We start from the raw sequence: 123,457 nt of genomic DNA, 5'->3' as shown, positions 1-123,457 counted from the left end.
ACCGCTGTCTGTTCAGTTCAACTGTATAATGACTAGTGCAACACCCTCTGTATTTCCCCTACTTGTGTTTTACTAAGAGCTGCTGTGACAAGTTTATTCTCCATTGTGAGATCAGTAAAGCCTATCTTATCTTATCTTGTCTTCAAGTGTTAACAGATACACAGATGTTCTATATAGGGCCGCAGCTATCACTTACACTCACCGAACACTTTATTAGGTACAGCTGTCCAACTGCTCGTTAACGCAAATTTCTAATCAGCCAATCACATGGCAGCAACTCAATGCATTTAGGCCTGTAGACATGGCCAAGACAATATGCTGCAGTTCAAACCAAGCAGCATAATGGGGAAGAAAAGTGATTAAAATTACTTTGAACGTGGCATGGTTGTTGGTGCCAGACGGGCTGGTCTGAGTATTTCAGAAACTGCTGATCTACTGGGATTTTCACACACTACCATCTCTAGGGTTTACAGAGAATGGTCTGAAAATGAGAAAATATCCAGTGAGTGGCAGATCTGTGGGCACAAATGCCTTGTTGATGCCAGAGGTCAGAGGAGAATGGCCAGACTGGTTTGAGCTGATCGAAAGGCAACAGTAATTCAATTCAAATTCAGTTCAAAAATACTTTATTAATCCCAAAGGGAAATTAAATGTTGTTGTAGCTCATTATGAAGGTTTCTTCAAAGAGCCGTTGTAGATGCTGATGGCTGTGGGCAGGAAGGATCTCCTGTAGTGCTCCGTCTTACAGCAGATCTGAAGAAGCCTCTGACTGAAGACACTCTGTTGTTGTAGGACAGTCTCATGAAGAGGATGCTCAGGGTTCTCCATAATGTTCTTCATTTTATGAAGAATCCATCTTTGCACAATGATCTCCAGAGGTTCCAGAAGAGTCCCCAGAAAAGAGCCAGCCTTCTTTATCAGCTTGTTGAGCTTTTTTAAGTCCCTGGCTCTGATGCTGCTTCCCCAGCAGATGATGGCAGAAGAGATCACACTCTCCACAACAGACTTATAGAAGATATGCAGCATCTTGCTGCAAACACCAAAGGACTTAAGCTTCCTCAAGAAGTACAGTCTGCTCTGTCCCTTCTTGTAGATGGCTTCACAGTTGCATCTCCACTCTAGTCTGTTGTCCAGGTGAAGACCGAGGTATTTATACTTCTCCACCACCTCCACTTCTTCTCCCATGATGGAAATAACTCAAATAACTCAAATAACCACTCGTTACAACCAAGGCATGCAGAAGAGCATCTCTGAATGCACAACACGTCGAAACTTGAGGCGGATGGGCTACAGCAGCAGAAGAACCAGGTGCCACTCCTGTCAACTGAGGCTACAATTCGCATAGGCTCACCATAATTGGACAATAGAAGATTGGAAAAACGTTGCCTGGTCTGATGAGTCTTGATTTCTGCTGCGACATTCGGAGGGTCATAATTTGACATCAACAACATGAAAGCATGGATTCATCCTGCCTTGTATCAATGGTTCAGGCTGGTGGTGGTGGTGGTGTAATGGTGTGGGGGATATTTTCTTGGCACACTTTGGGCCCCTTAGTACCAATTGACCATTGTGTCAATGCCACAGGCTACCTGAGTATTGTTGCTGACCATGTCCATTCCTTTATGATCACAGTGTACCCATCTTCTGATGGTTACTTCCAGCAGGATAATGCGCCATGTCATAAAGCACGAATCATCTCAGACTGGTTTCTTGAACATAACAATGAGTTCACTGTACTCAAATGGCCTCCACAGTCACCAGATCTCAATCCAATAGAGCACTTTTGGGATGTGGTGGAATGGGAGATTCGCATCATGGATGTGCAGCCGACATATCTGCAGCATCTGTGTGATGCTATCATGTCAATATGGAGGATTGTTTCCAGTACCTTGTTGAATCTATGCCACGAAGGATTAAGGCAGTTCTGAAGGCAAAAGGACGTCCAACCCGGTACTAGCAAGGTTTACTTCATAAAGTGGCTGGTGAGTGTACATCTTACATTCATTAGTACCGTACTGTTCACTTTCTGGTGACATTGCTCTTGTTACATATGTTTCTGCTGGTGTACAATCAGTCTTTTAGGGTATTATCTTATATTCTCTTCGCCCTTCTTTCTCTCCTCTATTCTTTTCTTCTTTTCTCCCTTTTTCCTTTCTGCCTTACCTCTCTCTCTGTCTTGCTTCTTTTTTTTCCTGTCCGACTCAGTGTTCATTGCACTTGAAATAATCCCAAAGCATTTTCTAATAAAGTGTTTTATATATTTATCAACCGGAGCTTTATAGCATTACCTGTAATGCTCCACCTGTGAAAGTAAATCTGTTGGGCTTCTCTTGGCACTCAGACAACAATTCTGAGTGCTACTTGCCGAACAGGACATGTTGAAAAACAAAAAACAAAAATAAATTGGTAATGGTCGGTTTAAAATAAGTTGTCAAGGGTCCCAAATCAACAGAGGTAGACTCACAGAGGCCACTTGATCCAAGTATTGTCACTTTTTTTTTATTTTTATGAAGCTGTATGAAATGTAAGGACAACTAAGCTTTAATATCCTTCAAACAATCCAAGAATGGTTTGATTGAGAAGTCCTCCTTCTGCTTTATTGAAATGTAAACCTGACAATTATCGGCGTAGCAGAAGAATGAAATTCCATGCCTTCTAAGAATAGAACCCAGAGGCAATAAGTAAAGAAAAAAAGCAGCAGCCATAGAACTAAGCACTTAGGTGCCTCACATGACAGAGGAGAGCAGAATGATTCTTATTCTTCCTAAAATGTTAAAACAGAAAGGAGAAAGACCAGCCAGGTAAGATCTACACTAATGTCAAGCAAAAACAACACAGCAAAGACAACTGACTCACATGGGAAGAAGATTGCATTAATACCCCTTAATTATGATGATTTGGTACTATAGAGGGCTTTAAAACATCAGTAAAAGATCTCCATGGGGGGCATTTTCATCCAAAAATGATTGTAGTTGACAACCTAAAATCTTCTAAAAACTAAAATCTCTAAACTAGCAAATTGGTCTATAAATGCCCAACTCTGAGTAATCTAGAACATGTTGTGAACAGGCTGCGCAGTCTTGTTTTGCTGCTCTTTCTCCTAGCAGGTTCATTTGGAGGGTGGACTGTGCAGCTGCGCTCTCTCTCACCTGGTGTGCAATCATGCTCCTCTGGAAGCTTAAAAGGAGGAGGCTGCAGATTAGTCGACGGCTGAGTGTCAACCTTAGTGGCACCTCCAGTCCTCTGTGCCTTGTTGTTTCCTGATTTTTTTAAATGATCTCTAATTGGAATTCTGCTCCTTTTAAGGTGCCTCGGTTACCTGAATGCTGTTCTTGGGTCATCTTCCTCCATGGCCAAGCTCAGGTTGAAACTTTCCCGGGTCTCCTGTCTGAGTCACACTCCGAGCTTCCGAGCCAAGCCAAAAACCCTGTCCTCCCTCCAACGAACCAAACTTCCGCCAACAAGCAAAACAAGCCGCCTCCTGGACCTGACACCTCCCCAGACCTAAAGTCCCTTCTCACCGTAAGCAGCCGTTCACTCTTTCATTTCCTCTCTGCTTCTGGCCAACTATGGCCCTGTCCCAATACTCGCACTTCCACCCTTGTGCCCCTGAATTGCGCGTTCCCGTTGATGGGTTCGAGTGCGTAGCGTGTCCCAATTCTCCAGAGTGGTCCTTAGCCCCTTTGTGCCCTTTGTGCCCTCAGTCCGCCCTTCAGTGAAGCCCGCATCTAAGCGGACTTTGCCGAAGTATATTACCCACAATTCACTGCTGCAGATGACGTTCTGAGCAAAAACCAATCACAACCATCAATGTAACCAGCCATCATATCAGAATAATAAGAACTGCGTAAACTTTAGACAGCAAGCCGACAAATATTTTTTTTTATTGGTTTTCCAGGCTCAACATTGTAAGATAAGACTGGGTTCAGAGTGAGTCTGGGCAGTCAGTAGGCCATAACACTGAAGTTACCTTTCAAACAAAGACTGACGCGGTGAGAGTCTGGTGTATAAGCCTCCTTTGCTTCCTGCACTTTCTTCTCCTCATAACAATTGCTTGTTGCCATTTTAAAAAGTTTTTTTAGCAGCAAGACTGTGAAAACAGCTCTGGTTCCCGCCCTTTTTGATGTTCCAGTTACGGTGCAGAGGTGCAAGTCGATGACGTAACCCCTACTGTCACAATACTCCGATTATGCACGCTTGTAACCTGCGCACTTCAACCCCTACATGCACTTGTACAAAGTAAACACTTCATAGAGGGGCGTAGGGTGTAGTGTGGGTATTGGGACAGGGCCTATCTCACCGCTACTTCTCTTCCCTAGAAGGTGTGGAGATATATTATGTGTGTGCATCATTATTATTATGTTCATAACCAGTGTGGGAAATAAAATGTATAACCTGTGTTAGTATAAGACATTGTGGCCTGCAGAATTGTTATTGCACAAACTTGGCCTTGAGTGTGATGAAGCAGGAAAATACTGAGAGCTGAAGGAGTGTGTGAAAAGTAGAGACTGACTTACTCCCTGCTTATATCAGTAGATACGAGTGCAGGTGCTGGAACAATGACTGTCTAAACATGGTAAAGCCGGAAAAAGTGTATACATGACTACATGTGAGAAAATATTGTAATCAAGGGCGCTGCCCATTTTCATGTGTGTTTTAATAAAAGCAATGTGCCCAGTGAGAAGCTCTGAAGTCGTCTCGGTGTGTGGCCTGATAACAAGAGCTTCCCTGGGTCCAGGTACTTTTGAATAACATACAGCTGTCTCTGTGTGATTTATTATAATGTGCGTAAATTCCTCCAGGTTATGGTGAATAAACGAACGCGCAGAAGGCCTCTTTAAAGAGGAACTTCAACAATTTGGTGACCCCCCACATGGACAAGAGAGTGTGACAGACGAAATCTTCTGACGCCGGGGGCCCATAATTAAAACCAGGTAGGCAGAGCCTATTGTATTAAATTCTGCCGATTGAATTTATGTATAGGTTAAATTAACCAGGTGTCAGTTGATTCTGAATGTCATTTTACTCTGCAAAACTGTAAGAGACTGTGCGTTAACTGGACGTGTTAAAATGGAGTCAGATGAGATTTGCTGAAACGGTCTGCAAAATAAGCCAGCTTTAAAGTTTATTTAAAGCTGATAAAAGGTTAAAGGCCTTCAAAGGTTAAAGTCCTTATTTGCTGAGAGTGGCGTCTTCACTTATTAATTGACGGATTAATAAGATTAGCTAGGTTCAAGGACTGTGACTTGGCATATTTTTAACAGGGGTTAAAGGCCCCATAGAATTCCATCTGAATATTTTTAAACAGGTGACTGCTTCATTCAAATCTTATGAAGGGTTAGAGTCCCATCTAGTGGTCACACGGAGGAATTACACAACTGACTGGGAGTGCAGTCGAATTTAAATCTTTGAACACACATTCTGACTTAAAAATGCGGTTGGATTTTTGATTATTTGAGGGAAAATGAAATGCATTTATTGAATATAGGGTGAAGTGACTTGTAGTGGATTGTTTCTGCATATTTGTGCATATTTCCTGTGTGCGAGTGTCTGTCATTGACTGTTGTGTTGAATTGAGGAAATACGAGCTGGAATGTGTGTTTGCGACCGACCTGGATGATTATTTCAATTCAATTCAATTCAAAAATACTTTATTAATCCCAAAGGGAAATTAAATTTTGGGGTAAAATAAAAGACAAAGTACTAGATATAACTATCTGTGGTGCGGATTATAGAATAAATGTGAATGTTAAGTGTTTTTGTTGATATTAAGCGGGACTGACTGTGACAAGCGCTGACTGACTGATTGTATGTGTGTGTGGGTACAGCCAGCGGAGAGCAGCTTTACCATTGCGGATGAATAAATGCAGTGTTGTTAATAAAGGACAATACAGTGATAAGCGGATTTTATATGCATATTGTGAAGAGTTGATTGCACATTCATTTCACAGGATTTTAAACAACATGGCAGGTAAATTTCCAGACACAACAGCATGGGTGGATTTAGAAACACAATTAAATTACATACAAGCACTGGTTCTCCAAACCAGGGGTAAAGACGAAGCTGATAAGATTAAAAATAACATAGAAAAAAAGGTAAGACAAACGCTGAAGGCAGATGGAATTATTTTGACGGACAAGTGGAATTTAGGTGATTGGTTTAGAAAGAAACTGAACACAACGAAGAAAAACAAAGAGGACGCACAAGGTAAGTTGAATGACGCTTCTGTCTGGTCCAAAGGTAAGCACAACAAAAACATACATAAATATGAAAAAGACGAGCGATTTTGGGCAGACATTCTTTTGATTTACCAAGGAGGGATTCACACGATGCAGCGGGAAAAACCCGGAAAAGGAGACAAGAAGGAGGGGTCAAAATTAGCTCAGGGGATGGGCGTAGAAACACCTCTCCCGTATGCACCCTCCCCCAAGTACAGCTCACTCACTGGTGCGCCCACACCGCCCCCTGGTGGATTGTACCCCATATTGAAAGTAGAAAATGGAACAATTGTAGTGCATGGATTGGACATTCCAAAAGAGGGGAATGAATCTGTCAGTGGAACTTCCAGATTATCTATGCCAGCATCTGATAGGTCATTTATGGATGAAGAAAAAGCAGCCTTTCAGGACAGAGAGGTAAGAGAAAGACAAGAACGACATCAAAGAAGCCTGAGCAAAACAAATCCCTTTCGCTCACCCCAAAAACAATCCTCCCAGCCGGCCTCTCTACTTTCAGAGGCTGGGGCACGGGAACCATTCGGGGCACCCGGCCCAGGCTCTGGCTTACAAGGAGCAGGGACTGATCCGGAAGGTTCAGTGGCTTTAATGCTAAGTGGATCCTGGAGGCCAGATAGGGTTTTGTGTCCCAAATCTTTTCTCACACCCACACCTTGTTACACCTCTACCCCAGCTGTAGAGGTGCAGGTAAGCAGGCACAGCATGCCACAGGAAAGTGGAGAAGACAGAGCAGATCCACAGCAAAACCATCCTGAGGACGGATCCCCAATACGTAATCACACAGTTGGACAGTTAAGGGAACATTTACCCCGCAAAGCTGCAGCTAAACCAGAAGGCTTTAATTATGCCCCAAAAACCAATTATCCCCTTTTACAGCAACAAGGCTCCGGAGCCCCCTGTAGATATAAACCTTTCTCTCTGGGCGACATTACGGCTCTCTGTGACAAACTGCCCCCCATAACTGAAGGAGCAGCAGTGTGGCTCCAGACTTTAGACACCCTGACGGCAGGCACCACGCTAACATTGGGAGATTATAGAGCAGTGGCAGGACGGTGCATGCCACACCACACATGTAGAGAGATTGAGACTGCAGCTTTCACCTCAGGAGCCCCGGATTCTGACCTCTTCACCCAGCATGTCCACTGGCTAGGTGAAGCATTGAGAAAAGCTTACCCTGTAACCAGGGGACGCACCATTCCTAAGTTTGAATGGGACCCTAAAATTAACCCCAGGGAATACCTGGACCAGTACAAATCCATGTGGCAAACTCGGACAGGAACTAACCCAGCTAATGAGGGGGCACAGCGAGACTGGTTCAGAGATGCTGTCCTTAAAGGACTACCCCAACAGGTGAAGGCCAGTATGGACGACAATCCTGACATGCTTGGAGCGGACACTGGAACTTGGGATCGCCATCTGATTCACCACCTGTCCAAAATAAGAGAGGACCATAAAAAAGATGAGGAGGAACTTAAGACCCTGCAGACCCAATTGCTAAAAATGCAGTTAGCCGAAACAAAGCAGAAAGCAGGAGAAAAGAAGAAAGACAACAAAACTCCCAAAATAATGTATGAAGGTGCGGTTTCTCAGAGCCCCCAGACTCCTCCCTTTCCTGGCCACCAGGACACGATTGCACCGAGGTCTGCAACCTCTAGTCCTTATCATGCCCAACCAGGCCGGTTCAGGGGCAGAGGCGGGCCAAGGGGCCGTGGATTCCGTGGAGGACCACCAAGGCGATGGGGGGGTGCTGACGCTTGCTACTACTGTGAGGAGCAGGGTCATTGGAGCCGAGAATGTCCGTACAACCTTGAGGCATATGTGCGTGGGTATGGACACAGAGGAGGCCCAGGGCGACGCCCGTATCGAGGACGGGGTGGTCCACCACGTGGGGGTCAACAGCAGCAACCTTCACTTCAACTGCCAGCCTGGGATGAACCCAGCTTTCGGCCAGACCACTACTGAGGGCCCCCACAGAACCCCCCGGACAGAAGGACTGAGGACTCCTTACTGTCCGTGACAGTGAATGGACAAACTCTTCCTTTTTTGGTGGACACTGGGGCCACATGCTCAACTATTCAACGAGCCCCTCCTACCACCCTCTCCACAAGGACTACCACTGTCATGGGGTTTTCTGGGGCTAAACAGGTCCTACCTTACACCACCAAACAGGTGGATTTCTTGGGCAGGGTAATCTCTCAGCCCGGGACAGGAATGTCCCCTTCACATCAATCTGCAGTCCTTTCTCATCCAAAGCCGGTGCGGGTGAAGGACATGCTTTCCTTCTTGGGACTCACCGGATACAGCAGGTCATTTATTCCAGGATACACTGACCTGACTGCCCCACTCCGCGACTTAGTGAAGGAACAGGGCATGCGCCATTTGACAGCACCTCTAGAATGGACAACAGAAGCAGAGGAAGCATTTATTGCTCTTAAAACCAGCCTTTCCCTAGCTGCTCACTTGGCACATCCAGACTACACATTGCCCTTTCACTTGGATGTTTCTGTAACAGCACACACCGTGAACGGAGTGCTGTTCCAGAAAAAAGGGGGAGTAAGAACAGTGCTAATGTATATTAGCTTGACAACATGGAACAAAGACACCATGAATGTACCAGACATGCAGCAGGGTTGGCAAAAATAATTCAAAAAACAGCCCATGTGGTGATGGGACATCCACTACACATTTTAACATCACATGGGGTAGTGGCATTTGTCAATTCCAAAACTTTTGCACTCTCACCATTGAGACAACAGAGATTGAGTAAGGTGCTGGAGGCGCCAAATATAATCTAGAGCCATGAAGGGATCAACACGGCAGACAGAATGACAGAAAGAAAGACCCCTTGTATGCGCCGAAACAGTTGAGGTAAGTGAGAAAATCAGACCAGACCTACAAGGAGAAACACTGACAGAAGCAAGAAACCTGTACACAGATGGCTGTTGTTTTAGACATGACACAGAGGGTCTGAAAGCAGCCTATGCGGTGGTGGAAGACACAGGAATGAACTTTGTGACTCTTAAGGCAGAAGGGCTGACAGACACCCAATCAGCACAGAGAGCAGAGGTGCTAGCAATAATAGCAGCCCTAGAACTAGGGGAAGGACAAAAAGTGAACATCTACACAGACTCAGCTTATGTCACGGGAGCAACCCACGTGGAACTGAAGCAGTGGATGAGAACAGGGTTTAGAACAGCAGGACAGAACCCCATTAAACATGAGCCAGAAATGAGAAGATTAGCTGAGGCCCTACTACTTCCCCAAGAAGTAGCGGTCATAAAATGCAAAGGACATGATAACAGCTACACTAGGGTGGCTCAAGGAAATCAAGCTGCAGACCAAGCAGCCAAAACCAAAGCTGGATATCTGCCCATACACATCTTGATGAACTCTGAAGTTGAATGGACACCAGAACCGACTCTAGAGGAGGTGAGTAGACTGCAAAAGGGAAATTAGTCTGGAAGGCAAGAGGGGGAAGAAAAGACCAGGATGAACTATGGAGAGGTCCAGACGGACGTCCCATCCTACCCCCAGGGTTGACCACATCAGCGCTGGAAGAAGCACATGGACTGGGACATGCAGGAACTGCACAAATGATGAAGAGTCTTGAGCACTGGTGGCATCCATACCTGAAACAGACGGTAGGTCATTGGATAAGCTCGTGTAGCACCTGCCAACAATTCAATGTGGGACCCACTCTGAAGCCTGCACCAGGTAAGTTCCCTGTGGACCCGGTAGCAGGTAAGGAAATCATTATAGACTACACAGACATGACTGAAAGAGTGAATGGGTTCAGATATCTTTTGGTGTGTGTGGATGCGTTCACCGGTTGGCCAGAGGCCTGGCCAGCAAAAAAGGAAGAAAGCAAAACAGTGGTGAAGTGTCTGATTAATCACTACATCCCCAGGCACGGTTTTCCTGCGAAAATCAGGTCAGATAACGGCACACACTTCAAAAATGGAGAACTTAGAGAGGTTGAAAAGTTCCTGGGACTGAGACATTCCTTTGGAACAGTGTACCACCCCCAATCTCAAGGGAAGGTGGAAAGGATGAACCAGACAATCAAAACCAAATTGGCTAAGATCTGTGCACAGACCAAAATGAATTGGGTCACAGCATTACCTTTAGCTTTGATGTCAGTAAGAAGCTCAGTGAGCCAAAGACATGGGTTGACGCCCCATGAACTGCAGAATGGAAAACCTTTTCCAGACCCAAAAACCAGGTTACCTTTTCTGACTGAATGTGAACAATCTATGTCTCACCGTGATTACTATAGATCTCTCCACAGCTTGGTTGCAGCATTCTCAAAACAGGTGGCCGCCCAACCATCCGAGGTTCAAGCCACCACCTCAGACGCAGGGTGGATCCTTCTGAAAGTCATCAAACGGAAGTGGTCAGAGCCCAGGTGGACGGGTCCATTCCAGGTCACAGAGAGAACCTCACATGCGGTGAGGGTCAAGGGCAAAGGAGACATGTGGTATCATTGGAGCCAGTGTGCAGCGGCAGAGGCACCACAGAGATCGCTGCCAGAGCAGAACCTGAGGGACAACACCAGCACACCAGAAGACCTTTCTCACCCAATTCAAGGGGCAGAATAATCCCCTAGGGTGCAAAAGCATTCATTTACATTGAAAGGTTGGTCTACACCTTAGGTGCACCGTCAGATCAGTGGTCCCACCAATAGGGGCAGAATAATCCCCTGGTGAGACCACTTAGCTCCAGGTCAGTCTACACCTGTGAGTGAAGACCAGGACATCACACAGAAGTGGCATGTGTAATTGAGCTTTCCTCTCTTTCACTGGTGGTCGTAGCTGCTCTCCCACCGAAGAACTGAACTGAACACTCTGAACTTTCAAAAAAAAAAAAAAAAGGTCTTTTGTGTTTCACCATATTGTTAATCCTTATCTTCCTTTGCAGGTACCTTGGAAAAGAATGGGAGGTAAAAATCTAGGACCCAGGCCCCTTAAGGGTTGGGTCACGGGAGGTATAGGTGTTTTATCATTTTTCATTGTCACATTGATTTTAGGTTTGTATTGTGAACTTCCTTTCCAGACATGCTCTAGTCATCCCAGGATCTATAAAAGACAATCCAAACCCCAGGGTCCAGATAAATGCCTCCAGGCGTTTGGGGGAATAGAATTAAATTACACTCTAGGTGCGACCACGACTTTCCAATTTGATCTCTGCGACGTTATCAATTGTAGCTCTTACCAAATCTCAGGCAGCACATGGTTGACGAGGCTCCACTATTACCTATGCACTAATGTTGAACTCTCCACACACTGAGTCCACAAGTGCAGACACACCCACCCCTTTGTGCGGTAGGGGGTGGAGAAATACTATATATTACAGCAGACCATGGAATACCAATATTTTTAAACCTGACCCGACACCTAAACTTGAAGCGCTAAACATATCCCTGATACGTGGTAGTTTACCGAATACCGCCTCAAATGGGCAACAGCCATTTCTTTTAACCCTTAAAGCCTTGACACACAACCCCCTAGGAACACACAACGCCCATTTCATGTTTGGTCTTTGACGAGGATGGAACACACAGAATTCGGAAGGCATCATCAAGATAAATTTTGGAAATCACTCCAATCAGGCAGAGTCAGACAAGGGGAGGATAAAGATAGACTACAACACCTTAAAAGCCATAGAAATTATCCAGATGGCCACAGGATATACTGAAGATAACCTCTGGCTCCAATGGATAGCTCAGACTGCCAAAGAACAAAGTAAATCAGATTGTGTGGCCTGCGCGGCTGCAATACCACATTCAACTACTGATCCTGCTCCTCTGTATCCAGAGGACCAGTGGGGTTATAGCTGTATGCTACTGCTGACTAGAGTGGCTACTCCCACAAACTGTACCACTTTGGCCAGTCTGTTCCCACCCATTGCCAATAACACCAGAGCAGGCCCTTTCACCCCTCAACGAAGAAATGGCACATACACTTGCTTTAACTTCACTTCCACAACACCACAGGCAAATGTAGGACAAATTCCTCGCGATTGGTGTAACATCACGGTGCCAGGCTCAGTGATAGGTCCCCGGGCAAGATCAGGACTCTACTATTATTGTGGAGGACATCGGCTACTAACTAGGATTCAAAATAATACTATTGGAATGTGTGCCATGGTTAGGTTGCAGGCACCTCTCCTTCTGTTAGGTAAATACTTTAAGTATCTTCCCTCGAAACATGCACAAAGCACAGCTCTCACTAGGCGACGGCGTAGACATGTCATGAAGCGGAGCACAAACGCATTTGACCTGACCGAAGGCTCGCCCACCTACATTGACACAATTGGAGTCCCCCGAGGCGTACCCAATGAGTATAAATTGGCGGACCAAGTCTCAGCAGGCTTCGAAAACCTTCCCATTATTGCAGCCTTTTTTCCAGTAACTCCCAATAAAAATGTGGACCGCATCAATTACATACATTACAATGTTCTTCAAATGGCCAACCTCACTAGAGATGCTGTGGAGGGCCTAGCTGAACAAACTAGCCCCACATCCCTTATGGCAGTACAAAATAGGATGGCCCTGGACATGGTGTTAGCTGAAAAAGGGGGCATATGTGCTATGTTTGGAGACATTTGTTGTACTTTCATACCCAATAATACCGCCCCTGATAGTTCCGTCTCAAAAGCTTTAGAAGGATTAAAAACACTTTCAGCCACTATGCATGAGCACACAGGAATAGACAATCCGTTCGAAGACTGGATGACGGGCATGTTTGGACACTGGAAAGGGTTGATTATGTCATTGTTTATTTCCATTGCTGTTTTTGTAGCTATTATGGTTACCTGTGGATGTTGCTGTGTACCATGTATAAGATCTTTGATTGTTCGCTTTATTACTACAACCATTGAAGGGAAAACCGCACCTCCTCCTTCCCATATGATACCTTAGCTTGCGGTGGATGCTAACGAGGAGGAGGACGAAGATTAACCCGTAAGAGTAAGTTACAGGGCGTCTGATATGTATTACTGTCTAGGGAGCAGAAGGGTGGTAGAATATTATATTGGCATATTTTGACAGATTATGGAATAAAGCACGGATAGACACCCTCCAGTTAGAGGGGTCAATACTCCCTGTCAAGACTTAGAAGGTTGTAAGCATCCTTGGGACTACAAAGGCCGGACAGGCAATAGTCCCTGGGCACATGGCATGGCATTGGAGGCAGGGTCAAAAAGCATGATGACAAACATTTCCTTCTGCTCCACAGGTTGTAATGACTGTTCAAATCTTTTATGCAGTATCTCCAATTAGTGGTGAAGTCTTAGGAGACTTCAAAAGGGGGAAATTGTGGAAATATATTATATGTGTGCATCATTATTATTATGTTCATAACCAGTGTGGGAAATAAAATGTATAACCTGTTAGTATAAGACATTGTGGCCTGCAGAATTGTTATTGCACAAACTTGGCCTTGAGTGTGATGAAGCAGAAAAATACTGAGAGCTGAAGGAGTGTGTGAAAAGTAGAGACTGACTTACTCCCTGCTTATATCAGTAGATACGAGTGCAGGTGCTGGAACAATGACTGTCTAAATATGGTAAAGCCGGAAAAAGTGTATATGTGACTACATGTGAGAAAATATTGTAAACAAGGGCGCTGCCCATTTTCATGTGTGTTTTAATAAAAGCAATGTGCCCAGTGAGAAGCTCTGAAGTCGTCTCGGTGTGTGGCCTGATAACGAGAGCTTCCCTGGGTCCAGGTACTTTTGAATAACATACAGCTGTCTCCGTGTGATTTATTATAATGTGTGTAAATTCCTCCAGGTTATGGTGAATAAACGAACGCGCAGAAGGCCTCTTTAAAGAGGCACTTCAACAAAGGCGAGGCTGACCCGGTCCCTGAGAGTTCCTGCCATAACCGAATACCATTGCTGCACAAAAATAAAAACCCCTAAACGATCAGCTGTCGCAAGTTTCTGCATGTGGGTCAAAAGAATTGAAAAAACTGTGACAGAACAATCACCCCAGTCTGACCCAGCAGAAGCCTTAAGATCAGTGCTTAACGAACAGAAAACATTACTACTTACCCATGAAGGTGTCCTACGAAGTTTGGTAGAACAAAACAATACGACTCAAAACATGGAACAAATCGCAGAATTACTAAATAGCATGCAAACCAGTGTTACCAGGTGAGAAATGTAGGATTATCGTACTAGAGACATAAAATTATCGTATTTTGAGGGAAATTATCGTACACTCATCATAACCAAAATAACAAGTCTGTTGATGTGTTGAATAGCGTCTAACAGGCACTCGCAGCTTTGTGGCGTCAGTACGGAATGGATTTATCAACATCTGCAAACGAAATATCAGGTGAGAAATCCTGACCCACTCTGTCTGGCACTATCATGTTAAATCAAAAGGCTGTTTCTTTCCCTGCACTAATTGATTCTGGGTGCGAGCAGAGCATCATAGACACTTCATTTGTTTCACTCCACAACATTAAGACTGTCCCTCTCCATATCCCCATAAAGGTTTCTGCCCTGGGAGGACAAACCTTACCCTGGATTACACACCACACCATCCCGTTGGAAGTCATCATCTCCAGAAATCTTTAAGAGGTTATTGAATTTTATGTCTTCTCACCCCAATCCACCCCAGTCCTAGGGTTCAATTGGCTTCAGAAACATAATCCCCACATTAATTGGAACAAACTCACTATTGACTCCTGGTTCATACCCTGCCTCCAGTCTGCTGTTCCACCTTCTCCTCCGCCAGTTAACAGTGTAGAGGATGACCCCATTGATCTCACCCAAATTCCTCAAGAGTACCATGACCTCAAGGAGGTGTTAGCAAACATCAGGCTCTCACTTTGCCTCCCCATCATCCATACAACTGTGCCATAGATTTGCTCCCTGGGGCCCCCCTACCTTCCAGTTGTCTTTACAATCTGTCCAAACCAGAAAGACAAACAATGACCAAATACATAAATGAATCCCTAGCTGCAGGCATCATTCGTCCCTCCTCATCACCAGTAGGCGCAGAATTCTTCTTTGTCTCCAAGAAGGATGGTTCACTCTGTCCCTGCATCAATTATCGAGGTCTAAATAACATAACAATAAAGAACAAATAACCCCTTCCTCTGATATCTTCCGCTTTTCAACCAGTCCAAGGCTCCACCATTTTCACCAAACTTGACCTCCGTAATGCCTATCACCTTGTCCACATCCGACAAGGCGACGAGTGGAAAACTGCCTTCAGAACACCTCTCGGGCATTTCAAATATTTGGTAATGCCTTTCAGCCTTACCAACGCTCCTGCTATTTTCCAGGCGTTAGTCAATGACGTCCTCCGGGATTTTCTAGACATCTTTGTTTTTGTTTACCTGGACTACATCCTAATCTTCTCAAAAAACCTCCAAGAACATAAGATACATGTCTGCCTTGTCCTTCAACATCTCTTAGAAAATCGACTTTATATAAAAGCTGAAAAGTGTGGCTTTCTCTTTAGTGACTTTTCTGGGCTACATTTTTGAGGGCGGACAGGTCCAAGCTGAACCAGAGAGCATCAAAGCTGGCGCGTTCCTGAAACTCATAAGGAGCCACAGCGCTTCCTGGGGTTCGCAAATTTTTATCGGAGGTTCATTAAACATTACAGTCAGATTGCCGCTCCTTTGACCTCGCTCACTTCTACCAAGACCACCTACTCCTGGTCTCCTGAAGCTCAGTCAGTTTTCCTCGAACTTAAGAACCGCTTTTCTTACGCCGCTATTTTGGTCCAGCCGCAACCTGACAAACAGTTCATTCTAGAGGTTGACGCCTTGGAGTCTGGCGTTGGAGCTGTCCTCTCTCAACGCTCCGATTTGGATCATAAGCTTCATCCTTGTGCCTTTTTCTCCCATCGTTTGACACCCACCCAATGAAACTATGATGTGGGGGATCGAGAGTTATTAGCCAATAAAACTGGCTTTTGAAGAGTGGCGTCACCTACTGGAGGGGTCAGTGATTCCTGTGCAAGTATTCAATGACCACAAAAATTTTTCCAACCTACAGTCCGTCAAACGCCTCAACCTTCGACAGTCTAGATGGTCCCTATTCTTTTCTCGCTTCCACTTCAACATCACCTATCGCCCTGGGACTAAAAACCTCAAACCAGACTCCTTGTCTTGGCAATTTTCCCCCAGGACAATGAGCCCCCTGAACCCATCCTGCCTCCTCACTGCACCATTGGAGCAGTGAGGAGGCAAATCGAAAAATTGGTCGACCGGGCCCTCCTGTCCGAGTATGACCCAGGTACCGGTCCAACCAATCACACCTATGTCCCTTCAGCAGTCCGTTCCAAGCTCATTCACTGGTTCCACACAGCAAAATTCACCTGTCATCCTGGAATAAGCCACACCATTGCCCTCATCACCCCAAGGTTCTTTACATCGGGACGTCCGAAGTTATGTCCTTTCTTGTCCCACTTGTTGCAGAAACAATTCCAGCAACCGACCTTCAGCCAGCCTCCTTCAGCCTCTCTCCATCCCAAAGAGGCCTTGGTCCCACATATCTCTAGATTTTGTAACGGGCTTACCCAAGTTAAAAGGTTTGACCACTATCCTTACAATTGTTGACATGTTTTCTAAAGCATGCCATCTCATCGCCCTCAGGACACTGCCTACAGCTCTCCGGACCGCCCAGCTTCTGGTAATGCATGTTGTTCCGCCTCCATGGCATTCCCCAGGACATTGTCTCAGATTGCGGGCCCCAATTTACCGCTTAGGTTTGGAAACAATTCTGCTCCAGCCTTAACGCCACTGTTAGTCTTTCCTCAGGGTTCCATCCTCAATCTAACGGAAAATCAAAGAGGATGAACCAAGAACTTGAGGCCGCCCTGAGATGTGTAACTTCCTCAGCCCACTGCCGTGGGTGGAGTACGCCCATGACTCCCATGTATCCGCTGCCACCGAGCGTTCACCATTTTAGCCTCTCTGGGTTACCAGCCTTCTTTGTTCTCTGCTGATGAGAGAGACATTTCAGTGAAGTCTGTGCAACACTACATCCGGCGATGTAAGCGCCTGTGGCAACTCACCACCTCTGCCCTCCAGCGCTCAGTGGAGAACAACCACCGGATCGCGGATCGTAGCAGGGTCCCACCCCCTTCTTACACCCCTGGACAAGAGGTATGGCTCTCCTCCCACAATATTCTTTTAAAATTCATGTCCAATAAGCTCTTTCCCAGATACATCGGCCCTTACGTCATCGAGTCCATCATCAGTCCAACTGCTGTCCGCCTCCGACTGCTTCAACATCTCCGCATCCACCCTAAATTCCATGTCTCCCAACTCAAGCCCGTAAGGTCCGGGCTCATCTGGAAGCTTAAAAGGAGGAAGCTGCAGATCAGTCGATGGCTGAGTGTCAATCTTAGTGGTACCTCCAGTCCTCCATGCCTTGTTGTTTCCTGACAGAGTGCTGGAACGGAGAGGTTTTACATGGGAGACATGGAACATGGGGTGAATACGTAGGTGTGGCGGCAGCCAGAGGCGGACTGCGGTGGGACTGAGTACTGTGTCAATGACGTAGGGACCAATGAATCTGGGGAGAGCTTGACGGGTGGAGAGCCATACCTGTTGTCCAGGGGAGTAATGGGGGCTTGAACTCTTCTCTGGTCGGCTAGGCGGCGATTAGTGGCTGCGGAGCGATGAAGCGCTGCGGTGGTAAGTTGCCAAAAGCGCTTGCAGCGTCTGATGTAATGTTGAACCGAGGTGACTGAGGCATCCTTCTCATCGGCTGTAAACAAAGAGGGGGCTGGTACCCCAGTGAGGCTTCAAAGGGGTGAACCCAGTAGCAGCTGACACATGTGAGTTATGAGCGTACTCAATCCAAGGATTGTACCCATCTGGGTACTCCAATCCCAGGGAGCTGATGAAGTCACACACCTAAGAGTGGCCTCCAGCTCCTGGTTCATTTGCTCCGTCTGACCATTGGATTGGGGGTGGAAACCAGAGGAGAGACTGACAGAGGCATTCAAGGCTGAGCAAAACTTTTTCCATACCTGGGCAGTGAAGGAGGGGGACAGAGACTGAAGATTTTGCATTTGTTCTGGTAGTGTCATATATTTAAAGTGCAAAAAGACAAAGAAAAATATTTACAATTCAACAACTGAAAAAACATTTGTTCTGAATGGCCATTAAAAAGTTTAGTGCACCTAAGCTAAAAAATAAACCAAAACTAGAAAGAAAAATAATAAAAAAATAATAATTGATCAGGAACAGTTCATCATATGACAGTACAAATTTCTTTTGCGTTTTTTTTCTAATAATAGTCCAACAGCAAGGTTTCCCCAGTAATAATCAAACTGCAAAGTTTTCCCAGCAATATTCCAACAGAAAGGTTTCCCTACTCAAGCTGGGTATGCAGGTTCAGTCCAGAGAGGCTGAAAGTATCACTTTTAGTGAGGTTACCCGGTGTGGTGGAATAAGTTGGGGAATAAAACGTTCATAGGCTGCAAGGGGCCCCCTATCAGCCTGGCAGGAGAGGCAGCAGTCTTCACACTATATTAGTGCAACAGTCTTTATTTAGGCTGCAGGCCTGCTCCATCAGCTCGCCATCAAAAAGGTACCACCTGGCCAATTCCTCGGTTTACACTTCACACACACGCTCATTCAACACAGTGTGGGTCACGGTAGATGGCTCCTACAGCTCTGCTTCCTTCTCAGTCATCCTCTGTGTGAGTGAAAAACCTGTCAGACGGAAATTAAAACACATTTGTGTATCAACAAACAACCAGGCAGGAAAATACTCATGACCCCTCCGCCAAGGCGGTCACCGACATGGTAAAGGAATGACCAGAAACAGAAGAAACACGACAACAACAAAAAATTGCAATAAAAAAATTATACCCAAATCAACAACACTGTGTGTTCATTATTCTTACAGAAGCTTCATTAGAATCAAGAAACAACAAAAATGATGAATATAATGTTTGTTAAACAGGAACCGAAATCATCGTTTGAATAAATCGAGATTAAACAATGATAAAATCATCAAAATCACCATCATGAGTTATGGAAGCTGAGTCATCAGGGCCATAAGGAACCACCTACAGAAATATGTTTAGAAACAGGAACTCTAACCTGCTGAAAGTTAGGCTTCCATAGTCCAACTAAACAATGGTGGAAATGAACACATTTCGAATTTGTAATAATAAAGTAAATGATAGATATCAAGCAATAAACATGAAAGTTAGATAAAAGCATCCGAGATTTCCTCTTCAGAGTCAGTTTCGCTGTCAAAGTGGGAGAAAATAAGTAGGCTGACCCTTGCTGTCCAGGCAAAGGAGCACCTAGTATTCACCAAATGAAAATAAATTAGGGAGAATAATCATCGTGGTGCATTTCTCCTAAATTCTCTGACCAGAATCCAGTCGCTAGGAACAAAGGAGTGGAGTTTGGAAGTGGCTGTTTCTGGTAATGCAGCCTTCACCATCTGTGAAACTTGAGAAACTACAGTGGACAGGTTTTGACTGTAAAACAATATCCTATCTTCACACAAAGATATGAAAGGCAGGGATCTTGGCAATATCCCCATGCCCAAATTAGGAGACCTGCCAAACAGCACTTCAAAAGGACTGAGGTTTGCGCGTGTCCTTTGTCTCAATCTCATGTAACTGAGAACAATAGGCAGAGCCTTCACAACACTTGGCTGATTTTAATTTCAAAGTCCCATTCTCACGCTCCACGTCTCCATCACTCTGTGGGTGATATGCACAGTGTTTTTGTAGCCCAAAAACGTATCTCCCCCATCTACAGAGGAATCACAACCATTCTATGGCCTTCAACAGCGCAAGAAACGAAAAATATTTTTTCTGTTTTTTCCCAACACCAACAAAATGAAGCCTATGTCTTCCTTCTGGAGTTTGCTATGTAAATGCTGTGGTTCATTATTACCCTAGGTGCTTAATTACATGGAACTTCATCAAAATATCCAGCAAAATCAAAGATAATTAATCTTCTGACTCCACCAGGTATACTAGCAGTGACCATCAGATAAATATTCTGAATATTAAAAATGTGACAAGAGGTTTGAGAAAGGCCTGATTACAGGTCATTATTTCCATAGTTTCAGAATACTCAAAGAGAATTTAAAAAATGGTCTAATCGGTGGAGATGTACAATTTCACAAAATAATTAACACCATACATTCAGACAGGTTTTCAGAATGTGGTCTTAGGGACCTATGCACCATTTATATAAACAAAGTACAACGTCTCTATTGCATTGTCACTAAGTCCTCACTGGAGATATGAGTTACCTTTTTTTCCCATGAGTGCTAAAACCTTTGTAACCCCATGTTACTTTATTCTGACATTCCCCTCTTCTTACGCAGGGTCCAACCCATGCGATAATCCAGCAAAAAGTTTGAAAAAAAGTTCTAGTAACCAAGATCACATTACATAGAACCAAAGAAATGAATTCTGACATAACTATATGCCACTATGAAATTACCAAAAGCAACATAAATAAAATCCAGTTGTTTTTAACTTAATTCAGATCCGTTAACAACAAAACGCAAACTTCAGTTGTTGTGCAGTTCATCAATATCTCATTTAGAAATAAGTCACATATCATCCTGATTTGTCTTGTATAAAGATGACTATTAGATTCATGGAAATCTAATGTAATTTTGATGCATAAACCCTACAAATTGAATCTAATAAATAATTCCCACCAAGTATGAAGTCATGATTCTGATTCTTTATCAAAAATATATTCCTTACTTTTGGCATATCTTGAACTGTTCGCTAGCTTAATGGCACCAGGGAAAACTTTCAGTCTCATTAATCACCAATGATTCTGCATGCAAAACAAATTCTTTAAAGAAGTTTAAACTATTTCATTAACCTTTTAATAGTAAAACACAGTAATCTACATTTTATGCTCCATCCTTTATTATTATACAAAAAACATGTTTTAAGGCAACAATCACAACAAGCTTTTTGATTCTATTGTCTCTTAAACAGTGTTAAAACTCTGGAAGGGAGGTGCTGAGCTTTTCCATGAAAACAAAGGTGTGTATAAACCTGGTAGGTGGGCAGAGCCAGGGAGAACTAACCTATGATGGGCAGCCTATGGGTGGACCCCACAGTTTCTTCATTCCAACCCATCTTAGTGTACCTTGAACTGCAAAACTGTTAACATGCACCTACCTCAGAAACAAACTGGTTCTTAACTCTCCTGAAAACTCCAGGTTTTAATCAATTTGGGATTTGTAAACATTATTCTAAACATGGATTATTGAGTCATGCAACACATAAACAAACATTAATTCCAACAAAACAAAGACAAAACAGCAAAGACAGACAAATGGCCGAATTTGAAGCTTCAACAATTCAAAGACATTTTTAACAATCTCTTTTCAAAATATGTTTTCTCAGCCATATCTTTTAATGCTGTAATTGATCAATTTTGTTATGATAATCTTCAGGATCCTGTTTAAGATGAGTGCACATAGTCCAAAGAGATCTCAAACTATTTAGAAGCACAGCAACAGCTTTCTCTTACATGAATCCAAATTTACTGATGCTGAAACCCTTTGCCAATTCTTTGTACTGTAACTCCATAATAATAATTACAATCCTGTTATGATTTCTGGGTGTTTTGGGGTTTTGTTGGTCTTATTTCACAGTTGAAGTTTTGAATCATGTTTCTGTTTATTTTTTTGGTCATGATTTAGTCTTGTTCATGTTTTGTCAAGTTTTGCTTTTGGATCTGGTTATGCTTTAGTTTCATGTTTTTCTAGTTTCTGTTAGTTTGTATTCAAGAGTCTGTTTTGCTCCTGTCACGTTTTGTTCTCTCCTGTCTGTTAATCAACTTCATTCGGTTCACCTGCACCTAGTTAATCTGTCTTGCTTCACCTGGTTCACCCTCTATATATACACACCTGTTCTGTTTATTCCTCGCGGAAACATTTTCAGATCATGTCAACTGTGTCCTGTTGTTCACACCAAGCCTGTCTTGCCAGCCTGCCCATGTGTGTTTTTGCCTGTCTTGCCTGCCCGTTTATTGTTTTGGTTCCTGCCTCCTCCGGTGAGTGAGTTTTTTGTTATTAAATCTTTTTTCACTTACTGTCAGGCTGCATGCTTATCTGCATTCCGGGGTCCTTTGTTGTACCACGCCTAACAAATCCTAAGAGTTATTGTTATAATTCTCTTTTTGTTTGGCTCAATTTGATCGCAGCTGTATTCAAGAACTTCTCTGCTCAGGTTAAATACAAAGAAGTATTTTAAGTCTGCATTGACATTTTTATGCAGTGTTAGACTTAACCAGAAATTAAGCTAAGAAGCTTGACTCCAAACTGGACTTTGTTCCCACATAGTGTTTCAAAAGGAGAAGAGACATCATTTTCTTTTTATTTGGGCTATTTAAATTTTGAGACTTGGGGAGAAACTTGTTACTAGAACCCCTCTTTTACAATCTAAATGCTGATAAATGTTCCAATATTTTATGTTTTAGTAATCTGAAATTACCTTGTGTACCTTTGTACTCCTATGTATTCTTTTAATCTTTAAACCCTAAGAAATCAAACAAGGAGACTGGAGTCCTCTTTAGTGTTGACAGGACCTTTATTTCTTTTGTCTTTTTTTTTTCCTAAAATAAAGGACTTTACTCTTTATTCCGTTATAAAGACTCCTAGCCCTGGCTCCAAAACAAAACTTTTCAACCCCAATCGTTGTTCCCCAGAGTAGAAATTTTGAGTATTAATGCATTTCAAAGCCATCAAAATGACTGGAACTCATCATTGGCCTAGATCTGTTTTTTAATCGGTAATATGTCTACCTTTAATTAAGTATTATAATTTTATGAACCCAATTTTTTCCATTCTCATTTTAAAGGTTTGTTTTGCCAAGGAAAATGTGTTTAACAGAACCAATTACTCTCAAAAGTTGTAAAAGTTTTAGCTGGCGTGATCTTAGGGAAAACAACAAGTGTTTTTACATACCTGTGCAACACAGAAGTAATTAGGTTTCCTTTCCTTCCCCACAGGAAAAAAAAGAAACTGCAGAACCAAGCCTTTCATAGTTTTTGTCAGGACTTGATATAATGTACAGTGTAAATAAACACGCTGCATGAATCAAGAAACCTCTTCCCACCAGCTGCTGTGAAAACTGTGAATTTGCACCTTCCATAGGCGTAAGTTAGCACTTGTAGACAAAAACTGCACCCTACTGTAAGTACTGTGTCAGAGACTGTATGAAGACCATCTGCAGTAAACCTATGCTGTTTTAATAAGGTCTCTACCCATTAGATTTACGGGATACAAACTGACAACAGAAAACAATGAATGAAGGAGAAGCACATCAGGTGTTACGCATGCGCTGGGTTTTGAAAATGCTCCTTCATGAGGTCTGTCCTGAGAATGACATAGAAACACTTGGTTACTGCTGAGTTTTGGAGGTGTTGTAACTTCCTCTGCTTTTTAATAACTTTTAATAACTAGAATAATTGACCCTGAATATTCCACAACGAAAGAGAACTTGCTTCTCTAAAAGAATTAACTGGAAAGTATCAAATGAAATAAGTTATTACCCTTTTGAGGAGAATTTTCTAACCCTAAAATAATATTTTAATCTGCTATGTCTGTTAACGTCAAGCAAGCGTGTCACATGAGCAGCGGTTAATAAGGATTCTTCATTGCAGAAAATAGGAACATATTTATGCAAATGTGTGTGTGTTTGTACGTTACTCCCTCAGTTTCTTGATCGCTCCAGAGTCAAACTGTCATGGCACACAGTCCTCTATCAGTCCAAAAACCCAGGCCCTTCCCCGGTCGGTTGGTGGGACATTCACTCCTTACTTGTCCACTTTAACTTCTCCAGGAGGGAAAAATAACTTTGCTCCGGCCTGTTTCTCTTCTGCCCGCATAAGATGTGCTTTCAATATAAATCCAATTTATTGCTCTTCTGGCTCTGGCAAGCAGCATGGATCGTTGTCCATCTCATTGGGTTTGGGGCTTTTGGCCAGACTTCTTCTGAGTTTCATTCTGGTGGAAACTCACACTGTCATTTGCAGCAGATAGGCAGGCAGGTAGGTAGGCAGGCAGACAGGTAGGCAGGCAGACAGGCCCTCTCTCTTTCAGGCCATGCTGAAGAAGCGTCTCTGGTGGAGTAGCCATGGGGAGGGCAATTTTCTAATGTCCAGAATCAAAAAAAAAAACACGGTGTGAAGAAAAAAGTTTAGTATAGGTTCAGATTTTGCACACAGAAATATTACTCAGTTGTCCACATGCCTGTCACTTCCTTCAAATTCTACTTTCTGTCTCCCTTCCACATTCCTTCCACATTCTTCCTTCCACAATATGTACTATGCTCATTTCTAAAACAACTGTCTTTTCCCATCCCTAATGTCCCTTTTCATTTAGACCTTCTTTTCTGACTGATTCCAATATTTAAGACAAAAGAAACTTCCTGCAGGAAAGTTTTAACCCTTTAACTCCTTAATTGATGCACTCAGTGCTTTTTGGTCCATATACCATGTAGTCAAACATTTCCCCCTGAGGAGGAGGTGTCTCCTTAGAACTCGTCAGACCCATTACACACCGGTTAATGGGAGAATATTCCTTAAAACCTGCAGACGTCTCCACAGGAGTTCAAGGCTTTCTGGCACCCTGATAGCCTTCCTTTCAGCCAAGTAGTCAGGAGAGCCTTATTCAATCACCTAAGGGCTCCTAATCAATTGGCCAGAAGAGCCTCACTCAACCACACATAGGGGGAGGACTTGGCCAGCGAGCTGCTGATCAGTTCGCAGTCATCCCAGCCACAACGGGAGAGGACATGGACCGAACCGTTGCTCAACCGCTCAGAGCTACGACCTTTAAGCTGTATGTTCTAAGGTGGAACAATCCTATAACACTCACACCCTCGTCCTCAGTAGAAAAGTTTTATAAATTTAAGCTTTCAATTTAATTATTATGACCTTTTAATTTTGTAGAAATTTTAAATGTTGAATCTGGATTTGTGTTCTAATTTGTTTTTAGGTTTAAATAAAGTTGAAAATTATAATACGATAGTACGATTCAGCAGCAAAATGGTATTGGACTATTTCTATTCAAAAACAATCAGATTTTTTTCAATTGTGTTCCATACAATCACATCCCGCTCCACCTAACCTGACAAAGATTTAAAATGTGAAGACAAAAAATACTTATTTGCGCACTCGCGGCACTTCGAATGCGCAACTACGCGGACAGGCAGAGACGGACTCCATCCTGGAGAAGTCCAGAACAGCAGTTCACACCAGGGCCATCGACCTGCCTCCTTCATTACCCAAAAAGTTACACTCGAACAGGGCTTATTTCAGAGCAATCGCGGAGCCATCCAAGAGTGGGAGCCTGGTGCGTGTGTGTGTACAGGAACAGGTGGAAGCAGAGTGGTATAACCCAAAGATAGCGGTAAAACCTGAATGCTGACTCAATTATTCACCCAGCAAGACATGAGGTGGAGGTTCACTCTAATGAGCATCATCAAGATTGTGATGAGGAATGGAGAGCAGAAGGACTTTCACCTGAGCTTTAAGTAAAGTTAAATTATCTGTCTGTGATAGAAAACAGTAGCAACCTTCTGTGTGAGCTTCTAGCTGAAATTGCATCATAATGTGAAAATATCTGGTCCTATACCAAAGTCAAAATAGTCAGAAGCGTTTAATCCTAACGAAGCTAAACACATTAAAAGTCATTCAGATCAACACATTGCAGGCCAAATTTCTTCAGAAATGGAATGAGGGGCTGAAAAGATGGCAGTAAAAGAGAACAGGTTCCTAAAAGAAGGAACATTTTTAATAAAATGTTTCAAAAGCTGTTTGCATAATTAAAATAAATGTGTTTTAGGATTTTACTATTTGACTAAGATTTAAGGAAAATCAACTTTATACCACTTTCCTTTTTTGAAATGTAAGAATGAGGACAATGGAGACCTAGGAGTGGAGCACTTTGATGAGAACGTAACATTTAAAAAGGTAACCTATGTAGATGACAAAAGAAGCACATTTATCTGGCCCATAGTAAACATCTCTGAGTTTATGAAAAAGTTTTGGCAGCAAAAATTCAAATTACATTTTTTTCTAAATACCTCAAAATGTGCCATTAATTGCTTCAGCAAAATGGGTTTTCATCAGTTCTAAACTCTGTTTCTCATCCTTCATTCAGCTTCAAACAAAAATAAAAACAAAATAAAATTATTGTTAACCATTTTTGTTTGATTCACAATAATTTACTTTCAGTCTAAACCCAGCCGAGACAGAGAACTGGTACAATATGTCCTATGGTATTTTAACTTACTACTTATTATTTTAAATTACTTATGAACTGTCTCATGCAAATTTAAATATTTTGGGTTTGGGCTAAAGCGCCCGATGTTTCGAGACCCCAAAAACGCCCCTGGTTCCATCGTACAATTTCATTCCTGCCGACATTTATTTATTTATTGTATCTTTTGTGCATTTAATTGTATGCTTATTTATTTTTTTAGCATTTATTTATTTTATGTATTATTTTTTTTATCTGTCAGAATTGGTCCTCCATAGTAGATGGAGAATACTCGGTGTTCTAGCCTCAAACGACACCGCGTAAATAAGGTGCTGGATGGTCTGTCGTTTTCAACGTAGAGGCTGGCTTGAACGCAGTTTCCGTAACAGCGGCAGTAGCCTCCTCTCAAGTCTGCAGTGAACTGCGTGACATAGCGAGACTAAAAAAAGTCGCAGCGTCAGTGCGCTGCAGTCCTGAACACGCCCTGCAGCATCCTGCAGAGTAATTTCAAGGCTCTAACACCAACTCTTTCACAGGATCAAGAAAAGACAGAGGACACTCAACACAGCCGAGGTAAAGTCATATCTGAAATCTACTGTGTCCAGTTTCTGAAACTAGAATAGCTGACGGGACGGAACAACGCATTAGCATCCAAACTGTGATTAAAGAGATATCGTAGTAAATAACACTGGGTCATTTTTCAAGAAAGAATAGAAACACTGTGCGCCCTCTGTGCAAACACGAGTGGCTCCCGACAACTCATATTTGCTGTTCTAGTTCTGCTTCGGTTATCACAGTAGACTACCCGGACAGCACATGTTGGGAACAGCGACATTAAAAAAGCAAATACTCATTTCTGAGACCTATATGAGACATCAGGCTTTCCCTATTCTGTCTATGCATATTTAAACCAGGCAGCGTGCTGCATTCTTTGCGCGTTCAATGCGATCGAATGCGGCACGCACTGACCCTACCTTGGGAATCTGCAGGAAACCTTATGCTAAATTAAAAGCAGCACGATGACGTCACGTTCTGTTCATCCACATATTGCGCAAAAGAAGCGGTAATGGCTATGCTCTTAAAACAGTTGTGTTAATTTTAACACAAATTGATTGAAAACTCTGTGTTCCCTTGCGATGGATTGGCGACCTGTCCAGGGTGTACACTGCCTCTCGCCCGTAGACTGTTGGAAATAGGCACCAGCTCCCCGTGACCCACTAATAAGCGGTATAGAAGATGAATGAATAAATGAGTCAAAACTCAACACAGTAATGTGTTTATATAAGGACGACACATTTTGTTTAATTTGACACAGTCACTGTGCTAACAATTTAACACAACCACTGTATTAAAATAATTCAGCACAACAATGTTCCATTACACAGTTAGTGTTGAATAATTTTAACACAGTGGTTGTGTTCAATTGTTAGCACAGTGATTCTGTTGAATTAAATACAAAAGGTGTCAACTTTATATAGACACATTAGTGAATTAAAACGTGTTAAAATAATGTGGTAATTTGATTAAATAAATAGAACTTTTGTAGAAAAATAAACATTTATTGTACAATTCTGACATAACTGTCAAAGTTGTGGGTTTGGTGGCTGGACCAGAATGCAGAACATGGCGAGGAGGCTGCATGGTGCATAGATGACGATTTAATTTAAAGACAAAGACTTACAGGCAAGTTGACAGGGTACAAAGTACAGGCAGGTAGTCCAGACGTAAAGTCAGGAAACAAACAAACCATAAGGAGGAACTTGGGAGTACAACAAGGGTTGTTAACGTGAGGAACAAGCGGGGAACAATGAAAACTAGAGAGCTTATAAACTGAGGGAAGTGGAGTATGGACCAGGGAGGCAGGTAATCAGAGGAAACATGTAACAGGTGTGGACCAGGCTGCAGGGAACTGAGGGAATATGTTACTATGGAAACGGGAGCTAGAGAACGCAGAGACAGGAGGGGGACACTAAACTAAACTAGAGACAACATAAGCTAACATAAATAGTAATTTTAGGAAGAACTAAACAGGGACATGGGGAAAAGCTAAGCTAATGGAAAACAGACCTAAGGAAACCTATATAAATATAAACCCTTACATAAAACACAAAAGTAAATCTAGAAGGAACACTAACTAGACAAAGCAGAGACATGAAGAACTATACTAAAGAGCAAGGCTGGGAAAGAACAACTAATCTCAAAGGAAACAAGCAACTGGGTAAATAATAACAAAAGGGGTCTAAAGCCAGGAGGAAAAAACTTAACAAAACTAAGCACAACGCAGGAGTAAATAAACTGCTCAATCAAAAACAAACACAAAACCCAAAGAAAGTCCAAAATGGCAGATCCTGACAATAACCATTGACAAATAGCATGGTCAATGTGTTTAACATAAAAAAAGTTCAGTACAAAGTTTATCTTTTACACTTTTTTCCAAACAAAACTGGCATGAAGTCTGTCACAGGTCAAAAAACATATTTTATTAATAATAATAATACATATTATTTAAGGCGCCTTTCAGGGCATCCAAGGTCACTTTACAAAGTAAAAACCAACAAAAGCAAAAAAAAAAAAAAAACAACAACAAAAACTAACAATAAAAAGGAATCCAAAGATGATATAAGGACCATGGTGCTTGATCAGGGTAAACATTTTTGTTTGAACAGATGAGTTTTAGTCAGAATTTGAAAAGGGAGAGAGTCAGAAAGATTTGAAGGAGCGAGGTGATTGATGTCCTTAAATGTATAGAGCAAGATTTTGAATTCCAGGCGGTATTTGATTGGGAGCCAGTGGAACTTTTGAAGTACAGGTGAAATGTGACTGGTCGGTGATGTTCTGGAGATGACCTGGGCAGCAGCTTTCTGGACCAGCTGGAGTTTATGAGTGGATTTATGGGGGAGACCAAAGAGAAGAGAGTCAAATATGACACCCAGACTCCTAACTTGGGTGGATGGAGAGACAGATGAGTTGTCGATGGTGAGGGTGAAAGTGGAAGGATTTGGCAGGATGTATTTGGGAGGATCATTTCTGTTTTGTCACTGTTAAGTTTGAGAAAATTAGATGGTAAGCTGCTTTTCATTTCCTGTAAACAGTCACAAAGGAAAATAGGTGGGGCGGTAGAAGATGGTTTGGTAGAGAGGTAGAGCTGGGTACTATCAGCATAACAATGGAAATTGATGCTGAATTTACGGAGCAAATGACCAAGAGGGAGGAGGTAAATTATAAATAAGATTGTGCCAAGGACAGAGCCCTGGGGAACACCAGAGGAGAGTGGAGATAGCTGGGATCTGGCAGATTTCAACTGAATGAATTGTGAGCGGTCAGTGAGGTAAGCAATCCAGAGGTGTGTCTAATAGTCCAATACTTTGCAGTCTCTCAAGTAGGATGGTGTGGGAGATGGTGTGTAAAGCTGCACTGAGGTCAAGTAGGATGAGAATGCTTAATAGCCTGGAGTCTGCTGTTTTAAACAGTAACTATAAAAGCCAGTTAAATTGGGTTAACAATAAAAGCTTAAATAATGATATATCACATTAACAATTTTTGAAACCTGCAGTTTAGAGCACCTTAAACAAGTTTGTACCTGCAAGTAAACTCTGTCTCCCCAGAAATATAACAGGTTTAACAGACTGATATCAGCAAGGTCATTTGTTCCAATTACTTCATAGACATCAGTTCTGGAAACCACGTATGCATGGTAATGTTGGTGTCAGTTTTAAATAGTCTCTTTTCAAATGTATGGTAGTTGTGGTATGTCTTTTTGCAATTTGTCTGGCTACAAACAATTTGAAAATCTTGGGAATCTGATAAGGCATGAAAGACTGAGATGACGGATAAGCTTCATGACTTCTCCAATCAAATGCTAGCACTTCGGACATGCATACGTGGCTTACTAATGAAATAGTATGGAGCTTGAAGATGAGTTCAACAGCTTTGGATCTTTTCTTACCAGTTACTGGCATCTCTTAAATGTGCTCAAAGAAAAAGAAGACAAAAAGCAGTTGGACAGGTTAGGCCTTCATCTATAAATGGAGCAGCAGGTTTGTCACTTATTGCCCCAATGACATACTGATGAGTTGCTCTATTAGGTGTCAAAGGCATAAAATGTAAGGTTGCTAGGCCTACACAGATGAATCGGGGTTTTAGAAACTTGAGTTTCTACCTCTTTTTAAAGCAAAACTATAGCTTGTTAACATGACCAGATACAGTTTGGTCTGGGTTTGCACAACATACAGTGGGGAGAACGAGTATTTGATACACTGCAGATTTTGCAGGTTTTCCCAATGGCAAAGCATGTAGAAGTCCTATTTTTTATCATAGGTACTCTTCAACTGCGAGTGACAGAATCTAAAACAAAAATTCAGAAAATCACATTGTGTGATTTTTAAGTAATTAATTTGCATTTTATCACTTAACAACCAGCAATAATTCTGGCTCTCACAGGCCTGTTAGTTCTTGTTTAAGAAGCCCTCCTGTTCTCCACTCATTACCTGTATTAACTGCACCTGTTTGAACTTGTTATCTGTTTAAAATACACCTGTCCACACACAATCAAACAAACTCTAACCTCTCCACATTGGCCAAGACCAGAGAGCTGTACAGGTCCTTCTCAAAATATTAGCATATTGTGATAAAGTTCATTATTTTCCATAATGTCATGATGAAAATTTAACATTCATATATTTTAGATTCATTGCACACTAACTGAAATATTTCAGGTCTTTTATTGTCTTAATACGGATGATTTTGGCATACAGCTCATGAAAACCCAAAATTCCTATCTCACAAAATTAGCATATCATTAAAAGGGTCTCTAAACGAGCTATGAACCTAATCATCTGAATCAACGAGTTAACTCTAAACACCTGCAAAAGATTTCTGAGGCCTTTAAAACTCCCAGCCTGGTTCATCACTCAAAACCCCAATCATGGGTAAGACTGCCGACCTGACTGCTGTCCAGAAGGCCACTATTGACACCCTCAAGCAAGAGGGTAAGACACAGAAAGAAATTTCTGAACGAATAGGCTGTTCCCAGAGTGCTGTATCAAGGCACCTCAGTGGGAAGTCTGTGGGAAGGAAAAAGTGTGGCAGAAAACGCTGCACAACGAGAAGAGGTGACCGGACCCTGAGGAAGATTGTGGAGAAGGGCCGATTCCAGACCTTGGGGGACCTGCGGAAGCAGTTGACTGGGTCTGGAGTAGAAACATCCAGAGCCACCGTGCACAGGCGTGTGCAGGAAATGGGCTACAGGTGCCGCATTCCCCAGGTCAAGCCACTTTTGAACCAGAAACAGCGGCAGAAGCGCCTGACCTGGGCTACAGAGAAGTGGTCCAAAGTACTTTTTTCGGATGAAAGCAAATTCTGCATGTCATTCGGAAATCAAGGTGCCAGAGTTTGGAGGAAGACTGGGGAGAAGGAAATGCCAAAATGCCAGAAGTCCGGTGTCAAGTACCCACAGTCAGTGATGGTCTGGGGTGCCGTGTCAGCTGCTGGTGTTGGTCCACTGTGTTTTATCAATGGCAGGGTCAATGCAGCTAGCTATCAGGAGATTTTGGAGCACTTCATGCTTCCATCTGCTGAAAAGCTTTATGGAGATGAAGATTTCATTTTTCAGCACAACCTGGCACCTGCACACAGTGCCAAAACCACTGGTAAATGGTTTACTGACCATGGTATCACTGTGCTCAATTGGCCTGCCAACTCTCCTGACCTGAACCCCATAGAGAATCTGTGGGATATTGTAAAGAGAACGTTGAGAGACTCAAGACCCAACACTCTGGATGAGCTAAAGGCCGCTATCGAAGCATCCTGGGCCTCCATAAGACCTCAGCAGTGCCACAGGCTGATTGCCTCCATGCCACGCCGCATTGAAGCAGTCATTTCTGCAAAAGGATTCCCGACCAAGTATTGAGTGCATAACTGTACATGATTATTTGAAGGTTGATGTATTTTGTATTAAAAACACTTTTCTTTTATTGGTCGGATGAAATATGCTAATTTTGTGAGATAGGAATTTTGGGTTTTCATGAGCTGTATGCCACAATCATCCGTATTAAGACAATAAAAGACCTGAAATATTTCAGTTAGTGTGCAATGAATCTAAAATATATGAACGTAAAATTTTCATCATGACATTATGGAAAATAATGAACTTTATCACAATATGCTAATATTTTGAGAAGGACCTGTATAAGGACATCAGGGATAAAATACCAGACCTGCAAAAGGTGGGAAGGGCTACAGGAAAATAGCCAAGCGTCGTGGTGAGAAGGCAACAACTGTTGGCTCAGTTATTCCCCATTTTCTGGCGAGAGCAAGAGTGGCAGACTTAGCTTCATCAAATTGCTCCCTAAACTCCATCAAAACGCTGATGGCATTTTGCAGAAGAGTAGATGCTTTCAGAATATCCGCGTCCTTAGCTTGCAGTAACTGTGAGGCAGCGTTTATACACTCAAGAATCTTGGTTTGCATGTTGACCAAAAATATGAAAGAAAATTTGCTTATGGTATTTTTGAGCGCAATTGCTTCACAGCGCTCCTCTTTTTTTGTCACTGGTCAGGGATATTTTTACGAGGGCTTTTGCCTTAATGCAAAAAGCTCATCATGTCGAGATGACCAACGAGTGGGACAGAGGCATTTTATTGTGACAGTTCTGCTCTCTGGCGTCCTTAATTCACTGAGGAGTGCCCATCGTTTGATACTGTGTCCAAAAAAGTTGTACAGATTCTCTACAGTGTCATAGAACTGCTTCACTCCAGGGACATTTTTAACAGAGTCGTTGAGAGCAAGTTTGAGGTTATGATCAGCGTAATGAACATGACCGGCGAGGGGCTCCCTCTCTGTTATTCGTGCCTGTACGCCTGATTACGCACCACTTATATTCGTGGCCCCATCATAGCCCTGTCCGCAGCATTTAGACAGATCTATTTCATTTTTCTCTAAAGAGCCCAGGATTTGGTTTTCAAGCTCAGACGCTGATGAGGCCACAGTCACTTCAAAACCCAAAAACACTTCATTGATCTGTATATCTGTTGGAATATCCATGTCATTCTTAACAACAGTTACATAACAGTACACCTGGCGCAGCTGGTCTATCTTTGACATATCTTGCGTTGTGTCCATGATAATGGAATAATACGGGGCTTGGTTTATTTCATTACTTATGACATCTTTCACACGTTGAGACAGGATGTAAATAATCTCATCTTGAATCTGGTGACTTAGGTATTTCACTGACCCTTCTGGTCGGTTAATTAGCTCTTTCAAAACAGGGTGCTAATAACTCAATTATTGACAAAAAATTGGCAGCATTTCCCTGACCTAGAATTTCGCTGTGGCCCCTGAATGCCGGGTTGCATGAAGCCAGAGTAAGAGTGACATTTACAATGCACTCCAGGATCTGTCTCCAAAACAAGACTGCATTACGCACATTCCTCTCCATTTCAGCGTCTGTTGTGTTGTTGAGTTTCCACTGCTCATAGACTATGCATGCACCAAGATGTATTTGCGTGGATTCATGCTTCTCAACTTTGGCAGAAAGATGTTTCCAATCTCTTATTCCATTTACCCATGCATTGTTGTAATACGTGGCATTTCGGTTGGCAAAAAGCCAGCAAGGCTCACAGTAACAGCAGTCTAATTTGGGGAATAGCACATCCAGCTGCGGGGAAGTTTCATCCCAACTTTAGTGGTAGTGGTGTAATAACCTTCCGAAAAACACAGATTGTCTTTATCAGTGGGAAATGGACCTTTGGGTCTGCATGGGCCCATCTTAAGGATATATCATTTAATGTTGGCGTCCTGGATGTTTTCAGCAAAATTGGCCTGATCAGTCGGAAAACATTCCAAATGAGAGTTTTCACCTGTAGCGGGAGCAGACCTGCTGCTGCTTTCATTTTCAGTGTCCAGCGTGGGTGAGGAGGGGGGCTGCTGGTCAGGCACCAGGCCTGACTCAACCCTGGAGCAGCCAGAAACTGCTGAGTACCTGACATCACCGCTATACCACCGAGACAGAAAAAATGGGTTATAAGCTAGGCGGGTTGGGCTGGGCTACTACAGTTTACAGTCACCAACAGTCTACAACTAACTCACATATTGTGAAAAGTGATTGTTAGAATGGCTACCTGTAATTAACCTGGCTCGCTGGCTGTGCTGAATCGCTGCCAACAAAACAAAAAAAATGTGTCCAGTTTTTGTAACTTGGCTTTTCCTTGCTCTCTTTTTTCCTTTTCTATTTGCTTTGCTTCTCTACTTTTATGCTTGTATGAAGTGCCACTCATGTTAGCTTTGTCAGTAAAAATGCTCCACTTAGTTTACAATCTGTTGCCTAGTGACTGATGATGACGTTGGTGGACAGTTGGTGACGAGTTTTACCCAAAATACACTTGGAGAAAATATCGGTGATTCACTTGAAAATGTGCGTGTCATAAAGTTAAATGTAAGAGTGAAAATAAAGCCAGTCATGCAGAACAACGTTTTATTCAATATTTTGCACCTACTACATCGCTAAAGTCAGTTGGTCTTGTAAAGCTTTTAGAAACCATCACTCAGTCCTGACTGTGGCACCCTTTAAAACCCCCATGTAGACATGAACATTTTAAAGTACATTCCTTTGGGCATATACTCTGCTCATCTGGATACAACCAGGAGAGGACCCTCCTTCTCCAATGGTCGTCGGACATGATAGAGGTCTGCTTGCGTGAAATTTTATCCTCTCTCCAATCCGGGCCCCCTGTAGGCCAGGGCTGGGGGCGTGCCGTCCTCCCTGCCCCCCCTGATCAGGTGCCTTTTTGCGTGTACTATAAATAAATTGCACATGCAATAAGTCAGTGTGTTGCGTGCAATTTTTAAAGATTGCGCTTGCAATGGATAGCAGATGTAAAACAGGTACAGACAGAGGAAATTGCCTGTGCTACTGGCTGGAACAAGAGCAGATCCTCTGCTGTGTTGCTAGAAATATGCAGGGATTGTTACACAGTATTATTATAAATGATCTAGTTGCTAATATTTACCTTCTGTTCTGGTCAACCTTGTTTTTTTTATTTTGTTACAGTTGGTTAACTTTTGTTGTGCTACTCACAGCAGGTTTGTCATCTGCCCTGACGAGACTATTTATCTTATCTTGCTCGAAGTAACTCGCAACATATTGGCCAATCTATATTAACAATATAAAATATGTTAATTAATTTGTCTCCTTTGATCTTTTAATTCTTTTCGGAGACTCACTGGGTTCTGTTGTTTTTTTGAGAGTATGGGTATGTCCCAATTCAGGGGCTGGATCCTTCGAAGACCGTATTTGTAGGCCGACTGCATCACAGCACGGCGACGAAGCCTGTCCGAATCCATGAATCCTTCCGAGACTCCTTCAAATGCGGCCGACAAATGTGTCCTTCTTTTGCCCTTTTTGAAGGAAAGGTAGTGAGTATCCTTCGCGGTCCATCATTTCCCATGATACATTGAGGGTCGAAGCGGATTGGTCAAGCAGGGGCAGCCATGGAGGAACACAGCGGCAAAAGCTGTGATTAAATTGTGAAAAATAAAAATTTTTGTGACACAAATTAACTTTTACAATGTTTTTAGTGCGGGAATATAACTGTGTAGACGTGAAATATCTGCTTGATTTGTCAAGACATTGCTTAATTTCAAACGTGCTCCGACGTTTTCTGAGTTTTCCGCTCCCGCCGAAGTAACTGCTGGCTTGCCTCACCAGCCTTCCCGGCGGTAAGGCTAGACTGTCCTAATTCGCAGCTGCTCACTTCCGGCCTCCGTGGTTTTAGCGGTCAACGAAGGAGCCAGCCCATGTAGACCGGGTCCTTCAAAGGGTCCAGCCCCTGAATTGGGACATAGTATATGTTTGAAGAGTCACATAACTGTCACATAACTGTGCTGCAAAAAAGTTAAATACATTTATGTACGTAAAAATAAATAATTTTCCAATGATTTTACTAAATTTGTTATGCTTTTTTGCCAATATTTTTAACGATATACATGTTTGATAGTTTAAATTGTTTTTTGGTGACAAAATAATTTTTGAGTGCATTAACAAAACCCTCCCCTGGAATATGTTCACATTTAAACGTAATCAAACTGATCCAGCTCCGATTGCCCTGCCATGACATAACGTTTCTGTTATCTCACCACCAGGTGGTGATCAGTGGACAGCTCAGCCCCTCTCTTCACCCGAGTGTCCAAAACATGCGGCCGAAGGTCTGATAATACGAAAACAAAGTCGATCATATACCTCCTGTCACTGTCATTTCCTACTTGGGCGTTGAAGTCCCCCAGCAAAATAATGGAGTCCCTGAGAGGGTCACTATGCAGCACCCCTGACAGGGATGCCAAGAAGACCGGGTACTCCGCACTACCGCTCGGCCTAAAGACCGAAACAATAGTCAGAGACCTGTCCCCAACCCGAAGGCGCAAGCTTGGCCCGGTCGGGTCCGGCGTGGAGCAACCCAGCCGCCAGGCGCTCTCCGGCGAGTCACAATCCCCAGCCTGACTCCAGGGTGGGAATCCAGCTCCGCTGTACCGGGCGATGTCACGTGCCTCAATTGTGTGGTCCTCATGAAGGTGTCTTGAACCGCTTTTTGTCTGACCCATCAGACAAAGAGCCTGTTTGCCATGGGAGACCCTACCAGGGTCATTTAAGCCCCAGACAACATAGCCTCTAGGATCATTTGGGCACTCAAACCCCTCCACCACGTTAAGGTGGCGGTTCAAAGAGAGGATGCAATGTACTGCTTGTGTGTCCATCACAGTACATTGCAGACGAAGTAAAACATATTTCAATTTTAACTTGATCACAGCGTAAGCTCCACATAGCTGTTTGAACCACCACGGTGAGTTGGTAGCTGCCCTCCATGGTTTTGCGCGAGATATGCAAAGTGCAAAACCAAATCAATGAAATTCAGAGCACAAAAAAACCCACCTCCACTTACTGAGCTTCTACTGAAACAGTTTGGCCCCTACCTTCACCCCACCCTTAATAAAAAACCTTTTGTAATCATAATTTAAGATGTCAGTCAAATTAAAAGCTTGAAGTCATATAAGATTTTATAATCAACTGTATTAATTTAATAGCAAAGACACACCTTTGAATTTGGTTTTATTTTAAAATACACATTATTAACTTTATCATACACCACCTAACTTCAAAAGACTTAAATTTTGTTCACACGTCTTTGAACACAAGATTAACAGCTAGCCTGAGTCTTATCTTCAAACAGGAATACATGTGACAAATATGACTGTAGAGAAAGTGAGAGAGGAGAAGTTACTAAATTATCATCAGAAATGGGTACAAAATAGAATATGTTTAAAATCATAGATCAGTTGCATATGACGAACCTCAATGAGCTTAATGTTTAATCCAAACAAATGCATGAGCATCAGGTTTAATCAGACTTGTTTATGGTAACAATGAAAATGCATTAGAACAATGTAGGGAATCTAGGGAGGGGGGGGGGGATACGTGCAAGGGGTACGTGGACACATTTAATTTTTCTATTTACAAGATGGGTAAATATCATCAGTTAGTAGGGATAATTCTTGGATGTGTGATGCTTTACACCAAGCATTTAGCAACCAAAAAGCAAAAAAGAAACAATAAAACAACTACAGGTTGGAAAAACTACAACAGGGCTGTCATTGCTGTTCACCTGCAGGACGCTCCGCTACAAGGAGATGGAGAGAGAGAAAAGTAACAGCTATTTCCACTCTACCTCCAGATCCATCAAAGCTTATCAAAGACAAGCAAGCTCAGGTGTCTCAAAGCTCAGTTAAACGATGAAAGTAAAGTTAACCTGATCGTGAGCCTGAATATTATTTTTGTTAAGTGTTCTGTTTTAGATTTTAGAATTAGAATCTTATTTTACTGAAATCCATTACTTTACACGTGTTAAATTTAGCAGAACATTTCACTTACTCAGACCTCTGACACCAAGAATTTAGGCCTATCGACAATGCCAAAAGTGCAGAGTTTGTTTAAACAGGTTTCTGCTTACCTCGTAAGAGGTGCGGGGGTACCCCGGTGTGTCGGAGTCTTTTGGTGAAGTTCTGATTTAGCCAAAAGTCCTGGCTTTTCCCAAATCACGTTGGGATCACCAAAAATGTTGGAGTGTAAGTTGTCAAATGATTATTTTACACCCCATGCTGTGCAGGATTTGCATCAGAATTGGATCAGATCACAATTAGATCAGATCACAAGTTTAGTGATTCTCTAGAAGTAGAGCCTTTGATATGGTGATTGTGTGCTTGAATGTTATTTTGTCAATCAATAAGCAGTTTTGTTTACATTCTGCCACAATCTGTCTTTTAAAAATGTTTTGAATCTTGCTCTTTATGTAAAAAAAAAAAGAGAAATTGGCTAAAGTCTGCAGACACGAAATTAATCTGGATTGAAGCTCTAACTATGTTTATTTAATCTGAGATCCTCTCCAAATGCAACAGTATATGTCAGTCTACATGAGATACTAACAACTTCACCTACAGGTATTATATAAAGATCTGATTGAATATGTGAAACAAACAATGATGAACGTTTTTCAACAGGTGATGCTCATCCAGGAGAAAGACAGTGTTCCTAGGAAATGCAGCTCATTCATTAACAATACATTTTTCTCCTATAGGTGGAAGTTTTGCTGACTAATCATAGGCTGGATCTATGAAACATTATGTGCACAGACCAAATGACCAAGGTTCTGACTGACCTATGAACCTCACTGACCTGACAATGATAACATGACACCTAACAGACAACACCTTTAAGGTGGACCCCACTAAGACCACCTTATTGATTCTTGGTGAATAAAAAAAAGAATTTAAGCATCGAAAACAGACCTAGTGGAAACAAAAGGGGTTATGAGGAAACGATGTGCATTTTAAGAATAATAAAAGTCAAATTATGTTAAAATTTTTGCAAATAAAATTACTCTGACAGAGAAATAAGTAAGTAGTGTGTGAATGTGTGTGAATGGGAATGACTGATTTCATTGTAATGCATCTTTGAGGGACCTTAAAAGCGCTAATAAAGGTCTGATGTTCTGATGATCATTGCCAAACTTATATCTTAATAGGGTTTCCAGAATCTTTTCCGAAAAATCATATAAAGATAGCAAAGGTTCTACCTGTATTGAAAATACTGATAACCATAAGAAAGTTCATAGACGCGTCTTCAATTTTTCACAATTCTTTTACAAACAGGGTATTTAAACTTTCATGTGGCCAAATGTCTGTGTTTGACTTTCTGTTTTTGTGAAATAAATGTCTGTTTCATGTTATGTACAAATTAGAGTCCTCAACATTACCATAATAATATTAGGTTAGTTCTCTATGGTAAAACAAAAAAATTTTAACAGACGTTTAGACTTTTTCCAGTCAGGTTCAAAATGATCAAATTAGACTCAAACTTAACACAAGATTAAATGAACCTTAACAGAATTACTGCACTGGACTGAAATAAAGAAAACTTGAGTTAATTGAAACAAACTTTAGTTACTTGAACTAAATACAAAGCTGACTGAAGCTGTACGGTGTATCTATAAAACTGGGTAAGACAAACTAAGATATAATATGCCCTTCATTTTTTTGTGTTCATCAGTGAGTGAGTTTTTATTTTTTAGTAAGAACTAAACCAAGCACTATTTAAATTAATAGCAACTACCAAAAATAGTGATCTCATTTTTAAATGTAATAAGGACTTACTTTATTCAAAAAATAAAATAAAGTCCCCAATAAAATAAAATATGATAAAAAAGAATAATAAGAATTTGGAGAAACAGAGGCTTTAAAACCTCTGCAGGAACAGCACTGACACTGTTGAAAGTAGAGAAAATAAGTTTGCATATGTTTCCGCAAAAGGCTGCATCTTCCCCTCACACTGAACATGTCTGATCTGTTATTTATAGATGCGGACATCCTGAAAGACTCACACTGACAGCAGTAACAGAAGTTAAAACTTGGCTGAACAGTGGACCTGTTAAATAGAATGATATCTATCAGATAGAAGATAAACCAATCCTCCCGAAAAATGTTATACAACACAGCGGCTACAGTGACACATTGGGAAGACCCACAATGTCAAGGGGGAAATATGTTACATCTGGTAAAGCATTAATTCTACACTATAGATTTTTCTGACTATTCAAAGAATTTTTGCAGATCATGCATAATTTGTTGCAAACTCTGCAGGAGGAGTAGTGAATGTATCGCTGAGGAATGTACAGAAAAAGTCTTCCCAACCCTTCCCCATGTCTCCTTCTTCAGGTTTCAGGGTAAATTCCATAGGGGGTGCAAACTAACACAAAGTTTCAGAGCAAATCTGCATCCTATGTGTAAATTTGACACTAAAATCGAGCCGCTTATGCTTGTTTTTTGGGGATATTTCTAAAAGGGAATGGCTGAGGAAGGAGGAAAAAAAGGGGGAGGTGGATTGTTTAAGTAAAGCGCAGCTTATAGCCCAACTTTGAGCCGTTATTGGCCTCTCCCCAAGATAGTCTGCGTCTCCAAATCGCAACCCCCCCCATTAAGCACCAGTGAGTCCAGAGCTTCTGTTGTCCGGTGAGACTGATTTAATTTTATTGTATATTTTTCAGATCTTTATAAAAAAAAATCATTATCTTTGCAATTGTTTTTCCTGTAACACCATTTAAACCCATACTGACCGCTTCGGACAGCCAAAAAGTGGGGGAATACTGGCTGTGAATGTCATGTTGAGGGAGAGCCTTCCAGTAACAGCATTGATACAAACAATCTTTGCGTTAATGCAGCTCCAGTTTAGGTGTAAACAGATGTTTTCTTTGGCACGGAGGTGTTTCACAATACTACAAGGAGGGGGAAAAATAAAAAAAGAGGATAGTTTCGGCTCAGTCTGCCGTGGGATGATACCCTTCATCTCATTAGAAAATGGCGGGTGTTGTGTTGCACCTGCACCCTTCACCTCCCCTCCATTAAAAAAAAAAAAAAAAATATGCAAGGGCATAAACCTCCATGGTAGCAAAAATCGATATCTTGCAAGAGATTGCTCGAATTGTTTTTATATTTCTGCTTTTTTCTTTTTGCAATAAAAAAAAAAAAAAAAAGCTTCAGCCAAGAATCTGTATGTTTTGTTGTTTGCACCACTTCCTAACAAATCCAAAAGGCTGTAGAAGAGTGACTTAATCAATTATAGCAAGTCATACGATAATTTACACGTGATCATATTTTATTATGATAAAAACAATGTTTTAGTTTGCTTTAAAACTACTCATAGGAGCTACAAACACACTGTTATAGTATTATTTGGATTCAAAGGGCAACAAGTGTCTGAATTCATTTTTCCTGAACTTTTAATTGTGATCTGATCGAATTCTGATGCAAATCCTGCGCAGCATGGGGTGTAAAATAATCATTTGACAACTTATACTCCAACATAAGACACCATTTTCTCAATAGAACAATAGAAGTCAGCACCTCCCACCTAATGTTGAGCCCTCTGGGGATCCTCAGAAAGTGGAGACATTGCTGGCCCTTCTTCATAATCGCCATGGTGTTAGAGCTCCACTGGAGGTCTGGATCCATGTGCACACCTAGGAACTTAAAGCTGACCACCCTCAACACACATTCCCCGCTGATGGGGATAAGCTGCAGGTCACACATCTTCCTCCTGACGTGAATTATCACTTCTTTGGTCTTAGAGATGCTCATGCCTAAGTTGTTGTCAGCATTGTACAAGCCTGCTAACCTTGTTCTTATATCCACCACCAGGGATCAGCGCAACCAACAAACTTGATGACATTGTTGTCAGGGTGGTTGCTGACACAGTCATAGGCAGTGTTGCCAAGTCCGCTTATTATAAGTGACTTTGGGCTTTTTTTTTTTTTTTTTATAAAAATCTGGTGAGTAGCAGATTTGCGGTTTTTTGGACTTGTTTTTGAACATGAGGTTGCTTATTTGGGCAAGCTAGGGTAAAATGCAAGCTAGAGCCCAGCCCACAGGACAGACTGACTGAGGAGACAGCGTGAGGATGAGTGAGTTGGAAAAATATGGAAAGAAAATACAATAAAGAGTGGGAGAAAGAGAACGCAGTTAAAGAGTGGATCAGGCCTAAATTGGGAGATGACTCGAAGGCATTGTGCCTATTCTGCAAGTGCGAAAAACATGCTCACCATTCCGATTTAATTCAGCATGCTAACACAGACAAGCACAAAAAAACTGCACCTTTTTCCTTCTTGAAGCTAACAAACATGGGTTTCACTGCCCCAAAACAAAATGAGTCAAAACAAAGAAATGAGCTGAAAATAGCCACTTATGTAGCTTGTCACTCATTGATCAGTGCTGTGGACCATCTTGGTGAAAGCACTGGATCCACTGACAGTGAGATCAAACTACACCGAACAAAATGCACCGCATTAATAAATCGTGCAGTTGGCCTTTGCATATTCATAGACCTTATGAGTGATATCGGTGATGCCTAGTATTCTCTCGTAATTGATGAGAGCGCAGATATTACATCAGTGAAGCAGCTGTGTTTGGTCATCAGCTGTTTCAGTGTTAAACTGAATAAGATTGTGTCCACATTTTTGGGACTGGTTAGCTTGGATGGTGAGGCTATTGCCTTAACCCTGACCAGGTTTCTACAGAGCAATGGACTAGATATCAAAAATTCCATTGGATTAGGCACAGATGGCTGCAGTGTCATGGTGGAGAAGAGAAATTCTGTGTACAGACCTGCTCCAGCAAAACCCTGATCTTCAGGTGCTCAAGTGTGTATGCCACTCAATACAGCTGTGTGTCAGCAAGGCAGTTGAGACCCTCCCACAGAACCTTGAATACTTGGTTTCTCATTCTCACAACTGGTTTTCACACAGAGCCCTTAGCCGCTGCGAACATGCAAAGATTTACTGCCTTATCAATCCTGGAGAAGTTCCTTTAACACTTACACAGATGTCAAATACACAATGGCTTTCTATCCATGACTGCTGTTCATGCATACTTCAGCAATGGGATGAACTGAAGCTTCACTTTCTGCAAAGCAAAGATCAGCAAAAATGTTATAATGTTGTAATTCTGCACCAGATGTACAGTGAGTGCCGTCCATAAGCTGTATATGCTGTTTCTGATGCCATATCTTCAAGAATTCAGAAGGATCAACAAGTTGTTTCAGCAGGATCCGGGTAATCCACTCAAAATGCTGGAATGTTTTCTTCTTTTCTTTTGCTCCCTCGTCTCCAGAGTGATGAAACCTGAAAGAATCTCCATGTCAGATGAACAACTGCTTGAAATCAACTTAACAGACCAAAGTGTTTTGTTACCTGTGGGTGCGATTTGTTTTGGACTCATCTTCACAATTGCACTGGAGGAGGCAAAAATAGAAAGTACAGCTGACAGGAATCTAGAAGAGCAGGTTGAGAGATTTCTTGGTGGAAGCATGCAGACAAGTGCAACAGAGACTTCCAGCTAACATCCAGATATGTTCATCTATGACTATGTTCAGTCCAACTGTCATTCTGTCACAAACAAAACACCAGCTCACTTCACTGTCACTTCTGAAACTTTATTCTGGCAATCTTGCAGTACTTGACACAGTATCAGGCTGTTACATACCATCCATGGACAAACAGGCAGAGGCATTTTGGATCGAAGTGCTCAATTACAAAGACAGCAGTGGATAGCAAGCTTTCAGAGAACTTGCACTATTTGCTCTGTCTTTGCTTGCAATGCCATTAAGCAATGCTGATGTAGAATGAGTGTTCTCGCAAATGAACCTGGTTAAATAGCCAGGTTCGGTGATGCCTTCATCCTCAAGAACAGTGTGCTTTTTTTAAAGCTGGGAGTTCGAGAATATAGAGATGGCTGATTTTTGGGTAAATTAAATATATTTTTCAAGGTTTGTGTAAATCATATTTATTAATAGCATTATTTCAATGCTGAATATGTGCCATTTTAACTTTAAGGTGATAGTGCATACGTCCTTCACCCTTTCCTCCTGAGAGGAACGAAGAACACTGTGGAGTGCTCCTTCGGCATGCTCAAAAGTCGGTTCCATTGTCTGGATCGCACTGGAGGTGAACTCTTAGATAGCCCAGCAAAGGTAACGCAGATTATAGTTGTCTAATGGATGTTCCACAACAACGCACAACGCTACAGGTTGGAATATGATGCAATGAATGTGGAAGACAATGACGGCTGGCCACATGAAGGAAAGATTGATGCAACAGGGCTCCAGACACGGGCCAATCTGATCCGACAATAAACACCGCCCTGACCTTCTGCGCGATTGCCTGTAGTGCATCTGTTGGATATCTTTGTTGCAACAGCTGATCAATGTCATCAATAAGAATGCTTTCGGGGCTCCGCTGAGGTGTTTTCCGATCCAAGCTGATTTGAGTAGTGCAGCAGGGATTGTGACATCTGATGTAGAATCTTCATTTAAAAATAAAAAGGATTAGCTTTTATGGTCATCACAGACCTACAAAACGTTTCTGAATTTATGACAACCTTTTTTAATTTTTTTGTTTTTCATCTTCTACAGGTCCTTCTCAAAATATTAGCATATTGTGATAAAGTTCATTATTTTCCATAATGTCATGATGAAAATTTAACATTCATATATTTTAGATTCATTGCACACTAACTGAAATATTTCAGGTCTTTTATTGTCTTAATACGGATGATTTTGGCATACAGCTCATGAAAACCCAAAATTCCTATCTCACAAAATTAGCATATCATTAAAAGGGTCTCTAAACGAGCTATGAGCCTAATCATCTGAATCAACGAGTTAACTCTGAACACCTGCAAAAGATTCCTGAGGCCTTTAAAACTCCCAGCCTGGTTCATCACTCAAAACCCCAATCATGGGTAAGACTGCCGACCTGACTGCTGTCCAGAAGGCCACTATTGACACCCTCAAGCAAGAGGGTAAGACACAGAAAGAAACTTCTGAACGAATAGGCTGTTCCCAGAGTGCTGTATCAAGGTACCTCAGTGGGAAGTCTGTGGGAAGGGAAAAGTGTGGCAGAAAACACTGCACAACGAGAAGAAGTGACCGGACCCTGAGGAAGATTGTGGAGAAGGGCCGATTCCAGACCTTGGGGGACCTGCGGAAGCAGTGGACTGAGTCTGGAGTAAAAACATCCAGAGCCACCGTGCACAGGCGTGTGCAGGTAATGGGCTACAGGTGCCGCATTCCCCAGGTCAAGCCACTTTTGAACCAGAAACAGCGGCAGAAGCGCCTGACCTGGGCTACAGAGAAGCAGCACTGGACTGTTGCTCAGTGGTCCAAAGTACTTTTTTTGGATGAAAGCAAATTCTGCATGTCATTCGGAAATCAAGATGCCAGAGTCTGGAGGAAGACTGGGGAGAAGGAAATGCCAAAATGCCAGAAGTCCATTGTCAAGTACCCACAGTCAGTGATGGTCTGGGGTGCCGTGTCAGCTGCTGGTGTTGTTCCACTGTGTTTTATCAAGGGCAGGGTCAATGCAGCTAGCTATCAGGAGATTTTGGAGCACTTCATGCTTCCATCTGCTGAAAAGCTTTATGGAGATGAAGGTTTCATTTTTCAGCACGACCTGGCACCTGCTCACAGTGCCAAAACCACTGGTAAATGGTTTACTGACCATGGTATCACTGTGCTCAATTGGCCTGCCAACTCTCCTGACCTGAACCCCATAGAGAATCTGTGGGATATTGTGAAGTGAACGTTGAGAGACTCAAGACCCAACACTCTGGATGAGCTAAAGGCCGCTATTGAAGCATCCTGGGCCTCCATAAGACCTCAGCAGTGCCACAGGCTGATTGCCTCCATGCCACGCCGCATTGAAGCAGTCATTTCTGCCCAAGGATTCCCGACCAAGTATTGAGTGCATAACTGTACATGATTATTTGAAGGTTGATGTTTTTTGTATTAAAAACACTTTTCTTTTATTGGTTCATTTGTTCGTTCGTCGTCTTCCGCTTATCCAGGACCGGGTCGCGGGGGCAGCAGAGTCAGCAGAGACGCCCAGACGTCCCTCTCTCCAGACACCTCCTCCAGCTCCTCCAGGGGGAGCCCAAGGCGTTCCCAGGCCAGCTGAGAGACATAGTCCCTCCAGCGTGTCCTGGGCCGTCCCCTGGGCCTCCTCCCGGTGGGACGTGCCTGGAACACCTCCCGAGGAAGGCGTCCAGGAGGCATCCGGTATAGGTGCCCGAGCCACCTCAACTGGCTCCTCTCAATGTGGAGGAGCAGCGTCTCTACTCCGAGCTCCTCCCGAATGGCCGAGCTCCTCACCCTATCTCTAAGGGAGTGCCCGGCCACCCTACGGAGGAAGCTCATTTCAGCCGCTTGTATCCGTGATCTCGTTCTTTCGGTCATGACCCAAAGTTCATGGCCATAGGTGAGGGTAGGAACGTAGACCGACCAGTAAATTGAGAGCTTTGCTTTTCGGCTCAGCTCTCTCTTCACCACAATGGACCGGCACAGCGCCCCCATTACTGTGGCAGCTGCACCGATCCGTCTGTCGATCTCCCGCTCCATTCTTCCCTCACTCGTGAACAAGACCCCGAGATACTTAAACTCCTCCACTTGAGGCAGGAACTCCCCTCCAACCTGAAGAGGACAAGCCAACCTTTTCCGGTCGAGTACCATGGCCTCGGACTTGGAGGAGCTGATCCTCATCCCAGCCGCTTCACACTCGGCTGCGAACCGCCACAGCGCATGCTGTAGGTCTTGGCTAGAGGGGGCCAGCAGGACCACGTCATCCGCAAAAAGAAGAGACGAAATCCACTGGTCCCCAAACCAGACCCCCTCCGGCCCTTGGCTGCGTCTAGAAATCCTGTCCATAAAAGTTATGAACAGGACCGGCGACAAAGGGCAGCCCTGCCGGAGTCCAACATGCACTGGGAACAGGTCCGACTTAGTGCCGGCAATGCGGACCAAACTCCTGCTCCGCTCGTACAGGGACCGGATGGCCCCTAATAAAGGGCCCCCGATTCCATACTCCTGGAGCACCCCCCACAGGGCATCACGAGGGACACAGTCGAATGCCTTCTCCAGGTCCACAAAACACATTTGAACCGGTTGGGCAAACTCCCATGAACCCTCGAGCACCCTGTAGAGGGTATAGAGCTGGTCCAGTGTTCCACGGCTGGGACGAAAACCACACTGTTCCTCCTGAAGCCGAGGTTCGACTATCGGTCGGACTCTCCTCTCCAATACCCTGTCGTAGGCCTTACCAGGGAGGCTGAGGAGTGTGATCCCCCTGTAGTTGGAACACACCCTCCGGTCCCCCTTCTTATAAAGGGGGACCACCACCCCAGTCTGCCAGTCCAGAGGCACTGTCCCCGACCGCCACGCAATGTTGAAGAGGCGTGTCAACCATGACAGCCCTACAACATCCAGACACTTGAGGTACTCAGGGCGGATCTCATCCACCCCCGAAGCCTTGCCACCGCGGAGCTTTTTAACCACCTCGGTGACTTCAGCCTGGGTGATGAAAGAATCCAACCCCGAGTCCCCAGCCTCTGTTTCCACCACGGAATGCGTGATGGCAGGATTGAGGAGATCCTCGAAGTACTCCTTCCACCGCCCGATAATGTCCTCAGTCGAGGTCAGCAGTCTCCCGCCCCCACTATAAACAGTGTTGGCAAAGCACTGCTTCCCCCTCCTGAGGCGCCGGATGGTTTGCCAGAATCGCTTCGAGGCCAACCGGTAGTCCTTCTCCATGGCCTCACCGAACTCTTCCCAGGCCCGAGTTTTTGCCTCTGCCACAGCCCGGGCCGCAGCACGCTTGGCCTCACGGTACCCGTCAGCCGCCTCAGGAGTCCCACAAGCCAACCACAGCCGATAGGACTCCTTCTTCAACTTAACAGCATCCCTTACTGCCGGTGTCCACCACCGGGTTCTGGGATTGCCGCCACGACAGGCACCGCAGACCTTACGGCCGCAGCTATGGGCAGCAGCATCGACAATAGATGCAGAGAACATGGTCCACTCGGACTCTATGTCTCCAACATCCCCCGGGATCTGGTCGAAGCTCTCCCGGAGGTGGGAGTTGAATACATCCCTGGCCGAGGGCTCCGCCAGGCGTTCCCAGCAGACCCTCACTATGCGCTTGGGCCTGCCGAGTCTGTCCGGCTTTCTCCTCCTCCAGCGGATCCAACTCACCACCAGGTGATGATCAGTGGACAGCTCAGCCCCTCTCTTCACCCGAGTGTCCAAAACATGCGGCCGAAGGTCTGATGATACGACAACAAAGTCGATCATCGACCTCCTGCCTAGGGTGTCCTGGTGCCAAGTGCACTGATGGACACCCTTATGTTTGAACATGGTGTTCGTTATGGACAATCCGTGACTAGCACAGAAGTCCAATAACAAAACACCACTCGGATTCAGATCGGGGAGGCCATTCCTCCCGATCACGCCTCTCCAGGTGTCACTGTCGTTCCCCACGTGGGCGTTGAAGTCCCCCAGCAGAATAATGGAGTCCCCGGGAGGGGCACTATCCAGCACCCCCGACAGGGACGCCAAGAAGGCAGGGTACTCTGCACTACCACTCGGCCCGTAGGCTGAAATGATAGTCAGAGACCTCTCCCCAACCCGAAGGCGCAGGGATACAACCCTCTCATCCACTGGGGTAAACCCCAACACGAGACGGCTGAGCTGGGGGGCAACAAGCAAACCCACACCAGCCCGCCGCCTCTCCCCGTGGGCCACTCCAGAGTAGAAGAGAGTCCAACCCCTCTCAAGGAGATGGGTTCCAGAGCCCACGCTGTGCGTGGAGGCGAGCCCGACTATTTCTAGTCGATATCTCTCGACCTCCCGCACCAGCTCAGGCTCCTTCCCCCCCAGCGAGGTGACATTCCACGTCCCTAGAGCCAGCCTAAGCATCCGGGGATCGGGCCGTTGAGGTCTCTACCTTCGTCCGCCACCCAATCCTCTTTGCACCGGTCCCTCACGGTTCCCCCTGCAGGTGGTGGGCCCACTGGGGGATGGCCTCGCGTCTCTCGTTCGGGCTTGGCCCGGCTGGGTCCCGCGAGGAGCAACCCGGCCACCAGGCGCTCTCCGACGAGTCCCGACCCCAGGCCTGGCTCCAGGGTGGGACCCCGGCTCCGCCGTACCGGGCGACGTCACGTGCCTCGATATTGTGTTCTTCATGAGGGGTTCTTGAACCATTCTTTGTCTGACCCATCACCTAGAACCTGTTTGCCATGGGAGACCCTACCAGGGGCATTTAGGCCCCAGACAACATAGCCTCTAGGATCATTTGAGCACTCAAACCCCTCCACCACGTTAAGGTGACGGTTCAAGGTTTTATTGGTCGGATGAAATATGCTAATTTTGTGAGATAGGAATTTTGGGTTTTCATGAGCTGTATGCCAAAATCATCCGTATTAAGACAATAAAAGACCTGAAATATTTCAGTTAGTGTGCGATGAATCTAAAATATATGAATGTTAAATTTTCATCAACTTCACTTTCATGTTCATCAAACCAATCTTTCACCAGTCTTGCTGTGTGTATTGGTGCATTGTCACCCTGATACACGGCATCGCCTTCAGGATACAATGTTTGAAGCATTGGTTGCACATGGTCCTCAAGAATGGTTCGGTAGTCCTTGGCAGTGACGCGCCCCTCTAGCACAAGTATTGGGCCAAGGGAATGCCATGATATGGCAGCCCAAACCATAACTGATCCACCCCCATGCTTCACTCTGGGCATGCAACAGTCTGGGTGGTACGCTTCTTTGGGGCTTCTCCACACCGTAACTCTCCCGCATGTGGGGTAAACAGTAAAGGTGGACTCATCAAAGAACAATACATGTTTCACATTGTCCACAGCCCAAGATTTGCGCTCCTTGCACCATTGAAACCGACGTTTGGCATTGGCATGAGTGACCAAAGGTTTGGCTATAGCAGCCCGGCCGTGTATATTGACTCTGTGGAGCTCCCGACGGACAGTTCTGGTGGAAACAGGAGAGTTGAGGTGCACATTTAATTCTGCCGTAATTTAGGCAGCCGTGGTTATATGTTTTTTGGATACAATCCGGGTTAGCACCCGAACATCCCTTTCAGACAGCTTCCTCTTGCGTCCACAGTTAATCCTGTTGGATGTGGTTCGTCCTTCTTGGTGGTATGCTGACATTACCCTGGATACCGTGGCTCTTGATACATCACAAAGACTTGCTGTCTTGGTCACAGATGCGCCAGCAAGACGTGCACCAACAGTTTGTCCTCTTTTGAACTCTGGTATGTCACCCATAATGTTGTGTGCATTTCAATATATTGAGCAAAACTGTGCTCTTACCCTGCTAATTGAACCTTCACACTGTGCTCTTACTGGTGCAATGTGCAATCAATGAAGACTGGCTACCAGGCTGGTCCTCCCACACTAAAATGACAGGTGTTTCAGTTTCATTGTCCAACCCCTGTATATGGCCCATAGTAAACATCTCTGAGTTTAAGAAAAAGTTTTGTCAGCAAAAATTCAGATTTTTTTTCAGATGGTTTTTCATCAGTTCTAAACTCTGTTTCTCCTTATCCTTCATTCAGCTTCTAACAAAGATTTCTGCACCCCAAGCTGCTCCACAATCACTGCCAACACCATATTATAGATGCAATGCTACAGCCTCAGGTGTCATTATCCAGATCCCACCACGCTTTACCACCCCAGGTAGCTCCACAACTAATTCCTCCCCATCTACAAGCACCAAATTATACACCTGCAGTACAATTTACCACATACCCAGCAGCCCAAGAACATGCTTACAGCGGTGCTAAACCGAAAATACCAGATTTTGTCACAAAGGATCCCAGTGAATTTACTCGCCTGAAAGTTGCCCTTGACAACCTATTACCTCCTGATGCCACTCAGGTACCAAATCCTTATGGATCACTTGAAGCTTGAGAAGGCTCGCTTGGTGCAGACTAATTTCTGAACTCTCCATTTCCCTATTCCAACGCAATGGCTGCCTTGAACGAGAGATATGGACAGCCCTATAGGCTCGCCCTCAAAAAGATAGCCAGTGGAATGGATTCAACAGATATAAGGAGAAGGGATACAGAAGCATTTGAGAGATTTGCTTTGCAGATCCAATCTCTAGTGGGCATGCTTAACACTTTGGGCCCAGAAGGTGAAGCAGAATTATGATGTGGGTTCCATGTAGAACGACTCCTGACCAAATTACCAGCTGAGATGAGGTCAGGGTTCTGACATCACTTGGGTTGCCATTGTGGAGCTGTACACACTCACTGTTTTGTCTGAATGGCTAGAGTATGAAGCATGGTGTCAAGGCTATGAGACACATATGATCTACCTTTGCAGCCCTCTGAACACGCATCCCCACTGTTACACATTGGTGCTGACCATTCCCATCTGATCACACCTATTGCACCCGTTCGTCTGGGATCCCCAGGTGAGCCTGTGGCTACAAAGACCCTACTTGGATTGGTGTTACAGGGACCTGCTCGACTCCTTCAAACTTAGCTGAAACAGCAAGAGTGTCTTCTCTCTCTCAGCTAGAGATAGAACTCAAGAGAAATGTTGAAATACTTTGGCAACTTGACGTCCTTCCTTATCGCTATGAAAAGCAAGTCACAAGATCAAGAGAGGATCAAGAAGCTATCAGTCTGTTAGAAGCCAAAACAACCAGAGAAGAAGTGAACGGGGTTCTCCGTTATGCTACATCGTTGCTCCGCAGGAGGGATTTTCCCTGCTTCCAGTTCCCCAAGGAAGCTGTTATGAGTAGCCTCCGAAGTATGGAGAGACGTCTTGCTAAAGACCCTGACAAGAAAGCTGCGTATAATGCAGAAGTGCAGAAAATGGTTACTACCAATGTTGTAGCTAAACTTCCCTCTGAGACCACTCCCACTGGTGGGAATTGGTACATACCTCATTTTATGGTAAACCACAATGGTAAAGATAGAATAGTATTCAACTGCTCCTTTTGATACAAAGGTCTCAACATCAATGAATGCCTGCTGCCTAGTCCAACTTTAAGTCCTCTCCTGGGTGTGCTTTTTCGCCTTAGAGAGCACAGTGTCGCGATAAGTGGAGATATACATTGCATGTTCCACCAGGTCCTGCTCTTGCCAGAAGACAAGCCACTGCTACGCTTCCTCTGGCGTAATATGAAGAAAGATCACACACCTGAGATTTATGAGTGGCAAGTACTCCCCTTTGGGACTACTTGTAGGCCTTGCTCCGCATCCTTTGCTCTACAGAAATGTGATGTTGAACAGCCTACTAGAGGATGACGTGAGATTCACAGTTGAAAGGTGTTTTTATGTAGATAACTGCGTTCAGAGTTTTTCATCCATTCAGGAAGCATGCCAACTGCTCAATAAGTTAAGATACCTTTTAGCTTCAGGAGTATTTGACATGCGGCAGTGTGCCAGTAACAAACCAGACGTGGCAAGTCACCTACCAACAGTAGCTAGATCTGCCAAACTAGAACTTTGGCTCTCGCAAGACAGTTTGAGCAACAGAATCCACTCTGGGCTTGAGTTGGTCCTGTGACACAGACACTTTAGGGTTTAAACACAGACCTGTGTCCTATAGTGGCCCCATAATGAGGAACATTTAACGTGTGTTGGCTTCACATTATGATCCACTTGGAGTCCTTCTACCATTTACCATCCGAGCCAAGGTGATTGTCCAATGTTGTGGAATTTTCTTATCAAAGTGGGTAGAAGTTGACTCATAACAAGAGAAAATCCGGACTTTGTCTCAATAAGTTTTATTCAAAGGCATTCAGCGTTTGAAGACCCTGACACTGAGGTTAGTCAGTGAAACAGAGCCCCGATCAACATTTACACACAGTATTTATACCAGAACATGACAGTGTTATCTCAACACTTCAAAGAGTCTGTGTTTTATGACCCCAGACCCTTCTCGGGTTCAGAGGTGACTAGGTTACCTAGGAACAACCATCTACTCTCCCTGAGGCATCACCCTAACAAATGCCCTTAACCATTAAACTTCTGATAATGGCTTTTACAGCTTCCTCCTCCAACACAGAGGTTCAGGGGAGTGAGGTAAACCAAAGGTCATACACTGTGAAATGCTTACTGCAAGAATTTCCATCACACTCCCTTCTTCTGATTACAAGATAATCACAACTAAAGGAAAATTCTTCAAAATCATCACCCCTCTCAGCTAACAGATAATCCAAAGCCATTCTAGTTTGCAAACTCATCGTTCTAATAGCTTAGGCTGATTGAAGTATAAGTTGTGACCGTAGGTAATAAGTGAGCTAGATAACATACTCCAGACCAAGTAGCAGGCAGATACAGATATGATCTATTTCCACACATCCAACCCATGTTCGTAGGACACTAAAACCCATCTCTACTAGGAAAAGTAACAAGAACCCTGGTTAATTTACCTGCCATGCCATACAATTAACCTCCATCCGGTAAGGCTGTAAGATTAAGAGTTAACACAAAGGGATCTGGAGCCAAACATTCTGAAATAGTAGAAGGATCAGTCCTGACAGGACAAGGTCTAGATGTATTAATGTGGGTCAAGGCACATGAAACTGGTATAAAAGTTTTACAACCCTCCGTCTTTCCAAGGAAATAAGGTGTACTTTCCTCCTGTGTAATACAAATATCTGGATCTTTAATCGGATTTCTAATACCCCGAATTCTATAAAGAGTTCCTGTAGAAGCACACGTTAAATTAGTCTCACTAGAAAATTTACTAACATTTCTGCTTTTTCTTACAGTATAATTCCTCACAGTTTTGATGCATCAGTTGCCACCAAACATTATCAGTATGATCATAGTAGTCAGAAAAGTGATGAATCTCTCTTCGAATCCGCTGATGAGTATTATTAGTCAGATTAACCACACATTGTCTTTGCTGTACCTTTTCCCAAAATGAACACAAGAGTTATAAAAATACTTGCAATACCAATCATTAGCATCAGAACAGACTATCTTCCATATAGCTGCCTCATGACCTTGAAGTGGAATGTCCTTTCTTCTGGTACTGAAAGCAAACAGTTTTTTTTCAAAGAAAACAAATTATAAACACAACTTAAAAAACAAAAAAAACAAAAAATCCTGCTGACTCTCCTGAGTGGCTTCAAGCTGCCCTGTTACCAGTCTGGTCCTCTAGAAATATATTTAGAAACAGGAACTCTAACCTGCTGGAAGTTAAGCTTCCATAGTCCAACTAAACAACGGTGGAAATGAACACATTCAAATTTGTAATAATACCATAATGATAAATATCAAGCAATAAACATAAAAGTTAGATAAAAGCATCCGAGTCAGTTTCGCTGTCAAAGTGGGAGGAAAGAATCTCTCACTGTGGTGTGTGTGCAGTGAGGCAAATGACCTTATGATTTCTAACTTTCAGGCAATGCGATGGCCTTAAGTAGATTCTGAAATAACGTTGCACTGCCCAAGGGATTATTGTGCCCTTGTAAGAACAGTGTTCTTCAACCACCTGTTCAATCACTCGCCAGTGATCAGCTTACAGTTCTTTGTCTTGTGGTGGTCCGCTGTCCTCAAACCTTTCAGGCCGTGGATGATCCAGTTGGAAGATGACTTGTGTCCTGGAAGCCAGATGAAGCTGGGGGAGCTGGAGCTTTCCTGCAGCTTTCCTGGGTGTCTAGTAGGATCTGATATGGGCCATTCCAGCGCCTGGACTTCCTGTGTTTTCTCCTAAATTCTCTGAGCAGAATCCAGTCCCCAGGAATAAAGGACTGGAGGGTGGAAGTGGCTGTTTCTGGTAATGCAGCCTTCACCGTCTGTGAAACTTGAGAAAACACAGTGGACAGGTTTTGACAGTAAAACAACATCCTATCTTCACACAAAGATGTGGAAGAATATTATCTTGGCAATATCCCCATGTCCAAATTAGGAGACCTGCCACACAGCACTTCAAAAGGACTGAGATTTGCCTGTGTCCTTTGTCTCAATCTCATATAAGTGAGAACAGGGCCTTCACAACACTTGGCTAATTTTCAATTCAAAGTCCCATTCTCAAACCTAAGTGCTTAACTACATGAACTTCATCAAAACATCCAACAAAATCCAAAGAATTGATCTTCTGACTTCACCTGATATACTAGCAATGACCATCAGCTAAATATTCTGAATATCACAAATGTGACATGATGTTTGAGGAAGGTCTGATTACAGGTCAACATTTCATAGTTTCAGAATACCCAAAAAGAATTTCAAAAATGGTCTAATCTGTGGAGATATAAAATTTCACAAAAAATCAACACCATAATTTCAGAGAGGTTTTCATAATGTGGTCTTAGGGAACTATGCACCATTTATATAAACAAAGTACAACGTCTCTCTCGCGTTGTCACTAAGTCCTCACTGGAGGTATGAGCTACCCTTTTTCCCATGAGTGCAAAAACTTTTGGAACCCCATGTTACTTTATTCTGACATTCCCCTCTTCTGGCGCAGGGTCCAACCCATGCGACAATCCAGCAAAAAGTTTGTACAAAAATGTTTTAATAACCAAGATCACATTACCTAGAACCAAAGAAATGAATTCTGACATAACTATGTGTCACTATGAATTTAACGAAAGCAACGTAAAGAAAATCCAGATGTTTTTAACTGCAATTCAGTTCCATTAACAACTAAACACAAACTTTAATTATTCAGTTCATCAATGTCTCACTTAGAAATTAGTCACATATCATCCTGATTTGTCTTGTACAAAGATGAGTATTAGATTAATGGACATCCAATGTAATTTGGATGAATAAACCCTACAAATTGAATCTAATAAATAATTCCCACCAAGTATAAAGGCATGACTCAGATTCTTTATCAAAAATATATTCCTTACTTTTGGCATATCTTGAATTGTCAGCTAGCTTAATGGTACCAGGGAAACTTTCAATCTAATAAATCACCAATGATTCTGCATGCAAAACTAATTCTTCAAACTAGTTTAAACTATTTCATTAACCTTTTAATAATAAAACACATAAATCTAAAAGTCATGCTACATCCTTAATCATTATACAAAAAAAAACATGTTATTAAGGCAACAATCACTACAAGCATTTTGATTCTATTGTCTCTTAAACAGTGTTAAAACTCAGGAAGGGAGGTGCTGAGCGTTACCATGACAACAAAGGCATGAACCAACCTGGTAGGTGGGCGGAGTCAGGCAGAACTAACCTTTGATTGGCAGCCTATGGGCGGACCCACAGTTTCTTCATCCCATCCCACATTAGTGTAACTTAAACTGCAAAGCTATTAACAAGCTGCTTCTTAACTCTCCTGAAAACTCAAAGTTTTAATCAATCTGGGATTTAGAAACATTATTCTAAACATGGATTATTGTTTCATGCAACATATAAACAAACATTCAGTCCAACAAAACAAAGACAAAACATCAGAGACAGACAAATGGCCAAATTTGAAGCTTCAAGAATTCAAAGAAATTTTTAACAATCTTTTTTCAGAATATGTTTTCTCAGCCATATCTTTTAATGCTATAATTGATAAATTTTGTTATGACAATCGTCAGGATCCTTTTTTAAAAAAAATGAGTGCACATATTCCAAAAAATCTCAAAGTATTTAGAAGCACAGCAACAGTTTTCTCTTATATGAATCCAAATTTACTGATGCTGAAACCTTTTGCTAATTCTTTGTACTGTAACTCTGTAATAATAATAACTACAATCCTGAGAGTTATTGTTATAGTTCTCTTTTTGTTTGGCTCAATTTGATCGCAGCTGTATTGCAGAATTTCAACTTAAATGCAAAGAAGTATTTTTAATTTAATTCAATTCAAATTCAAAGATACTTTATTGATCCCCGAGGGGAAATTAGAAAAGTCAGCGTTGACATATTCATGTTATACCCAAACTAAACAAAACTGCAGTGTTTGACTTAATCAGAAATTAAGATAAGAAGCTTGTCTCCAAATTGGACTTTTCCCCACATAATGTTTCAAAAAAGAACAAACATCATTTTCTTTAATTTGGCTATTTAAATTTTGAGAGTTGGGGAGAACTTATTACTAGAACCCCTCTTTTACAATCCAAATGGTGATAAATGTTCCAATATTTTATCTCTTAGTAATCTGAAATCACCTTGTGTACCTTTGTATTCCTATGTATTCCTTTAATCTTTAAACCCAAAGAAATCAAACAAGGAGACTTGAGTTTGAGCTGACCATCCTCTTACTGTTAAGAGGGTCTTTATTTCTTTTCTTTTCCTAAAATAAAGGATTTTACTTGTCTTGATTCTGTTATAGAAATCCTAACCTTGGTTCCAAAACTAAACTCTTCAACCCCAATCTGTGTTCCCCAGAGTAGAAATTTTGAGTATTATTGCATTTCAAGTCACCAAAATGACTGGAACTCATCATTGGCTTAGATCTATTTTAATAAGTAATCAGCCTACCTTTAATTAAGTATTATAATTTCATGGACCCAAAATCTATGGCTTACAGGCTTCAGGAGTCCAGGAACCACAAGTTGAGTACTACTGCATTGAACAATGGTGTTAACTTTCTGCAGAGATTGAAGGATTGGCTAAATATATTGTTTCTGCTTGGACAATAATCAGATTTAAAATTATTAGTTCACAGCTCCTAATTTACCTCAGATCATATTTGCTCCTAACCCAGTTCATAAGAAGCTTCAGACAAACATTATGCTAAAAAGCCAATAACAAAACAAAAACCAGATCTGTTTTAAAATAAAGAAAAAGCATGCTTAAAAAAAACGTGTTACTGTGGTGGAAAATAACTCCACGGTTCTGAAGGCCTTTTCATGCAGAGTCTTTTAGGAAGCATGAGATTAGTTTAATTTTTGTGTGGTACCACTGTCCAATCAGATTCTAAATAACCCCATTTTTTCATACTCATTTTAAAGGTTTGTTTAACCAAGGAAAATGTGTTTAACAAAACCAATTACTTCTCAAAAGTTTTAAAAGTTTTTAGCTGGTGATATCTTAGAAAACAACAAGTGTTTTAATATTTCTGTGCAGCACAGAACTGATCAGGTGTCCTTTCCTTCTCCAAAGGGAGAAAAAAGAACCTGCAGAACCAAACCTTTCATAGTTTTTTGTCAGGACCTGATATAAGGTACAGTGTAAATCAACACGCTGCATGAATCAGAAGAGGGAAGAAAAAAACCTAATATAACCTCTTCCCAGCAGCTGCTGTGAAAAACAATGAATTTGTACCTTCCATAAGCGTCAGTTAACACTTGCGGACAAAAACTGCACCAAACTGTAAATACTGTGTCAGAAACTGTATGAAGACCATCTGCAGTAAAACTAAGCCTGTTTTAATGAGGTCTCTACCCATTAGATTTATGGGATACAAACTCTGACAACAGAAAATGCCTTAAGGAGAAACCCATCAGGTTTTACGCATGCGCTGGGTTTTAAAAATGCTCCTTCATGAGATCTGTCCTGAGAATAACATAGAAACACTTGGTTACTACTGAGTTTTGGAGATGTTGTAACTTCCTCTGCTTTTAATAACTTTTAATAACTAGAATAATTGACCCTGAATATTCCACGACGAAAGAGAACTTGTTTCTCTAAAAGAATTAACTGGAAGTATCAAATGAGTTAAGTTATCACCCTTTTAAAGATACTTTTCTAACCCTAAAATAATATTTTAACCCGCTATATCTGTCAACGTCAAGCAAGCGTCACATGAGCAGCGGTTAATAAGCGTTCTTCATTGCAGAAAATAGGAAAGGATTTATGCAAATGTGTGTGTGTTTGTACGTTACCCCCATCAGTTTCTAAATCGCTCCAGAGTCAGACTGTCATGGCACACAGTCCTCTATCAGTCCAAAAAACAACCAGGCCCTTCCCAAGTCTGTTGGTGAGACATTCACTCATTCTTTGTCCACTTTAACTTCTCCAGGAGGGAGAAAGAAGAAACTTTGCTCCGGTTTCTCTTCTACCCGCATAAGATGCTTTCAATATAAATCCAGTGTATCGCTCTTCTGGCTCTTGCAAACAGCATGGATCGTTGTCCATCTCAGTGGGTCCAGATTTCTTCTGAGTTTCTTTTTTTTTTTCTTGTAGAAAGTCACACTGCGATTTTCAACATGCAGGAAGGCAGATCTCTCTCTTTCAGGCCGTGCTGGAGAAGCGTCTCTGATGGAGTAGCCATGGAGAAGGGCAGGTTTCTAAAATCCAGACTCAAAAACGCAGATGTTGAACTCAAATCCCATATACAGGTCCTTCTCAAAATATTAGCATATTGTGATAAAGTTCATTATTTTCCATAATGTCATGATGAAAATTTAACATTCATGTATTTTAGATTCATTGCACACTAATTTAAATATTTCAGGTCTTTTATTGTCTTAATACGGATGATTTTGGCATACAGCTCATGAAAACCCAAAATTCCTATTTCACAAAATTAGCATATCATTAAAAGGGTCTCTAAACGAGCTATGAACCTAATCATCTGAATCAACGAGTTAACTCTAAACACCTGCAAAAGATTCCTGGGGCCTTTAAAACTCCCAGCCTGGTTCATTACTCAAAACCCCAATCATGGGTAAGACTGCCGACCTGACTGCTGTCCAGAAGGCCACTATTGACACCCTCAAGCACGAGGGTAAGACACCGAAAGAAATTTCTGAACGAATACGCTGTTCCCAGAGTGCTGTATCAAGGCACCTCAGTGGGAAGTTTGTGGGAAGGAAAAAGTGTGGCAGAAAACGCTGCACAACGAGAAGAGGTGACCGGACCCTGAGGAAGATTGTGGAAAAGGGCCAATTCCAGACCTTGGGGGACCTGCGGAAGCAGTGGACTGAGTCTGGAGTAGAAACATCCAGAGCCACCGTGCACAGGCGTGTGCAGGAAATGGGCTACAGGTGCCGCATTCCCCAGGTCAAGCCACTTTTGAACCAGAAACAGCGGCAGAAGCGCCTGACCTGGGCTACAGAGAAGCAGCACTGGACTGTTGCTCAGTGGTCCAAAGTACTTTTTTCGGATGAAAGCAAATTCTGCATGTCATTCGAAAATCAAGGTGCCAGAGTCTGGAGGAAGACTGGGGAGAAGGAAATGCCAAAATGCCAGACGTTCAGTGTCAAGTACCCACAGTCAGTGATGGTCTGGGGGGCCGTGTCAGCTGCTGGTGTTGGTCCACTGTGTTTTATCAAGGGCAGGGTCAATGCAGCTAGCTATCAGGAGATTTTGGAGCACTTCATGCTTCCATCTTCTGAAAAGCTTTATGGAGATGAAGATTTCATTTTTCAGCACGACTTGGCACCTGCTCACAGTGCCAACACCACTGGTAAATGGTTTACTGACCATGGTATCACTGTGCTCAATTGGCCTGCCAACTCTCCTGACCTGAACCCCATAGAGAATCTGTGGGATATTGTGAAGAGAAAGTTGAGAGACTCAAGACCCAACACTCTGGATAAGCTAAAGGTCGCTATCGAAGCATCCTGGGCCTCCATAAGACCTCAGCAGTGCCACAGGCTGATTGCCTCCATGCCACGCTGCATTGAAGCAGTCATTTCTGCAAAAGGATTCCCGACCAAGTATTGAGTGCATAACTGTACATGATTATTTGAAGGTTGACATTTTTTGTATTAAAAACACTTTTATTTTATTGGTCGGATGAAATATGCTAAATTTGTGACATAGGAATTTTAGGTTTTCATGAGCTGTATGCCAAAATCATCCGTATTAAGACAATAAAAGACCTGAAATATTTAAATTAGTGTGCAATGAATCTAAAATATATGAATGTTAAATTTTCATCATGACATTATGGAAAATAATGAACTTTATCACAATATGCTAATATTTTGAGAAGGACCTGTATGTGTGTATTTGTGTGTGAGAGAGGCAGAAGAAAAGTTTAGTATAGGTTCAGATTTTGCACAAATACATATTATCAGTCAGTCAGTCAGTTGTCCCCCTGCCTGTCACTTCCTTCCACAACATGAACTATACTCCTTTCTAAAACAACTTTCTTTTCGACTCTCTAATGTCTCTTTTCACTTTTACCTTCTTTTCCGACTGATCGCAATATTTAAGACAAACAAAACTTCCTTCAGGAAAGTTTTAACTCTTTAACCCCTTAATTGATGCACTCTGTGCTTTTTAATCTTTTCTTATGTTTTTTTTATTTATTTTTCCATCAACTGTTTTACTTGAAACTATTTAAACTATTTAACTTATTTACACTCAAACTTCCACGCTGTGAAAAACCAAACTTATCTTCCAAATTAAAGCACATTTAACACAATCATCCCCACTTTTTCCTTTCATTATTTTATAAATCAGAGTATGAAGAAGGAGACACCCCTGATGCCTCAAGGTTCCGGAACCATTTTTTTTACCCGTTCAGCGGCACGTCTGCCGTCTGGCTTTTCTCCTTTATGAGGTGTAGAAAATTGCTAAAAACCACCCGCAAAACCCTGTGTTTTGCTTTATCCCATTGTTACCAATGAGAACCTCCCTGCCATTCCTTTTGCAGGGTAACTGGGCCCTCAGCTGATGTCCTCCCTCTCGCAACTCTGGAACCTAATTAATTAGTTAGGAGATGATGGTTAATGTGTAATAAAAATAATAATATACATTATATCATACAGAGCAACTTCTCACCCAGATATATTTGAAGACAAATTGTTCGGATCTAATCAGCCAGACGCCGCAGGCGGGCATGAGGACTCCACTACCGTAATATGGACGTGGACTGAGAACAACTCTCAGGCTGGCCAGGCGTCCGTGTCCCATCCTGCGGTCTCCTCTGGCACGTTAGATCCTGTTCATGACGCTAAAATTGTTGTGGAATTTTCTTATCAAAGTGTGTAGAAGTTGACTCATAACAAGAGAAAATCCGGACTTTGTCTCAATAAGTTTTATTCAAAGGCATTCAGCGTTTGAAGACCCTGACACTGAGGTTAGTCAGTGAAACAGAGCCCCGATCAACATTTACACACAGTATTTATACCAGAACATGACAGTGTTATCTCAACACTTCAAAGAGTCTGTGTTTTATGACCCCAGACCCTTCTCGGGTTCAGAGGTGACTAGGTTACCTAGGAACAACCATCTACTCTCCCTGAGGCATCACCCTAACAAATGCCCTTAACCATTAAACTTCTGATAATGGCTTTTACAGCTTCCTCCTCTAACACAGAGGTTCAGGGGAGTGAGGTAAACCAAAGGTCATACACTGTGAAATGCTTACTGCAAGAATTTCCATCACACCAACAACTATAGGACAAGCATCGGAACTGGGATGACCCCATGCTCCCCGAACACCTACAAGCCTGGACAGAGTGGGAGTCAGAACTCAAATACTTATGACAAATGGAGTTACCCAGATGCTATTTTCCATCCACAATGGACCATGATCAGATGATCCACATCATCCTCCATTGGCTGCACTCTGAATCTTGCCACTTCAAGGTATTTGTGGGTACCAGAGTGGCAGAGATCCAAGAGTTAACCAACCTGAAATCATGGAGATTTGTTTATTCTGCTAGGAACCCTGCAGATGATCTCACAAGAGGGGGAGCCTTGGAAGAGCTAATCAAACCCAACAGGTAGATCAGTTGACCACAGTTTTTGCTGCAGTCTCCAAGAAAATGGCCATCTAACCCCAATGCACCTGCTAAAGATTTTGATCCTGAGTTAAAAAGGACTGCCTTCTGTGGACTAACTATTGCATTACCACCTGGGGCAGATGGATTTAAATATACCAGCTGGCAGGAGTTTGTTACAAGCAGTAACCGAAGAGCTTCATGGGGCAGCAAGCCAAACTGATTCCATTTCTGCCAAAACATTTCAAGAAGCGGAGTTTCCGGTGCTGAAGAGAGTCCATATGGATTGCTTTCATGAAGCCTATCATCTCCTGAGGACAGGTAAACTAGTTACCCCGAGCAGTCCATTACAGAGCCCAGTTAATATATACAGACCTCAATACAGACGTCGCAATGAGAAGAGATAGGGTCTACTATTCAAATGCCTGACAACCAGAGCTGTACATCTGGAGATCCTGACATCGATTGACAGTGATGCCTTCCTCATGGCTCTCAGAAGGTTCATTGGACTGTAAACCAGAGCGAGTTGGAAATTGTTTACATTGTGTGCGTAATTGACCAAAGAGTAAGTAATGCTAAATGTTCAAATCTTAGGTTAATGTTTGTTAAATACGGTTTCAAATGTGGTTGGGAATGTTATTGTATTTTGAAGCTGTTTTGTTATCTTCCACAAATCTGCAAATAATGCTGGCTTATCTTAAACCTCAGCTCACATTTATATCATGCTAAAAAGCAGAGGTGATGTAATTTTTGCACAAGTTAATGAGTATATGGGGCGTTACTGCATGCATAGGGGTTGCTGAGTTTTATCGAGTTCTTTTTCTGATGCATGTGGAAAATTCCAGAGCATTTGTGTTTATTCAGGCGAATTTATATTCGGCCATTCCAGACCACACATATAAGGGCACGTTTTAGTTCTCCTACCTCACCTTGATATCCATGCAAGTTGATCAGAATGTACATTGTACTCACTTGTGCTTTGCTGTGCTGTGATAACTTTGAATCTGAATTAAAATAAAGGGCTGCATGTGCTCTCCATTGTCTTTGTGTTCTGATCAACACACCACAGACACACTCACAGATAGGTGATCATTACCTATACAGTCCACCATTTATCACCTGAGCCACAACTAATCAACACTATGGTACTCTTCCGAGATTTAAGATGATTTATCATTTACATGAACATGTGCCTTACTTCATATGTAGTAGTATGGTTTGCCCCCAAAGCCATATTGTGTTCACCCAGTAATTATTTTTTTTCCAAAAAAATATCCAACTGTTTTTCAAAATTTTGGAAGAAGAAAAATGGGTGCATAGTTTTCCATAATGTGTTGGTACAGTTTTATTAAACTACCTTTAGTTCAATAACTCCCACCGCAAACAGTGTGCTTGACTGATGAAACAGTGTTCCACTCAAACTCGGACATCCAATTACTGTCTTTTACAAAGTTTATTGACGCCAGCATTCACACAGAAATGCTAGGCTAACTAAATCAGCCGCTGTACATTAACCATGTTGTTTGCCAGATAATCAGTTGAAATGACTCAAAGAGAATACAAAACCTTTAACAGTAATAACACTGACATCTCATTGACTGCATAATCTGCTTACATGAGCATATTCATGGTAATTAACACAGGTGTTTTGATGTACAAATTGCTGCTCACCAGCTCAGCTTCACCAGTCAAAACAGCGATATCCATACAACTGAAGAGCCGGCAGGCAAACACATACGCGGATTGATATGCATCACGTCCTACATATACATGGAGAAATATGTCCCAAATAAAATACCAAAGAATGCTGTAATCACCTAAATTAAAAGCAGAGGGGACTGGCTTGTGATAAACCACAGTAAATATTAAAATACACAGTGTCTGAAACCCACACAGTGTTAATCATTATTTTTAAATTTTGGGATAATCTTTGCAATCCTTCATGTGATTTGGAAAGACTCCATGCTGGAAAACTTATTACTTATTCAATAACTTTAACTTAATCATCAATAACTTTTTTATTCATTTCCATATCTATGAGATTTATACCAGTTGATCTTTTGTTTTGAAAGGCCTTGACAGTCTGAATAACATCTGTTTCAATAACCCTACCCAGAAACACAGATTTCATATTTATGTTGAAAGTGTTTTAAAGAGATTTTTTATCCTTATTCTTTAGCGTAAATGTATGTCTTTAGTCTAGGCCCCAGGTCTTCAAAATAGCTATTAAATTCTTCAACTATAGGTTCTAAATTTTCTAATTTTGTATTTGTGTTAGCTACATTTATTCTAGCATAGCCACTATCTCCTCATCTCAAAACCATCTGCTCATCCCTAAATCCTGAAATCTGGCTACATATTTCAGGTTCGCTAAAAACCTCTGCTAGTATCCGTCATTTCACCAGAACAATACTCGGTCCACTCGTTCCAGGGCTGCATGAACTGTATCCAGACAGGGCATCCCAGATCATACCATTGAAATACTCGGATGCTGGTCATTCCATGCAGACTGCATTTATACTTGTTCTCAGTTACATTTAACTCTAAACTTTTGGGGGTTCTAAATTGATTCGGGAAAGGTCAGTTACCCGAGACCATACTCCATGCTGAATCTCCTCTTTCCAAGCCTATTACAAAAAGTCTCCCCTGAATACTCACTATCGCATTGTACATGATTTATCTCCAAATCTCTTGCTTCATTAAACCTCTAAACTCACTTCATTCTGTCATGGTCCTTGCTAGTGAAATGAAGCCAATACGTTAATGTAGGTACATAAGCAGGATCATGCTTCAAAAACACCTCTGATCACCCATCATTCTAATTATATCCAGCTTACCTATCAATCAATTTGTCATATTCTTTCAATCCTACTCTTCCTCATCTCTTTCTCCTCTATCTCTTTATTGTCATCCTTCTACCTCTACTGAGCCTCCTCCCCCACAAGCCTCCAACAACAGGCCTCTCCAGATGACTCATCACATCTTACGTGATTTATCTCTAAATCTCTTGCCTCATGAAACCTCCTTGTTGTGTTGTGATCCTTTGCTTGTAAAATGGCACGACTGTTTGCTAATGCATTTCTGCAAATGATTTTGATAGGCTGTTTAGACAAATTAAACCATTCAATGACAAAATGTGTCAATGAACTTACTACTTTATTCTGTATGTTCTTTTTTCTCAAAATGTAAAAAAATAGGTTGGGCTCAGGCACTAACAGCCCTACTGTTTTCTTTGTCCTTGAGTCACAGGGATGGGTATTCTTGCCTAAATATGGGTCATTGATTACGTATAGCAAGTACATTATTTAGGTTAATAATTTTTGTCTTTCACTGGACAGGTTAGAAGTCACACTTACTATTTGACTATTTGAGAGGACTTCTGCAAGGTTTGTTGTTTGTATGGTGGTTCACCACTGCAACATATAGTAAATACATCAAAACCCAATATTATGATATATATTGAATATCAAGACAAATATAATAGAATATTATTTTTACGTCATGACGGCCAAATAGACAGTTCAAACGTGGGTGCAACTGACTATTTGAGAAAGACAATGATCTCAAAAGTATATCAAAACTGGTTTATTGGATGATTGGATGAATCTGCCACTAGGCTTCTGGAATGGTCTTCCTAAATTTGTGGACTTTGTTTCAAACCTGGGGCTGTGCCACCAAATGGTTTAAATAAAATATACAAGAGTGAGATAAAGATAGATCCAGCCAGAATTCTGCCAGAAGCTTGCTGATGGCTGTAAAAAGTGTTGGAGTTTGGGATAAAAAACCTTAGTCATATCAAATATTAGTAGAGGTGTATGTAGGTATTTCTGTTTGAATTTCTTACATTCACCCTCTGTAGATGATAAAAAAAAACTTCAATAAATTCAGATTTGTGCATCTGTTGTTTTAATATTGTTATTTATTTAATATTATTTACATTTGGTTAAATGTGTGTCAATGTCTTGTTCTATTTTGTTTATTCTTCTGACACCAACTGAGTCTACATTACCTGCAGAATGGCTAACAATGACAAAGGTTCAGTGCCAGCAGCACCAACCCTCTCTGCACGCCAGCTGCAGTCCCACCTCAAGATGGAGCCCAAGACATTGGGGGTAAACGAGGCATTTGAAGTTTGAACGTCAAATCTAATATCTCAGATGTGTCAGCCATTCATTACTATAACATTACTATTTAAATGTGTAGGTGTTACAGGAGTCCCACAGAGATAAGAAAAAAATAACTGAATTTTTTCCAGTCAATACCAGATTAAATGTATTTATTTACTTATGTAAATAGCTTTTTGTTTTATACATATCTTGCTTCTGACTTATTATTTCAGACTTATCTTTAAACAGATTTAGTTTTTTAAGGTCCCTTCATTTAGGTAAAATTCTACAAAACTACAAAGAATGTTTATCGGAGATATTCAAACATTCCCTATGTGTATTCAGGAATCACTTGGCAATGCTTACACACATACACAGGGTTCTTACCGTAATGTTTTATAAGCGTGGGGGGGAGCTACGGGGTACCGGGTTATTTAAGGGGGGGGCTAAAAAGGAACTTCATTGGGAGGGGAGCGGGAGAGTGCTAAAGAGAAACGATTTTAAGGTGTTTGGAAGGGTTACCTTGCAGCTTACAGGGGGATTATTGTGTGAGTTTTAGCCATTAATACACCCGTTGCACCCAACAATTTATGCTTAGCAGCTACGGCGTATGAAAGAAGAAGGCATAATATGATGCCGTTTATACCCACCCTTTAAAGCTAACATGATTTTAGAAAACTTTACCGTCAGCGGTCGCACGGGGTCATAGGGTGAAAGGAAGCAGGAACAGACTCAATGCATGCGTAATAGCAGACATAAAAATCACACTCAGAGGGAGACTGTCAGCCAAAGGGCCTACTTTCTGCGTAGCTGGCCGCAAAAAAATGCGCTGTCGAGAACCCTGGTATGCTGTACTTCAATATTTTTTCATGAACTGCACTTTGGAATGTTTGACTGGAGAAATCAGCCGGTTGAGTAATCTTTATTAAAATGTATTTTATAAATTGTTTATCCACTTAAATGCTTAGAAATACAGTCCCGTTGGGACAGTATGCTACAATTTGTTAAGTAACAATAATGATATAGAAGATCTGATTTTGTTTCATGAATCTGTGGTGATCACTTTCTGTACCTTACTGTACCCCTCTCCAGGCAATCCAAATAGTTATTGGAGCTTTGATCCTTTGTCTTAGTGCCTCAGTTCTTCAGCTCCATGAAGTCCACTTTACTGGGGATGTGGCTCTGTTCCTGATTGTTGTCATACAGGTAGGACAGAGGCCGCAGCTGGAATATTTCAGTTTGTAGGTTTACAGCTCCATACAGTTTTAATATCTTTCATATTATGTTACATTGTAGTGATCTTTGCTTTTAATTTGTGTTAAATTAGTAGCCTAACCAGATTATCTTTAAATGTATTAGGTGACATTGTCTGGCTCAGTACTGGTCCACAGTGGCAGAAGACCTACAATGTTTTGGGTGAGTCTAAATCAAATCCAAACAGTGTTGAACATCTTAAAGGGGACATATCATGCAAAATCCACATTTTTAGCCCTTAGTTACATTTTGTTGTGTTTTTGGAGTCTGTAGGAGTGCAGAAAAGTTGAATTTAGTCTCTCCAGGTGTTGCAGAGAATTCTCTATATTCTGTTTGGGTCATATTTTTCAGTCCGTTCAGTTTTCTCTGTCCTCTATTACGTGTTTTGAACTGTTCAATCACACTATTTGCTACGGAGCAGTTTAACAAGGTCATGGACTTCCGGCAGATCAATTTTATGTATCCTCCATTTTTATTTCTTACTGCGATTTTGTAGTCCAAACTCAAACATGCCTATGCTGCAAGAGCATATGTTCGGTTCGATGGCTGGTGTGTCAACCCACACAATTCATTACACCGTCCCCTAGCATCAGAACCTCTTCAAATTGTCTGTTTAAATTTTAATTTTTATGGAAATGTACCTACATCTGTGGGGAAGTTCCTATTTCCCCCACTTCAAGGTTGAGTGCCTTCAGCAACTTCTGCTAGTATCAAAAAGGATTTGCTGAAAAACGTCATCTGATTAAGGGGTCAGTTCCTTCTGTCTATGGAAATAACGGACACAGCAACTCGGTAAGCTGCAAATAACGCTGAAATGACGACAAACTTTATATTAAACATAAATTTATTATGTATTGAAAAATACAGGCCATTGTTTTGATAGCAGTAGCATCATGCTTATGTTAGTGCTGTGTGCTCACTTTTAGCTCCTTGAAGCTATAACTCTACACTGTATATAACTGTTTTGAATATTATTATTACATTAACAGTTTTGCATTGTTTTTGCCGTCATTGTCTTGTTTCTGCGGCGCTAGATGATTTTATATCTGTAACAAACTACAAAAATTGCCCAACGGCTTAAAGAGGAGAACTCTCTGACCTGGGGGGGGGGGGGGAGTTGCACACCAGAAAAAAATACCACTAAATCCTAGTTTGGTAAGAGATAAATAAATCAACATACGACTCCTAAACGCATGTGTTTAGGGAGTAAAAAACAACAATAAAATCTTTTGGCAGTGAAAGGGTCTCTGAGAGTGCCTTGGGGGTTCCTAGGAGGTTTAGATTAGAGTAGATATACAGGTCCTTCTCAAAATATTAGCATATTGTGATAAAGTTCATTATTTTCCATAATGTAATGATGAAAATTTAACATTCATATATTTTAGATTCATTGCATACTAACTGAAATATTTCAGGTCTTTTATTGTCTTAATACGGATGATTGTGGCATACAGCTCATGAAAACCCAAAATTCCTATCTCACAAAATTAGTATATTTCATCCGACCAATAAAAGAAAAGTGTTTTTAATACAAAAAACGTCAACCTTCAAATAATCATGTACAGTTATGCACTCAATACTTGGTCGGGAATCCTTTTGCAGAAATGACTGCTTCAATGCGGCGCGGCATGGAGGCAATCAGCCTGTGGCACTGCTGAGGTCTTATGGAGGCCCAGGTTGCTTCAATAGCGGCCTTTAGCTCATCCAGAGTGTTGGGTCTTGAGTCTCTCAACGTTCTCTTCACAATATCCCACAGATTCTCTATGGGGTTCAGGTCAGGAGAGTTGGCAGGCCAATAGAGCACAGTGATACCATGGTCAGTAAACCATTTACCAGTGGTTTTGGCACTGTGAGCAGGTGCCAGGTCGTACTGAAAAAGGAAATCTTCATCTCCATAAAGCTTTTCAGCAGATGGAAGCATGAAGTGCTCCAAAATCTCCTGATAGCTAGCTGCATTGACCCTGCCCTTGATAAAACACAGTGGACCAACACCAGCAGCTGACACGGCACCCCAGACCATCACTGACTGTGGGTACTTGACACTGGACTTCTGGCATTTTGGCATTTCCTTCTCCCCAGTCTTCCTCCAGATTCTGGCACCTTGATTTCCGAATGACATGCAGAATTTGCTTTCATCCAAACAAAGTACTTTGGACCACTGAGCAACAGTCCAGTGCTGCTTCTCTGTAGCCCAGGTCAGGCGCTTCTGTCGCTGTTTCTGGTTCAAACGTGGCTTGACCTGGGGAATGCGGCACCTGTAGCCCATTTCCTGCACACGCCTGTGCACGGTGGCTCTGGATGTTTCTACTCCAGACTCAGTCCACTGCTTCCGCAGGTCCCCCAAGGTCTGGAATCGGCCCTTCTCCACAATCTTCCTCAGGGTCCGGTCACCTCTTCTCGTGCAGCGTTTTCTGCCACACTTTTTCCTTCCCACAGACTTCCCACTGAGGTGCCTTGATACAGCACTCTGGGAACAGCCTATTTGTTCAGAAATTTCTTTCTGTGTCTTACCCTTTTGCTTGAGGGTGTCAATAGTGGCCTTCTGGACAGCAGTCAGGTCGGCAGTCTTACCCATGATTGGGGTTTTGAGTGATGAACCAGGCTGGGAGTTTTAAAGGCCTCAGGAATCTTTTGCAGGTGTTTAGAGTTAACTCGTTGATTCAGATGATTAGGTTCATAGCTCGTTTAGAGACCCTTTTAATGATATGCTAATTTTGTGAGATAGGAATTTTGGGTTTTCATGAGCTGTATGCCAAAATCATCCGTATTAAGACAATAAAAGACCTGAAATATGTCAGTTAGTGTGCCATGAATCTAAAATATATGAATGTTAAATTTTCATCATGACATTATGGAAAATAATTAACTTTATCACAATATGCTAATATTTTGAGAAGGACTTGTATGTACCGTCTATATCCAGTGTCAGACTGAAGGGACAGACTGGAATTACATAAGTTGTGTCTGTCACTCTTCAATATACAACACACTGTATGCATTGATCTAATTTCAGTCAAACATTACATGTAGGACAGAGCCTTGACTCAAAGCAGATATACCAACCCAAATCCTCAGAGCCTTCCATTTTCCAGTTTTAGATCCTGCTCCACCATGACATCACATTCAGCAGAAGCCTGCTAATTGATTAAAATCAAAGAATATTTTTCAGCAAAACAAGCCTGAACCATCAGGCCTCCACCACCAAGCATAAAGGTTGAAAGTTGGAAGTACAGGTTTGGACTCCTTACATGTTTTTTATCAAACATTGCACTGGTCATTAACATTGCATTGTGCATTATGGCCAAATAGTGTTACTTTAGTTTTATCTGTCTAAATTACATTGTTTCAGAAGTATTGTGGTTGATTCTAATGAAAATTTTAAATCTTTTTAATATATTTTTATAAAGCTGAGAGAAATTAAAAAGCTGTGTTTTGCAGCAACTGTGGCACATTGGGAAGAGTACTCGTATTAGTCCCTAGACTGAGCAATGCACAGTCTAGGGACTAATACTTTGGTTGTCTAATTCTGTCTGCTTGCGAATAATCATTCTCGTATAGTTTTGACCTTGCGTAGCTTGCAAGTTTTTGTTCTTGGAGAAGTCTGTACATAAACACTGCCATTCTTATTTGCAGGTGAAATGTATCCTGATTCTGCATTTGGTCAGTGCTGCATTTGCTACTGCTGCCCTGGGTCTTATGTCCAAACATCTACCCTACCGCCAAGATTCTTACCACTGTGAACACTGCCGAAGACTAGAGCAACATGCTGTGGTATTGTCTTCAAAATACACAAAAATATGTTCATGTATTTAACTTTATTTACAAAAAAAGCGAGGATTAAATAGACACACACGTTTCTAGCAGTAATAATCCATAAAACTGTCAAAATGTTCAATGTAAGGCTTAAGGAGCCAAGATTTGTCTTCTGTGTTAATGTTTTTATACTTCAAAAGTCTTGCCTGGTGCAAGACTGAAACAATGTTTGCAGGACACAAATATGCCTTTTATCTGATTGAAAGAACCCCTAATAGGATTTAATCAGACTAGAAAACATGTACAGTTAAGAGGCAAAGAATCTGAACTTAAAATGCCATTACAACTTTTAAAATACACCACCTGAACTGCATTTGAACAAAAATATTCCCTTTTTCACAATTCAATTCCCTCATTCACTGTACATTTTGAGAAATGTTTGGTGAGTGCCAATGCCAAAGATCCTACAGATCTTTGGCAGGGGTTGGACAATGAAACTGAAACACCTGATTTTACACCACAATAATTTATTAGTATGGTGTAGGGCCTCCTTTTGCGGCCAATACAGCATCAATTCGTCTTGGGAATGACATATACAAGGCCTGCACAGTGGTCAGAGGGACTTTAAGCCATTCTTCTTGCAGGATAGTGGCCAGGTCACTACGTGATACTGGTCCTCCAAAACACCCCAAAGTGGCTCAATAATATTTAGATCTAGTGAATGTGCAGGCCATGGGAGATGTTCAACTTCACTTTCATGTTCATCAAACCAATCTTTCACCAGTCTTGCTGTGTGTATTGGTGCATTGTCATCCTGATACACGGCACCGCCTTCAGGATACAATGTTTGAACCTTTGGATGCACATGGTCCTCAAGAATGGTTCGGTAGTCCTTGGCAGCCCATCTAGCACAAGTATTGGGCCAAGGGAATGCCATGATATGGCAGCCCAAATCATCACTGATCCACCCCCATGCTTCACTTTGGGCATGCGACAGTCTGGGTGGTACGCTTCTTTGGGGCTTCTCCACACTGTAACTCTCCCGGATGTGGGGAAAACAGTAAAGGTGGACTCATCAGAGAACAATACATGTTTCACATTGTCCACAGCCCAAAATTGTCCCTGCTTGCACCATTGAAACCGACGTTTGGCATTGGCATGAGTGACCAAAGGTTTGGCTATAGCAGCCCGGCCGTGTATATTGACCCTGTGGACAGTTCTGGTGGAAACAGGAGAGCTGGGGTGCACATTTAATTCTGCCTTGATTTGGGCAGCCGTGGTTTTATGTTTTTTGGATACAATCCGGGTTAGCACCCGAACATCCCTTTCAGACAGCTTCCTCTTGCGTCCACAGTTAATCCTGTTGGATGTGGTTCGTCTTTCTTGGTGGTATGCTGACATTACCTTGTATACCGTGGCTCTTGATACATCACAAAGACTTGCTGTCTTGGTCACAGATGCGCCAGCAAGACGTGCACCAGCAATTTGTCCTCTTTTGAACTCTGGTATGTCACCCATAATGTTGTGTGCATTTCAATATTTTGAGCAAAACTGTGCTCTTACCCTACTAATTGAACCTTCACACTCTGCTCTTACTGGTGCAATGTGCAATCAATGAAGACTGGCTACCAGGCTGGTCCAATTTAGCCATGAAACCTCCCACACTAAAATGACAGGTGTTTCAGTTTCATTGTCCAACCCTTGTATATCTAATGGGATAGCACAGGCATTTGGATTCTAGGATCTAGAAAGCTTTAAGCAGTTTGAGCACTTTATCACAATTGAAAAAAGTTGTATTTCTGTCTATTGTTTACATTTTGGGCCACAAGGTGGGGCAGTTAGCACCACTGAATTGCAGTATGAAGATTCTGGGTTTGGATCTGTGTAAATTGTGCATGTCATACACCATACACCATGAATGTATGGGATTTCTAGGTAATCCAATCTCTTCCCACATAAAAAAAACATTCATATTAGGCTAATTGGTAACTCTACATTGTCCTTAGGTGTGAGTGTGTTTGCATGGTTGCCTGTCATGTATGTCTGTGTTGCCCTGTGATGGACTGGTGACCTGTCCCTGTTGTACCTTTCACCACTTATGGAAATAGGCACCAACCTGCAAGGATAAAGCAGGTACAGAAAATAGATGCATTGATGGATTCTATTATGTTGTAAAGGAAGTTGTTTAAACTCAGAATGTACATTTGGGTTAAATCTGTTGGTAAGTAACTTCATTATAAGACTTCAGATGAAATTTAGTTTGATTCTAAATTAAACATGGCCACGCAATAACAAAACGTTTGCAATACATTACAAGAAAAGATATAGCAGATATAACAACAAAATGTGTTTCTGGAAAATAAATTGAGTTAGCCACCCCAAATCGACATTTGTAAAATATATTGCATTGTGTTGATCATAGGCTAGCTGTTACAGAGGGCAATCACTGATATATGACTGTATTTGCCATTAGTAATTTCACATAAATAAAAATTAATTGTACAAGTTGTGAAGCAGACTTCCTGTTTCTCTGTCTTTACTGTCTACTGCAGCAACATTGTTTCAGAAAATGCACCGGGCTGATCGAGCAAAGGTGTAAAGTAAGTCTCTAAATATTGTTACACCTAAAACGTTGGTCACATAGGTTATATTTTTAGAGTAGATGTAGGAGACTAAAATAACTGAACTGGTGAAAGTATATTTTATATATATTTTGTATTTTTAAGAAATTATTTGTCTCTGGAATATACAATTTAACTATGTTAACTTTTATAATTGCCTGGACAGCTACTGATTGATGGAATTTTGGGAACACTGGTGATCTTCCTAGTACTTGAGCTGTTGATCTGCATCACTGCTATGCTGTTTGGACTAAGTGTTCTAGCTGCTGGAGGAAGCCAGGTAAGGTTTTAATTTTCAGTCTACTGACACAACATGTAAATGGAAATGGAATATACCTGTTCTTATTACAGTGGCGAGATCAAGTATTTGAGACACTGCTGATTTTGCAGGTTTTCCCACTTGCAAAGCATATAGAAGCCTTTAATTTTTGTAATATGTAATCTTCAACCGTGAATGACAGAATTTAAAACTAAAATCCAGAAAATCACATTGTGTGATTTTTATGAAAGTAATTAGCATTTTATTGCATGACATAAGTATTTGATCACCTAACAACCAGTAAGAATTCTGGCTCTCACAGGCCTGTTAGGTCTTCTTTGATAAGCCCTCCTTTTCTCCACTTTTTACTTGTATTAACTGCACCTGTTTGAGCTACAGGAAAATAGCCAAGCAGTTTGGTGAGAAGGCAACAATTGTTGGAGGAATTATAAGAAAATGGAATAAGCTGAAGATGATGGTCAATCTCCCTCGGTCTGGGGCTCCATGCAAGATCTGACCACATAGGGCATCAATGATCAGGAGGAAGGTGAGGGATCAGGCCAGAACTACACAGTAGGACCTACTCAATGACCTGAAGAGAGCTCGGACCACAGTCTCAAAGAAGTACATTAGTAACACACTACGCTGACATGGATTAAAATCTTGCAGCGCAAGCAAGGTCCCTCTGCTCAAGCCAGCACATGTCCAGGCCCGTCTGAAGTTTGCCAATGACCATTTGGATAATCCAGAAGAGGAATGGGAAAAGGTCATGTGGTCTGATGAGACAAAAATAGAGCTTTTTGGTCTAAACTCCACTTGCCATGTTTGGAGGAAGGAGAAGGATGAGTACCACCCCAAGTACACCATCCCAAGCATGAAGGATGGAGGTGGAAACATCATTCTTTGAGGACGCTTTTCTGTAAAGGGGATAAGACAACTGCACCATATTGAGTGGAGGATGGATGGGGCTATGTGCTGGGAGATCTTAGCAAACAACATCCTCCCCTCAGTAAGGGCATTGAAGATCCTTTGCAAGTGGGAAAATCTGCAAAATCGGCCATGTATCAAATACTTGTTTTCCTCACTGTATATGTAGGGTTAGGGCTATACTTACTGAAAAAACAGCCACTAAGTTAAGCACAAAGAGTATGCAATTTCATGCAAAGCAGTGATAAGTTTTTTAATTATTTGATTTGTAAGACACTAGCACGTCTAGCATCAGAGGATATAAGCAGCAACATCATGATTGGAGGGATGGTGTTACAAGTCGTTGCTGGATCATCCAGCGGTCTGTCAAAATATTTACTAAAGGTTGGCAGAAGGTGTACAGACATCACGTCAGCTAAAGCTGGAACAAATGAGTTTGTGAGAGTACCAACACACATCAACACATCCAGCACTCTGTTTTAAGGAGTACATCTTACATCCCAGGGAAATGTAAAAAAAAAACACAACCTAGCCTATTACAAACCCAAATAGAAGCCCCATCAACCTCTGTCAAGTACTGATGACGCATTCTAAGGTGTCTTATGTGTGTATGGTGAATCAACTCACTGTTTTGAATGCCTGATGCTTCAGCATTAGTGTTTGTGTGTGTGCTTCACTTAGTGAGGGGGATGCTTCCCAGCACCCTCACTTTTCTCCCTTCCCTCGGGAGGCTCGCCACCCACATTGCGAGACAAAAAGTCAGCCACTTTGTTTTGCCTGCCTGGTCGATATTGGATGGAGAACCGGTATGGTTGTAAAGACAGGAACCAGCGTGTTACCCTGCTGTTGGTATCTTTCATCCTCTCCAACCACTGGAATGCCTTATGATCCATTTCCAACCTGAACTCCCTTCCAAGCAGGTAATATTTTAGTGTGTCAGTAGCCCATTTTATAGCTAAACACTCCAACTCTACTGCTGAATACCGGGTCTCTCTTGGAAACAGTTTCCTGCTTATAAATGCTATTGGTTTCTGGTTCTCTCTCCCCTTGTAATAGAACTGCGCCTATCCCTCGACCAGAGGCATCAGTTTGAACGGTGAAAGGCAGGTCAAAGTTGGGACTCTGAAGCACGGGCTCACAGAACAAGGCCTCCTTCAGATCTTTGAAGGCCTTCTTATGCTCTTCTCCCCAGACCCATTTTGCTTTTGCTGCACTGGTAAGATCCGACAACGGTGAAGCTTTCTCTGAGAAGTTAGGGATAAAACGACGATACCAACTCACTAAGCCAAGGAAGGATTTTACCTGCTTACGTGTGTTGGGCCTCTCCCTCATTCGGATTGCCTTCACTTTGTCCTTGACGGGCTTTATCACTCCCCGACCAATCCTATACCCCAGATACTGAAGCTCTTGCTTTGCTACAGCACACTTCTTTGGGTTTATCGTCAGTCCTGATTTCTTTATTTTCCCAAACACAGCTTCTAGATGAGTCAGGTGTTCCTGCCAAGAAGAACTGTGAATAATTATGTCATCCAGATAGGCAGCAGCAAATTTGTCCATACCTTCCAAAACTTTATTCATCAACCTTTGGAAGGTGGCTGGCGCACCTTGAAGGCCAAAGGGCATCTTTGTAAATTGCCACAATCCTTGTGGGGTCCTAAATGCTGTCAGAGGCTTTGCAGCATCTGACAATGGCACCTGCCAATACCCTTTACAAAGATCTAAAGTAGTTAAGAACTTGGCCTGGCCCACTCGTTCAATTAAATCCTCCAGTCTTGGCAATGGATATGCATCAAATTCAGATTGTGCATTTACTTTTCTAAAATCAATACAGAACCTTATACTTCCATCTTTCTTGACCACCAGTACGATAGGATTGCTCCATTCACTGTTTGAAGGCTCAGTAACCCCCATTTCCAACATAAGAGCAATCTCCTCCTCCAAAACTGGCAGTAATTTCTGTGGAATCCTGTACATTCTCTGCCTTATTGGTACACTTTCTTTCAGGTGGATGTCATGCTGCACCAGGTTTGTTGACCCAGGTTTCTTCTGAAAAAGATCTGGCGGAATAATGGAATACAGTTCTTCCTGCTGAGCTACACATAGATGAGAGAGGTCCAGCAAGGCAGAGTTCAGTCCAACAGGAGTAAACTCACCAACAACATCTTCTTCCTCAGCTACAGCACGCACAAACAGCTGTTGTTGGATTGGACTATCATTCCTTTAGCAGATTGATGTGAAAGGATTGTTTTGGATTTCTTCTCTCTGGCCCTTGAATCTCATAAGTTGTTGAACTTAACTTCCTCAGCACAGTATATGGACCTTGCCATTTAGCCAACAATTTATTTTCAGCAGTGGGAAGTAGTAAGAGTACCTGCTGTCCTGGACTGAATGACCTCTCCCTTGCACCTTTGTTGTACCATGTTTGCTGTTGCTGCTGTGCCTTCTTCAGGTGCTTCCTCACCAGATTAGTGTTTTGCTCCATTTTCTCCCTCATCTGAAGAATGTAGGCCAATACACTAGTCATCGCTTTTGGATGAAAGCCCAGAGCTCTGGGTAGGGCTCACTGATGAAACGATGAAGGAACATGTCCAGCCTCTTCTCCATGGGCTTGGAGGACAGGAACTCCTCATTCCTTACCTCCAGGGACAGACACTGTGGAAACTGCTGGATGATTAGATCACCTGTAGAAAGAGAATAAAAAGTATTTGAAAGTAGTAATTTTGATATATAAATACAGACATATATAGATAATGTTATCAATAATCTAATAATATACACTTGCATTTTTTTGTGGGTTGCATGTAATATTAATTATATACCAGCAGAAACACCTTCTGCCACCTGCTTGTCTTGGAGAAACTTTTTGACAAGACACACATCTTGCTCTGGCACTAGTCTGATGCCAGGGCACTAGATTGAAAACATCATGGCTGGGTTAAGACATGTCATCTGTCTCATAGTTGGATAAGTCAAGGGGCTCTTCTCCTGAAACTTCTTCAGCATTGCATGCAATCCTTTCTGAACTGGAGGAGAGAAAGTTCCCCTAAGATGGGTCTAGTCTGCGGCTGGAGCTCCTAAAGTGCTAAAAGCACTAACTTTAGTAAATGTTTTCCTCTCCCTCTATTTTGCCAGCTGGCCCAGTGAGTAGACAGGCCACATAATTTTCACAAGAATGACACACACAAGATTTTTTCCACAATACCTTTAGAACAGACTCTGCTCCAATGCCAATGTCAACAGCTCTCGCATGAACCCTAGACTGTGTGTCGTGACATCAAGCCAGACCATTTGTAGAGGTGTGACATCATGGAGAAGTTCTCGCTTGGCAAATCGCGTCAGCAAACACTGCAAAGACCGAACGCGAATGAGGAGCAAGCAACTTACATGTTAACCCTATGTAAAAGACGCAAAGGAGTCGATGCGAACGGTGCAATTAGGGTGAATAGAGCAAAGCGAGAGCGAAGCACAACTCGCGATAGATGCGAAGCACGTGTCGCGACCGGCACAATTAGGGCGAATAGAGCGAAGCGAACATGTATAGCCCTCTTTTCAGCACAACAGTTGTTATACAAGTATGAAACTCACAGCAGTTGTTCAGGGTACATATATGTTCATGTAGGAAATTATATTTTATTCATAAGTTTTTAATTTTCAGATGCATATGTCACCAAGCCTGATTTCTAGGTTGCCAGTCAATTCAGTCAGTCAGTCATTTTCTACTGCTTAATCCATAGTGGATCGCGGGGAAGCTGGTGCCTATCTCCAGCAGTCTATGGGCGAGAGGCAGGGTACACCCTGGACAGGTCGCCAGTCCATTGCAGGCCAACACACAAACAACCATGTGCACACTCATTCATACCCCTAAGGGCAATTTAGAGATACCCATTAACCTAACAGGCATGTCTTTGGACTGTGGGAGGAAGCCAGAGTACCCGGTGAGAACCCACGCATGCACGGGGAGAACATGCAAACTCCATGCAGAAAGACCAGGAATCGAACCCAGGACATTTTTGCTGCAAGGCAACAGTGCTGTCAACTGCACCACCATGCGCAATTCAATTCCGTTTATTTATATAGTGCCAATTCACAACACATGTCGTCTCAAGGCACATCACAAAAGTCAGGTACATACATTCCAATTAATCGTAACCATTGTTATACAAACACACCACATCACCACCACTGCAACAATAGGCCAGAGAAAACACCAGCCAGCTCAGCTCCACCGTCACTGCTCAGCCGATCCAAATGCCGGTGACCACACGTATAAAAAGAGGATAAAATGTTATAAGTGAGACTGTCCAAGTTGTACAGGTCCTTCTCAAAATATTAGCATATTGTGACAAAGTTCATTATTTTCCATAATGTCATGATGAAAATTTAACATTCATATATTTTAGATTCATTGCACACTAACTGCAATATTTCAGGTCTTTTATTGTCTTAATACGGATGATTTTGGCATACAGCTCATGAAAACCCAAAATTCCTATCTCAAAAAATTAACATATCATTAAAAGGGTCTCTATACGAGCTATGAACCTAATCATCTGAATCAACGAGTTAACTCTGAACACCTGCAAAAGATTCCTGAGGCCTTTAAAACTCCCAGCCTGGTTCATCACTCAAAACCCCAATCATGGGTAAGACTACCGACCTGACTGCTGTCCAGAAGGCCACTATTGACACCCTCAAGCAAGAGGGTAAGACACAGAAAGAAATTTCTGAACGAATAGGCTGTTCCCAGAGTGCTGTATCAAGGTACCTCAGTGGGAAGTCTGTGGGAAGGGAAAAGTGTGGCAGAAAATGCTGCACAACGAGAAGAGGTGACCGGACCCTGAGGAAGATTGTGGAGAAGGGCCGATTCCAAAGTAGACTTTATAATGCATGAACTAAGCACATTATCTCTATAAATTCAGTTAATTTTAGTTAGTATGTGAACACTCATTATACAGGTCCTTCTCAAAATATTAGCATATTGTGATAAAGTTCATTATTTTCCATAATGTCATGATGAACATTTAACATTCATATATTTTAGATTCATTGCACACTAACTGAAATATTTCAGGTCACCTCAGTGGGAAGTCTGTGGGAAGGAAAAAGTGTGGCAGAAAACGCTGCACAACGAGAAGAGGTGACCGGACCCTGAGGAATATTGTGGAGAAGGGCCGATTCCAGACCTTGGGGGACCTGCGGAAGCAGTGGACTGAGTCTGGAGTAGAAACATCCAGAGCCACCGTGCACAGGCGTGTGCTGGAAATGGGCTACAGGTGCCGCACTCCCCAGGTCAAGCCACTTTTGAACCAGAAACAGCGGCAGAAGCGCCTGACCTGGGCTACAGAGAAGCAGCACTGGACTGTTGCTCAGTGGTCCAAAGTACTTTTTTCGGATGAAAGCAAATTCTGCATGTCATTCGGAAATCAAGGTGCCAGAGTCTGGAGGAAGACTGGGGAGAAGGAAATGCCAAAATGCCAGAAGTCCAGTGTCAAGTACCCACAGTCAGTGATGGTCTGGGGTGCCATGTCAGCTGCTGGTGTTGGTCCACTGTGTTTTATCAAGGGCAGGGTCAATGCAGCTAGCTATCAGGAGATTTTGGAGCACTTCATGCTTCCATCTGCTGAAAAGCTTTATGGAGATGAAGATTTCATTTTTCAGCACGACCTGGCACCTGCTCACAGTGCCAAAACCACTGGTAAATGGTTTACTGACCATGGTATCACTGTGCTCAATTGGCCTGCCAACTCTCCTGACCTGAACCCCATAGAGAATCTGTGGGATATTGTGAAGAGAACGTTGAGAGACTCAAGACCCAACACTCTGGATGAGCTAAAGGCCGCTATTGAAGCATCCTGGGCCTCCATAAGACCTCAGCAGTGCCACAGGCTGATTGCCTCCATGCCACGCCGCATGGAAGCAGTCATTTCTGCAAAAGGATTCCCGACCAAGTATTGAGTGCATAACTGTACATGATTATTTGAAGGTTGACGTTTTTTGTATTAAAAACACTTTTCTTTTATTGGTCGGATGAAATATACTAATTTTGTGAGATAGGAATTTTGGGTTTTCATGAGCTGTATGCCAAAATCCTCCGTATTAAGACAATAAAAGACCTGAAATATTTCAGTTAGTGTGCAATGAATCTAAAATATATGAATGTTAAATTTTCATCATGACATTATGGAAAATAATGAACTTTATCACAATATGCTAATATTTTGAGAAGGACCTGTAGAATAAAATTGTGTGGCCTAGGATGCCATGGGACCGTGGAGATGGAAAACCCTCCCTGCACACCAATGACGCACCAACACCCTAAAGCCCTACATGAGTGGTAGTGTAATGGTGCGGGCAGAGGGAGGTGTACGGGGATGGGGAGGGAAGGACTGGGGGGCAAAATACTTTCACAAGGAGCCAGACCTCCAGCTGATCCCAAGAGGCACCTTTGTTCGCTGAGTTCCAACAATGGAGGGAGGCAACGGCACATCCAGCGAGCCCAAGGCTAGGGACAGGCCCCGAGAACCGACTGAAAACCATGACCAACACCCTCAAACCCTGATTCTCAACCTCATCACCCAGTCCTCAGACCCCGAAAGAAGAGGAGCCCACCAAAGGCATGGCCCCAGTGAAAAAATAGAGTGGAACTGCCGGTGCAACAAGAATATTCACACAGAAGAGGGCACATGACCAACATGCACAAACACCCCCAAGCCCACGGCGCACAGCCAACAGAGCCCAGTCTTTGACGCCTGCCCGGCACCTGAGCACAGCCACAACCAGGCCAGCAGAGCAACAAAACACGACCCACAACCAACACCGAGGCGGCCAATGAGCCACACCCAACCCAAAATGGCAGACCCACCCAAATGCAAGCCCCCAGCCAGCAAAGTAACATGCACCCCTCCATAGACAAACAAAGCAAAGCCACCAGCACCAGCCAGACAGCCAAGCAGACCCACTGACGCATCCACCTACCAACTAACATGCCCAAGGTAAAGATACCGGCCCAGCAATTTGAAGGGCGCCACAGAAAAGACACAGCCTGCACTGCAAAGAGGCTGCACCCCCCTCGAGACGCATAACCACCAACATCCAGGCTAGCCAAGCAAATATGATAGATCCAAGCAACAGCTCCACCCGAGCCAACGCTACGCAACAGCGACACCAAACATCCCTATATATGTACATAGGGACATGGTGATAACCACCAACCCCAAGCACACACCACCCACCAGGAACCACCCAGCAGACAAGCAAACCCCACCCCAGTACAAGGCCAAGAAGCCCAATGCAACCGCTAAACCCAGCGAAGCCCGCCCCGCATCACCCACACACAACTGCCAGAGCCGCACCGACCTGGACCACCACCACAACACGACATACAGCGGAGGACAGAATGCAGCAAAGAGCAAAACTAAAGCAGTGCCCAAAGCCCACACTGCGCAAATCCCCACCAGCCTCCCAAAAATAAAGCCCCCCTGCGAAAGTGCACCCCCGCAAACAGAAGATCCACAGTATCCAAACCCAAGAAAACATGCCCGACAACTATAAACCAACCATAAGCAGCACCGCGAGATAACCCACACCAACTGTCCATCTGCATGGGATTAGAGAAAACCCTAAAAAGACCCTTTTTAGATACCTCCATGATGCTGTCAGATAGGAGCTGATATGAGGCTTTTGAATATTTTTTTTTGCGGCACTAGAGGCCTTTATTTTTCATTTTTCGATAGTAGGTAGACAGAAAAGGGGGCAAAGAGGGGGGGAGACATTTGGCAAAGGTCGCTGGGTCCAGGACTTGAACCCAGGACAACCATTGAGGACAATAGCCTCTGTACCGTGCCCATAATGAGGCTTTTAAAGCATACATCTTATTTTATATGTAAGCTTATAAATGGTAGGTCTGAAATCTTAATATCATTGCATAATGTCTGTTCTATGTCTAGCCAGGGTTCATCTAGAGGACTGTGTTTAAACCATTTTGGGATGTATTGTTGGCTATTGGCTAAGAAGTAATTGTGAAAATTAGGTAGATCCAGTCCTCCTTTACCTTTGGTCTTCTGTAGCGTTTTTAAGGTAATACACAGGGGTTTATCTTTCCAAAGAAATACACGTATCAGAGATCTAACCCGGTCAAATGACAATTTACTTGGGATCATTCAGAATAAGGAATTGATTTTTGGCAAGACCATCATTTTTATTGAAGCAACCCTGCCCATGAGTGATATGGGTAGAGATTTCCATCTAGCAAGATCATCTCCCACTTTTAAAACTTTCCCACTTTAAAAGCGGGATGTGGTTTAGTTTTGTTAAATCTGCCAATCCAGGAGAAACAATAATACCCAAATATATAATATTCCCTGACTGCAGTTGTGTATTAAGAGAATTGTGGAAAGAAATAATTGATTGAGCGGTAGATTTTAACCAATTTCTAGAACAATCTGAAACTCGTGACAAAGAATTGATCAATCCAGTTACCTGAGAGAGAGAGAGAGAGAGGTTTGCGAATGGTGGAGAAAATGTAACACATCACCACATAAAGACCGATTCTATGTTTAATATTCATGCCTTATGCCTTTAATATCTTTTGTTTGTCTGATTGTTGCAGCTAGTGGTTCAATACAAATAGCAAATGTTGCACACCCGAACAATATGATACGCCGACTCATACATTAGTTGAAAACAACTTCTTTACCTATTGTTTCTCTAATGACAACTTTTTACTGCTTCAGTTCACCTGGGAAAACAGGCACATAAGTCTGACGTGCTTCACACTGCTGGCTGCCATGGTCTAATAAACACCAAACACACGTGCTGCTGCCTTTTCCTGTCCAACATCTTTCACATTTTTCACACCTGTCTCTGTTTATGCAGGCAGAAAATCACAAGGCAACAAGTTTCTGTGGAAAACTCTGGTCTTCCCAGAATCCTTCTCTGGTTGTACTGCATAAACAGGGCTGTCCTGATGTTTTCTTTCTGTGACTATATATACATTATCCTCCCAGTAGGACCTGAGTTTTCCCCGTGCTCCTCTCTCTTTTAAATTCCTTACTAGGACTCTAGATCCTGGTTGCAGTTCCACTCCATGAGTTCTCCTGTCATACTCCATCTTTGGCCTGTTCCTTTTCTTCTGAGCTGTCTCATACGAGAGCTGACCCTCTCGTCTGTTACGTTGTGACAATGTTGTTTTGGTGCTCTTGTTGTTTTGTTAGGGTTCCTTCTGCTTCAAGCAGCTACAAATCTTAGTCACATAGTGCTCTACCTCATTTTTTATGTATGGCCAGAAGAATCGGTGGATTGGGTTCAATGTCCATTCCACACCAAGGTGTCCCATTTACTCATGCAGCTCCTTGAATATTAGCTGATGGAATACTTTGGGGAGCACTAGTTAAGATCGGCTGGATGACTTCCTGAATAGAACACCTTGTTCATTAACAAACAGCTTATTTCTTTCCTTAGCAAAGAGAGAGATGCTATCATGCTAATTAATTCTGCAATGTTGAGGCCACTGCTTTCTCATCACAAACTCACACACCTTGCCAATGACTGAATCCTGTGGCTTTCTGAGGTCCTTTGTTAATATTTTGGTCATTGGAGGTGCTATTTGTTCCTGTTCTATCTCACTGCATGCTGCTGTCATGACCGCCGGGCACAGACATGGCCTTTGGGTGTGGCATGCCAGCTGAACTGATTGTGAGATGGAAGAGATGACCTCTGGTTCCATCTTCTGGATGCATGTGCTCATGTACTCCTCCATGTCAAGGGGCATACGTGAAAGCCCATCCGCATCCCCATTAACCCCTGGGTGTTACCTGATCAAGAAATTAAACTCTGCTAACTCAGCTATCCAATGTTGTGCGGTGGCATTTAGCTTTACTGTTGGTAAAACATAGGTCATTGGGTTATTGTCCATGTAGACAGTGAAAAAGGGTGCATAATAAAGGTACTCTCTGAACCGTTTACAGATTGCCTATTTCATTGTTAAGAATTCTAACTTTCCAAAATGCAGATGGTAATTTAGTTTTTTGGGTGGAGTCAATGTTCTTGACCAGTAACCTATTACCACCAGTCTGCCTTGTTGTCTCTGGTACAGCACTGCACCAAGCCCTTCCTGTGAGGCATCACGGTGCAATACAAACGGTTTCTCAAAGTCAACCTAACAGTGGAGGCAATAGCAAATACTCCAGAAGCTGGCAGAACACATTCTTACGCTGTTTTGTCCATTGTATTGGGTGGCTTGAGGGAAGCTGGTCTGAACCTTTATTGTTTTTCCGTTATTCATGTCTGAGCCTACTCCCTTCACCACTGTTTCAGATCTCTTCTCTGTGGACAGCAGACTATACAGGGGCATAGCAATGTGTGGGAAGTTCAGAATATATGGTCGGTAGTATGATAGGAACCAACATTTTTCTCAAGTCTCCCACCGTTTTTGGTATGCCGTCTTTGAGTGCTTGTACTGGTGCTATCTCAGTAAGATCCATACAGTAGCCATCCTTGGGTACAACCTTCCTCAAGAATCTCACCTTGTCTCTGAAGACCTCACACTGTTTTGGTGTCAACTTCACACCATGAGTCTGATAGTGACGCAGCACATCCCTCACCTGTCATCCTAATATGGCTGAGATGTTTCATCCTTTTGGCCTGCAAGACACTCCTCCATACTACATTGGAACTCTGCTGGGGTTGAGGACAGGCCAAAGGGAATCCTAATCCACTCATATAAACCCCAAGGTGTTATGAATGCGGTCAGTGGTCTACTACTCTCTTCTAGGAAACTGATGGTATGCCTTGCCCAGGTCCAGAACAGAGAACCATGCACTTCCACCCAAGTTATTAAGCATATCCTGCACTCGAGGAATGGGATGACGATCAGGAATGATTCCCGGTTCAGCTCACGATAATCCCACACTAATAATGAGTGGGAAAGTTCCTGGTGCCTCTCTGAAGACAGAAGCTGTAAAATGTTTGGTTATTTGTCCTGATATGGTACATGCTGTTGGGGAACTGTATAATAGTTTTAACCAGTTTATGAGTTTCCAAAACCAAATTTACCCAAGTCTATTTTTAAGGCTAGACTTAAAACCTTCCTTTTTGATAAAGCTTATAGTTAGAGTGGCTTAAGTTATCCTGAGCTATCTCTGTAGTTATGCTGCTATAGGCTTAGGCTGCTGGAGGACAAAATTACCACTTTCACTCTCTCTGCTACATTCTCATATTACTATTCAATTTTGCTATATTTGCTGTTATTTCAGCTTTTAACTTTAATTAATCTTTTTTTTTTTGTCTTCCTAGAAGCTACATCTGGCCTAGCTTTGTGTAAAGTTTTGGCACCTTCCTGGAGGGGAGCATTGGCTGAGCTGCTGCTGCCAAGAACTCTCCTTCTACAGATAATACACTTGGCCCTGTCTTTCAGTGTTTAACCCTGTTTCTCTCCTAGATGTAGCTACTGGCTGAGCTTCTACTGTGACTTACTGTATGTGCTCTCTTTCATATGCTAGACTGGCTTAAAGTTCATCTGCTTAGCTGTCTTTCTCTCCTAGATGAAGTCACTAAAGGAGCTATAACCTTTAATGTTTCACTTTTCTTTCCTATAGAAAGTACTCCTGGATCAGTGCTTCTGTTTTCTTTTTGTTTCTGCTCTGTTCTATCAAACCACCAGTCGGTCGTGGCAGATGGCCACTTACATTGAGCCTGGTTCTGTTTGAGGTTTCTTCCTTTTAAAAGGGAGTTTTCCTCTCCATGCATGTTGTGAGGGATTGCTGCAAAGTCAATGCAAGCAACTGCCCACTGTCGCTACATGCTCATCGAGGGAATAAATGCTGCAAGTCACTCTCGATATAATCTGCTGGGTTTCCTTAGATAGAAAAACTTTTAACCAACTTGAATAATTAACTAAATCTTACTGCACTGTTTGATAACTGGGATCATTTGGAATGTATGTTCCTGACTTGAAATCTGTATGGATTTGATTGAATTGACTTTTTTTTTGTAAAGTGGGCTTGAGACAACATGTAAATTGGTGCTATATAAATAAACTGGATTGAAATTTTAATTCACTTAATCTAGCCAACAGCATTTTATTCTTGGTGAGAATGGAGGTGCCACTTAGATAATTTACATGCATTTTATGCTCCTCAGCACACAGGCCGATGCGCATTTACATCTACACTTGACAAAAACAGAGGACAATCCACAATTCACATCAAATTGAGGTTATTTACATAAATTTTTCTGTATTTTGTTTTTAGTAAAATTTTTAACAACAGAATAAAACATCAGATGTGATTAACATAAGTTTGGACATAGTATACTGATCTACATATATAACAAATTTACCAACATACCATTTGCATTTCGTTTGTAACATTTTTTGTGATGTGTTACGTTATGTTGTATGAGGCTAAATGTAGTTCAGTTTTATTGCTCAGATGTAAGTTATAAAAGCTCAAACATTAAAAAAAAAACAAAATGTTGGATTCTCCTTGATTTCAAAAAAACTGAATGGAGTCATATTTCATTGTTTAGTCGAGTTTGTGTACTTTGCAGTTTTATACTGTCGACTGCAAAAGTGTATGTGGCTGTCTGCACATTTTCACGGCAGGACAAAAGTATTTATACACACTATTAACGCAATGTTTATTTTGATACATCCAACTTGGGCAAAAAACATGGCACCACAAAATTTTTGTGAGTATGCACTGTTTATACATGAGGCCCCAGGTGTTTTGTTATCTGGAGTTTTGTATATTTTGTATTACCCTGTGGATGATAAAACATTTTTAGTTGTATTAGAAAAAACATTTTCCAAAATTTACTTCTTGAGAAACTGGTCCTGGGCCTGTTAATCAAGTAGTTTAAAGGTTTAGAAAGGGTTATGTATTCTTAGTACAAACATTTTCAAAGTGAGTGATATTGTAAACTTTGTTTCTCCCATCTATTTTAATGCTCTGACTTAAGCACTGTCCTCAGAAAACAGGCATTGGATGGCCATCCTTGTTCACTACCAGAACATAGAACCAAATAATTTACTGAAAGACAAAGAAAACACAAAGCAAGATAAAAGAAACTGCTTAACTATTATGCAGTTTAAAAAAAATAGTAATAGCTTATAAACATGTTGAAGAATATTATTCAAGGATGATAATTAAATTTTTAGTTCAGTTAAAATAAAGGACCTTTTACAGTGAAAATAATTTAAATAAAACCTGTAGATGATTTCATTAATCTATGTCTTTAACTGTTTGCCCATATTATATATAGAAATATGGGAGAAGACTAACTACGAATCAGAGAACTTCTTGTTTTACTGTGTCACCTTCAGGATACCAGTCATAGGCCTGCCTACCCACAGACCCGCCCCCCGCCTGCTCCAGCAGTTCAGGCTGCTCAGGCTTCTCAAGCTGCAGTTGAGCCTTCTCAGGTACTGTTAGTCTGTTTTTGGTCCTGATGAAAAGTTGCAACTAAAAATTCATAATTTTATTTTCCATACCTATTCATCCATGTGAGACATGTGGGGTACACCCTGGAGAGGTCTCCAATCTATCACATAGCAACACAGAGACACATAGGACATGCAACAGTACACAGACACACTTAGGAGCAATTTAAAGGAACTAATTAATCTAACATGCATATTACTGGAATGGAAGTCAGATTACCCATAGATCACCCACACATGCATAGATAGAACATGCAACTCTATGCACAAACATGTGGTCAGTCTAGTTTTGTAACAAGATGGGTGCTGTGGCTGGAACAAAGGAATGTGTAACAAGATGCTGGATCTGGTAGATATTGAATCTAAAAGCATGTGCTCTGTGGCTGTTAGTGTTTCCAGGACAAAGGACAGTGAGAACAGTGGATTTGTGGAAGAGTAGGGTATTTGTATCTCTCTCTGGGACCTAAAGGTTCCCACAGGGTCAGGCTTAGTTTGCTCTGTGGACGTCCATGGCACTTGCGTGTAAAGCAGAGGCTGCGCCAGACTTTTCGTTGTCGGTCATTTTGACTGACGGCGTAAAAGAAATCTGGTCAAAATCTATTTTATCTGTTACTTTATTTTTTTTTAAATTATAATAATTATACATTCAATACCATTTCATTCATTTTAATTAATATTCAGTCTGAAGAAGTTGAACACAGAATCCACATCATCCAGATGACTACATTTAACGTTTTCTCCACAGTGAGAAAAAACACTGTGGTTCCAGTAACTACATATAAACAATGCACTCCAAATATGAACAGATCACCTGCTGTGACCTGAAATTACAGTGTCACAACATCCACCTGGTCCGCATAGACCTGAATATGTTTGCAATCAAATGTCTGGAGCGGAATTTGCTGCCTCAGGCGGACAACTTCTTGTGGCTGTTTCGATGTTGTTCTGGAGGCTGTTCTGGTGCGCTATGCCACCACACTATAGACCGGTTAAGTTGCAAGCGCTGCTTCAGCCAAAGTTCTGAAATCTGGGAACATTTCTCCAATTAAAATGATCAGAAGTTTGCAAGATTCTAGGAACGAGGGGTTTCCTGAACCAGCAAACACTTACTTCCGCGGGAAGAATCAGCTAATTAATTTGCTAACTCGCCACCAAGTGGTCAGGGGTGTGAGTTACAATCTGTCAAACTGACGGATGACCTTCAGATTTTTCCATCAAACAAACGGTCAAAAATGGAAAATATTTGGTTCACGTGACCACCGGCATAAAGCACAGTTTTTATGATAGCCTACACTTACTTGGTGTCATATAAACTGCTCGCCTGGAAAAAGTATTCACAACGAACTGTTTTATACCGACCATTTAACAGAGCATATTTTTCTATTTTAATAAGATAGAAGTCTGGAATACTATTCAATTCAAAAATACTTTATTAATCCCAAAGGGAAATTAAATGTTGTTGTAGCTCATTATGAGGGTTTCCTCAAAGAGCCGTTGTAGACGCTGATGGCTGTAGGCAGGAAGGATCTCCTGTAGCGTTCTGTCTTACAGCAGATCTGAAGAAGCCTCTGACTGAAGACACTCTGTTGTTGTAGGACAGTCTCATGAAGAGGATTCTCAGGGTTCTCCATAATGTTCTTCATTTTATGAAGAATCCGTCTTTCCACAATGATCTCCAGAGGTTCCAGAGGAGTCCCCAGAACAGAGCCAGCCTTTTTTATCAGCTTGTTGAGCTTTTTTAAGTCCCTGCAAAAGCATACATGGCAACACTGAAATCAACACCGTAGTCCAATGACAAAGTGCAGACATTTTGTTTGCTTAATTGCTGATAAGAACATACTGAGGGAGCTAGTCTTCCATTGTAGCACATTACGTTACTTTTTTGGGCGCCTTGCTGTGATGACTCCACCTGCATTGAAGTTCTACTATATTGTAATGGAAAATGACCCAAACAGTGAAGAGTAGAGCAAAGTCGAGTTTAGCCGAGCAGGTACTACAGGTAAACAGCCTTTAGTCAGGGTTTATGAAAAATAAAACATTTATTGATGTGCAAGATCAAACCGGAGGATTGTTTGTCATGCAAGACCCTATCATTTTTTGGCACCAAGCGCCTATATTTTTAATGTTTTCTCAAAAGTGAGTTGACAGGAAATAGGGAGGAGAGAGGGTAGAGGACATGCAGCAATTGTCAATAGGCCAAACCAAAACTATATTATAATGCTTTTCCATAGCTTTTTAGGTAACTGAAGGCTTGCACTGGCTTTTTGAAAGGCATAACTTGCTCTCACCAGTGGGACAGAGAGGCCTTAAGTTCTAAACAGAGATATTGGGGGGGTTGTTCTGTAAGCCTTACTCCCCCACCTGGTATTTAATGTGATGTCCTGCCTCATATTGAAGTTCCTCTTTAAAGAGGCCTTCTGCGCGTTTGTTTATTCACCATAACCTGGAGGAATTTACACACATTATAATAAATCACACGGAGACAGCTGTATGTTATTCAAAAGTACCTGGACCCAGGGAAGCTCTCGTTATCAGGCCACACACCGAGACGACTTCAGAGCTTCTCACTTGCTTTTATTAAAACACACATGAAAATGGGCAGCGCCCTTGATTACAATATTTTCTCACATGTAGTCACGTATACACTTTTTCCGGCTTTACCATATTTAGACAGTCATTGTTCCAGCACCTGCACTCATATCTACTGATAAAAGCAGGGAGTAAGTCAGTCTCTACTTTTCACACACTCCTTCAGCTCTCAGTATTTTTCTGCTTCATCACACTCAAGGCCAAGTTTGTGCAATAACAATTCTGCAGGCCACAATGTCTTATACTAACACAGGTTATACATTTTATTACCCACACTGGTTATGAACATAATAATAATGATGCACACACATAATATATCTCCACAATTTCCCCCTTTTGAAGTCTCCTAAGTCTCCTATTATTGGGTATGAAAGTACAACACATGTCTCCAAACAGCACATACGCCCCCTTTTTCAGCTAACACCATGTCCAGGGCCATCCTATTTTGTACTGCCATAAGGGATGTGGGGCTAGTTTGTTCAGCTAGGCCCTCCACAGCATCTCTAGTGAGGTTGGCCATTCGAAGAACATTGTAATGTATGTAATTAATGCGGTCCACATTTTTATTGGAAGTTACTGGAAAAAAGGCTGCAATAATGGGAAAGTTTTCGAAGCCTGCTGAGACTTGGTCCGCCAATTTATACTCATTGGGTACGCCTCGGGGGACTCCAATTGTGTCAATGTAGGTGGGCGAGCCTTCGGTCAGGTCAAATGCGTTTGTGCTCCGCTTCATGACATGTCTACGCCGTCGCCTAGTGAGAGCCGTGCTTTGTGCATGTTTCGAGGGAAGATACTTAAAGTCTTTACCTAACAGAAGGAGAGGTGCCTGCAACCTAACCATGGCACACATTCCAATAGTATTATTTTGAATCCTAGTTAGCAGCCGATGTCCTCCACAATAATAGTAGAGTCCTGATCTTGCCCGGGGACCTGTCACTGAGCCTGGCACTGTGATGTTACACCAATCGCGAGGAATTTGTCCTACATTTGCCTTGGGTGTTGTGGAAGTGAAGTTAAAGCAAGTGTATGTGCCATTTCTTCGTTGAGGGGTGAAAGGGCCTGCTCTGGTGTTATTGGCAATGGGTGGGAACAGACTGGCCAAAGTGGTACAGTTTGTGGGAGTAGCCACTCTAGTCAGCTGTAGCATACAGCTATAACCCCACTGGTCCTCTGGATACAGAGGAGCAGGATCAGTAGTTAAATGTGGTATTGCAGCCGCGCAGGCCACACAATCTGATTTACTTTGTTCTTTGGCAGTCTGAGCTATCCATTGGAGCCAGAGGTTATCTTCAGTATATCCCGTGGCCATCTGGATAATTTCTATGGGTTTTAAGGTGTTGTAGTCTATCTTTATCCTCCCCTTGTCTGACTCTGCCTGATTGGAGTGATTTCCGAAATTTATCTTGATGATGCCTTCCGGATTCTGTGTGTTCCATCCTCGTCGAAGACCAAACATGAAATGGGCGTTGTGTGTTCCTAGGGGGTTGTGTGTCAAGGCTTTAAGGGTTAAAAGAAATGGCTGTTGCCCGTTTGAGGCGGTATTCGGTAAACTACCGCGTATCAGGGATATGTTTAGCGCTTCAAGTTTAGGTGTCGGGTGAGGTTTAAAAATATTGGTATTCCATGGTCTGCTGTAATATATAGTATTTCTCCACCCCCTACCGCACAAAGGGGTGGGTGTGTCTGCACTTGTGGACTCACAGTGTGTGGAGAGTTCAACATTAGCGCATAGGTAATAGTGGAGCCTCGTCAACCATGTGCTGCCTGACATTTGGTAAGAGCTACAATTGATAACGTCGCAGAGATCAAATTGGAAAGTCGTGGTCGCACCGAGAGTGTAATTTAATTCTATTCCCCCAAACACCTGGAGGCCTTTATCTGGACCCTGGGGTTTGGATTGTCTTTTATAGATCCTGGGATGACTGGAGCATGTCTGGAAAGGAAGTTCACAATACAAACCTAAAATCAATGTGACAATGAAAAATGATAAAACACCTATACCTCCCGTGACCCAATCCTTAAGGGGCCTGGGTCCTAGATTTTTACCTCCCATTCTTTTCCAAGGTACCTGCAAAGAAAGATAAGGATTAACAATATGGTGAAACACAAAAGACCTTTTGTTTTTGTTTTGTTTTTAAAGTTCAGAGTGTTCAGTTCAGTTCTTCGGTGGGAGAGCAGCTACGACAACCAGTGAATGAGAGGAAAGCTCAATCACACCCGCCTCTTCTGTGTGATGTCCTGGTCTTCACTCACAGGTGTAGACTGACCTGGAGCTAAGTGGTCTCACCAGGGGATTATTCTGCCCCTATTGGTGGGACCACTGATCTGACGGTGCACCTAAGGTGTAGACCAACCTTTCAATGTAAATGAATGCTTTTGCACCCTAGGAGATTATTCTGCCCCTTGAATTGGGTGAGAAAGGTCTTCTGGTGTGCTGGTGTTGTCCCTCAGGTTCTGCTCTGGCAGCGATCTCTGTGGTGCCTCTGCTGCTGCACATTGGCTCCAATGATACCACATGTCTCCTTTGCCCTTGACCCTCACCGCATGTGAGGTTCTCTCTGTGACCTGGAATGGACCCACCCACCTGGGCTCTGACCACTTCCGTTTGATGACTTTCAGAAGGATCCACCCGTCTGAGGTGGTGGCTTGAACCTCGGATGGTTGGGCGGCCACCTGTTTTGAGAATGCTGCAACCAAGCTGTTGAGAGATCTATAGTAATCACGGTGAGACATAGATTGTTCACATTCAGTCAGAAAAGGTAACCTGGTTTTTGGGCCTGGAAAAGGTCTTCCATTCTGCAGTTCATGGGGCGTCAACCCATGTCTTTGGCTCACTGAGCTTCTTACTGACATCAAAGCTAAAGGTAATGCTGTGACTCAATTCATTTTGGTCTGTGCACAGATCTTAGCCAATTTGGTTTTGATTGTCTGGTTCATCCTTTCCACCTTCCCTTGAGATTGGGGTTGGTACACTGTTCCAAAGGAATGTCTCAGTCCCAGGAACTTTTCAACCTCTCTAAGTTCTTCATTTTTGAAGTGTGTGCCGTTATCTGACCTGATTTTTGCAGGAAAACCGTGCCTGGGGATGTAGTGATTAATCAGACACTTCACCACTGTTTTGCTGTCTTCGTTTTTTGCTGGCCAGGCCTCTGGCCAACCGGTGAACGCATCCACACACACCAAAAGATATTTGAACCCATTCACTCTTTCAGTCATGTCTGTGTAGTCTATGATGATTTCCTTGCCTGCTACCGGGTCCACAGGAAACTTACCTGGTGCAGGCTTCAGAGTGGGTCTCACATTGAATTGTTGGCAGGTGCTACACGAGCTTTTCCAATGACCTACCGTCTGTTTCAGGTATGGATGCCACCAGTGCTCAAGACTCTTCATCATTTGTGCAGTTCCTGCATATCCCGGTCCATGTGCTTCTTCCAGCGCTGTTGTGGTGAACCCTGGGGGTAGGATGGGACCTCCGTCTGGACTTCTCCATAGTTCATCCTGGTCTTTTCTTCCCCCTCTTGCCTTCCAGACTGATTTCTCTTCCGGTGAGGCCCCCTTTTGCAGTCTACTCACCTCCTCCAGAGTCGGTTCTGGTGTCCATTCAACTTCAGAGTTCATCAAGATGTGTATGGGCAGATATCCAGCTTTGGTTTTGGCTGCTTGGTCTGCAGCTTGATTTCCTTGAGCCACCCTAGTGTAGCTGTTATCATGTCCTTTGCATTTTATGACCGCTACTTCTTGGGGAAGTAGTAGGGCCTCAGCTAATCTTCTCATTTCTGGCTCATGTTTAATGGGTTTCTGTCCTGCTGTTCTAAACCCTGTTCTCATCCACTGCTTCAGTTCCACGTGCGCTGCTCCCGTGACATAAGCTGAGTCTGTGTAGATGTTCACTTTTTGTCCTTCCCCTAGTTCTAGGGCTGCTATTACTGCTAGTACCTCTGCTCTCTGTGCTGATTGGGTGTCTGTCAGCCCTTCTGCCTTATGAGTCACAAAGTTCGTTCCTGTGTCTTCCACCACCGCATAGGCTGCTTTCAGACCCTCTGTGTCATGTCTAAAATAACAGCCATCTGTGTACAGGTTTCTTGCTTCTGTCAGTGGTTCTCCTTGTAGGTCTGGTCTGATTTTCTCACTTACCTCAACTTTTTCAGCGCATACATGGGGCTCTCCTTCTGTCATTCTGTCTGCCATGTTGATCCCTTCATGGCTGTAGATGATATTTGGCGCCTCCAGCACCTTACTCAATCTCTGTTGTCTCAATGGTGAGAGTGTGAAAGTTTTGGAATTGACAAATGCCACTACTCCATGTGATGTTAGAATATGTAGTGGATGTCCCATCACCACATGGGCTGTTTTTTGAATTATGTTTGCCAACCCTGCTGCATGTCTGGTACATTCATGGTGTCTTTGTTCCATGTTGTCAAGCATCACGCTAATATACATTAGCACTGTTCTTACTCCCCCTTTTTTCTGGAACAGCAGTCCGTTCGCAGTATGTGCTGTTACAGAAACATCCAAGTGAAAGGGCAATGTGTAGTCTGGATGTGCCAAGTGAGCAGCTTGGGAAAGGCTGGTTTTAAGAGCAATAAATGCTTCCTCTGCTTCTGTTGTCCATTCTAGAGGCGCTGTCAAATGTCGCGGAGTGGGGCAGTCAGGTCAGTGTATCCTGAAATAAATGACCTGCTGTATCCGGTGAGTCCCAAGAAGGAAAGCATGTCCTTCACCCGCACCGGTTTTGGATGAGAAAGGACAGCAGATTGATGTGAAGGGGACATTCCTGTCCCGGGCTGAGAGATTACCCTGCTTAAGAAATCCACCTGTTTCCGGCAAATTTGTAGTTTGGCTTTGCTGACCTTGTACCCAGCTTTTGCTAGGTGTGAGAGCACCACAGCCGTGGCCTCCAAGCATTCAGAAACAGTTGGTGTCGCCAAAAGAATGTCATCCACATATTGAATCAATGTGGTGTTCGGTGGGAGGGGACAGTCTTGGAGGGATTCCTTAAGGACCTGATTAAATATTCCTGGTGACAGAGCAAAACCCTGCAGCAAACGAGTGTAGCGGTACCTGTTTGACTTATATGTGAATGCAAAAATATCTCTGCACTCCTCAGCTAGAGGCAGGCAGAAGAAAGCGTTGGCCAGGTGAACCATGCAGGTTCGGGGTTTAGATTGGTAAGAGCAACATAAGAATTGGGCACTGGAACTGTAGGAGTGGAAAGTGCTGCATTTACAGCTCTCAAGTCGTGGGCCATTCTCCATTTCCCAGTGCCCTTCTTTCCTACTGGTAAGATGGGTGTGTTCCAAGAAGAGCCGTCAGCTGGTTCCAGCACCCCAGCGTTACACAGCCCTTCTATGGTGTCAGAAATTCCAGTTTCGGCTGCTGTTTGTGAGGGTACTGGGATTTCCAAATGGGTCGGTCAGTGTTAAACTGGAAAGTGATGGGAGAGCACTGAATGAGTCCCACGTCCGTGGGGCCCTCTGCCCAAAGTGAAGATGGCATGCTCTGAACTACAGCTGCAGCTGCAGCTGTTTTTTCTCTCCCATGGTGTCTTTCAAGTTGCACATGTTCCAAGGTGCCAACGTCTGTGGACATGTTAGTAATGCGGTAGGTGTTACATGAGGGGGAATAAGATAGATTGGGTGTGGATAAAGAATGCCAGTCAGGGAGAGCTAGGTGAGCGTTTTAACACTCCTCCCAGTACGCGGGCTTCGGGAGCAGGGTGGAGCGCCAGTGAAACATGGGGTACACCATCAGACCACATTTTGAACCAGTTGTCCTGTTCTATAGACAGCTGCACGGAGGCTATGACACCTTCAGGGGCTACATAAATGTCTGCCGTGGCGATCTCCCAGGAAGTCCCCTCCAGCTCCTCAGCAAAGCTTTTCTGATAACACTCACAGTTATTCCTGTCATAGAAGAGGGTGACATGTGGCGGGTCAGGGGGAGAGACGTAGGGCTCCAGGGTCGTGATCCAGGATTTCCACCGAAGGAAGGACGAGAGGATGCCTCCGCCCGCTGTGGTTTCTGGATGCAGGAGGACCCAATATATGTCAGCCATAGGGTCAGCCAGGGGTTGTATGAGATACTGTCCATGAGAGAGGTGGGAATTGTTGCCACAGGCTGGTTGAGGTCCATTGGGCAGATGCGCAGACAGTCCATCAGGTCCACATAAAATGGTGGCACCCATTTTAATCAACATGTCTCTGCCCAATAAGTTGACAGGGGTGTCCGCTGACACCAAATAGCTGTGGTTCAAAGTCTGTCCCCCTATCTCGGTTTTTAGGGGTATGGTGTAAGGTAGGACCTGTTTAGCCCCAGAAAACCCCATGACAGTGGTAGTCCTTGTGGAGAGGGTGGTAGGAGGGGCTTGTTACACCAAATAGCTGTGGTTCAAAGTCTGTACCCCTATCTCGGTTTTTAGGGGTGTGGTGTAAAGTAGGACCTGTTTAGCCCCAGAAAACCCCATGACAGTGGTAGTCCTTGTGGAGAGGGTGGTAGGAGGGGCTTGTTACACCAAATAGCTGTGGTTCAAAGTCTGTACCCCTATCTCGGTTTTTAGGGGTGTGGTGTAAAGTAGGACCTGTTTAGCCCCAGAAAACCCCATGACAGTGGTAGTCCTTGTGGAGAGGGTGGTAGGAGGGGCTCGTTGAATAGTTGAGCATGTGGCCCCAGTGTCCACCAAAAAAGGAAGAGTTTGTCCATACACTGTCACGGACAGTAAGGGGTCCTCAGTCCCTCTGTCCGGGGGGTTCTGTGGGGGCCCTCAGTAGTGGTCTGGCCCAAAGCTGGGTTCATCCCAGGCTGGCAGCTGAAGTGAAGGTTGCTGCTGTTGACCTCCACATGGTGGACCACCCCGTCCTCGATACGGGCGTCGCCCTGGGCCTCCTCTGTGTCCATACCCACGCACATATGCCTCAAGGTTGTACGGACATTCTCGGCTCCAATGACCCTGCTCCTCACAGTAGTAGCAAGCGTCAGTACCCCCCCATCGCCTTGGTGGTCCTCCACGGAATCCACGGCCCCCTCTGCCCCTGAACCGGCCTGGTTGGGCATGATAAGGACAAAGAGGTTGCAGACCTCGGTGCAATCGTGTCCTGGTGGCCAGGAAAGGGAGGAGTCTGGGGGCACTGAGAAACCGCACCTTCATACATTATTTTGGGAGTTTTGTTGTCTTTCTTCTTTTCTCCTGCTTTCTGCTTTGCTTCGGCTAACTGCATTTTTAGCAATTGGGTTTGCAGGGTCTTAAGTTCCTCCTCATCTTTTTTATGGTCCTCTCTTATTTTGGACAGGTGGTGAATCAGATGGCGATCCCAAGTTCCAGTGTCCGCTCCAAGCATGTCAGGATTGTCGTCCATACTGGCCTTCACCTGTTGGGGTAGTCCTTTAAGGACAGCATCTCTGAACCAGTCTCGCTGTGCCCCCTCATTAGCTGGGTTAGTTCCTGTCCAAGTTTGCCACATGGATTTGCACTGGTCCAGGTATTCCCTGGGGTTAATTTTAGGGTCCCATTCAAATGTAGGAATGGTGCGTCCCCTGGTTACAGGGTATGCTTTTCTCAATGCATCACCTAGCCAGTGGACATGCTGGGTGAAGAGGTCAGAATCCGGGGCTCCTGAGGTGAAAGCAGCAGTCTCAATCTCTCTACATGTGTGGTGTGGCATGCACCGTCCTGCCACTGCTCCATAATCTCCCAATGCTAGCGTGGTGCCTGCCGTCCTGCGGTTCCTCTGGGCTCGTCCCCTGAGTTGATTTTGACCCCTCCTCCTTGTCTCCTTTTCCGGGTTTTTTCCACTGCATCGTGTGAATTCCGCCTTGGTAAATCAAAAGAATGTCTGCCCAAAATCGCTCGTCTTTTTCATATTTATGTATGTTTTTGTTGTGCTTACCTTTGGACCAGACAGAAGCGTCATTCAACTTACCTTGTGCGTCCTGTTTGTTTTTCTTCGTTGTGTTCAGTTTCTTTCTAAACCAATCACCTAAATTCCACTTGTCCATCAAAGTAATTCCATCTGCCTTCAGCGTTTGTCTTACCTTTTTTTCGATGTTATTTTTAATCTTATCAGCTTCGTCTTTACCCCTGGTTTGGAGAACCAGTGCTTGTATGTTATTTAATTGTGTTTCTAAATCCACACATGCTGTTGTGTCTGGAAATTTACCTTCCATGTTGTTTAAAATCCTGTGAAATGAATGTGCAATCAACTCTTCAAAATATGCATATAAAATTCGCTTATCACTGTATTGTCCTTTGTTAACAACGCAAGGTTGAGCAGACAATACAGTGTATTTAATAAACAGCCATGGCAAGCCCACTCTGTGCGTGCGTTACCCAGATACACAGACACATACAATCAGTCAGTCAACGCTTGTCACAGTCAGTCCCACTTAATATCAACAAAAACACTTAACATTCACATTTATTCTATAATCCGCACCACAGATAGTTATATCTAGTATTTTGTCTTTTTATTTTACCCCAAATAATCATCCAGGTCGGCCGCAAACACACATTCCAGCTCGTATTTCCTCAATTCAACACAACAGTCAGTGACAGACACTCGCACACAGGAAATATGCACAAATATGCGGAAACAATACACTTCAAGCCACTTCACCCTATATTCAATAAATGCATTTCATTGTCCCTCAAATAATCAAAAATCCAACCGCATTTTTAAGTCAGAATGTGTGTTCAAAGATTTAAATTCGACTGCACTCCCAGTCGCTTGTGTAATTCCTCCATGTGACCACTAGAGGGGACTCTAACCCTTCATAAGATTTGAATGAAGCAGTCACCTGTTTAAAAATATTCAGATGGACTTCTATGGGGCCTTTAACCCCCGTTAAAAATATTCTTTGTGGTTTGCCAAGTCACAGGCCTTTGAACCTAGCTAATCTTATTAATCCGTCAATTAATAAGTGAAGACACCACTCTCAGCAAATAAGGACTTTAACCTTGAAGGCCTTTAACCTTTTATCAGCTTTAAATAAACTTTAAAGCTGTCTTATTTTGCAGACTGTTTCAGCAAATCTCATCTGACTCCATTTTAACACGTCCAGTTAATGCACAGTCTTTTACAGTTTTACAGAGTAAAATGACATTCAGAATCAATGACACCTGGTTAATTTAGCCTTTACATAAATTCAATCGGCAGAATTTAATACAATAGGCTCTGCCTACCTGGTTTTAATTATGGGCCCCCGGCGTCAGAAGATTTCGTCTGTCACACTCTCTTGTCCATGTGGGGGGTCACCAAATTGTTGAAGTTCCTCTTTAAAGAGGCCTTCTGCGCGTTCGTTTATTCACCATAACCTGGAGGAATTTACACATATTATAATAAATCACACGGAGACAGCTGTATGTTATTCAAAAGTACCTGGACCCAGGGAAGCTCTCGTTATCAGGCCACACACCGAGACGACTTCAGAGCTTCTCACTGGGCACATTGCTTTTATTAAAACACACATGAAAATGGGCAGCGCCCTTGATTACAATATTTTCTCACATGTAGTCACATATACACTTCTTCCGACTTTACCATATTTAGACAGTCATTGTTCCAGCACCTGCACTCGTATCTACTGATATAAAGCAGGGAGTAAGTCAGTCTCTACTTTTCACACACTCCTTCAGCTCAGTATTTTTCTGCTTCATCACACTCAAGGCCAAGTTTGTGCAATAACAATTCTGCAGGCCACAATGTCTTATACTAACACAGGTTATACATTTTATTTCCCACACTGGTTAATAATAACCATTATTATTATGGTTATGAACATAATAATAATGATGCACACACATAATATATCTCCACACTCACCAGTGGCAGAGAGCAATAGTCTGGGGCTTAGTTCCCAGAGACAAAATTAGAAGGATGCATTAGAGTACATTTCAGTAAGTTCTGTTTTCATTTAGCAAGTGATTCTCTAGCTACAAATGCACAACTCCAAACAGATATTTTTTTAGCATTTGAATAGTCTAGACATATGTCACATATGTGGTGGGGGGAGCGACTTACTATGTCTGCATGGTCCATCTTGTGGTTATACGTCATTCATCTTAAGCAGTTTTTACATCTGAAGCAGCAGTTTAGAGTGTTCTCTAAAGACACAGTGTCCACATAGTTGATCTTTTCTCCAAGCCATCTTGACTTGTGACTGCTCTCTGTGTCTCAGGTGGCCGTAGTTGTGACAGAACCAGACTCAAAGCAAATAGAGGACATTTCCACGCCACCGACTGAACCTCAGGTGGAGCCCATAGAAGAAGTTGTTACAGAATCCTGAACTCGGCTTTCGCTGCTCTCTGTGCTTTCATGTTGTTCTCAGAGAGAGTAAAACATTTGATTGTCAATGATGAAAATTTGTTCTTTCTGGTCTTCAGGAAGTTTTTATGACTAGGTCAACAAAACTATTGATGGTTGCATTCCAAGAAACAAACCACTTCAGGTGGTCCCAACAACGTTTGCACCCTAATTTATTCCCCTAAAGTTACCACTATAGTGTATTGTACTACAGGTTTACTCCTTGCAAACTGAGGAAATGTAAACGGTATTATTAAATTCCATTCAGTTTATTAAATAAAGTTAAACTTGGGAAGCAGATGTAACTGTAGCTTCAACTTAAAGCTGAGTCTATGAGGTAGATCAACTCTCTACAGTAGTACAGGATATATTCTCTGCATAGCTGTGTCTACTCTGTAATTCTGTCTTGATATTTTGTTTAGTTGTCAGCTAAAATATGTTTTTACATAGTGCTTTTCTTGTCTCGGTTAGCTAAAGTGCTTTTCACTAGAAGAAATATTCACTTGGAAACTGTACAGATGAGGAAGTACTAACAGATATTAACATACACTCACTAATCAGCAAACATTAAGTAATCAAACCATTTATCTTCTGATTGGCCGACAGCTGGTGTAAATCCCTAATCTTTAAGTCTAACTGCACTTGTAGTTATTACACAGAATGTGAGAACTGTGGAGCTAAATTGGGGCCATAAAGTTTGTTCAAACGGAAAAAATTTTAACCTGAAAAATACGTTTATTCTTTGAACGTGAAAAATAAGTTTGTTCTAACGAAAAAAATTTGACCCTGAAAAATAAGTTTGTTCAAAAGAAAAAAATTTGAATCTGAAAAATTTTGAACCTCCCCCAAAAAATTTGAAAACTGGAAAAAAAAAGTTTTGCAACTGAAAAAAAAAACAGATGTGAAACTGGACATAAAAAAATGTCAAAACTACTTTTCAGATCAAGTTTTTTTTTTTCGAACTTGCAGATTTTTTTTTCGGCTTCAAACGTCTGGCCCTGTTTTGGCATGGGGGGCGGAGCCTCAGATCACAGGGGTGCGGAATCATGACTGACAGCTCAACACAGCAGCTGAACAACATATTCCCAGCTGTTGCATTCAGGGACCGTGGGAACTGGAATTATCTGTAATACACAATTGATATTCTATATATATATGTGATTGGTTTTGAAAGATAACATGCTTCACCGATAGAAGCAGCTTACGTGAATACACGACGCGCATCTCAGAGGAGAAAATATGATCTTGACAGATTTGCGCAGCATTTCAAGTCCATGTTGGAGATTTCCCATGCTCTCAACATAAAGCAAAAGAACCGCCAGACTAAGCGGCGGGAATGAAACCAGATGCAAAACGAGCCAGTATTTTCCGAATATCCTTGCATAATTAAGCCTGGGCTTGTTTTCACATGGACTGGACTCGGGTTTCGGTTTCTGGTGCATTTTTGACTAAAACGTGTTTGGTCTCCATTTAGTGAAGTGACTCACAGCCAGGGACAAACTGGCATACAGGATCCACCAGGGAACCGCTGGCTTAGTGGGACGGTTCACTTCAGCCCGTGAAGTGAACCACCGTTTTATATATATATATATATATATATATGTATATATAAATCTCCGTTTGTGTCTGGTATCCAGCAGAGGTGCGCAGTGCATCTCTCTGCTATATATATATATATATATATATATATATAGGGACAAGGCATTTCTTATTTTGTGAATGTTTAGTTTTTAATAACCGCCTTGCACACATGCAGGGCGGTGGGCCGGTGGTTCACTTCATCCTGTGAACCACCGGTCCACCAGCTGAACCACGGTCTCACCGCCCTGCGTCTGAGCACGACATCAAATACACAAGAGGCGACAGTTTCTGGGGCGCTGATATTTTGCTGGACCATTGTGCCCTAAACTATGCCATATCAACCTGTTAAGGATAACCTTTATTTATATGACTCATAGCTGTTTTACCCACTTATACCATAATGATATAAACCATAAGGTCTAAAGTTTCCTTGTTAGAATAGGATAAGAATGCTCATCGACACACATTACAAGGATAAATGGCCCAAGGTTTGTCATGAATGACCTGTGGCTGGGGCACTGGGTTTGATGGTGGAGCAGCTGGTAACTGGTTTGATTAGAAAGCTACAGCACACTTAGATTAAGGATGGAAACCCTCTACTACGCAACCTACCAGATAGACACCACAATAGTGACACATAGTCTACTGATAATCACTGAGGGAGGGAACATCCATTGCATTGGAGTGCCAGATATAAAACTACATGTGACCTTCTATCGAGGCTCTTCGTCATCCTTTTACAAACTGCGACGGTCCGAGACGGGAGCCTCAGCGCTGATCTCTGTAATCATTCCTCTGCCTAATTTAGATTAAAGGAGCTGAAAGTTAGAAACTGTTTAAGAGTCGTTCCTTTAAGAGTCAGTGTTAGATAGAGTCTGATCGCTTCTGGGGACCAAGGACCGGAGGAACTCCGAGAGGTCTGACCGCCAACAGGGTGCGGTAGCTCGGACAAACCTCTCCTCTGCTCCAGTCAGGCAGATCAGCGGAGCTGACAATGAAGAACGGAGATCAGAAAAAAAGGCCGGGCTACTAAAACAAACAGTGGCACTTATTAAGAACTATAGATGGATGGATGGATGGATGGATGGATGGATGGATGGATGGATGGATGGATGGATGGATGGATGGATGGATGGATGGATGGATGGATGGATGGATGGATGGATGGATGGATGGATGGATGGATGGATGGATGGATAGATAGATAGATAGATAGATAGATAGATAGATAGATAGATAGATAGATAGATAGATAGATAGATAGATAGATAGATAGATAGATAGATAGATAGATAGATAGATAGATAGATCGATAGATAGATAGATAGATAGATAGATAGATAGATAGATAGATAGATAGATAGATAGATAGATAGCGGTGGTTCACTTCACGGGCTGAAGTGAACCGTCCCACTAAGCCAGCGGTTCCCCGGTGGACCCCGTATGCCAGTTTGCCCCTGGCTGTGAGTCACTTCACTAAATGAAGACCAAACACGTTTTAGTCAAAAATGCACCAGAAACCGAAAACCGAGTCCAGTCCATGTGAAAACAAGTCCAGGCTTAATTATGCAAGGATATTCGGAAAATACCGGCTCATTTTGCATCTGGTTTCATTCCCGCCGCTTAGTCTGGCGGTTCTTTTGCTTTATGTTGAGAGCATGGGAAATCTCCAACATGGACTTGAAATGCTGCGCAAATCTGTCAAGATCATATTTTCTCCTCTGAGATGCGCGTCGTGTATTCACGTAAGCTGCTTCTATCGGTGAAGCATGTTATCTTTCAAAACCAATCACATATATATAGAATATCAATTATGTATTACAGATAATTCCAGTTCCCACGGTCCCTGAATGCAACAGCTGGGACTATGTTGTTCAGCCGCTGTGTTGAGCTGTCAGTCATGATTCCGCACCCCCGTGATCTGAGGCCCCGCCCCTCACGCCAAAACAGGGCCAGAAGTTTGAAGCCAAAAACAAAATCTGCAAGTTCGAAAAAAAAACTTGAATCTGAAAAGTAGTTTTGACATTTTTTTATGTCCAGTTTCACACCTGTTTTTTTTTTTTTTTTTCAATTGCAAAACTTTTTTTCCAGTTTTCAAATTTTTTGGGGGGAGGTTCAAAATAATTTTTTTGGTTCAAATGTTTTTCTTTTGTAACAAACTTTTATTTTTCAGGTTCAAATGTTTTTCTTTTGAACAAACTTTCATTTTTCAGGGTCAAATGTTTTTCGTTTGAACAAACTTTATTGCCCCAATTTAGCTCCAAAGTATGGCATAAAGAAAGTTTATGAAGAAATGTTTGTTACGTATTTTCTTCAAAGTTTTAACAACTGTGCAAGCACATCAGTTTTATGAAACGGAGGCATACGAGGTATGATAACTGTCAATAAAAAAGCATAAATTTAAGATTTGTATTGTAGTGTATTGTCAACTCATACATACATGTGACATCAGATGTTTAATATGTGAGAATACAGGTTTAGAAATTAGGAATACACATTACAAAGTTACAACTTTGCGACAATTCAAGCACATATCCCAAATGAGTATGAATCTAAAACCCCAAATGAAACTGTTACCCCCTAGGTTCCACATCCTACATGGTTCAGACCGCCTCCGTGAGTCAGTGAAAAGCAACACCTACGACATCCGCAGTAACTCTGTCAAGCTCCGCTCCAAGTTCCTTGGAGCCCGAAGAGAGCATGCGTGAGAGGTACGAGTTCACGCAATAGAAAAAGGGGATATAAAGGAACCGTGACCAAAACAAACTTTTCATTCATCATTTTAACGACGGAGTTCTCATAAAAAAGCAGATGCAGTTAAGTTTGGGCGTTGTTTATTTGGCATTTGGCATCGTAATTACATGCAGGACGCAAATCTATTTGGAGACGATTACCACATTACATATAGAATGTTTAAAAGACAAATCTGCTTCCTTAATTGGTGCCAAAAGAGTGGTTTGCATCCAATATTTAAATAAAACTGTTAACTTTATTGTGAATATTAAAAAATGTATTTAATATGTGGTCACGATCTCTATTTACTCTATTTAACTTTGACAAACCGGATGTTATTGGCGTTCTTTTTCCTGTTTGCTACGATTGAAATGTGGAACTTGACCCGGCCGGAGCCAGACGGCCCAAAATGGAACAGAAAATTTGAATATAACTGTGAAGTTCAGTTCACTTTGCCCCGTCGGTTCAAAGTGAACTGAACAGAGCACGAGGTATGGAATCTTGGGGTTACAATCATTGCCAGTTGGTGGCGGTAATGTACCTGAAAGTTGTTCACCAACCCCCATTAAACAAGAAGAAGAAGATGAAACGCTGTCCCTCTGCGAAGATTTGTTCGCCCTGTGGCGGGAGCGGGTTAGTGGTAGATCTGACCTTCTTCACATCTCTTCAAATCGATTTGTCGGCTAAACGACAAGTAATCATGTCAATGTTGTTAGTTTATTTTTTTAATCTACAGCTCCTGGTAAAAAGAACAACGAAGAAATAAGAAATAAACCTGGTCTTGTGGGGGTTTATTTTCCACAGTTTCCTGTTTTTTGAATCTGCGAGAGAATCAAAGTATTTTCCAACTTGTGTCATATTCACTTTAACCTGACAGATATCACTCAGCCACAAAACACTATTTTCTAACACCTCACGTTTATTATAATTTTACTGATATAAAAGGCTCACTCTGCTGCACACGAAACAGGAGGCTTCCAGAAAATGTGAGATTTTAGGCTTATTTTTCTGGTAAATCGCATTCCAATGTAAAATATGACACATGATGGCTTAATGAAAGATATTTCTAATAGCTAATTTTGATCGGTAATGTCTGTCCTATTTTTGCTAAAATAATCCATTATAGCAGATGTATGATTTAAGTACTTTATATATTCCTCTATCAAATATACTGTCCCTGTAACATATAAGAACATATGTCCCCTTTTTAAAAAGACAAAAATGTTTATAGGAACAGCAAAGGGGACCAGAATATTTCAGTTTGACGCCCGCACCCTGTGATGTTTTACTACCCTATGGGACAGGGATTAACGAATCATCTTATGTTTTGGGGTGATCATTCCTAACATCATACATAACTGTCCTTGTGAATTTGGAGAAATTTGCTCTTTATCTGCCAATGTTACAGGGGGGCAAAGAACATTTCAGCCATCTGAATATTCTGTAATACACAGAGTAAAAGCCTTGCTGGTAAGACATGTTCCTAGGGGAAACAGATCTTCGCAGGGGAACAGCATGTCGCGCAAGACCCACTTCCTCTTCTTTTTCTTGTTTATTGGGGGTTGGCGAACAACTTTCAGGTGCATTACTGCCACCGACTGGCAAGGAGTGTATCAGCTTCATCAGGGGTTTTACATTCGTACTTGTAAATTTGTGATTCATGCTTGTATTGTTGCAAAGTTGTTACTGTGTAACTTCAATTCGTAACTTCTAAACAAATACAAATCTTAAATTTATGCATGTTTATTTACTTAAATTTACAAATTTAAACAAACGCATGTTTTTATTGACAGTTACCTTACCCCATATACCTTACCCCATAAAGGCAGTAATTATTATATCACTTGTAATTATGTTTATGGTCTAACACAGCTTGCTACTCAGATGCATTATATACTGCCCTTGTGTTTGGTTTGCTATTTTGTCAGTATTATGTGTGAAAACCACAGAAAAGCATGATAATCTTCATATGAATGTATAAATATCGTAATCACAGTGAAAATAAAGTTATTGATGGGGAGTTGAAAACTCAAACGGTATTCATTATTGCGGCTTTCAATGATCATGACTTTTACTTACTGCATAATGTACTAGAAGTATGACAGCTTAAAGGCACTTTACTTTGTCTTTGAAGACTTTTCCTTCATCTAAGAGTTTCCTTTAGGTTCAGTGGAAACATTAGGTGAATGTTGTTGTAGGAGTATAAGATGTGAAAAAAAGGACCAGGTCTGATAAATGCCTGGAATAGTTAAGAAAAGTGAATATTCGTCATGTAGAAGTAAAAAAATATGTAATGTAATGTCTACCTAAATACACTGCTCAAAACAATAAAGAGAACACTCAAATAACACATCTTAGATCTGAATGAATTAAATATTCTCATTGAATACTTTGTTCACACAAAAATCATCAATGGAAATTAAATTTATTAACCAATGGAGGCCTGGATTTGGAGTCACACACAAAATTAAAGTGGAAAAGCACACTACAGGCTGATCCAACTTTGATGTAATGTCCTTATAACAAGTCAAAATGAGGGTCAGTATTGTGTGTGGCCTCCACGTGCCTGTATGACCTCCCTACAACGCCTTGGCATGCTCCTGATGAGACTCTCCTGGGGGATCTCCTCCCAGACCTGGACTAAAGCATCCGCCAACTCCTGGACAGTCTGATGTCCCAGATGTGCTCAATTGGATTCAGGACTGGGGAACGGGCGGGCCAGTCCATAGCTTCAATGTCTTGCAGGAACTGCTGACACACTCCAGCCACATGAGCTCTAGCATTGTCCTGCATTAGGAGGAACCCAGGCCCAACCACATCAGCATATGGTCTCACAAGGGGTCTGAGGATCTCATCTTGGTACCTAATGGCAGTCAGGCTATCTTTGGCGAGTACATGGGGTGGGGTGGCATTCCAAAGAAATGCCACCCCACACCATTGCTAACCCACTGCCAAACCGGTCATGCTGAAGGATGTTGCAGGCAGCAGATCGCTCTCCACGGCGTCTCCAGACTCTGTCATGTCTGTCACATGTGCTCAGTGTGAACCTGCGTTCATCTGTGAAGAGCACAGGGTGCCAGTGGTGAACTTGCCAATCCTGGTGTTCTCTGGCAAATGCCAAGCGTCCTGCACAATGTTGGGCTGTGAGCACAGCCCCCATTTATGGACGTCGGACCCTCATACCATCCTCATGGAGCCGGTTTCTAACCGTTTGTGCAGACACATGCACATTTGTGGCCTGCTGGACATCTGATGCTGTTCAGCTTGTGTTATCTTCTTCAAATTACTTTATGGTTTTGTGTGTAAATTTGTTAAATAAAGTTCATTTAACAAATATATTGTGTATAACTTAACAAATTAAATATATCTGTAATGCATTGTTTTTTTATATACTTTGTCAATCACATTTCTGTTCATAATACTTAAATATGCTTCAAGGTTTATGAAAAAGAGCGTATTTTGTAACTTTAATTATAAATTCGGTTCTCACCAAACGTGCCATGCTTGCAATTTTCCCCGGATTAGGGGGGGATGAATGGATAGATGGATTTTTTATTCATGCATTCAAGTAAATACACAACTGATAGTTTGACACGTATACAGGTCCTTCTCAAAATATTAGCATATTGTGATAAAGTTCATTATTTTCCATAATGTCATGATGAAAATTTAACATTCATATATTTTAGATTCATTGCACACTAACTGAAATATTTCAGGTCTTTTATTGTCTTAATACGGATGATTTTGGCATACAGCTCATGAAAACCCAAAATTCCTATCTCACAAAATTAGCATATCCTTAAAAGGGTCTCTAAACGAGCTCTGAACCTAATCATCTGAATCAACGAGTTAACTCTAAACACCTGCAAAAGATTCCTGAGGCCTTTAAAACTGCCAGCCTGGTTCATCACTCAAAACCCCAATCATGGGTAAGACTGCCGACCTGACTGCTGTCCAGAAGGCCACTATTGACACCCTCAAGCAAGAGGGTAAGACACAGAAAGAAATTTCTGAACGAATAGGCTGTTCCCAGAGTGCTGTATCAAGGCACCTCAGTGGGAAGTCTGTGGGAAGGAAAAAGTGTGGCAGAAAACGCTGCACAACGAGAAGAGGTGACCGGACCCTGAGGAAGATTGTGGAGAAGGGCCGATTCCAGACCTTGGGGGACCTGCGGAAGCAGTGGACTGAGTCTGGAGTAGAAACATCCAGAGCCACCGTGCACAGGCGTGTGCAGGAAATGGGCTACAGGTGCCGCATTCCCCAGGTCAAGCCACTTTTGAACCAGAAACAGCGGCAGAACGCCTGACCTGGGCTACAGAGAAGCAGCACTGGACTGTTGCTCAGTGGTCCAAAGTACTTTTTTCGGATGAAAGCAAATTCTGCATGTCATTCAGAAATCAAGGTGCCAGAGTCTGGAGGAAGACTGGGGAGAAGGAAATGCCAAAATGCCAGAAGTCCAGTGTCAAGTACCCACAGTCAGTGATGGTCTTGGGTGCCGTGTCAGCTGCTGGTGTGGGTCCACTGTGTTTTATCAAGGGCAGGGTCAATGCAGCTAGCTATCAGGAGATTATGGAGCACTTCATGCTTCCATCTGCTGAAAAGCTTTATGGAGATGAAGATTTCATTTTTCAGCACGACCTGGCACCTGCTCACAGTGCCAAAACCACTGGTAAATGGTTTACTGACCATGGTATCACTGTGCTCAATTGGCCTGCCAACTCTCCTGACCTGAACCCCATAGAGAATCTGTGGAATATTGTGAAGAGAACGTTGAGAGACTCAAGACCCAACACTCTGGATGAGCTAAAGGCCGCTATCAAAGCATCCTGGGCCTCCATAAGACCTCAGCAGTGCCACAGGCTGATTGCCTCCATGCCACGCCGCATTGAAGCAGTCATTTCTGCAAAAGGATTCCCGACCAAGTATTGAGTGCATAACTGTACATGATTATTTGAAGGTTGACGTTTTTTGTATTAAAAACACTTTTCTTTTATTGGTCGGATGAAATATGCTAATTTTGTGAGATAGGAATTTTGGGTTTTCATGAGCTGTATGCCAAAATCATCCGTATTAAGACAATAAAAGACCTGAAATATGTCAGTTAGTGTGCAATGAATCTAAAATATATGAATGTTAAATTTTCATCATGACATTATGGAAAATAATGAACTTTATCACAATATGCTAATATTTTGAGAAGGACCTGTAAGTCAGCAGCAGGAACACGAGATGTCTGCAAAGGCCCTGTATACTTTTGTGAAATTAAACAGACACAGCCTCTGGTCATCCTTGGAAATTGGTGATCAGGAAAGTGAAAGTGAATTTAAATTTATTTCTAAAAAAGTAGAATACAACGACAAATTTTCTCCAACTGGGAAAAGGGAATACGCAATTTTGAAACCTGGCACTTTGGCTTATGCCATAAGTGATCTAATTTTGAATAATGTCAAAACATATGTTAATTTGTGCTCCAAACAGTCAAGGTCTATTTAACTGTCAGCAGTGCTTACATAGGGATCAGAGGCTTCTGTAAGTATCATGGCCATGTAAAATGACATGTGACAGAAAGTCAGCAGATAACAGCCCAATGGTGCTCTAATGTTCCATCGAAGGCACAGATATCTCCATGGCCACTGGCCGTTCCAAGTGGTTACTGTCTGAAAAACTGCAAAAGACCTGTATGAGGCCAGCATGGAACTAGCTGTATTAAGATCAGCAAAGGCAGCAGATCTGACGAATGTTAGAGATCCTGAGCCAAGCCACCTAACTAATTCAGCCACACTGTGGAAAGTCAAATAAGAGAGAAAAGATTTAGAATACTAGTGAGACCAGATGACCATATCTAGCCATATCTTCCTGTATCAAGGCTTTCTAACCGGCACAACTGCTATAGTGTTCAAGTGGTGCAAATGCTGCCAGAGAGGCATGACATTAATGCCATCACCACATGGTTGACAGAATGGATTCATGCAGGTGAAGCTGTGAATGAATTTTCTCTGGCCATTTCCGTTGCTCTGGTCAAGGCCTTTAATCCTCATCCTGATCTGAAAGAAACCATAACAGCTTAAACAATGGGATGGGGTGTCAGCTTCACTCAGCTTCAACAGATTTACTTTCACAAGTGGAGCATTACAGCTATTGCTATAATGCCTTGCCTGATATATATTTAAAAACAAACTTTATTAGAAATGGCTTTGGAATTATTTCAAATGCAATGGATTCTGAAATGAATAGGGAATAAAACAAGAAAGGGAAAGAGGTGGGGCAAAAAGGTAAAAGGGAGATGAGATTAGAATACAGGAGAGAAAGAAGGACAAAGAGAATACAAGATAACACCCTAGAAGACTGCTACCACACCTGCAGAAATGTATACATAACAACACTACTGAAAAGTACATGGTACTAATTAATGCAATATATATTTAGTGGCAACCGCAGTTCAATAGAGAGTATATTCTGTACATCTGTAAACACCTAAATTCAAACACCCAGGGGTGTATGCGTGAGCATGCTTGTGTATATAAGGTTCCACCATAAAAATATTCAATAGCAGGCATGGGGAACCACAGACCTGCCCCCTAGGGCCCGAGATAGATACAGAGGAGTTTGGAGCCGCAGGCATCCAAAGGCCCCCCAGAGCATGGGAATCCCGGGGAGACCACGCAGCATCCACAATGCAGAAGCCCCAGGGGGCTGCAGCAACAGGAGATCCTCAATCAGAGGATCACCAAAGGCATCAGAGCTACAGTGACTATAGATAAACTCTATCTCCCGGTTGTTTAGGAACCGGGAGATCACTCAGTGGCTTTATTAGGAGCCTAAAACATGATACAGTGGTTAGACAAGAGATTAAATAACTGGCAAATGTAATCTAATGTAAAGCAAAAATCAGCATGATGTTTACAGTTTTTGATGTAGGCGGGACCAAAGCTGGGCTTTTGGGTATCTGCTCCTTTTTGTCTCCTCTCATTTTGTCTGTCACTCTTTTTTCTTTCTGTCACACACAAATGTGCACACACTCACACACACAAATATTTTTTAACACAACCTTATATCTCTCATCCCCTCTTACCCCCAGCACCTTCTTAATTTTCTGTCTTTTTCTCTGCTATATCTCTGCTTCTGGGCTTTATATCAGGCAACCAAGCACTAACTATGATTTCACTTGGGTCTATCTGTTTTTGTGGTGACATGCTCTGTCCAAGTTTAGCTACACATGCACAACTATGGGCACACTAAGGTTTGTCACATGGCATGTGCATGGAGCTGGCACCAGAGAGAAGAAGTTAAAGATTTTTAATCAGCTACAGACTACAGGCAGACATCATATTACAAGAGATTCATAAATCTGCCACAGATGCAAATGATCTTAAATCACCTGAGTTTCCTAATTTGTTTACTGCTTGCTATAATTCAAGGCAAACAGGTGTATCAGTTTTAATTCACAAAAATGTTAACTTTACAGTATCAGACAGATACAGATCCAGAAGGCAGATTAATAATAATAAAAATATCTATACATAACCAAAAGTTATGTATTGTCAATATATATACCCCAAATGTTGTTGACCCCCATTCTTCCATTCTTTTTTTTTCTGTATTGTCTGAACACCTAGATCGCTCACTTCTTCCTGGGGGCAATCTCAACTTTGGTTCAAATGAAGAAATAGACAGGCTGAGCACAACAGAGACTAAGCGCAATTGACAATCAATAAATAGTTAAACAGTACATGAGTGATCATGGACTTTGCGATGCATGGTGATCTCTTCACCCTAACCACAGAGAATATACTTTCTTCTCACATGTCCATCACTCTTACCCTCGTCTGGATTATTTCTTAGTCAGCAGCTCATTGTTGACTGACATTTCAGACACCCTATAGCTCTCAGTGATCATGCTCCTGTCTCCTTAACTCAGGTAAATAAGAAAGAAAATCCACAAAGCAAAAACTGTGGGTTTAATATATCATTGCTTAAGGATGAATATTTTATCAAATATTTTAAAGAAGAGTGGACTTCATATTTGGAGTTTAATGAGCTCCTAGGGACATCAACATCTGTTCTCTGGGAGGCAGGGAAAGCAATGATGAGTGGTAAAATCTCATTCTCATCACATAAAAAGAAAACAAGAAAAATGTATTCAGGAATTAGAAGAAACCATTAATCGGTTAGAAGCTTCACAGAAAGAGGAAATACTGGGCAAACTACGTAAAGCCAAAAATTATTGACAAAAAAAACCAATTCTTAGTACAAAGACTTCAAATAACATGGCAATAAATCAGGTAGCTTTTTAGCTAACCAGCTAAGAATAAATAAAAATAGACAACTATATTTGCTGTTAAAGACTCGACAGGGAATACAATTTATGATCCTGGAACAATTAACAGTACTATCAGAGATTTTTACAGAGCTTTGTTCAGTTTCTGAATAACGTAACACTTCCTAAATTATCAGATAGTCAGGCAATGGCTCTGGATGTATGTTGTGGAATTTTCTTATCAAAGTGGGTAGAAGTTGACTCATAACAAGAGAAAATCCGGACTTTGTCTTATAAGTTTTATTCAAAGGCATTCAGCGTTTGAAGACCCTGACACTGAGGTTAGTCAGTGAAACAGAGCCCCGAACAGAAATCACAAACAGTATTTATACCAAAAATGAGGGTGTTATCTCAACTTCAAAGAGTTTTAGAAATATGGCCCCTAGACCCTCCCCGGGTCAGAGTTAACAAAGTTATTTATGAGGCCACCCATCTACCTTCCCTTGAAATATACACTTCAGGAAGTGTTAACCATAAAACTCTCCAGCATTTGAATTTAGAGTCCATCTGCTCTAAATAACAGAACACTAATAAAACACAGAGGTCAGAGGTGAGAGGTAGATGGAAGGTCACCTGTGGGTGATAAAAGACAGAATCAAATGAGAGAGGTGAAGGGAATATCAGAGCACTTTGAAAGAATTTTCCATTACACTCCTTTCTTCTGATTACAAGATAATCACATAACCAAAAGAAAATTCTACAAAACCATCACCCAAGCTTATAATCAAAGTAAAACTAATAAAAGAAAAGAATATATAACACATACATGTGTTATTTCATGGCTTTCTCTAAGATCTACTGTTCCCAAATTACAACCAAAACAAAGCTAAAATAATAAGGATAACAACACTTAAAAAAAAAAAAAAAAAAACTCCAAATCTCTATATATACCACTAAAATGCTGAACATCAGTAATAACTCCCCAAACACTTTAGAGTTAGCCCATCATTAAAGCATCTTAAGCAACATAAAATCCATCGGTATCCATACCATCTGTCACCTCAAATGCAGAATCATCACAATCATGACAAACAGAAATTAAGTTCACATCCTTATCAACAGGCAACATAGAAAAACGTATCAGTCTCATCACCATTCCCCTAACCAATGGAATAATACAACATGAAAGAAACATCAAAATCAAAAAGAAACATAAAAGAATCACTCCAATCTTTACTAACCAAGATGTCCATCCACCAGTAAAGAACCAAGACCAAGGATTCCAAGAGGAACTCATATTCTCCTTCTGTTGGGTCGTCAGCAAGTCCTCAAACTTATCATGGATACTTGTCATGTTCTTAGACACATCGGGAATAAAAGTGCAACATTGTTCCCCAATTAAATGACAAACGCCACCCCTCTCAGCTAACAGATAATCCAAAGCCATTCTATTTTGCAAACTCATAGTTCTTATAGCCTGCTGCTCCGTAGTTAGAACAGTGAAACCTTCCTCAGATAAAGCAGTAAGATTTTCTAACTCAACTGACAACTCATTAATCCTATGGGCGGCGTTAGCAGCACCATAACTAGGAAAAATTGTACCCAAAATCCCTTTCCAATGTGGGATCCTAGCTCTCTTTTGCCGTTTGAGCATTGTCTTCCTCTCTAATAATGGGCTGATTGAATCATAAGTCATGACTGTAGGTAGTAAATGAGCTAGATAACATACTCCAGACCAATTAGCAGGCAGATACAGATATGATCTGTTTCCACACATCCAAACCATGTTCTTAGGACACGAGAACCCATCTCTACTAGGAAAAGTAACAAGAACCCTGGTTAATTTACCTGCCATGCCATACAATTGACTTCCATTCGGTAAGGCTGTAAGATTAAGAGTTAACACAAAAGGATCTGGAGCCAAAGATTCTGAAATAGTATAAGGATCAGTTCTGACAGGACAAGGTCTAGATGTATTAATGTGGGTCAAGGCACATGAAACTGGTATAATAGTTTTACAACCCACCGTCTTTCCAAGGAAATAAGGTGTGCTTTCCTCCTGAGCAATACAAATATCTGGATCTTTAATTGGATTTCTATTACCCCGAAATCTATAAAGAGTTCCTGTAGACGCACACGTTAAATTAGTCTCACTAGAAAATTTACTAACATTTCTGCTTTTCCGTACAGCATAATTCCTCACCCAAGGAAAAATGACCTCCACCAACCGGTTATCTGGAAAGAAAGTAGCTAGAGTATAAGCAGTATCAATAGGAACTGGTACCAAAAATGGTTGATCATTAATAGCATGTGGAATCAAACAACAAACATAGCAACTATCATTTCTTATCTTCCTCACGGTTTGATGCATCAGTTGCCACCAGACATTATCAGCATGATCATAGTAGTCAGAAAAGTGATGGATCTCTCTTCGAATCAGCTGATGAGTATTATTAACACAATTCCTCAAATTAGCCTTACATTGTCTTTGCTGCACCTTTTCCCAAATGAACACAAGAGTTATAAAAATACTTGAAATACCAATCATTAGCATCAGAACAGACCATCTTCCATTTAACTGCATCGTGACCTTGAAGTGGAATGTCCTTTCTTCTGGTACAGAAAGCAAACAGTTTTTTCTCAAAGAAAACAAATTATAAACAACTTTAAAAAAAACAAAAATCCTGCTGCCTCTCCTGAGTGGCTTCTGTGCTTCAAGCTGCCCTGTTACCAGTCTGGTACAGGTGGGCGGTCGTTGGAAGCTCCTCTAGAAATATATTTAGAAACAGGAACTCTAACCTGCTGGAAGTTAGGCTTCCATAGTCCAACTAAACAACGGTGGAAATGAACACATTCAAATTTGTAATAATACCATAATGATAAATATCAAGCAATAAACATAAAAGTTAGATAAAAGCATCCGAGATATCCTCCTCAGAGTCAGTCTCGCTGTCAAAGTGGGAGGAAAGAATCTCTCACTGTGGTGTGTGTGCAGTGAGGCAAATGACCTTATGATTTCTAACTTTCAGGCAATGCGATGGCCTTAAGTAGATTCTGAAATAACGTTGCACTGCCCAAGGGATTATTGTGCCCTTGTAAGAACAGTGTTCTTCAACCACCTGTTCAATCACTCGCCAGTGATCAGCTTACAGTTCTTTATCTTGTGGTGGTCCGCTGTCCTCACACCTTTCAGGCCGTGGATGATCCAGTTGGAAGATGACTTGCGTCCTGGAAGCCAGATGAAGCTGGAGGAGCTGGAGCTTTCCTGCAGCTTTCCTGCAGCTTTTCTGGGTGTCTAGTAGGATCTGATATGGGCCATTCCAGCACCTGGACTTCCTGTGTTTTCTCCTAAATTCTCTGACCAGAATCCAGTCGCCAGGAATAAAGAACTGGAGGGTGGAAGTGGCTGTTTCTGGTAATGCAGCCTTCACCGTCTGTGAAACTTGAGAAAACACAGTGGACAGGTTTTGACAGTAAAACAACATCCTATCTTCACACAAAGATGTGGAAGAAAATTATCTTGGCAATATCCGCATGTCCAAATTAGGAGACCTGCCACACAGCACTTCAAAAGGACTGAGATTTGCCTGTGTCCTTTGTCTCAATCTCATATAAGTGAGAACAATAGGTAGAGCCTTCACAACACTTGGCTAATTTTCAATTCAAAGTCCCATTCTCAAACCTAAGTGCTTAACTACATGAACTTCATCAAAACATCCAACAAAATCCAAATAATTGATCTTTTGACTTCACCTGATATACTAGCAATGACCATCAGCTAAATATTCTGAATATCAAAAATGTGACATGATGTTTGAGGAAGGTCTGATTACAGGTCAACATTTCATAGTTTCAGAATACCCACAAAGAATTTCAAAAATGGTCTAATCTGTGGAGATATAAAATTTCACAAAAGAATCAACACCATAATTTCAGAGAGGTTTTCATAATGTGGTCTTAGGGAGCTATGCACCATTTATATAAACAAAGTACAACGTCTCTCTCGCATTGTCACTAAGTCCTCACTGGAGGTATGAGCTACCCTTTTTCCCATGAGTGCTAAAACTTTTGGAACCCCATGTTACTTTATTCTGACATTCCCCTCTTCTGGCGCAGGGTCCAACCCATGCGACAATCCAGCAAAAAGTTTGTACAAAAATGTTTTAGTAACCAAGATCACATAACCTAGAACCAAAGAAATGAATTCTGACATAACTATGTGTCACTATGAATTTAACGAAAGCAACATAAAGAAAATCCAGATGTTTTTAACTGCAATTCAATTTAACTGTCATTCAGTTCATCAATGTCTCACTTAGAAAGTAGTCACATATCATCCTGATTTGTCTTGTATGAAGATGAGTATTAGATTAATGGACATCTAATGTAATTCAGATGCATAAACCCTACAAATTGAATCTAATAAATAATTCCCACCAAGTATAAAGGCATGACTCTGATTCTTTATCAAAAATATATTTCTTACTTTTGGCATATCTTGAATTGTCAGCTAGCTTAATGGCACCAGGGAAACTTTCAATCTAATAAATCACCAATGATTCTGCATGCAAAACTAATTCTTCAAACTAGTTTAAACTATTTCATTAACCTTTTAATAATAAAACACATAAATCTAAAAGTCATGCTACATCCTTAATCATTATACAAAAAAAAACATGTTATTAAGGCAACAATCAATACAAGCATTTTGATTCTATTGTCTCTTAAACAGTGTTAAAACTCAGGAAGGGAGGTGCTGAGCGTTACCATGACAGCAAAGGCATGAACCAATCTAGTAGGTGGGCGGAGTCAGGCAGAACTAACCTCTGATTGACAGCCTATGGGCGGACCCACAGTTTCTTCATCCCATCCCACATTAGTGTAACTTAAACTGCAAAGCTATTAACATGCACCTACCTCAGAAACAAGCTGCTTCTTAACTCTCCTGAAAACTCAAAGTTTAATCAATCTGAGATTTAGAAACATTATTCCAAACATGGATTATTGTTTCATGCAACATATAATCAAACATTCATACCAACAAAACAAAGACAAAACATCAGAGACAGACAAATGGCCAAATTTGAAGCTTCAAGAAATCAAATAAATTTTTAACAATTTCTTTTCAGAATATGTTTTCTCAGCCATATATTTTAATGCTATAATTGATCAATTTTGTTATGACAATCGTCAGGATCCTTTTTAAAAATGAGTGCACATAGTCCAAAGAGATCTCAAAGTATTTAGAAGCACAGCAACAGTTTTCTCTTATATGAATCCAAATTTACTGATGCTGAAACCTTTTGCTAATTCTTTGTACTGTAACTCTGTAATAATAACTACAATCCTGAGAGTTATTGTTATAATTCTCTTTTTGTTTGGCTCAATTTGATCGCAGCTGTATTGCAGAATTTCAAGTTAAATGCAAAGAAGTATTTTTAATTTAATTCAATTCAAATTCAAAGATACTTTATTGATCCCCGAGGGGAAATTAGAAAAGTCAGCATTGACATTTTCATGTTATACCCAAACTAAACAAAACTGCAGTGTTTGACTTAATCATAAATTAAGATAAGAAGCTTGTCTCCAAACTGGACTTTTCCCCACATAATGTTTAAAAAAAAAAAAAAAACATCATTTTCTTTAATTTGGCTATTTAAATTTTGAGAGTTGGGGAGAACTTATTACTAGAACCCCTCTTTTACAATCCAAATGGTGATAAATGTTCCAATATTTTATCTCTTAGTAATCTGAAATTACCTTGTGTACCTTTGTACTCCTATGTATTCCTTTAATCTTTAAACCCTAAGAAATCAAACAAGGAGACTTGAGTTTGAGCCGACCATCCTCTTACTGTTAAGAGAGCCTTTATTTCTTTTCTTTTCCTAAAATAAAGGATTTTACTTGTCTTTATTCCGTTATACAAGTCCTAACCTTGGTTCCAAAACTAAACTCTTCAACCCCAATCTGTGTTCCCCAGAGTAGAAATTTTGAGTATTATTGCATTTCAAAGTCACCAAAATGACTGGAACTCATCATTGGCTTAGATCTATTTTAATAAGTAATCAGCCTACCTTTAAATAAGTCTTATAAATTCATGGACCCAAAATCTATGGCTTACAGGCTTCAGGAGTCCAGGAACCACAAGTTGAGTACTACTGCATTGAACAATGGTGTTAACTTTCTGCAGAGATTGAAGGATTGGCTAAATATATTATTTCTGCTTGGACAATAATCAGATTTAAAATTATTAGTTCACAGCTCCTAATTTACCTCAGATCATATTTGCTTCTAACACGGTTCATAAGAAGCTTCAGACAAATATTATGCTAAAAAGCCAAAAACAAAACAAAAACCAGATCTGTTTTAAAATAAAGAAAAAGCATGCTTAAAAACTTGGTACTGTGGTGGAAAATAACTCCACGGTTCTGAAGGCCTTTTCATGCAGAGTCTTTTAGGAAGCATGAGATTAGTTTAATTTTTGTGTGGTACCACTGTCCAATCAGATTCTTTCTAAATAACCCAATTTTTTCATACTCATTTTAAAGGTTTGTTTTACCAAGGAAAATGTGTTTAACAAAACCAATTACTCTCAAAAGTTTTAAAAGTTTTTAGCTGCTGATATCTTATAAAACAACAAGTGTTTTAATATTTCTGTGCAGCACAGAACTGATCAGGTGTCCTTTCCTTCTCCAAAGGGAGAGAAAAGAACCTGCAGAACCAAACATTTCATAGTTTTTTGTCAGGACCTGATATAAGGTACAGTGTAAATCAACACGCTGCATGAATCAGAAGAGGGAAGAAAAACCTAATATAACCTCTTCCCAGCAGCTGCTGTGAAAAACAATGAATTTGTACTTTCCATAAGCGTCAGTTAACACTTGTGGACAAAAACTGCACCAAACTGTAAATACTGTGTCAGAAACTGTATGAAGACCATCTGCAGTAGAACTAAGGCTGTTTTAATGAGGTCTCTACCCATTAGATTTATGGAATACAAAATCTGACAACAGAAAATAATACCTGAAGGAGAAACCCATCAGGTTTTACGCATGCGCTGGGTTTTAAAAATGCTCCTTCATGAGATCTGTCCTGAGAATAACATAGAAACACATGGTTACTGCTGAGTTTTGGAGATGTTGTAACTTCCTCTGCTTTTAATAACATTTAATAACTAGAATAATTGACCCTGAATATTCCACGACGAAAGAGAACTTGCTTCTCTGAAAGAATTAACCGGAAAGTATCAAATTAACTAAGTTATCACCTTTTTAAAGATACTTTTCTAACCCTAAAATAATATTTTAACCCGCTATATCTGTCAACGTCAAGCAAGCGTCACATGAGCAGCGGTTAATAAGCGTTCTTCATTGCAGAAAATAGGAAAAGATTTATGCAAATGTGTGTGTGTTTGTACGTTACCCCCATCAGTTTCTAAATCGCTCCACAGTCAGACTGTCATGGCACAGAGTCCTCTATCAGTCCAACAAACAACCAGGCCCTTCCCCGGTCTGTTGGTGAGACATTCACTCATTCTTTGTCCACGTTAACTTCTCCAGGAGGGAGAAAGAAGAAACTTTGCTCCGGTTTCTCTTCTGCCCGCACAAGATGCTTTCAATATAAATCCAGTGTATCGCTCTTCTGGCTCTTGCAAACAACATGGATCTTTGTCCATCTCAGAGAGTCCAGATTTCTTCTGAGTTTCGTTTTTTTTTTTTCTTGTAGAAAGTCACACTGCGATTTTCAACATGCAGGAAGGCAGATCTCTCTCTTTCAGGCCGTGCTGGAGAAGCGTCTCTGGTGGAGTAGCCATGGAGAAGGGCAGGTTTCTAAAATCCAGACTCAAAAACGCAGATGTTGAACTCAAATCCCATATATGTGTGTATTTGTGTGTGAGAGAGGCAGAAGAAAAGTTTAGTATAGGTTCAGATTTTGTACAAATAAATATTATCAGTCAGTCAGTCAGTTGTCCCCCTGCCTGTCACTTCCTCCCACAACATGCATTATACTCCTTTCTAAAACAACTTTCTTTTCGCATCTCTAATGTCCGTTTTCACTTTTACCTTCTTTACCGACTGATCGCAATATTTAAGACAAACAAAACTTCCTTCAGGAAAGTTTTAACTCTTTAACCCCTTAATTGATGCACTCTGTGCTTTTTAATCTTTTCTTATGTTTTTTTTAATTTTTCCATCAACTGTTTTACTTGAAACTTTTAAAACTATTTCACTTATTTACACTCAAACTTCCACGCTGTGAAAAACCAAACTTATCTTCCAAATTAAAGCACATTTAACACAATCATCCCCACTTTTTCCTTTCATTATTTTATAAATCAGAGTCTGAAGAAGGAGACACCCCTGATGCCTCAAGGTTCCGGAACCATTTTTTTTTTTACCTGTTCAGCGGCACGTCTGCCCACTGGCTTTTCTCCTTTATGAGGTGTAGAAAATTGCTAAAAACCACCCGCAAAACCCTGTGTTCTGCTTTATCCCATCGTTACCAATGAGAACCTCCCTGCAATTCCTTTTGCAGGGTAACCGGGCCCTCAGCTGATGTCCTCCCTCTCGCAACTCTGGAACCTAATTAATTAGTTAGGAGATGATGGTTAATGTGTAATAAAAATAATAATATACATTATATCATACAGAGCAACTTCTCACCCAG

The 123,457-nt window shown here is 42.0% G+C and overlaps 1 protein-coding gene across 4 annotated transcripts; it reads left to right on the top strand.

Moving 5' to 3' along the window:
• Positions 1–26,623: 26,623 nt before the first annotated feature.
• LOC124879380 (membrane-spanning 4-domains subfamily A member 15-like) lies at positions 26,624–103,085 on the top strand. Of its 4 annotated transcripts, XM_047383915.1 has the most exons (9): positions 26,624–27,059; positions 66,990–67,086; positions 68,173–68,286; positions 68,440–68,496; positions 71,968–72,105; positions 74,640–74,687; positions 74,875–74,988; positions 89,216–89,314; positions 102,092–103,085. In XM_047383915.1, the coding sequence occupies exons 2-9, from the start codon at positions 66,991–66,993 to the stop codon at positions 102,197–102,199; spliced, it is 774 nt and encodes a 257-aa protein (XP_047239871.1). In that variant the 5' UTR covers positions 26,624–27,059; position 66,990; the 3' UTR covers positions 102,200–103,085. The 4 variants fall into 4 exon arrangements, with proteins under 4 accessions (XP_047239871.1, XP_047239874.1, XP_047239873.1 ...); XM_047383918.1 differs by lacking the exon at positions 89,216–89,314; XM_047383917.1 differs by lacking the exon at positions 74,640–74,687 and having other exon boundaries at positions 26,625–27,059.
• Positions 103,086–123,457: the final 20,372 nt, after the last annotated feature.

The sequence above is a fragment of the Girardinichthys multiradiatus genome, chromosome 13, assembly GCF_021462225.1.
Source record: "Girardinichthys multiradiatus isolate DD_20200921_A chromosome 13, DD_fGirMul_XY1, whole genome shotgun sequence".
Classification (NCBI taxonomy): Eukaryota; Metazoa; Chordata; class Actinopteri; order Cyprinodontiformes; family Goodeidae; genus Girardinichthys; species Girardinichthys multiradiatus.
Note: the sequence above shows the minus strand (reverse complement) of the source record. Positions and strands in the feature narration are given on the sequence as shown.

What these genes read in the sequence shown, in the direction of transcription:
- LOC124879380 (XM_047383915.1), top strand. Translation starts at nt 66,991, where the DNA reads ATGGCTAACAATGACAAAGGTTCAGTGCCAGCAGCACCAACCCTCTCT. An exon ending in GAAGACCTACAATGTTTTGG is followed by an intron (nt 68,497 to 71,967) that starts GTGAGTCTAAAT and finishes TCTTATTTGCAG; the next exon opens with GTGAAATGTATCCTGATTCT. An exon ending in GACTAGAGCAACATGCTGTG is followed by an intron (nt 72,106 to 74,639) that starts GTATTGTCTTCA and finishes TGTCTACTGCAG; the next exon opens with CAACATTGTTTCAGAAAATG.